Source organism: Coccinella septempunctata, chromosome X, assembly GCF_907165205.1.
Source record: "Coccinella septempunctata chromosome X, icCocSept1.1, whole genome shotgun sequence".
Taxonomy (NCBI): Eukaryota; Metazoa; Arthropoda; class Insecta; order Coleoptera; family Coccinellidae; genus Coccinella; species Coccinella septempunctata.
The window spans coordinates 9,079,288-9,219,991 of record NC_058198.1 but is presented as its reverse complement, the minus strand read 5'-3'; the positions used below and the strand labels follow the sequence as shown (position 1 = coordinate 9,219,991).

Here is a 140,704-nt window from a genome sequence, read left to right as displayed (position 1 = left end):
CATTACGTACCATAAAAATACCAAAAATTCAAAGAACACAACTATTAATTTAGTTGGACGCTATCTGATGAATATTCGGACGTTTTGTAAAATGAAAGTATTCTTCATATTTTCTCCTATAATGCGCCGTTTTCGAGTAATTTATGTTTAAAAATTATCTGTGAAATTTGAAAAATTTTGTACTTTGGCTGAATATAACTCTGTTTGAAAGATTCATAGAGGTGTAGTGTCACAGATTTAGCTAGTAATTCTGAAGATAATTTTGTTTTTCCAGGGGTGGCACAGCTCATTATGAAAACTTAAAATGGCTATATATTTTCATCAAGGCCTAATCGGAAAAAATAGAATTTTAAAAAGTGTTTCTTCTGACCACAAGAATTAACTGTTAAAATATTTGTGTACGAGTCAAAGACTCACCCTGTATAATACATACTCTCAAAATGACAAAATTGAAAAAAAAATAGAAATGGTTACTGAAATAGATCTTTGGTGAATGACTAATTTTGATGACTCTTACCTCCTGTCAACAGAAAGCCTCACCTTTGAGAACCCTTTATAAGTCAAGATCTCAAGCTTCTGACATCTGAAGATACCAGAAAATACACTGCCCAAAAAATAGAAGTGAAAACAAAAAAGATTTTGTATAGGTACTGTGGTACTAATGTATTAAGTTAGGTGTTTACATAAGGTTAAGCTGCCATAAGCAACACTGCTTATACAGACTGTGACCACACAGTAGAGATATGAACAAAAAGAAGATTGACCAGCTACCTCTTCAGACCAAAATAATATTCAATATGTTTGGTCTGCAATGTCACAGCAAGTACACCGCTAACCTGATCCATCTCTCATATTTCAACAGCTCGCCAAGCTTCAACACTGACAGACATTTTGCAAAAGATTCCTCAAATTTTCATGGATGAATCCTCCTCATTGATATACAGTACAATCGATGGAATGGCGACACTCTGGTTCTCCGAGACCTAAGAAGTATCGTGTCCAAAAATCTGCTGGAAAAAGTCTGGCTTCAGTTTTTTGGGATTGCCATGGAGTAATCATGATTGATTTTTAGGATAAGGGTAGAACAATAACCGGAGATTACTATTCGACATTACGGACCACTCAACGGGAAAAAAATTAAAGAGAAAAGACGCAGAAAGCTATCCAAACGTGTTTTGTTTTTGCAGGACAACGCCCCTGCACACAACTCTCCTGTTGCCATGCAAAAAATTGGTGATTTGGGGTTTGAAATACTAGAATACCCCCCTTATTCACCAGATTTCTCCCCATCCGACTATCATATCTTTCCTCAACTAGAAAAAAGTTTGAAAGGTGGTAAATTTTCTTCCAACGAGGATGTAATGAAAGAAGTGGAGGTCTGGTTGGCAGAGCAAGAAGAAACATTTTGTTTGAAAGGTCTAGAGACGTTGCAGGTTCGCTGTAATAAATGTATCAAATTAAGAGGAGAATCTGTTGAGTAATAAAATATATTGACATTGAAATTTTGTTTGGTTCTATAGTAGGCTAAGAATTTTTCAATATATTCTCATATATAGAAATCGTTTTTTATTATATTTATATATTATTACAAGCACGTAAACTAACCACTTCAATTTTTGAGCAGTGTGTATATAACACCATGCTGGTCATATTCAAATTTCAAGTACCTATTGGGGTTGCTGAAAAAAGAATGAAATAAGTGACGATGCTTGTGTTAGAAAATATAACCCTCTTAATAATACATTTGAGCTTCTGTTCTGTCCCCTTTTCAATGGACACCCTGTATTTATTCCTCCATGAAATGCCATGAATCCTCGCGAGTTGTAGGAAAAACTACTCACTGCTCACAGTTGAGTAACAAACCTGTGACGAAATTGCGAGGAAAATGAAAATATCTCGATATTACATAATGTTTACCGTTCCTTTATGTTTGAACTGGATCTCCGCGTACTAATAATCGAAAAATCAACTATCGGGAGATGAAATATAGCACAACAATGATTATCCCCGATAAATAAAACATTTCATAACAACAACTGATGTCGTATTTTGTTTTCTTACATTTTGGAGTAATAATAGAATAGTATAATACGTATAGCCCTATAGCCCGTGTTGTTTTCGAATGCGATAACTGCGTACTATTATTCCTAATGATGCCGAATCGAATGAGGTCCTTCCAGTGTTCGAGCTTTTTCCCAGAAAAACGTCGTAATAGTTATGTACTCACACTGCCTACAGGGATATGGGAAATCGGAAATTACGTGGAAAAACTTGACGGAAAATTGTGTAATCCATTACGTTTCTGGGTAGAAAGGAATCTATATCTTTGACTCATCCATAAAACGATTCCTGAAATGAAATTGATGGAATGCGTTAATACATTCACCTTTCATTAACGTTCTCAATTCATCATAATCACGGAATATACTGTGCTCCATAAGGTCCATTAAGTTCAGAAATTTTGAGACTTATCTAACTCATTCTTTTGCCCATTTCCTTATGAGATTCACAGTTTCAGGTGAAATTTATTCTTACTATTTATAGTACAAAATCAGGTCTCTCAGAAAATTGAAAAAATAAGGTTGAGTGAAGATTGTAGCCACCTCCAATATCAATCACAGCCTGACAAAGCATTTGCATACTTCAGATACGATTGTTGAAATACCACATTGATCAATTTCTCCAAAGAGTTGCTCTAAAACCTGTCTGAGTTCTTGAAGTGTAGGTGGAGGTTGTTGATGAGAATCCAAAGCTCTGTGTAGCTGATCCCAAGCGTGTTCAATAGGATTGAAGTCTGGCGACCGAGGAGGCCATAAATTTCCAGAGCTTCATCGACAATTCTGGCATTATCATCCAGGAAATGTTGCCCAATAGCAGCATGAGACAAAGGAATAATATTGTCAATGTTTTGCTCGACAACTACTCGAAGGTTCTCTTGTTCTCTACGGATAGATACAGTCAGAAACCGATATTGCGATGGAGTAGTAGATCTTGTGAGTATATTGATCAATTTCTCCAAAGAGTTGCTCTAAAACCCGTCTGAGTTCTTGAAGTGTAGGTGGAGGTTGTTGATGAGAATCCAAAGCTCTGTGTAGCTGATCCCAAGCGAGTTCAATAGGATTGAAGTCTGGCGACCGAGGAGGCCATGAATTTCAAGAGCTTCATCGACAATTCTGGCATTATCATCCAGGAAATGTTGCCCAATAGCAGCATGAGACAAAGGAATAATATTGTCAATGTTTTGCTCGACAACTACTCGAATGTTCTCTTGTTCTCTACGGATAGATACAGTCAGAAACCGATATTGCGATGGAGTAGTAGATCTTGTGAGTATATTGATCAATTTCTCCAAAGAGTTGCTCTAAATCCCGTCTGAGTTCTTGAAGTGTGGGTGGAGGTTGTTGATGAGAATCCAAAGCTCTGTGTAGCTGATCCCAAGCATGTTCAATAGGATTGAAGTCTGGCGACCGAGGAGGCCATGAATTTCCAGAGCTTCATCGACAATTCCTGCATTATCTTCCAGAAAATGTAGCCCAATAGCAACATGAAATAAAGGAATAATATTGTCAATGACTGCTCGACAAGTTCTCGAAGGTTCTCTTGTTCTCTAAGGGTAGAGTATAGTATAGATCTTGTGAGTCCATTCGTCAGTCTTTTGGTCTCGTTTCAGTTTATTTGATACTATGGGGAAATATTTTGAAGTATCGCCTTTTTCATTATTATGTGTAAGTGGGAAGAATTGATAGAAAACCCCCATTCTTTTCAGAAGCTTCAGAAATTACACACAATTATCTATAATATACAGGTAGGACCGATATTCCCCTATAGTTATTTATATTTGAAACAGCGACTACCAAACAAGATTTTTGATACAAAGAACTGCTAAAAGGTGATTGGAATCGCTCATTAAAAAGTTTAACGTATTTCATTCTGGCAAAATATGATGGATTCAAAAGATCAACTACTGTCCTTTGTCCTTTGGTGTAAACAAAAAATATTGCGATAACAGAATTCGAGGAATTGTTTTTCTGTTCAAATAATAAAATTTATCTAGAAAACAATGTTTAATCGCAGCTTCTGAGGTTTTTTCATCTTGGAGTGTGTCAAAGTTCCTGAGGTAACACCATAGACATCGATTTAAATTCGTAGGAATATCGAAAAACATCCAGAATCGTTCAGAAGCGAAGAAATAAAAGTGTGATTTTATTACGGAATATATCAGTGTTTATCCACCGAGATTCTTCGAAATAATGATCTGTAATATCAGCTGTAATTCGGTATATTTCTTTGGAAATTACCCAGTAAACAAACTTGACCGTTTGTTGTCAATTTTCTGAATTAAGTAAAATGATGATTCAAGAAAAATTCTCAGCAAACACCCTGAGATTTTTTGCGTCACGAAAGATTAAATGAACAGTCTTTCTTCAAAAGAAAATTTTAAGACTTTTCCTGAGCTTCCATTAAGTCGTATAAGGCAATAAGTCTGGAATAAAATTAATATTTCATCAACGAATAAACATCACATGCGTGAGCTTTGGGTTCGCTGAAAAGCTAACAGAAAAATCGCACTGTAATCTTTCTGGATGTTTGTCATTTTGCGAAATATCTATCTCACAAGAAAAAAATCATGAATACTTCTTACAGTTTTTTCAAGAATTTTGATCACAAGAATAAATCATTACAGAAATCGATAGATATATCCTCTAAATATTCACCTTGAATATCAAAAATGATCCATTATTATTTCATAATTTTGCGGAATATTTCAATCATAGGTAAGATCTTTTAGTACTCATAATAAAACCGTAAAAATATTCCTCTGTTTATCGTATCGGATATCGGACGTTTTCAAAAACACTTGTCACGCGCATGAATCATTCTCAAAATCGATAGATATCCTTTCAATACATCTACATCTTGATTAGCACGGTTTTTTGCATATGATTCTGGTAATATGAAGATGAACATTTACGAAATCATATAAGACTGACGTTCTGAGCAACATTATTATTTATTGAGATTCAGACAAACACCAGAAATGATTTCAATAAAATAATTAAAAGAACTGCTTCATTATAAAATCGAAAAAAAAAATCAACGCAGCTCTTTCACTAGACTTTTATCCGTGTTTTTTCATCCAATTGCTACACGATGGGTTTTCGAGGAATAATGTTTTTAGTGTTTTACTTTCAGACTTTTACCAATATGATGCATCATTCTAGTGATACTTTTTCCAAAACGGAAGTTAAATGAATTTGCGCTGCAAAATGAATAGGTACGAAAAACTTGCCTATATAGTTATTGAGGTACATATATTTATTTCTGCAGTTTCTGGTTCTCCTTTAAGAGCAAATTCTGAAGCTTCTAAAAACTGAATTAAGTACATGATTTTCATGTCGAGTTCAATGTTGATACTATTCTTTTATATGCAACTTTTGGGAGTATATCTGGTTATATTTTCAAGTTATTTCATCAGTTAAAAGGGTCCAACTATGATTCTGTAAATGGAGGGGAACACTGATTATTTCTTTCAAAGAACACTTCAACAACTTAAGCTCCTGTTATGCAGAAACAAAATTGTTGTTTGTGACAGGAAGATGCAATAGAGACAATGGTTGAAGTAAATGATGAAAACTGTTTGTATTTCCATTGAAGTGCCAAAAATGTCAGGACTGTAACAGATATTTACGAGACACAGGTTCTTTGTCACAGTTGGTTTTTCTTCCTTTTGTTATTTGTTGTAAACAAAACAAAATTCAACATTTTTGTAAGAAGTTACAAGTTTCCAGAAATATGACTGTATTCTCATCCCTTGTAGTACATACTTTTATTTGTGCAGTACAATATTTGAAAATAAAACATCTTTTATGATAGTTAAACTTTTCATTAATCAGAAGGATCCACATATTGTATTATAGATAATTGATAACCAAATTATAGTTTTAGATCTCCCCACAATAGCGTCTAATGTAAGTAATTTAAAATTTGATCGATCAATATAATAATTAATTCCCAATCAGGGCAACTATCTCGAATTAATTAGGCTAAAAGTGTAGAATCAGAAAACTTGGTCTAAAGCCCTTCACAGGTTCACTACTTGGGAAGTTTAGAGTGAACAACTACAAAACCCTGTGAGTAATTCACTCCGGTGGGTGAAGAATAATTAATTCAGGAAAATAGTTTTGGTCATAATTAGTATCAAAATGGGATAAATAGGGTAGGGTAGGTGAAATTCCATCCTGAAATAAAAATTCTAGTTTGAGAGCGATGTGTAGATATGTGCGCCATCTAGGTTCCGATAGCGGAATCTCCGTGTCCGTCCTGCAGATTCCTCTTTAGTTTGGGTCATCACACTAAATAGTTGAGTAAACACCTGCTAGGTGGCGCCACCCGTCCACATAGTACTCACTGTCCGACTCCTCCAGCCTTTAAGTATAACATTTTTCAATGCTATTTCCAATTGGGCCCGTGCGCGGCCATGGGTGGATCTACGGCTGGTGGTAAGTTGTAAGCGGAAAGTCCTCGAAGATGTCTACTCCGTAGCTATCTTGGGGCACGCAGACTTCGACTTTTGGTCGGACTCTCTCTCATGGCTTAGACCATAGGAGTGGGATAGTCGACCTCTGCGCTCACAATGCGCACGTCTTACTGACAGAAAAATTTTAAAATAATGAAAATAACGCCATATTTGTTTTGGTACGTCATGCGGTCGGTTTGGTTGTATTACTTTTCGAACGGCCCCCGTATATTCTGAACGAAAATATTTTTTTGCTTGCCCCCGTATAAAGTTGGAAAAATACTTTTTGAACGACCCCCGTATAAAATACGGTCGAAATACTTTTTTGGTTGCCCCCGTATATTCCGTCCCGATTTCGACGGGCTCCGAGAGGGCGACGGCAGCGCCACATTTTCAGTTCATTTTGACCGCGTTTTGCGGCAAAGTGCTGAACTAACGGCTAAATCGCCTACTAATTCTGACCCCACAGGATTTCGCTGGCATTTCATGGGCATGCATGGGAATTTTATGAAGGAAATTTTTACTCGAATGATTTTTTTTTTGCTTTCATTTCACGTGGGGGTTTCCAAATAGGGTGAAATCGAATAATATCCTCATTTTTTCCAGAATACTAGTTTTTTCTCCGGGATTCGGTGGCCCATGAATGGGATTTTTATGAGGGAAATTTTTATTTTAATAATTTTTTTTTTGCTTTCACTTCACGTGGAGTATTCCAAATAGGCTCATCGTTTTTTCCAGTAATTTCCCAGTTCTTCGGCAGAATACTAGTTTTTTCTCCGGGATTCGGTGGCCCATGAATGGGATTTTTATGAGGGAAATTTTTATTTTAATAATTTTTTTTTTTCTTTCACTTCACGTAGAGTATTCCAAATAGGCTCATCGTTTTTTCCAGTAATTTCCCAGTTCTTCGGAATTCAGTGGGATTTCATGGGCAGAGATGTATGGAAATTTGGTCGAAAATGCTTTTTTTTTCGTATCGTCTTGAAATTCGAAATATAGTTTAATTTAGCTCTTCTCTATCAGAAACTGCAATCGGTTCTTCTTCAAGTGAATTATTTTTCGTTTTACGCCCCTTTGAAGGGCCTCAACTTTGAAAGGCCCTAGCAGCCGAAATAATTTTTGAAAATATTCCAACATGACTAGAAACAATAAATTATTATGATCTTCAATCCAACCTCAGTTAAATCAAGGATCAAGCGATGAAAATGTGTCTTCAGAATTTTTGGAAAAACTAGTAGGAATTTTACAAATAGAGGAAATAATTTGATTTGAGCCTATTTGAAATACTCCACTTGAAGCGAAAGCAAAAAAAAATCATTCGAGTAAAAATTTCCTTCATAAAAATCCCATTCATGGGCCACTGAATCCCGGAGAAAGAACTAGTATTCTGGAAAAAATGAGGAAATTATTCGATTTCACCCTATTTGGAAACCCGCACGTGAAATGAAAGCAAAAAAAAAATCATTCGAGTAAAAATTTCCTTCATAAAATTCCCATGCATCTGCCCATGAAATGCCAGCGAAATCCTGTGGGGTCAGAATTAGTAGGCGATTTAGCCGTTAGTTCAGCACTTTGCCGCAAAACGCGGTCAAAATGAACTGAAAATGTGGCGCTGCCGTCGCCCTCTCGGAGCCCGACGAAATCGGGACGGAATATACGGGGGCAACCAAAAAAGTATTTCGACCGTCATTTATATGGGGGTCGTCCAAAAAGTATTTTTCCGAATTTATACGGGGGCAAGCAAAAAATATTTTTGTTCAGAATATACGGGGGCCGTTCGAAAGTAATCCAACCAAACCGACCACGTGACACATCGAAACAAACATGGCGGAAAACTATTTTCATTATTTTAAAATTTTCCTGTCAGCAAGACTGCGCAAGCGCAGAAGTCGACTATTCCACTTCAAAGGTCAAGTCACAAAGTGTACTTGACCTCGAAGTCGAAGTCTGCGTGCCCCAAGACAGCTACGGGGTAGCCATCTTCGAGGACTTACCGCTAACAACTTACCACCGCTCCTAGATCCGTCCATGGCCGCGCACGGGGCCCAATTGAAAATGGCATTGTAAAGTGTTATACTTAAGGGCTGGAGGAGTCGGACAGTGAGTACTATGTGGACGGGTGGCGCCACCTAGCAGGTGTTTACTTAACTATTTAGTGTGATGACCCAAACTAAAGAGGAATCTGCACGACGGATACAGAGTTTCCGCTATCGGAACCTAGATGGCGCACATATCGACACATCGCTCACAAACTAGAATTTTTATTTCAGGATGGAATTTCACCTACCCTACCCTATTTATCCCATTTTGATACTAATTATGACCAAAAAATATTTTCCTGAATTAATTATTCTTCACTCACCGGAGTGAATTACTCACAGGGTTTTGTAAAGTTGTTTACTCTAAACTTCCCAAGTAGTGAATCTGTGAAGGGCTTTGGGCCAAGTTTTCTGATTCTACACTTTTAACCTTATTAATTCGAGATAGTTGCCCTGATTGGGAATTAATTATTATATCGATCGATCAAATTTTAAATAACTGATTACATTAGACGCTATTGTGGGGAGATCTGAAACTATAATTTGGTTATCAATTATCTATAATACAATATGTGGATCCTTCTGATTAATGAAAGGTTTAACTATCATTAAAGATGTTTTATTTTCAAATATTGTACTGCACAAATGAAAGTATGTACTTCAAGGGATGAGAATACAGTAATATTTCTGGAAACTTGTAACTTCTTACAAAAATGTTGGATTTTTTTTTCACAACAAATAACAAAAGGAATAAAAACCAAGTGTGACAGAGAACCTGAGTCTCCTAAATTACAGTCCTTACATTTTTGGCAGTTAAAAATGATTATTCTTCAATGGAAATACAAACAATTTTCATCATTTACTTCAACTATTGTCTCTATTGCATCTTCCTGTCACAAACAACAATTTTGTTTCTGCATAACAGGAGCTGAAGTTGTTAAAGTGTTCTTTGAAAGACATGATCAGTGTTCCCCTCCATTTACAAAATTATAGTTGGACACTTTCATCTGATGAAATAACTTGAAATATAACCAGATATACTCATATCATGCATATCAACATTGAACAAAAAAATGTCACAAAGGAAACAACTCTTATAAAATCTAATACAATCAGAGAAATGAGTATTTACTTCTACATTTCAAACCTAAGAATAATAATGCTGGTGATAGGTAGCAAGTAGTCACTTATACTATTCACAGGTATTCTCTCAATTATCATTAATACTATTCTATTCTACTGGATTCTGGATCAATTGTCAATTACATCTACCGCCATGACACTGATAACTAAAATAGTTTCTTCTCAAGGTGTAATCTTCAGTCAATTCAAAAACACTTAAAATTTTTCTTTTAGGTATACCTTGGTCCAAAATATTGTTTATCGAATAAAAATTTTCTGCTAATGACTTGATTTATTTACTTGATCCAAGGCACAGCAATTTGAACAGGTTTTTCTTCCATTCGAGATTAATTCTTCTCTTTGTATCACTTAGTTCCATAACTTGACAAGGTGTTGAGTCTCCTGATGCATAAATGAGGTTTTCTTACCACTCTACCCCAAACATTACAATTATTCAACATCTGGAAGAAGACATTACCTATTTATACAATAGTAGTACATGTAGCATGAATATAGAATAGATGTTCAATGAAACTTGGGGCATATTGTTTCTGCTCTTAATTAAAAAAAAAATATAGAAATCAAGTTATATCAAGTGATATTTAAATCTCGTGACTTGTAAATTTTTCCCTCGGAAACCAATCAGACAATTTTTTGATGAATTGAAGAATATCCCCAACCTTCCTGTGTCTCGCAAGACTGAAAAAGAAATATCCATTTCATCTTAGTTGTGATCCAAGAATGATAATCAAAGTTTTGCAAGAAGATTCAATCTTGTCATTTTGGCCAGCAGCATTTGAACGTCCTGGAGTGTTTACTGAAAGTGGTAGGGGACAAAAACGAAAGCTGATGCTAGTTCTGTTTACAGATGTGTCATTTGAATCTGGTGAATCCTGACAGAAATATTTCAGGCGAGTAGCGTTTTCCCACTTTCAAGTTCGAATTTCATGAGTCAGATCTTGCCATGTTAATTGTTGATACTCTTAGTATAATAACAGCACCTTACCTTGGCTTAGCCATTTTCGGCATCTATTTCGCTTGAATCTTCCTGGACCCTCTCAATCCATTTGTATTCAGTTTTCAATAAACGGAGATGACAACTTCTTTCAGAGCGGCATGCTGCTAGAATTCAAACAAAGTACTTTAAATCTTCATATCATCAATATTTATAAATACTACAGTAAAATGCCAGTGGTTACAAAGATAAATTATATGGCGAAACTAAGACAGGATTTAAGGATGGTAAATGCATTTGATTTTTCTCCTAACATCAAAACTGAATTGTGACAATGAAAACCTTTCAAAAATTAGATTTTACAGGACCACATATGTAATTCCAAGTACACACTTGGTACAAAAGCTGTGGTTTTTCCAAAAAAAAATCCACCACATCATAAGTTCTTTTATGTTTGCTCAAAAAATTATCGTGAGTATACACCAGAACAGAACACCGATCATATCGAGGGAACACAATTACGGAACAAGAGTGAAAGAGAATAACTATGAAAGATCAAGAGCTGAAAAAAAATTGTCCAAGGATGTTGTACATATACAGCTCCAGGAATAAACCTGATTGTATCGAAACACATAAGAGAAATGAATATAAATTCAAAATAGAATTGAAAAAATGGCCTATTGAAGATGATCGATCCTCGATTCATAAGATTATTAATTCAACTTAACACGATTAAGTGAACCAATTCAGGTTCATCGACCTAAATTTTTCTGATTAGAGACACTACCCCCAATCTTGAGTACTATTTACTGAAGTTGACATGCAAACCTGATCAAGAGAAATGCCACCGAGAAGACAAGAAGTTTATAGTAGCGTTTTACACCCTGGGAATTTGGAAATTATGTATGCAATTGTTTAGTTAGTTTTGCCGCCAGGATTAAAGAAAAAAGTTAAGTTTAGTTACACAGTTATCATAACTTGAGAATGATTAACTCCACAGTTTTCAAGAGTTTATCTAATAAACTCTATTATTATTATCACATACCTTTCAACATTTTGTAGGAATAAGAGAAAGATTTCTGTTCCTTCATTCTTTCATCTAATGTTTTCCATTCATATCTATCACACATTCCCGTCTGAAAAAAAATTAGCAAGCCTTAATTCTTGGGTCTTAAAACTTCCATCCTTCATTTCCAATAAAACTTCATGAAAGTAAAGTTTATATAATTTTCTTCTTGCAACTTCTTCATTCTTGCATTTATGATAACATTATCTGAAAATGAACTAGTTAGCGAAATTTCACTCGAATAAAATATATCTGCATATTTCTGCGAGGAAAAGATAAATTCACCCAAGAAATATTTCATCCTATTTTTTAAAGTGGAAAGCAGTAAGCTTGACAAATTCTACAGGGCTGAGGAATGAATAAGCTTGAGAATCCCATAGAAATACAACTGATATTATTAGGGTGATGCTATTACAAACAAATCGAATTAGGGTCAACTCTTATGAAAATTCTGGGAATGTTCAATGCAATCAAACAGCTTTGTTACGGCTTCGTAACAGTTGAGATATAAAAGAAGGGATATTCCTTATTACTGACTAAAAATCTATTATTTGGTTTGTGACATGAATGACGATGAAGTTTTGATCTTTGAGATGTGCAGAGTAATTCATTGAATTTTGAATAGACCAAATTTTCTTAATGTTATTGACCTTTACCTTTATAAATTAGTCCACTCTTATAATCCAACCATCGTATATGGAAGAAACAAGAAAATCCAGTAGAAATGCCAAGCAATTCCGTTTCAATTATAGTTGGGTTAGGAGACTTCAGATTCTACATCATCGAGCATCTCCATACATTTTATATCCTAAAAAATTGGAAATGTGGGGGTTACACCATTGTAACGAGAAGAGGCTGCTTTTTAGACAAATCAGAAAATTTAGGCATGAGTGATTTTTTTTCGAAATTGTGTGTGTATTTAAGCTGCACTTGGTCTTAATACTGAATGAGATGTAATAGATTACGTACAATTCACTTCAATATATGTAATTCACCGATTGAATGAGTTGCTCCTCCTTTGAACCTCCATTTGAAGCCTTAAGCGTTTTAGATTACAGTGGAAAGGATTTTTCTGTTTGTTTTCTTGTGGACACATTTCTATAGACAAGATATACAATTTTCCTAAAATATAAAGAAAATATGTATTTGGGATTGAAATTTTAGTAAACATCTTTGACAGTAACAGTCCGCCATTTTGGAAATCTAACGCATTTGGTTCGAGATGAATCCGAAAGATGGCTCCTCACCTTATTCCAAAATTTTAAATCTGTATTTTTCGGAAAATTGAATCACTTTTCGTCTGTTTATCTGTACTGTACATGGTTTTTTCTTCGAAAATATTAATTGAATTCACCTGATCTCGAAAATCTTGATGGAGACTTATTTTTTCATGTTCATGCGATACTTCAGTATTAGTGAGCAAACCTCACAACTACACGTCGAAGTTTGATAAAAGCTGAAAAGATTTCGATAACCAATTTTTCATTTTTTCCTTTTTTTTATACTCATATCGAACAAATTTAGATGATGTTGACATGCCAGAACAGCAAAAATTATTATTAATTAATATTTAATTTTCCATTTGGAAAAATGAGTGTTTTTCGAGATTCGAAATAAAGAGTCATTTTCATTTTATTCCTTTGCACAGCAAAAAAAAATCCCAGTAATAAACCATTTCTCCCCGTGAGTGTATTGTAAGAATTGAATTTGTTTCAATAAGCTGAAATATCTGATATTGAAGGGCATGTCGCTCTGCAAAAATTGATTCTTTCATCGAAAAAAAATCCAGAGAATCCTCTCCAAAAGGTACCAGAAACAGGATTTTTTTGACTACCAGCAGTACACTAGAATCTTTACCTATTCATGATTACAGACGCTCAGTACCAACTAGAATCAGAAATATTCTTTCCACGTTTTAAAATTCCTATATGACTTTGGATTCTCCATTCGATCCTAAAAAGAATCAGCCTAAACCTCTCTAAAATTTTGAAAGGAACGCTCAATAAAATAATGGGTGGATAACAACTAGGATCAGAAGAATTCTTTGCACGTTTTGAAATTCCTATGAATTTTGCTTTTCGGAAAATTGCTAGTTCCAGAATATTATAAAATATACAAGAGGCCTGATGAACTCAAGAAGAAATTGGCTCGAAACTTGCTAGATTTCATGCAATTAATTGCTGATTTCAATTCAATCATGTTGAATAGGAATAGGTTAGAGTAATAAAGGATATAAAAAAAATGTATCGATGGTTAATCATCCTTATGGAATTTTAATCTACCAGCGTATTCAATCAGATTCAAGGAGTTACACTCTCCGTATATTCTAACATCTGAATGTGTTTCGGAAACTGGGTGAAGTTCAAAATATGTCGAAATATTTGACCGTGAAATTAGACTGTCAGATTGAAATACTTATGAATTCGTGATTTATTGGTTGTTAAGGTGAAGAACGAACTTTAACTCAAGTTCATATCAAAAATGAGTTCATATTTTGGGCAAGCGACTGAAAATCTCATTAAAATCGATTTCTCTTCATAATTTTTAGAGAGAGTTCTTGGAAGAACATCATTTATATGGTTAACTTTTCTTCAGACAAACTACACACTGCACAAAAAATTCAGAAATATATTTAAATCATCTCTATAAGATACACCTCAGCAGCTTTTACGAGAATTTTTTTTTTAATTGTCTACAGTTCTAACTCAGAAAACCTAACATTGTGGACTAAGTAGACTCATTCACGTCCAATGAAAAAATCCAAACTATTGAGGTCTGGTGATCTTGCTGGTCAGGCGATAGGACCACGTGTTCTCATCCACTGGTTGGAAGTACCCAACAGACAAAATCAAGCAATGGGATACCCTGTACATATAACTTTCGTGGGTATTTCGAGTAGAACAGAAGTAAAGTTCGTTAAATATTGGAGTATATATACTTGAGTCATCTTTACACGTATTTTTGATGGATGATCAAACTCAATGACAAAATAAATAAATTCTCCACTTACTACATCCAGCTTGGAACCAATTTTGTCCGAAACTTGAATAGTGCGTGTCTAAAATAATCATGAATTTTAATATCAAATTTTCAATAATTACATCTGACATTCAATCTCGAGTATTTCGATGTTGAGGTGAATTCCTAATTGATAGTTTCCAGTAAATTTGAATAGCGGTAGTTTTGCGCAATATTCTTGAGATTGAACCAGCTATGGTAATATTATTTAATTTTGCACTTACCTTGACTTCCAGCATTGAGCATGAAACCATAGTGGTTCAATGATTAATGCTTCCAGTAGGAACGAATTGTTAATGTTTGATTCCTTTCGAGTTTATTTTCTTTAAAATGTTAGGCTTGTTTCAAACAATAATTGGAAATTATAATGAAGCTCGTACAAATTGAGATACATTTTTTTTAATAAATAATGGGATTATTCCTTCGTAGTAGATGAATTATTGTGCTTGTAGCTGATCAATTTGACGTATAATTTTGTCCATTAGATTATTTCTAAAATCTTAAATTTAGATTGCATTTATAATCTTGACTTACTAGACGATTCATTGTAATTTATCTCTTTCGAATGAAAAAATGTGACAAAATTCGTTAGGTATTGGAAAGTAACTCGAAAAACTATTCATAAAAAATTATATTGATATATAATTTACATCAGGGGAAGTGAACAATAAATGAATTAATGTATTATATCAATAATTACAAAAATGAGTATCTTTTAGGTATAATATGACAGTAACCGTAAAAGAAAATGAAATAACAATATCTTCATTATATCCTAATTATAATTAAATTGTAATTATGTACAGTATTTGAAATGAGCATCATATTTTTTCAAGTATAGATGTTTGTACTCTTGAAACCATTTCATGATCCATGGTGAGGTTCACATTCTGGGGAACAAAAAAGGGAAATTACTTATTGAAAATTATTGCTATATGCTACAAAAAACAGGGAAATTCATATAAAGAGAGGAAAAACCCTTGTATGCTGAACAACCCTACACAGTTCTAAACTAATGAGCGGACAAAAAACCAACCTGAAACTAATTCACAAAAATCGTGGCTTCGTTACATAAGATTTGCGTGACAAACATTATTAGCAACTGCTAAACCGTACGAACAATTCTAAAAAAAATGTGCTTTGGGAAAAATGAAACAGAAGCCCTCTTTGCCTGCCTGGAAAGTTGACACATTTATTATATAAAATTAGTATTACATATGAGTCAATCATAATGAATATTTGTCTTGCTTCTCTCCACTAGAACTTGAAAAACACTAGAGAGAAAATAAAGCTTCATTCTGTATCACACATAATTCATCTCTTAAAAATTCATGCTATTCTTCAATAGAAATCTAGTTCATCTGGATAGTGCCAGTTTAAAGGGTAAGATGTCAAAACTGGCTCGAAAAACAATTTCTTTATCCAAGTTACAGAAAATTGAAAAATTTTCACATCATTAAGTCTTATAGAATTTCTCATATTTTCAATGAAAAACTCAACTAAGAATACTCTGGTATCTGATCAAAATGAATATCATGAAGCGAATAGTCTTGAAAAAAAACGATAGAAGTTCAGTGATATCTATCCACTGTTGTGCAGTGTATTTCTGAAGAACCGTTTGATTTTAGTTATAAAAATTGGGACGGTTCTAACCATTACTTATTAAGCTTTTATGAGTAAATCCAACTGTAATCTACACTGCGCAAAAAAATTAACGCACATTCTGAAAATCTCAATTTTAATGGAAGTTAATTCCACATTGACTTTATAACTTATTTTTTATGTTCTCTCGGGAAGGTTTTGAACGAAACAAGACACATTAAATGGAAGAAAAATTCAGGATTTCACCGAATCTTATGTGAAAGAAGAAAAATGAACAATTTTCAAAATACTGAAATGCTGATAAGTGATTTAATACTTGGTATTTCCACCCCTTGCGTTAATTACAGCTCGGCAACGACGGTTCATACTCAAAATGGGTGATCTTAAAATGTTCTGATCTAATCCTTCCCAGATTTCTCCGAGTTGGATTCCTAAGTCATTAAGAGTAGCTGGATGATTTTCTGAACTTCTCAGCCTTCTATTGAGGTTGTCCCAAACCTGCTCAATCGGATTGAGATCTGGACTTCTTGCTGGCCATTCCATTCGAGAGTCTTCAACCTCTCCAAGGTACTCCTGAACGATGCGCGCACGATGGGGTCTGGCATTATCGTCCATAAAAATGAAATTTTCACCAATGTATGGGGCAAATGGCACTACATGCTCTTCTAGAATGTTCTTTATATACTTATCAGCATTCATAGCTCCATTATCAACGACCACTAGGTCTGTGCGAGCAGTCAAAGATATTCCACCCCATACCATAATCGATCCTCCCCCGAAACCAGTAGTATTCAGGAAATTGCACTGAGCATATCTTTCATGTGGACGTCTGTATACAAGGGAACGTCGATCACAATGGTAGAGGCAGAATCTAGACTCATCTGTGAAGAGAACTCTTTCCCAATCGGCCTCTTCCCAATGGATATGCTCTCTCGCAAAATCCAAACGCGCCCTTCGATGGGCTGGGGTAAGAGCTGGGCCTCTTGCCGCGACACGAGGCCTTAAATCATATTCTCATCATCATATTTGCTCAAGCTGAATTTGAAGGAGGCTAGCGGTTGTAAACCGTTGTCTCAACGAAGAAACTCTCAAGTAACGTTCTTGAATGGCAGTTGTTACCCTGTCCTGGTCTTCGGACATTCATACCTGTCTCCCTGAATCGCTGCAGCATTCTGGACACACTTGTATGGGAAACTCCAAACCTTTCTGCAATTCTTGTGTATGTCCACCCTTCTTCTCGCAAAACTACCGCTTGGGCACATTCCTCTTGGGTCAAATTAAGTGTTTCGCGTTGCATAGCGATCGAGTGTAGAAAATCAAACGAAAGAAGAACTATTGATCACTAGAATTGATCGAGAACAACTGATTTTAGAATGGAGCCAATACATTCAAAATCTGATAATATCATATTTTTTTATTCCTGCTGGGAAAAAACATCTGTATTGAAGAAAACCGTTCAAAGTGGATAACATATGCATACATAATTCTGATAAAAATAATTATCATTGAGAGCACCTTCAGTTGTAGAATAAATTTGAGATTTCCATAATGTGCGTTAATTTTTTTGCGCAGTGTAGATACCTTTCTTTCTGAAGAAGAAATAATCAGGAGAACGAAGAAGAAAATGATGGGCTGCCTGTTCAAACTCATCATCATTATAGGAAGAAGAAGCGAAATTAATGCGGGTTTTTCGCGAATGACGTGAAATATTAGATATATATCCGTAGGAAATTTAATTGTGCAATAAACAGACCTTCTCCACGGTCAATGGCTAAAACGTGTGCAATATTTTCATTACCAAAACAGTCCAATGATATTATAAATGAGGTTGTCCGATGTTTATCCGAATTTCCTCGGATATATCTCAGGGTTTTTTAACGTACTTCTTGTCAGCCACAAGGAGACGATTTTCTGAATAAACCATGAATAATTGGTCCAACGATTAACGAAAAATGAAGGCAATAGAAATTATTCGGTTGGAATTGAAGGTTGAATTTTACTGGTGAATATTTCTCGATTTTATCGATATGATTAATGTGAAACCAAAAAACTGGAATGCACTCGAAGAGGGATGGGTGAAAAAACTACTCATAGTAGTTGAAAATTCAATCGTTTGAGTAAAGAATAAATTAAATATTTCCCATGTAGAATAGGATATAAAGATCAGAACCAGTTCTTTGACAACATACACACCCTGAATTTCCAAAAATTTCAGGATTTTATCTCCTATCGTTTTCGATAATGACTTTTATAAATTATTGGTGTTGCTATTCGTGTGAATGTAAAATTTTATTCAGAATATAATGCACGAAAGACTGAAATCAACTAAGGTGCTCATTTTTGTTTTTTTTTCATTTTTATCGAAAGAAATACCGGTCTCAAGATATCTTTAGAATGTCACGCACAGCAGGCTATACTGTGCGAAGAACTTAATGCTAATTTTTTCGAGAAAAAGTTAACGTAAAAGACACGTCTGTTTCTGTTTCAATATCCGCACAGAGTTTATATCGATGAAACAGAAATAATGAAAAAGATTGATTCAAAAATATCAAGATTCTGATATCTAGATATTATACAGTTCTAGAAAAAATCTGAAAATGAAACCAGGTGTCAGATATTCAATTTCCTACTGATTTTCAGAAATGTTGCGCAGTTTAAGTTCAAGGCTGTAACAAAGTAACTTGATCAACCTTCTTAATTATTTCCTCTCTCTGCACAGTTTCACAGATTAAGTAATTAATATAGAGTGAATGAGGATTGTATTAGGTTCCATCAGTGATACAATGTTGAAATTTCGGATATATTTTCGCACATTCGATATGAGGCATTTCTGCATAACTCAATGTTGGTCTGTCTGTCACTGAAGAAATGAAAGGTTACATGTTTTGAAATAACCAATTACCTAAGTCGAATCTACTTTATATTTTACAGGGTTATTAAATATAAAGCACCCCGATAAACTAATCAGAATGACCTGAAATGATTCATTGAATATTTGTGAATACATTTTTTACTATATGGAAAATTAACCAAAAAGACACCCATCAATTTTTTGTCCCCTTATTGTTGATCTTTTCCAATCATAACCACTCAAACCGAGCATGATGAAAGTCATAAACCTAACAAGCATTTGCAACTTGTCTTCTGAAACATTATATAAAAAAAAAACAATAAAAATATTTCTTGGTCCACATGAATACATTAGACTTTATTCAGGGATGGTGTGACTTACGAGATACATTCGTTCAGCTCTTGAATTCAAAAACAACGGAACCGATAAAATACTTGCATATAAATCTTCTAAAGGAATTCATAAATCGAAAATTAAATACTACTCATTAATACTAATAGGTACAAAAAAAGTTATTTCATTTATTTGTTGATACTGCTCAAGTCTTGAGGCAATGAATATAACCTGCTATAAAGAAATAGAAGGAAGAGAATATTTTGAGACTTTATATTAGAAAACAAATAAGTTGTAAATATTTTTTTATCTAACGTTGTCTCAGGTTAGTTTGAATAATTTAGAATTTTATGTTAATGATAAGAGATGATCGTTGAATTCAAATCGATTCTTACCTAACAGGTTCCAAATTTATTATTCATATTTCGATCTATTTAAAGTTTAATGTTAAGTTTGCTGTCAGGTTTGGATTTCGACTGGAATATGACATTATGCGTGTCAATATGGACCACTTTTGAAAAAACTGCTTTGAGGATTATCAATATTCTGCAAAATATTAAGTTATTAGCATATCCTCAAAATAAAGAAAATCATAAATTTCGAAATGAATATATTCAGAACTTAATTCATTTCATATCAATGAACATACGCGTGAAATGTTTTTTTATTTGTTTCAGAAGTATTCTATTGGGTAGCTATTATTTATTTATACATATTGTGATTGTGTTTTTTTTTCCTTACTACTAATTTTTATATATTGAAGAATTATTGTTGAAGAATATTCCGCTATTGCATCATTTTTCATAGATTCATATCGATTCGTTTCGAGTCTGCTCATGTTCATATCACTTGAATTCTATTAAATATAAAAAAGACAACGGGAGAGTAAAATGCAGACCACAGTTAGAATGTTATATTTTCTATAAAAGGAAAGAACAGGAAGACTTCTGTGCGATATTGGAAATCGTATGAAAAATTCAATTTCAGCTCATAATTATCTAGGAAAAACATATTTCTTCAATATAATAACACAAAAATCTAGTACATAAATGATGATCTGAACAAAAGTACACTTCAGTCGTATTGGACAACTGATTCGTTTTAATCACCCAAAACTAGTTAGGTTGAAAATATTCCAACGGTTTTTGAGGGAATATTGGTGTTAATGATCTGTTTATCTATAAACAGATCATTATCAAGCATTTATGCTTGTGAACGATCCTCTATAATTGGGCCAGTCCAAATTATGCATAAATCTAGATCAGCTGAGATGAACCAATGAGTGTCTAAGTGGAGATTTGAAAAAACTTCGCTTAAAATATCACAAAAAATAGACAATTTCGGTTTTGGACTCACTCGGAAAATATCGTTTTGAAATGATACAGAAAATTTCCCAAAATATTCTGTAGGTTGCATTAATATTGAAATATCAGTAACACGTACTATACAGTCTGTTATATTGTCAAGACAAGGATTTTTTTGGGACGAAATTTTACTTTTTCAAAATTGCCCGGAAACACCAATTCTTCACAGAAAAAAACAGAATCTTGGAATTAAAAACCTCATATCATTACACTTCTCATACCACCCCAACTCTTGAAATGAAAATGTGAAAAGTGAAGAAAATAAAACATTCGTTTTGATGATACCAATAAAAAAAATTGAATTAAAAAAGGTGAAAACTAAAATTTTACAAACGTACAATTTGAGTAACGTGTATTTCCATGTACATATTTCAAATTATTTTGAAATTACCCTGTAATTTTCGCAACTATATTCGACTTTAGGATGTAGGAATTTCCATAAACATCAACGACAAGAATTCTCTTATTTTATAGTTGACAAATCCAAGAGCTGAATATATCCTAATTCTAAACAAGAATTTATTCAAAATGGGACACAAAAAACAACAGGTAAAGTTACCAAAAATTTTTAAATTTCATTTTGGATGTTGAATGTTTAGATAACGGATCAAAATTTCAAAATTTTGTTCTCGTTTTAACCCTTAATTTGATAATATCCCACAACCCTCTTATCTAATCATACTTCAGGGGACTGGAGATTCTGTTCAAGGAATTCTTGCCAAAAATGGACAAAATTACTATTATAACCAACTCTACAAAAAATTATAGGTTCGCAATATATTGGGAAAATGTAAATGTAGAGAAAATTTGATTGATTGTGAATTTGAATCAATAAGCGGCCAAAATTATATCCATATTCTGCTCGATATTGGAAAGGTAACTCACCCCTTTCAAATAACCAATAAATCAACAAAAACCACAGAAAATTTGAAGGAACTTCGAAGAATAATAAAAACACCGAAACTTACTGGTCACGTTTTTTTAGTTGAAGGGGTTGTCATTATGATTTGTACGATTTTTCCGTAGATGGTCATCGTGCGAATTCAGAGTGCACACTAGACGTCTATCTGAAACTGAAAGAAAACGTGTAGAGTGCTGCTCAATTATTGGCTATCATTGAAGGTCGTGTGGTGTTCATGAAAATGTACCGGTGAAAGAGGTCGAATACATTCTTACGAAACTATTATAATTCTTTCTTCTTCTCTGCATAATTTGATGAGCACCAGACTGGAATTTAGTCCTTCTGCAACGAGGGGGTAACCAGTAAAAATAGGAGGAGGTTAGACATAAATTAACTGATATTATGCCTGCAAAGCTCATTCAGAAACTCTTACCAAGTCTTCAATAATGTTTGATTGAATTTGAACATACCAGCTTCTGAAATAAATGTCAATACAGCTGGTGGAATAAACATCGTACCTATTTTCTTCATAAATCACAAGAAAAGGAAGCATGAAAGAACTGAAGGTGATATTCCTGCATTATGAAAATTTGAGCACCAAGCCAGATATAAAATTACCTTTCCTTTCAACCCCTTCTTCGTCTCTCACTAGATCTGCTCTCAAAACTGAGCCATCTACAGCGAACTCCAAAAATTTTCAGATTTATTACTAGAAGAGTTGCTCTTTCAGAATATGTATCACATTTCCATCTACGGTTATTGTTATTGAGAGATAATCCACTCGAAATGTGACTATCGAAAAATTTCCAAAAAGATGGAATCAATTAAATCATCGTCAAGACCGAACGGTTGCATCGAATTTCATGAAATTTTCAGATTTATTACAGGTGGCCCCTGCTAACAAGAATAATATAGGCTTGTTCGTAGAGTGGATCACAACGGTTGTAAACTGTACAGAGCAAGCGCAAATGAATTTTCGCTACCCTATATTGGAATTGCGCTTGCTCTGTACAGTTTACAACCGTTGTAAACCACTCTACGAACAAACCTTATAAAAGAGGTCCCTGGCCAAGAAAAGATTGGGAACCCCTGCTCTAGATGGAACAGTCCTGTTAGTAGAAAAACATATCTCAACATAATGTGAGTTCATAAACTTACGTGTATTGTGCGAAGCACAAATTCAACTAGGATTTTGAAATTTTAGATGTAGAAGCTAAAAGTCAAAAACTGAATCTTCCAGAAAACTTTGAAAATAATAGTTATCACCCGGACAAACTCATCGATAAAGTTGACCTTCATAACTTCCCATTATTGAATTAATTTTGAACATTTGTTTTTCAACTGGTAGTATTTTGGTCGTTTTATTTGCTAATATAAAACAAACAAACAAGAGGAAAGCAATAAAGATTTTATGTAAATTGCACGTGAAATGAGGGGAAAAAATGTAGCCATAATGAAATATATCTTAAGAACGACTTCGCATTATGGCATTGAAGCACCAAACCTGAATATCTCTTTGAGGCAAAACTTTGCTGTTTCCCACAGCAAACGTGCCAATTTCTTGCTTTTATACAATAATACAGTCCACATAAAAAATCTATTCAGTTTTGCTACTCATCAGTGATGATTCTACATGAGTAAATATCATATTTTCATTTCCCACAGAATAAATTACTCAAATTTTTGCGATTCATTATCTGAAATTTTGTAACATCAAGAACCGATCGTTTTCTGCTGAAATATTCACATGAATTAATTCGGAATATAATCAAATACTATCCAAGTTTCCGCTACGATTTCAATAAAATAGCATATTACCGATTGCATAGCAAAATTTCTCAAAGTCGTTATTATAATTGATACTTTATCGCATGCTATTTTCACATCTTTAATATATATTCTTAGTGAACTTTCGAATTCAAATTCTGCATTATCAGATTCCTGATACAAATCAAACACCAATTAAATAGCAATAATTCAACAATTCAGTTAATGATATGATCAAGTTAAACCTCTTGATCGAGGAGAAAAAAAATGCCGAAGGGTTGTCTAAGAGAACTTTTCCTAGTTTTCCTGCTGAACAATAGAATTTATTGCAAGATTTGAAATACAAACACTATCAACAAACGTTGGTGACAGCAATAAGGATATTGAAAAGTGCAGACCTACTCTTGAGGATGGTAAATTGTAGATTTTGAAGGGGGTTGGATTGCACTGCGATCTTAAGATCTATTCTGACCATATCAGAGCTGTTTTCGCCGCTATGTCTCTTACAGCTCGCCATCCAATTCCAGATTCCTGATGAACTACAGTCTCTGGTATGACTTCAGGAGTTTACCTCTTCGCTTCTGCAAGTTACTCGTCTGAAATATTTTCTGCGTTGGCTAGCAATGGCGAGGCATTTTATCACCAGGTGATCTGTAGTTTCATCCTCTTCGCCACAAAATCTGCACTCGTCTGTTTCTGGTAAACCCATTCTCTTTAGGTGCTTTCTGAGATGACAATACCCTGTGAGGAATCCAGTAAAAAGCTGTAGCATATTCTTGCTAAGATACAGATACTTCTCAGATGTCACAGTGTTAAAGCTTCCAAGATTCCTCCAGAGTATTTCTCTCTAGGTTTTTGCCTTTTCCTGAACCTTTTTCTCTAGGTACATTTTCCAATATCACAGGAAGGTTCCTGGCTAATAACAGGATGAGTTTGTGCTCCTTTCCTGGCAAGTGTATTGGCCTTTTCATCCTCTCTTATTCGTGAGTGACCTAGAACCCAGGCTATACAGACCTTGACTGTCAGAATGTATCGTTATGTCACATTTCTGATAGTTTCTTTCTAGATTTATATATCCACACATCTTTCGATTGCGAATAAGCTTACTATCTAGATACTAACTAGGGTTGTTCCCATATATTCAACTTCAGACCACCTCTCTATGATGTCCCCATTTGAAGAGACGGATTTCAAAGCTGAAAGTGTGGTAAATGTTTAGCCCCTCTGGCAAGCACCTAATTCTCCATAATTCTGAGGTTCTTCTGCATTAAATCGCATAAAGTGATCTCGATTTTTTCTCTTACCATGAAGATGGTGGCTCACTATGAAATAATGAGGAATCAAGGGGCCTCCCTATGAAAAGCTGAATCGAGAACCTTGGGGAAGATCAGAATTTCCAACATATCAACATATCAGTTGATAGGAACACCAATCATGGCAGCAGAACAAAAAAGATTGAGGAGATAGATAAGATTACCAAAACTGAAGATCATATATGAGTAAACATCTCTGTTGATTTCAGGAGTTTGAAAGACCATATGGCTTATCAGAAGAATTATCCTTTGCTGAGCCCAAATAAAGGAAGTATTTCTTATAGCTTGTCAAAATGGACGCCCCAACAATTTGCTGGGTATACCATGATCAGCAGAGGAAACTGTTATCTTTCCATCGAGGATCAAGATTTTCGAGGTTGTTCACCTTGTTCCAATGCTCAATAACCGTAAAATGATCAAAACATATACTCGTATAGTATTTAAATATGTCATATCCATATTCTGTGTTTCAATGTAAGGGTATTACGGTTATGCAAAAAAAGTTCTTACGTCTTCAAGTACCTGAACCAGAAAATTTAATACTGCTGCATTAATGAGATCCAGAGTGTTGAACTCTAATGGGAAAAAATTTGTTTCATTATATTTAAAACCACTTTTTTTTAAATTCGATAAAAACGTGGATAATTTGTGTACTTGTAATATTATATTGAAGGTAAATGAAAGATAAGAGTTCATATTTTGCACAGAATGAATATTTCAACCGAATATTATTTTTATAATATTATCACAGAAAGAGTTTTCCACATCTTCAGCCTTGTGTGTGGTTACGATTAAAATAAAGAATTGGAATACATTCATTTGTTAGTACTTTTTCTATTATGGCAACTTCACATGAACCAAAATCAAATAAAGAAAAAGTGGTTTTAGAGTTACTGTGTAAAATTCCCTTTTAATTTGTTCCACCTTGTACCTAGGAATAAATAAGTTGAGGATCTTTTTGCTTTCTTGAAATAATTCTTAAAGATCACCATTCAATTATGAAACATCTAGAATATTCAGTAGATGACTGAGAGCCATTCATCGTGATGCATTAGCACTTCCCATCCTTTTTTTTATTCGGCAGATCCTAGAATTGATCTCTCAGAAACAAACAAGGTCGCAAAAAATTAATTTGTTTTGTCTCGAACTATTCCTACCAACCAATTGGGAATTAACCATCTCAACTATCATCTTCTGCTGATTTGATCACCTGTTTATTACCTGTGGCTTTTTTTTTGGGTTTATATATAGGATCATAAGTCGTCATTCAATTTTTCAATGTCACTGAATGACCACTACACTCAATTACCATTGAAAATTAACTTGAGTATTTTCAATATCTACCTTTTATACCGATGAGCAAATGCCAATATTTGCATACCTCTTAACAGATAAATTATTCGGCTAGAATGTAATTTTTTTGATACATATATTATCGGTCAAACCCAATCTGACGGAAACGTTTTCAACACCTTTCCTTGAAATATAAATCATATCGTGCTCTAGATATATTTCACGGTGAATAGACGAGAAGGTTGAAATTTTTGGTTATCCACGATAACTTTCATCAGACAAAAAATGGAGAGAATTAAATTCTAGAACAAGATTACTGCTTATGAATCTGAACTGGATATATACAGAGTGTTCGAGAATTCTTTTTTGGAAATGGAATACCCATTACTTGTTTTTTTGTTTCGTTCATATTATATTTTCCATTAATTCGGAAAATATACTTAACAGGTTCTTGAAATAAAGGTATTCCTTGAAAGTTTCAATATTTATAGAGAGTGAGTCGTTCAAATATAATATTTTAACCGTAGATTATTGAGGTCGAAAGTAACACTTTGTTCCTATACAATTTTTTCTGATTCGGCCCTGATAAAAAGATATAGCCATTTCAAGTTTTCATAATGAGCTATGTGATTCCTGGACAAACAATTACTCTCAGAATAACTAGCTAAATCTGTGACCCTTTACATCTGTGGATCTTTTAAACAGAGTTGTATTCAGCCAAATTACCCAATTTTTCAAATTTCATAGATAGTTATTAATTTTTGAACATCAAAGTACTCGAGAACTTCGCATTATACAAGAAAATATGAAGAATACTCTTTTATTTCACAAAACGTTTCAAATATTCATTAGATAGCTTTCAACTTTGTTTCAAGGGCTGGGTTCTTTGAATTTTATGAGAAATCTGGAAGACGTGGGTGATATCTTGTGTTCGAGAAAGATTAATCAAATAAATTAAAAACTATATTCCGAAATTCATTTCTCTCGAAAAAACCGTTTGTGAGATAGAACTAAAAATACTTTTTTTATGATTTTTCAACAGCCTGTATCTTTTAAACCGAGCCGATTCGGAAAAAATGGTAAAGGAAAAAGTGTTTCTTTTGACCTCAAAAATCTACTGTTAAAATATTTATACGAGTCAAAGACTCACCCTGTATAAAAATCGAATTTTCAGATGATAGTGGTATAAATCAATAAAATAAAATGGACGATAAACAGCAAACATTTAGTAATTTTCAAATCATTTCATTATTGGGGATTTTCTCATTATATTTCCTCTCACAGAATTCCTTCAATAGGCTCTTGTAATCTGTGCTTCGCTTTGGACCATCTATAAAGTGGTTGAGCCTTGTCAACTTCAAATATTGGTTGATCCTTGTTATCCAGCCATAAAACAGTATTTCTGAAAAAAGAGAGGAGTTTCACAAGAAAATTGAAAGTTCACATATATTATCTATATTGAAAGTAATGCAAGATATCTTTAGAATTCGAGACATCCAAGAATCTCCAACTGATTCACCATCAGTAGTGTATTTTTTTGGGATCTAATGACGTAATAATTATTCCCGGATGTACTTCCTTAGCTGGGACATCACATGGTCATTGAGAATTGAGAACAAATGGTTCATGGTTCAAATGAAAGTTAGCTCTAAAGCTGAGTCAACTGGGGTTGACGAATTACCATATAACAATATGAGTTCAAATTACCTGATCCACGTTTCATTCATAGCAATGGTATTGAGATATTTATTAACGGTACTTTTTTTCTCCAATCTGGTACGTCGCTGTTTAGCCAGTTCTTCAATCCTTGCATATCGGGCAATTAGAGATTTATGTTCTTCTTTCACAGACACAATATCGAATATACTATCACTCGTGAACATATCGACCTCTTTCTGCAGATCTGTTTGAAACATATTGATAATAAATAATGAAAATTAATTAAGATGCATACCACCTGCTGATATGAACATCAGCAAGTCTGATCTGAATTGAACTTGCCAATTTGCCATCGTCAGAGAACGTTCCACCGAAGAAGAGCAGATGCTGACCATGGTTTCGGTCTCATTCGACTTCGTCAGAGCAACACAGCTCCTTCTCCGATAGAAAAGGCTTGGAACCCCAATTAAACACCAGTAGTAGCTTCCGAGTATTATCAACTATGATAAACGATGATGAAATGGCTAGTTCGATTCAGGTCGTAACACTTGTTGATACTGAATGTCACTGAATATATATAGCTTATCATACTGCTCAATAGGAATATCATACCTTCGATTTGAGCCCAATGAGATTTTATGTCGTTTTCTATCACCGTTTGCTGTGCCAGAAGTTTCCTCAGAGTCTCTAAACTCTTTCCCAAATCCTGATTCAACATCAACGTCTCTATTTCACCCATCCAAAAGTTGATACATTTAATAGCAAGGATATGTTCGTATTGCTTTGAGACTTCTTCGAATTTTTCGCTTGTTTCTTTGGTTTTCTGCTGCAGAAAATCCCACTGACTGGATATATTTTCCAATCGTTTTCGAACCGCTGCCTGCAGCTTTTCAGTTTTCTCATTTTCCATCAGCTCATACCCATTGTCTAGTACATTCTCGATGCGTTTCTTGTTGGCATCGATTTCTGCTTGGAATGCCTGAAAATTTCATGAAATTCTTGAATTATCGATAGTTAAAATGATTTAGCAATTGATGGAGATTGTTGCCAAAATGTTATTGTTATTATTTGAACTGGCGTCGTTGTGACTTGGTTAGCCTTTCGGGAGCTGCGACCATGTAGATCTTTTGTTCTCTACCCTACTCATATATAGAGACCCAAGGAGGTCGTCAATGGTGTTGATAAAACCGACCACATCCTTAGGGGGAGTATCCAGGACCAGTTTCCCCATATAAATGGTTCTTAGGCCAGCCAGCTCTGGACACTTGCATACCATGTGTTCAGCTGTTTCTGCCTCTGATCAGCAGAGCCTACAAATCTCATTTGCTCTCTCCCATATGGTACAAATGATATTTGTACCGAGAGTGCCCTGTCAGCAGTCCCACCATCACCCAAAGCTCAGCTCGTGACAGCTTTAGCAGCTTTCTGTTGTAGGTCGGTGAAATCATCATCCTTCCTTTGACTGAGTAAGTCCAGGAGTGTTTCTCCAGAGGGTTATTCAGTTGTTCAACTACCATTGTTGGATCGCTGCCTACATTGGTATTTTTCAAGCCCACAGGAAGGCTCAGGTCCAGCAGGTGTTAACCTTGATGCTTTTTTTGCAAGTTCATCGATTTTTTCATTTCCTTCAACACCATAATGCCTTGGTACCCATACTTGAGTCACTTTATTGTCTCTTGCCAAAATATTAAGCATTTTCTAGTAGATTCTGGAACTTGTCAAATACAAAACCCCTTATGCAAGACACTGTAAGCTTTATTATCTCGATGTTTCTGTTGATGTATGTTTATGCCGGTTGATCTTAATGGTTTACCATCTTTTTAAAGTATATTGATAAGCAACAGAAAGATATCAGAGCCAAAAGGATCTTCCAACATTTAATAAGCCTTAGCGGTTCATGTAGAAGTGCCATATTGATAGGAATTTTTTTCTACACTCCATTGATATCCATGTTTAGGTTTTAACTGCCAGATAATGATACATACCTTGAATTTCACTAATTTTGACTTAATATTGACTGGGTCCCTGTAGGTTTCTTGAAGTGCTTGCTGGATTTTTTCGTCGATCCAATTCTCTATGTCTGCTGCCTCCAGTGAAAATTGTTTTATTGTTTGAGTTTCCCTCAGCTCTGAACGTTTTGTGGAATGGGCATCTTTGAAATTCTTCCAGTGCGAAATAACTTCATTGCACTTATCCATAATCCTTTCTGTATCGTCCTGACAGTAGGTGACTAGTTTATGTGCTGATTCTTCGAGAGCTAGAACTTCTTTTTGCTGTGAATAATATATGGAATGTTGAGAGTGAAGATTCAATATAGGAACCTTAAAAACTGAACAAAGAATAACTCTCTGATAAAGTGATTGGTGGTGATTGTTTGACTGGTAACTAAATTAGATGACCTCTTTCACTTACTTTCTTCAAGATGAATTCTTCAAGTTTTTTATGGATCTTGACGAGTTTTTCGTTATCTCCAGAAGTATTGAGCATTTTTTCTTTATCTTTCAACCAACAGTCCATCTTTTCACATTTTCCTAGGAAAGCGTTAACTTGAAGATTCTGTTGCAAGAAAATTTGTCGGGAAATTTTTTTTTGCTGCAATATTTCGAAGTCTAGCCTTAGTAATTCCAGTTTGTTTTCGATAACATTCCTCATGTTTCTATTGTAATTCAAGAGCATTTCTCCAAACTTTTGCACTGTTTTGACTCTGATTTCATTTTTTTCTACTTCCGATACGTCCCTCTGAAATAAAATTATATATTGCACGAAATATTGCTTAATATGATAATCAATGCTGAATTAATGAACCTGTAATTGTGTCGATGTTTGCCTATTGAAAGAATCATAAACAAATAATGTACCTAATTTTACTTACCTCGAAGCTATTCATAAGAAGTACTGCACTTTGAAAATCATTTGTTTTGTTCTCATTGCTGAAAACAAGCATCATTTTATTTATCCATGACATTAAACTTTCATAATCTGCAAAAAATTTTTGCAGATCGTAAGAATCAAGGAGGTTCTGTTTCCTGAATGTTGCTTTTGTAGAAACTTTTTCCCATTTCTCACTGATCCTTGTTTGCATGGCGACTATTTCATTGGCAGTTTCAGAATACTTTTCTATGAGAATCCTGGCAGTCCTGTCCAAATGGCTTATCTGAAATTCATACAGCTAAATGTTATTTTAATAAAATCAGTTACTTTATTTTCTATCATCTTTCTTATGACATGTTACAATCTAGGTATGCATTTTGGTATCAATATGAAGTGTTGGTTCAGGGTATAAAATGGTCAAACTATCCTCAACTGCAATACTTATTGCAAACACTACTCACTTTATCGTCTAGCGCATCTAAATCACGTTCCAACCCTTCATGCTTTCTCAATAACGTTCTCACGGTCTTCAAACTGTCACCACAATCATCATTATCGAGCTGTTTATCTTTCTCGAGCATCCAATCTTCAACATCATATATATCCCTATAGAATCTTTGTAGCTCATGAGCAGTGCTTAACTGTAGATCCCTCTTTTTAGCTAATTCCTGAAGATTTTTCATTCTGGATTTCAATTCCTGTAAAATAATATGGTATGCGAAAGATTCAGATGAAAGTCAGCTTAGCCTTACCTCTGTAATGCTCAGGAGAGTATCCGCTAGCTCTCCTCCTTGGAGTGAAGGGTGTAATTTTTCTGTCTTCGTTAAAATCCCTATGAGATTGATCTTTTTCTCTGCCAGATCTGATTGGAAATCATCAAATGCTCTCTGCAAAACTTCCACTTGTGCAATATCTTCTCCGACGTTTTCCTCTTGAGCATATGCTTCTTTTACTGAAACATAAAGGAACTTGAGTCACTCGTTGATTTGCCTTATGCCTTGTCTCACTCTCAATCCATAACTTTAACTGTGAAGCTTCCCTCAAAATAGTGAAAGCTTCATGGGTGTTTACCAAATTTCTTCTTCGTATTTCTGCAAGCTTCATCACATTATTATATAGTTTTTGCAAATCAGCCTGCCTCTTCAGAACAGGGCAACCAGAATCTGAATATATCGAATCTGCACTGTCCCTATCCGAATAATCTCCAGACAAGTATTTTTGATGATCTTGTTGATTGATTCCACACCAAATCTGAAAGAGCAAGTTTCTGAACCTTTCTCTCGAAACATTTCGAATTGTCTTCACCTGATCGGAGGGTTTGACCAACGTTTGGGCGTCACTATTTATGAACGACAGTTTGTTAGGTATTCCTGCTATGAGATTCTCAACTATAACTACAGATTCCCCCTGATATACTGAAGATCCAGGTGGAGGCGTTTGCTTGAATGAAAGAATACAAGATCAAAAAAAGTCCCAATGAATTGAAATGTTCAGTCAGTCGATGAGATATGTCAGGGAGGCCAGAAATTAATGGTGTAGTTTATAGATTTGAGGCGGGTTACATTGCACCAAGACTTATGGTCTTGGCCATCAGGTCAACAGAGCTTTTCTAGCCATTACTCAGTCTACATCTAACCCTCAAGTCCTAATGAACTTCAGTATAGGTTTTACCTCACTCACAAGTGAGGTCCAGAGCATTTTTGCGTTGGTTACCAGTGGCGAGACATTCCGTCTCCAGGTGCCCCAGAGGTTCTTTCTCCTCCCCACAGAATCTGCACTCGACGCTTTCTGCTATATCCATTCTCATAAGGTGCTTCCTGTGGCGGAAATGTCCTATAAGGGGGCATATTCTTGCCCAGATCTAGACACATCTTGGATCTAGCAATATTAAAGTTTTTGGGATGATCCAACCCAGGAAGATTCCACCAGTGTGTTTTTCCCTCAGTTTTTTCCTTGTCTTCTGCCTGAAAGATTATTGTACAGCAGCCTAGCTAAAGTGAGCATCTGGTGCAAGTTCCTGTCGAGGTTTTAGGATCATTTGTGTACTATTTGAAGGTATTCTTTTCGAAAATTGGGATTGAGAGCTACCTTTCCCAGTCTCCTTTTTTAAGTAGCATCGTAGTGAAGGGACATTTCTCGATGTTGGTTTCTTTATCATCTCGTCACATAAGAGCAAACTCTCTGATTCCCAATTCTCTCGTTGCTGGTACCTTCCTTGAATAGCCTTAGGATGTCCTCATGGGCTAGTCTGTCTATCACAAGATGCTGAAGTGCGAGATCAGTACTGATCTCACAGGTTGGGCACTCTGTATAAACCCACCAGAAGCATTCAAGAGTGATGCGATGCCTCTAGGACAGAAAGGCTTTAAATGGCAAAACGAATGGGTCTGGCTTGAGCTCGAAGAGTTGGGACTGATTGCACTAACAGAAACTACCATCAAAAATTTTATATCATTGAAAACTTTGTCTCTCAAGCCATCTGTTTGAGAGGTTACTTACTTTACAATTTTCTGCTTGTTCCTGCAATTCCTCAATTTTCTTGCCAAACGCTCTTAAATCGTCAAAAATTACATCGTGTCTCCTCAGAAGCGAAGCAGATGAATCTTCGTCGAATCCAAAATAATTGTTTTTCATAATAGAAAGGTTTTCTATCAATACTGCTTCGTCCAATTCGGCTTCAGCATAGTAGTTGTAGATCCTTCGGGCCTCTTCTAATTTGAATTCGAACTGGAAATTCGATCGAAAATAAGTTAGAAAAGCAAAATAGTTGAAACTTAGGTTGATCTCGTCTATCCGGAGTGACTACCAAGATGGAGAAGCAGCTGAACAAGTGGTCCTTCATCAGAAGAGAATGAAGAAACATCAATAGAGAAAGAAGCTGTCAGAGAAAGACAAAACCGTCGTCGATGAATAGAAGAAGATGCCACAAGGCCTCCAGAAGGGGATTTTGCTTGAGTTTGTCAAGGAGAAAGCTCCAGGACTGGTATATAGAGCATGAAGAAGAAGAAGAATTGTCCCTAATAGAATCTTCAGATAGTTCCTCCTCTTGATAGTCATTCCCGATGGACGTTCTCATCCTGAGTCGTAGGAGCTCACTTGCTCAAATTCAAAAGAGTACCTGTTCATATTTTTCCTTCAGTTGACGCCATGTATCTAGTAAAATTCTCATTCTTACACGGATCTCATGGCTGTCATAATGATTGGTTGTGATCATTTGAATCGCCGCTTTTTTCATGTTTTTTATTTCTTTTTCACGGATGTCCATCTGGACACTGTTTATTTTGTACTTTGACGTCAATTTATGCACATCGAGTAGGCCCAACTCTGCAAAAACAATTATAGATTTCAAACAGTAGGGAAATCAACGACTTACGTATATGTATGACACTCATGCTAGATATTTTTTCTTTCATCCATGACACTTGATCTTCAATCTCCATGTAAAGTACACCAGCTTTCCGAGCTTCTTTAATGGTACGCAACTTCCTTTCGGTATTGAAAGTAAGACCTCTGTATCTTCCAGTTAACCTTCTAATTTTCTTCGCAATATTTCTAGAGTTCTCATGGCGCATCCGTAGTAGTTTGTTCCCAGTTATCTGCATATTGTGGATAGGTCTTTGAATAGCCTTAACTTCGCGATGGAGCTCCTCAAGGTTTATCTCCACCCTCAACACACTGGAAATTTCCTCATCATGGAAAACATATTGATTCTCGAGTCTCTCTTCACATTCGGTCAGATCAATCTCCACTTTTGTTGTAATCAGTAGAAACATTTGGGCCTCGAAGATCCGATCCAGTATTTGTGTTTTGTCGTGCGTTTCAAAGGACAATGAATTCCAGGCATCGACAATACCTTTCACACGTTTTTCGACTGCACCTGAATATGGAAAGGTATTTTATGAATTTTATAGGAAAAATTGAAAGATGAGAAATTGAAAGTCTCAGTAAAGGTAGCACTAGGTCCTCCAGGAGCTCGTCTAGAATATTCTACTTTTCGAGGCATACTTTCTATCAGACAATTCATAAAATTTTGGGACAATTGGTCCAAATATGCAACAAAGCGTTAGGAAGCTGCTCCAGATTGTTAATTGGTTGTTCTAGGGAGAATAGTTACCTAGGAATTTTTAGCCAAACTTCTGTCTGAGTCTATAAGAAAGGAGTTTTGGCAACCTTTATTGATTGAGTTATTAATTCTTACATGCAGCATAATGTCCTGCCTCGATCATTTTCTTTTTTCTCTCCACAAGTGCATGAATTATTTTACTATAATCAGTGAACTCATTCACGAATAAATTATGGGATGCTATACTTCTACTGATGATGCTTCCATCCATATAACTATCATTGTACAGTATTTTGAGTTTTTCAATGATCCATCTCTCCACATCATAACAGTCAGAGAAGAACAGTTGCAACTTCATCGCGTCTTTCAAGAATTTATAGTTTTTTTCCTTTTGTAACTCCAGTGATTTCAATTTAGATTTGAACTGGAAAAATGGATTTCTGGGTCAGTGTATAGAAATTACTTTTTGTTCTGGTATGTGAAGAGAACATATCAATGCTGGCTTTTAAATGTTGTAATCCGCACTTACCTCTTCTCGTTTTTTCAGTAAATTATCTGCCTCAGCTTTAAATTCCATTGGTAGTTCAATTTTGCTTCGAATGATAGATTCGACTCTCCATTTCTCGTTTTTGAAAATTTGTTCGAACTCTTCATGCCTCTCTATTGCCTCTTGCACGTCATCAACGGTGGTGAGGAGATCCTCATCTAGAACCAGGAAGGCTTCTTTTTGCGCCAACCAGTTATCTGCTGCATCGCAGTCGTGGTCAAGCATTTGAAGTCCAAGAAGCAATCCGAACCTTTGTTCTTGTGATTCCAGAAGATCTACATAAAAGTTCTTTTACGCTAAGGAAGCTGACATTTTAATTGGTAATTTTTCAATGAATAAAGACTACCAAATACTCTATCTCTATTAAGAACCTATTCTAGCCATGCTAAACGTTAAACAGTAATAAACAACCAAAAATAATTCAGAAGCATAACACCCATCGATTTAAATATCAACGAATGTTAGAAGCATGGAATTCAATTAAGGTCCATGGATTCCATGAGGTAGGAATTGTGTTGTTCTGATGATGTACAATAAGAATGAAACCATTGTCAGCATGTACTCTTTCCAGATGAAATGTTGAGTAGTTCGATTTAGATCAAAACATTTTCTGATAATTATATCATTGGGTGTAAGAGATGCATTACATAATTAATTATTGTTTTCCATTTTGATATGACGGTATCATAATTTTGGTCAGAAATAAAGAACCTTGGTTTTCTCATTTACTTTGAAAGGACTTGGTCTATTGGTACATTGAACGAACCTTTCTGGCCAAAGATATATTTGCTGTTAAACACTAAATTGAAGCATGAAAATTTTTGTTTTTCATAATATTTGAGATTGACAGATTGAGGTGTAGCCGAAAGCCACCAGATTACCATTTACTGATTGCCTCCAGTGTTTCAGTTCTTCTAGTTTTTCAGCAATTTCACCTATTCGGTGTTGATCCAACAACAATTGGTTTCCACTTCTACAAATTTCATCTAAATCATCTTCTCTTGATTCTATTATCTTCTTGTAAATCTTGAGCATTTGTAAATTGACTTCGGCGTTATTCACTTTCTCAGTTAGACGTTCCGTGGAAAGGATGGACTTCATTTCACAAAACGCTTGGATTGCACAGTTGATATCGATGAAGAATTTATGCATTTTAGAATGCGCTTTCAATTGTTGCCCTCGTTTCTGAAAGATAAATTGACCGTTAAAGAATATCTTCAGAAATTTGAACTGCTGATCGAAACATTCCCCACCACTGCTTTCATTTCTAGTTCCTGCCATTTTTGTTCAATCGTGCCTTTGTCTACAAGAATCCCCTCAGTGTGAATTCTGTGAATAGTGCATAAAGAGTCGTGTTCTTCTAGGATTTCATCGAGTCTGTTTTCTAGCTCATCAAGAATCCTCTCAGTGCCTTGAATTTTATGCATAATTAATAATCAACATGGTCGACCACAAATATATGAAATGGATATTACCCTCGTATTTTTTCAGGAGAACTAACAGTTCTTCCAAATTTTCTCCGTAATCATTGTTTGAAAAGAAGGCATCTTTCTGAGCCACCCATGCCAGAAACTCATCCACTCTACAGCATAATTTGTGCACCCGAATGAATTCCATCAGTTGGATTCTTTTGCTTGAAACGATGTCTTTGAGTACAGCCCAGCTGTAACTCAACTTCTCTTTTCTCTGGGAAACATTATAGCTTTGCGGAAGCTCATCTTTGATGAAGAAATCAGACGTTGATTTGAGCTCTTCCACCTCGGTTTCCATCCTGAAAACTTTCCTCTCCAGTTGACTAAAATCGTAAATATACTGCTCGATGCTCCCGAGACTCCTGAAGTGGTTTCTGGTGGTCAGAAAATTGGTTTTCTTGTCGATCCATCGTAAAATTTTCTCATAAGTGCGGACGTAGTCCACGTAGTGCTGTTTCGTACGGAGAATTTCTATTTGGTCTGTTAATTTGGCGAGGAGAGTTTGCCATTTCACCTTCATTTCGTCTGAAAGAAACGACATATGATAGCAGCTGACAGAATGCAGTAAAATGGGGAATAATTATTCAAATTATCAATTAAATTAGGTGTCTATTGCTCGAAATTTCAACGATAAGCAATACTGCCTTAAGCGACAACATAATAGGAAAATTAATGAAATAAAGATGTCTGCAAGATGACGAAATGTTTCTTCTGTTACAAAACCTTTAAATCAAGGTATCTAACCCTTCGTTATGTATTTATTTCACTAGAAACCTAGTCTAAACAGCAATAACCTGACCAAAGCAATTAATACCTAGGCTTGCTCAAAACTGAGCCAATTATTTGGTCTTGGTGGTCTTGGACCACCACCGATTTAGCAGCCTTACAGAGGTAAATAAGGACAATGCTGACAAGACATCATAAACATCACATACCAAGAAGGAGTATTCAAAATACTTCTTGGTTGATCGAGGTTAATGAAAATTTAAAGAATGAAAATATTTGGTAGAATTTGAATAAGACAGAAAGTCTTCAGAATATTAATTCGACTGTTTCAAGCAGTTTGAATACGAAACAATTGGAAAAGAAATAAAATTGTATGAATACCATCGATTATTTTTCTAATAAAGAGTTGAGCAGAATTAAAGACTCACGTATTTTTTTGGTTATAGTAGGCGAATTCTTATTGAAGTTTCTTATCATGTCTAATCCTATTTGTTCCAAGTTGATCAGTTCATTTTCACGAGCAGCCACTTCTGCCTCAATATCCTCGTGTTTACAAATTTTTGCCTGAAAAATCATTTCTCTTAGCGACCTCTTTTCAAGTTCAATATCAAATACATAAAATTTCTATCGAACCTAATTAATATTAGTTTTTTGTCGAGAAATTTGTGTAGTTCTGAAACGAAATATAATAGTGAAAGATTTGGTAATAAGTAAGATGATTATATACAAATCAGTGATGTATAGCTCAGTTTCGAGCACAAAGACTCATCTAAAAGTTTCAAATACTACAAATACATACCTGGATGTTATCCAAATCATCAAGATTTTCTTCTGGAATAGCATCAATCAAATCATCTAACAATGATAGGAAATAATCGATTTCTTTTTCGAAGTACAAATATCTTTTCTGTTCTTTCAGAAAGTCTGACCTTATTCTGATTGCTACTTCGAATTTGTCGATTCGAGTGGAAATTCTTTCTCGAATATCTAAAATCTCCTCCACAGAATTGTAGACCATCATTCCTGTTGGAGGATTTCGATCCATTTTTTCCTGAAAATAATAGAGCGCTTCACGTTGCAATTCAGAAATTTTCAGAGAATGAAAAGAATAATATTGGAGGATTCATCAAGAAAATATCCACTAGTTCTGCGTTTTTGATAAGAAACTTCTCAAATTTTACCTGTTCTGTTTTATTCATCTCAGAAATATTATTCATTTTCACAGGTTCATTTTTCCACTTTCAGAAAACAATTCACAACTACACAGTGTTGTTTCACGAAGTTTTGAAGAATATTTCTATGCGGGCAACAAACAACTATACTGATAAGTGTCCCTAAAAAAATTGGGTTGGAATATGGATAATGTGTCCAAATATTTGGTAGATAAAATTTCAGACGTTGAATGATACTTATGATTGGTGGAGGGGTCTCCGATGCATTTATTAAAATAAACCAAACTATAATATAAGAAAAGGATGTCGTACCCACAAAATTAACATTTATTTAGTTAATAAAACCATGGAAATCGACAAAGATTTTTTTTGAAAAAAGTGTCAGCAAAGATTCCAAGCTTCAAAATAATATCGACGATTGTTGAACAGCTAATATATTTATATGAATTAATACATTTTTGAAATCTTTCTGGAATTGTTCGATCAATTTTTCGCTCAAGAAAAATGAAGAAATTCACCTGTTAAGTTAAACGTCATGTGCTTCAAGAGATACCCAATTACCAGTGACAAAATATTTTCTGTAAAAGAGCTCCATCCTTTATTTCCATTCATCAAAAAAATTTACCAGTTGTTGAAAATCCATCACGATATTTTTTATGTTTGTTTCGTACAGTAAGGTCCATGGAAAACTGTTTTTTATGTAACTCAATTTAGCTTCTTGGTAAATATTGATTCTACAGTTGAAATTGTTACTAGTGATGATTTCAGCGGACTTTGGTAAAACAAAAAATAAGCCAACCAAGCATTGCAGGAGTTGATGATTAAAAAAATAAGTAATAAAAGCTCAGACAGCAGCATTCCACTAATGATATTTCCGTTCAAAACTTCATTTTCCAAGAACTTCAAGAGCAGAGTTATTTTTCGTGTAGTCTTTTATTTCTAATTACGATATATACGTGCTGAAAACCTTGTGCTCGTTTCAAAGTTTGTTTTCCCACCATATAAATGATTCAGAGAAGATTCTAGGTACTCGTTTTTGGAGCAATCAAAATTGAACATTTAACTTCCATATTTTCTTTATTTCTGCAAATTTTTCAGGACACAATAAAATTGAAATCTGTCTCAAATTCACATTTTGAGCACCTATATAATATATACGGATTTCATGAAGCCGAAATGTCCCTTTTTCAGGAAAACAACCTTCTGTTGCTAAGGTGTTCGAGTAGTCTCTCATGTTGGAGAATAAGTTCCAAGGTTATCATCTAATTAACTTATTTCTGATACCCGAATGGAAAAAAGGACGTTCAATTCATACTGATATTGAACCTCAACAAAAACGTTACGAATCTTGAATGAAACTCTTGCATTCCAAAGTTAATAAGACTTAAAAACGGGTTCATACTCCAGGATGGCAATGAAAACTGAGAAGGATGCTGTATTGATTTCCTAGTAGCAAGCGTTGCAAAATGGCGAATGCGTCGGTCACAAAATTCCCTATTTGCTGATTTCCACAATAACACACGTGGAAGTGTCTCATGAGCCTTGAACTAATGTAGGTTTTTGAGGGTTCAGAAAACCCTATGAGCTGAAGAGAAGATCTTAGACTTTCAGTGGATCTTCCTAGGAATTCGAAATCCCATCTGAATAGAGGCCCAGAAAATCAATATGATACGTAAGCGAAGACGTGTAAATAAAGGAAAGTTCACGCCAGATTATTGGAATAGCTTGTCTTCAAAAGTAATTTCCAAAGTACCTGTATTTTTGTCTTCAATGGAAACCAAATTAATATGCTTGGTCTACGAAATCTGAGATACTCGTATGAAATTTCTCAATAAGAAATAAGATTTAAACGTATGTACTTATATCTTTAATATATCCTTTCTCAAGTACAGGCAAATGATTTGAGAATGGTTGTTGGAGGATATTTCTGGTTATTCAAAAAATCTTATTACCCTAATTTAGGTTCTTTATATTATATCTGGCCAAAATATTTTCGATAATTTCAATTACTCGTAGTATTCAGGCAGTGGAAGACAGGGTAAAATCAACAGCTAAAACATTTCTTCTGAAACAATTTATTCACCAGTAAAGTACAAGTTAAACATAACAATATATTCTGCCTATATAGGTGTTTTCATATAGGCTTATTAAATTTTGCTGTTTTGTTGACATCACAGTCCTATCTGTTCGTTTTTGTTTACATTAAACTGAACATTCTTATGAATGAAACGGCTCTTCCTGAAATTTCTCAAGATACTGCAATCTTTGCTACCTTAAATTCGAATTGATTAATTATCTACAAGTTATTAGGTGATTCGGATGACAGGAAGGCAATGTAATATATCGAAAATAGGAACACCTCTCTCAGACACTGAATCATCTCTCTTGTACTCAGTTTTGATATTTCATTTTGAAACACCGTTTAGTAATAAATATAAATTTTTATGGTCTCCTAAACGTGTGGATCTAAGTAAAATTCCATCTGAATATGAGCATCCAAACGATTGTGAATGAATAATTTTTTGTTGACTGAAAATTTGTTTTAATTTTTCGAAATTCATTCTATGAGTTAAGTACCAATAACAATATTAAATAGTAATAGGAAAATGTTCATTGGAAGGGAACTGTTCAAGAAATTGTTCATATATTGTTTATATAAGAAGTTTATCAATGGAATGTTTGGTTTTCGAAGCCAATTATCTAATAATGAATTCAGAATGAATATGATAGGATGAATATAATTAATTCATATTATTTAGACCTAAATATTCACATTCACCAGAATAACATTTTTGAAAACTGTTAGACTAAACTACGTTATAAGAATTATTTATAAATTTGTACTTTAATATCTGAATATTTCCTGTTAAATAGCTACAGATATTTTTCAAAGTATAAGCAGATAGGCATGCAGAATAACATTAATAATTTTCAAGAATCGTTGTTACTTTATCTAGTACGTAGTTAAAGATCACAGTATCTAGATTCATCTATAAAATGATTACCTGATGTCAGCGATATAAAGCTAAGGATTGAACTTTATATGTAATAATTTGAAGGCTGTGGACAATGTTTATTTATTGATCAGTTCAACATGTGTCCAATTATTTGGTGTGTACTTCGCACTGCGCACAAAACATTCTTCCTTTATTCATTCACATTTTCAGTATCTGATTATGTCTACAATATTAAAGATATGCCATATTATCGTACTCTACCTTAGAAAATGTGCTAGAGATACTGAAAATATGCGAAAATTTGCACTTGATATTGCACTGCTATGCTATCGTATCAGAGAAATATATCTAATTATAATACATGCTAACACCCATTATATCATCGTTTATAAAAAAGTATATATCTATATCTAAATCCAATACAAAAACACTATCAAAAACGTCAGCAAAATTTTTTATCCTACCAAAAATAGTTATTCGTTTCAAATGAAACAAACCAAAAGCTGTTAGGGTGGATTTATACAGCCGTGAAAAATGGGAATAAACATTGCAGTGAAAGATCAAAGAATTTAACGGTCTTCATACTAGCTGTATAAAAGGTTTAAGGAATTTGTCCACCATATACTATCCCTTCTAATTTTATTTTACGTGCTGTATAAAATCACACTTGAACGAACAATAATTATTGTCTTAAGACATCAATATTGAAAAAATGCAGCACGAAAAACCCCCTGTTCGAATTCAAAACTCAAAAACCATTTGAACGTGTTAAAAATTAATTATGTTCCTTTCACTTTTTGGTTTTCTCGTTTTGAATCGTCAGAAATTAAAAAAAATACATTAACGAACAATTATAGGCAATGTTGTTATCCAGTATTATTGCAAGTATACACATAGAGTGTGAAGAAATTATTGAACATATGCCAGTGCAATACCGAGTGGTAATTTATTGTACCGTCTGAAATAATGTTTCTGAAGGCTTTAGCACTTGAAAGAGAAAATAATTACATATCTGGAAATCTGAACAAAATTTCCAGCAAGTGCGATTTGTAGTCAATTAACGAAGAAGTGATTCGTATGTTTTCAAATAATTGAAAACATTCACGGTTAACAGCTGGTAAAAATGTCCAACGGAAATCGCTAGCGATTCCATGTTATGGTAACAAAATTTAATAAGCATTCACAAAAAAAAAACATCGCGATCGAGCGTGAGAAAATATAAGCTTTCTTTTAGAACCATTTACTTTCCACCAAATTTGTTGCTTATGCCACCGAAGCCTTTACCGAATATATTTCCTACACGATTACTCAGAATGTTTCCTATATTTGCAACATAATTTCCATCTTCACCCCCTAAATTTTCTAGTACTGGTACTTTTGGTCTCGATCTGCCATCTCCCTCTTCATTATATACATCACCCCTGAAAGTACAAGAAAATTAACATTTTTCACGGTTTTTCTACCCTTGCGAAGAACTAACCCATCCACTTGATTCATTGTAAGGGCACAAGTTGCCTCCTCAGTTTGCATTCTCTGGGAGACGGTTTGGTAAGCTTTCGAATTAAGTTTGTCTTCCATCACACCTTGCAGTTCGAAGTCTGAGTATAATTTCTGGAAATATAGAGGTGATGTTAACTCAAAGCAAGGAAACGACAATATTATTGGCCAATCTTGATACATACCCTCACAATATGAGCAAGGCAGGCACATTGAAATGGATGCAAGGTATGATCCAACCTCTCCGATAACCAATTGCACAGCATTGTTATCTGGCCGGTATACCACTGTTCAAAAAAAGTCAGAATCCACAACTCGTCCGTAACCTTCCCCCGTATCTGGTCCATGCAATTCAGCGTGAAGTTGACGTACCCTTGGCCTACGTCTTTACCAGAACCGTGCATATTCTGTAATACCGGCTAACTTGAAAACTTCGCAAGTACTATTCAACTTCAACTTACTGTGAAAGCTATTATGTGTCCCAAGAAACTTCCCTCGTCGTAGCGGGATAGTTTGTTCAGCGTTCCCTCCAAAACTGTCAGCAGCTTACTCACCAGACCCTGGTTCATATTCGCCAAAGTCTTATCGATTTGGTCGTCGATTTTCTGGTGGTATTTGTGCTGAAAATAAGAGAAATATGCTTATATCTGATATTTGTTTTAGTTTATATATTTTATAGTTTGGTGACATTCTACTGCGACCTTAAGGTCTATATTCTGCCCCCATCAGAGCTGTTCTAACAACTGCGCCATCTAACCATCTACAGTTTGCCCTCCAGCTCCAGAGTTCCAATGAACTCCAGGAGCTGAGGGGGATTCAAGGAGGCTTAGTCCTTATTCGTTCTGTAATCTTCTCGCCTTTTCTAAGGCGACAATGTCCAGTGGGGAGGCATAGCTTATTCAGGCTCAGATCCAAATACTTCTTGAATCTTCCAGTTTCAAAATCCCGAAGGAACTTTGATCCATTCCTGGAAGATTCTCCTAGAGAAGCCAGAAGAGATCCTTTCTGGCTTCTTCCTTCTCCAGAAACTCTTTCTTATAGGTGCATCTTCTTAAACCACAGAGAGGCTCTAGGTCAGTAAGTGGCGTATGTACTTTCCTTCTGACTAGAGTGTTGATCTCTTCGTTTCCTCTGATTCCAGAGTGACGAGGAATCCACACTAAAGAGACCTTGTTCGTCTATCCTATTTCATTGAGTTTTCTTTGGCACTCCCCTGTCAGCTCTGAGTCGATGACATGGGAGTTCAGTGCTTTGATAGCAACTTGACTATCAGAATGGACAATTATGTCAGATCCTTTATAGTTTCTTTCCAGGTTTATGTCTACGCATCTCTCCTTTACAAGTGTTCAGTTTATACAGGGTGTATTTAAAGATCAAGCAACGACATTTGTCATTCTTTCCCTAAAACTTACCACATCTAAACCGTCTACGGTGCAGAGTTTGAAAGACTGATTTTTGGCATCGAGAATAACGTTGACCATGGCACAGACTTCAGATGGTATGATATAATCTGTCGACATGAAGGTAGGTGAAGGTTTCTTGGAACTTTGCTGGAAAGCTGTCTCCGTCCTTTGTATGCAAGATTCTATCATGTCGCATGCCATCAGTTTCAGCCTCTGCTCCAGATGTTGTCTGAACTCGAGATCAGGCCAGTGCAAGTCCCTTATGAAGGACTGCAGGGCATCAAGTTTCCAGAAGAGATCTTCGGATGTTGCACAGCCATTCCTGAGGAAGTCAATGGAAATAATGAAAAAATGGACTAGGGAACGTGCATTTTCATGCTGAAAAATGACTTTGAATACATTGACAGTGGTATAAAACGTGTATGAGACAGAGTATGTGCTTACCCCTTTATTTCCCATCTTTCCTTCTCGAATCCCTTATGAATTGATTGAGCTATCGAAGATTCCATCAAATCAACGTAACGAACCACCAAAGGAGCGAAAGTATCCCTCAGGTGTTGATGAAACCGACCATTCTTCAAATTATCTGTAAAAATATAGAAATTTTTTTCCCAGAATGATGAAGACGTCCTCACCAGAGTGGATATCAAAAGTAATATCCCCCTATCCAAGCTATCGACTTGATTTTTGTTCAAACAATAGCCCTGACATGAGCACATCGTGAAAATATTTGCTTATGTGTATAGGATGTCCAAAAATAAAATACACTCAGGAATTCTGTTGTTTGAAATGGCAACCTCCCGTTTCAGTTGAATATAGACTTATCTGCCTTAGTTTTTTACTTATGCCAAATTATGTATCAAAAAAGCGTCCCTCATGGACCCACAGAAAGATTCATTACTTCAGAATTATTCAACATAACACAACCATTTTCTCCAGTAGTATGTTGTTTGAAAAAAAAAATCGATGACTTGGGTAGAAACAAAGCTATGGAGCCCTAGGTCACCCGGTATTGATCTGTATATCAGGTAAGTATATTATAATGAACTGTGAAGGAAAAATAGTTATTTTCGTCGAAATCAGAAAATTTGAAAAAACGTAGGTATTGTTCATCTAATTTCCAATTCATAATTGAAATCACCTCTCCTTTTTTCCAAGAAACTGAAGATCAAAATTCAATTTCGTCCTATATATCTAGATTTTTTTTCCATTGGAGTAAATTATTTTCAAATGTATCAAGGTTTCTTGGATAATTGAATGTCTCAATATTTTCTGAATTGCCATTAGGGTAAAACAGTTTTGAATAACACAAAACTATCCCAAGAAAGTCTGTCTATACATATCAATCAAATAAAAATCGAAATCTTTCGTACATATTTCGTTTCTTTCATCGAAGTTGGAAAATCAGAGTATTTATTGGAAATTTTTCAAGTTAGGTCTTTTTATTTGTGATTACAGTGCTGATGTTGGTGAAATTACATTGGAGACTACAATAAAATCATACCAAGAAATTATTGATCGCAAATTAATTCATAAATTCCGAAAATTGAAGCATCTACACTTCTTTCAGTCAATGTTTGAGTATAGCGCAAGATTCGAATTTAGCGCCATAGTGACACATTGATCATGTCATAACAGATCGATATATAATAAATATATGGGAGTAACACACGTTACACTACAGAAAAACTCGTTCTGTTCGTTGAACCTTGTCTTCAGAATGTTGACAGTTGATTTTGTCTCGATTCTAAAGTGCGTTGAATTTTCTGTTCAAATAACGATCCTTTTTCATCTATCGTGAAAAGAAAAAGCGGAAAATTTTAAGGACCTGTTTTTTTTTGTTAAGTGATGTGAAATGAACGAACCTGTAGAGGCGTTAAGAAAGTAGACGACAGCAGTTCGCGAAAGTGTTGACGAGAATTAAAACACACGATGGTGCAAAAAGATTGAGCTACTTTCATCATCACTAAAAACTTCAATCTCCATGCCAAAAAAGCCCAATTCACTCAACATCATCGACACAACAAAGAGATTTCGTCAACTGGATCCTTGATCGACAAAAATTGGCAAAATTTTCAATCAAGAAGGGGAAGAACTGCCTTGGGGCTGTTAAAAATCCATTCATGAGTAAGCAATGCATCCGAAACGTATCAGTGTTTGGTGTACCTTTCGCTCTGGAGGAATCATTGAGTCCTTCCAAGACGAGCCATGTAATGCAGTCACGTTATTGTGCTATGATAGTTCTTTGTGCCTCAGTTGGAAGTTACTGTCTTCAACGACAAGTGGTTTCTGCAGAACGGCGCTATGTACCATACCACCCTTGAATGGTCTTGCACGAGTGTTTTGGTGATAAGAATTGCCCACCACACCCTTGCGATTTGGCTTTTTTGGACACTTACCCTGTATAATGTTATCACAATTCATCTGTTAATGATTGATGACACAAATGAATATGATCAATAATTTCCCCAGATGATTTTATTGATTCCACTCACAAACATACATGCACCACTATATTAAGATCATTTCTCTTCACAGGATGTTTCTCAATATCATGTTTATACAAAAAAAGGGTGGTTAGATTTTGGTGCTCCTTAAATATAAGTCCGCAAACGCGTGTTGTTACCGATCGACTGGGGAATTTATTTCAATTCAAAGCTTCTGCGTATATATACTCACCATCAATTCGTAAATAATCGTTCAAGACCTGGAATAGAGGAAAAGAATCCCAGGTATCTGCTGGTTGTTCTGCAAGTACTCTGTCCATATCAACAGCAAATAGCGACCAGAATATTTCAGCATGTTCGACTAGTAGATCGCTAAACCAAGCGAAGGCCTATCGAATTACAAATAAATCAGTACTCAGTTCAAAAGATTCTTCAATATCCTGTGAACTTCAGTTGGCATATATCTCTTGATTCTACCGATTGTTTTAACTATTTTCAAATGAACTAATACATGAGAACAACACCATTCGAACACCTAGTATAAAATTCATTTTCTTCGTGAATATTCCTTTGAGTTGGTTTATATGCCATCTTTGAAGTTCAACATCTGCATGCACACTTTAAGGCGCTGACTGATGAACACCAAACATTTAGGGAAAGGTTACAGAGCAAAGTTTCCAAGAAGCAAAGATTAGATATATAAAGATGGTACATTTGGAAAACACTCAATGGGCCAACACAAACAGATTTTTTCAAGGAAGAATGTTCGTTTAGTTGTCTGAAATGGATCATGGAGTTTTCGCTCCATACAGAATTTTGAACAGTGTCGGGAATGGAAGATATAATGAAGTGGATTATTTTGGAGTGTGTTTTTCAGTCGGCACCTGTTGAAAATATAATAAATTAAATTATCGACAGTTTTCTTCAGTAAATTTGGACAAACCGATATTGATTTCGGCAACCAATGACTTGAGAATTGTTCTTATATAGCTTCATGGGGAGTTTATGCAGAATTACTAAGAACTAATACCTAAGAAAAGAACCAATCTAATTGGTGCACGTGTTTGCTATCTGCCAGTGAGATTGGTCCCTTTCTTTGGTATTAATTCTTAGTAACTCTGCTTAAACTCACTATCAATAACAGTTGGGAATTACTAGTAAGAAAACTTGTGTGCAATTCCATTCCACAATTGTTTTTGGAAGCGTTGGGAGAGTTAAATATCTGGATGGATGGCCGATGTGCTTATGACAACACCTCCTTTCTTCACATCAGTACTTTTCTCATTTGTCCAATAATGATGGTTTGAAACGAAAATAATTAAGGAATAAATAACTCTCTACAAAGAATATACATCTCGAAAATTATAAATCAGATGTCATCAGTATGTATTGAAATAATTTATTCGTATTCAAAAAATACCACCTATAGCCTATGACATCTTCCTTAATGTAATTAAATCATAAAGTACTTTAGTGGAAAACAATTCTCAAGCTCACTTTTTCGACCGACTTAAATGAATGTATACACCAAACTTCCGCAATGAACCTCGAATTCACTAGAGAAAGCTGTAGATCAGAAAATAAAATGAAATAACCTAAAAGAAATCCAAAAATAGTGCTCCTGTCGAGAAGATACTGCCTGCCAGGGGTTATATATGTTCTTTTGCAAATCATTTGGTTCTAGACACTGTATCAACTACTCTGAAGCCAGCATTTGGCTGATCCCAATACACAAATACCGTAACAATACACATTACCGAAAATTAGCGACATTTCATAGCATGAATTGTTCCTTAGTTGCTTATACCGCGGAAAACGACTATGCTTCGGCGCGAAATTACTTCTCGCGAGTGAACCACTGAGGAAGCAGAGTTTGCGCATAAAATTAAAATTTTGTGGGAAAATTAGTATGTATACCCAGTTGATTGGAACCGAAAACGATGTTGGCATTGAAATAATCGAAAGTTTCTTTTCATTCTTCCCTATTAAATATAGCTTAAAAGTCTCAACAACTGGTCTTACAGAATTCATTCAGATGCTAAGATTGAAATTTGTTGAGATATTACTACTCCTGTAGGCTCAGCTTGAGCTTTACTTCTTGATCGAAATAACAGATGTATTGCAATACCAAGCAACATATACATTATTAAAATATAAAATCATCAAATTGCACATTTCTTAAAAGTTATAATCATTGGGTAATTTTATTCAAAAAATTCTCATATGATTTGATGTTTTGATTGATTCAATTCAGTTCTATCCTCATTATTTTGTTATTGTGAAATACATCCACTGGAAATACAACTGTTTGATATAGCTTACTTGAATTTAACATATTTTGGCATTGATTTACAAATGTTTCGTGAATACCATATGACTTCGCCATAAGTTTGAAAATCTGAATGTTATATTAAAATGGGTTCCTTAACTAAACATTCAAGTGGGAGAAAGAGGGAAATAGAGAAATCTCATTCAGAAGTAACTATCTTCTATAATATTTCCAAACAAGGGGTTCGAGTTATCAGTTTGGATTTCCATTTCTTTACTTTTTTCATCAACTTTATATTTATTATTCTTCATTCAATTTTTTGATGTGTCATTTCTTTCAGATGAAATTCTTGAACATATAGCAACACTCTTCTATTTTACTCATTTCATGTAGATGCATACTTTCGAAGCGCACCCTCGAATTGAAATGGAATCTCTAATTGTAGAATTATACAATTGTGACTGAAAGGTTCTCTGGCGATCAATAAACGCTTCATCCAATTGACGTTGGGCGTAGGTTCGTGTCATAAACCTGTAGAATTTCCGATTAAAGTTGTTGGAATCCGTTTATTTCGCTCGTTCTGGCGTATTGATTTTGCTGGACCAAAATTGATTACAGCATGAATTTCGTTCGATTACTCAGTGCAAACTGGTAATAAATTCGGTAGATTCCCGTGGATTTTGAAACTTTGAGGTCGCCTCAGAACCCTGACAGCAGGCAGTAGATTCGAAGACGTTTCTAGGAGCATTTTTTTTTGGGAGATCTTCAGTGAACCAGCTACAATTGTCCTGTGAGGATGTGTATCTTGTTCGCTAAAGTAATCCAAAGAAATGAACATAATTAAAGATAGAGAGAAAGATTAGAAAAAGATGTACGTGCCGTAGGATCAGGTGGTTTGTAAGTGGCATGCTGAGGCATGCAATAGCGATACACAGATTGCTCGTGCTTAGCATCCCGGCCACTAGACGGGGCCGAGGAGGTAGTACTAGAGCTAGGGCCAGTAGCGACGACATCGCCTTGTGGCGGTGGTACACGTAGTTGCTACATACACATAAAATTACAGACAACATTAATACACAATAGGGAAAGATCAATATGGGTTGGTATATACAATTTTATTTTCGATAAACGAACATACCACTGCGAACAACAACAATAACATAATTTTACACTTAGGGTACCATCAATATGATTGTAAGGGTGACTTCCCCAGTATTTTAGCTAGTAGATGCAAGAGGATTCAAGACCAATTCTCTGAATTCATTAGTTTTCTCAATTTCAAACCCACAATGCAGAAGACTCTTCATTAGATTCAGCCTTCTCTGAATATTAAAAAAACTGAGGACTTCCACGAAGGTCAGCTGGACCCAAAACAACTTTCCAGGTGTGCTAAAGAAGACTGATGAGGTCGGCAGATAGCCTTATTATATTTAGGAATAAGTCAAAACCTGATATTGTTAGTTTGTTGTCTCATTTCTGACCTCAGAGATTAGGAGATAGTGGTTTACTGCATTAGCTCTTTCAGGAAATTTCAAAAACTGCTTTATCCAAGCTATATATTAGGCAAAAGCTGACCAGTCCATTTTTAGGACGTAGCCTTCTTGAAGTCATCCCAAATAACCGTCTTGCCGATGGTGATGGTCATATCCACGTGCCGATTAGAAATGTAACCAAACCATCTAGATCCAGATCATATATTATCACAGATACAAGAGCATTTTGGTCTATGGCATAAGTGTGTGGCAGCAATTTCTTCAACTTTTGCTCCATCAGTCAGGAAACATAGCAGAACCAAAGTCTGAAGCTTTTTGCAGCGACTTTTGATGATGAATCGAAAGTAGAAAAACAGGATCCTTCAACCCCGTTTATATCAAGGTGAGGGATGCTTCATTGAGACTCCATACATTTTGTTTAGAGCTTGACAGACTCCAATACAATAAGAAAGACAACAAACCAGATGATATACCAGCTATGGTGTCGAACTGTTTTTCACTGGAGATCACCCTGTTCTTTCTAAGCTTATGAACCTCTTAGAGACCCACTGTATTCTTCCCTACCCAAGCAGAGTACAATATCTCAACTGAATTTTCCTAAAGTTGTGATTTCTCTGTTCTGAGAAATATTGAGAAAACTTAATTCTACTCAGAAGTTGTTCATACATCATCTCTCATACGCTAATCGATCACTTTGAAAGATTTCTATGCCCACAAAACCTTCCTCTACACCTGATATAAGGCTAATACTTTCTGACTTGCTAAAGGCCATCAGGTATCTGATTGTTAATATTTTCCAGGAGTGTGAATTCTTAAGCCTTTCTCTTTCTCGTTCTGATTAATCTTCGTTCGTGATTTCCACCAAGCCTAAACTCATGCATGAAAGTTTCGTTAATTATAATTGGATATACTTGGTAGAGGTTGTAAAAATACTACCTAGAGTTGCAAAAAATAAGTTTAAGGCCTTCGCTCCACTAACTTCTAGTTTCACCTCATTTTCGTGGTAACCATTTGTTCATTATAACTCAATGGAAAACGAAATTTGGCAGGTGTCTATTATCATGAGCAACTCATGATTTCCCCGTGTTTTTTTTTTATTTTTCAGTATTCTGCTATTCATCATAACATATTTTTCGAATAAAAACAAAATTTGGCAGCTAATTATCAAATTATTATGTTTTTTCTGACTCTTCAGTGCCTGATATTCATCAAAACACATTCAGTTGAAGAATTACTTATTATTATAATGATGAACTTGTGGGTTTCCTCGTTTTTCGTGACTTTTCAGTGTGTTGAATACATTTTTATGCATTATAACAATGATGGTCACGAAAAAAATTTCCTGTTTTTTGGGATACTTTTTAACACAGTCTGTAGAGCAGCAACACAATTTGGCAGTGAATTGTCATCATTAATTCATTAGTATTTTTCATTCATTGTTCTGGTATAGATTATACCACGTTCTTTTGAAACAAACACATAATTTGGCAGTTAATTATCATGATGATCTTGCTAGTTCATTCATTCTACCAGATTTTTCAGTATTATTGTATACATTTGATCACATTATAATGCTTTTCGTTGAGGAAAAACATTATTTGGCAACTAATCATCATGATTAAATTGTTAGCATTAAAATATTTCTTTTAGTCCTTCATTGTTCTGGTATACCCAAGAAATATAACTTTTCTCTGTCTGATTCTTCATTGTTCAAGTAAACCTTTGTATACAATGTGTAACACGTTATGTTTGGCAGCACACATACATAGATACGCGTAAGTTACTGACAGATTTGAATAACCTAGAAGTTGATTATTCAAACCCGAATATCACGCTAACCTACATAGCTGACCTAAGAAATCAAATAATTAGCCTTGTATCTAGTCCGAGAGATACTGAAGTGATTTTGTATCGAACTTAAAATTTTTCCTTGTCGCAGTGGTATAGGTCGTCTGACAAAGAGAGAGCAGGTCCTTCAACATTTATAATTGCTTATATATAATTGATAGGTTAAGGTATTCATATTCGCTGGTAATATTTTGAATTCAATATCTAATGCACCTCCATGAGGGACCATCTTCACTCTTGAAAGTACATTTTATCAATTTTTCAAAATAACAGATAATATATAACATTTATTTAGGTAAGGTATTATTCGGGATGAGGATTCAGTTTGTGAGATCAATGCAAAAGTTACTTCATATTCTGGTAAGAAGGTTTTTCCTCGACAATTAAAATTGATAATGTAGCAACTTGAGCAGAAAAAAATGTGGAGATATTGCAATTCATGCCTCAAATAAAGGCACTTTTTCTAAACTTTTTTGAGAAGTTCAACACATAGGACGCAGGAACTCTATACAGGGTGTTTTCAAAGGTCAAGTTTTCTTTTGATAGAAAGTAGAACCCATCAAAATAAGTCGTTTAAACAAAAATTGTCTATGTAGAATATCCTAGAAGTTCTCATTGAATTTCAAGTACTGTGGAAGGTGGACAATGAATGGTTCAGTACCAAGTTCATCGGATTAGATGCATCAAGTCACTTTTGAGAAAATCATAATTGGTTAAAAAAAAAATAGAAAATCGAGCCAGTTTCTTGAAAGTGCTTATGTTAGTTATGTTGAAAAAGTGCTATGATGTTATTCCATTTCATCCAATTTTTACGACGATTGTTGGAATGTTCGAACAAGAAGATTGTGATGCCCATTGTGATAAAATTCGTGAATAATTTAGATGTTTATTGGTGAGATTCTATTTTTTACACTTGTGTCCTAAGTCTCTTCTGTCAGTTGGTATCGAAATGATCTATTTCATAAAATCGTTAAGTTACTAAAAAATAAAGAGAACAATTCGGCAATTCTAAGTTTCCATTTTCATTACCACGTAAATATCGAACGAGCCAATATCCTAAACGAAACCACATGGTCGAATCAGGAGATAAGTAACTTTTCCCACTGCTTTGTGATAATTCAGCTAACAAACGGTCAAGGGTCGTATTAGGATCTCCTTTTTTTCAATTATTTTTTCAACTTTGTCATTTTGAAAGTTTTGTATAGGTGATACTGTTGAAAAAAAAGCCTCGCCTTCAGATACTCCCTGTATTTACTGCAAATTTGTTTCCACAAATGGCTTCTTCAGGAGATGTAGAAGATTCGTCATAAAATTTGGTTAATCACTGAATCCGTAAATGAAACTACTGTTACTAGTGTATTTATTGACATGAAAACCTTCATTATGTAGAAGATTCTTTTTTCACAACAATCTTTGACTGAATTTTGGCTGGTCATGTTCATGCACTTCAGACTACTAAATAACTTCAACTAACGATTGGACCCATCTGAATTTCGACATAACCACAAGTTATAAGAAACAACGACAAAAAGGATCTTTTACCCCAGATTTTTAGTAAACATTGCATTAACCTTATCTCACGTTTTTCAAACATCATCAAGAGCAATGACCAATACTGTTAATACAATTCATTTCATATATTTCGTCCCACGCATAATTCTCTCCTTACCTCAGCATAATGCTCCTCATTTTGTTGTAACAGATCGACACAAAGTTCAGCCAAACGTATCAAATCGTCCAGTTTCTTATTAGGTGGCACCATTGTTTCTCCTTTTAGATCTTCTGAGAATAATAAACGGATCAGGTTCAGAAAAATTCCGTGAATTTCACGTTTTTACCTTCTACTTTCGCTTCTGCAGATAGCCTGGTATAGTTAAGGAGTGCTGCACTTTCTAGGCATTTCTTTATCATCCCCCGTACTTCCTCAGGAGGCACCGCTGTCACAACATCCTTCATCAGCACTCGCTCCAATAAAGACAATGTTGCTTTCAGCGCTCCTTCAGGTCTCCCAAACGGAAAACAATATCTATGGGGAAAAAATATTCATATAGTATTCTGTTCATGAAACGAAACACCAAGTTGGCATTGGAATTTTTAATCCAAGTGGAAAAGAACGTTCAACTACTGAAATAATCAAATTTTTTTTAGGTATAACCACCAGTGGTAAGAACCTCCCTGTTTCACCTAGATGGTGTGTGTACCTGTAGGTGAGTAATATACTTGTTGAAGAGTTGGCAGGTGGAAATAAATGAGACGAGAGTTTGTGCCGCAGTTGTTCGCTAAGAATATTGCACTTGGGAGCTGTACAATGTAAAAATAACTCTTATTGATAATGGGTTGGCCACCCATTCATTACACTCTCTTCTTGGAATCGATTCAGTCAAGTGGTCAATTTCCTCTCACGATGCTGTGTACCAAGAAACGAGAGATACTTTCTGTTTCTCAGTCTATAGAGGTGTGTCAATCGTAAATGAAAACGCTGCTATCCACGCATTTGACGATGGAAAATGGATCTATTTATACAGTGTGGTCCAACGAAAACTTAACACCTGGATTTTCCGGCTTGAAAATGGAAATGTGGAAAAGGGGGATCAGCTTTTCCACTCTTTGCATCCCCGTAACTGCAACCCCCTAACGGGGGTTAGCACAACCCCATGGTTTTGATTAGGTATGAGGGGTGCTGCGATAACTCATGTTGAAGATATTATCGAGTACTATCTGATCCCCAAATGTCGCTTCAAAATTTCCATCGATAACAAAATGACAGGTAAAATAGTGGAAGAGTACATACTTTTGTGATTAGTTTATTAAATGGTGGAAATGGGCACCATTCACTTCCATGCAGTAAAATAAGTTTTGCTGAAAACGTTTACGTATGTTACCCAAGATTTCTGGTGTAATTCATGATCCGAGTTCGCAAATCATCTAGTGACTCAGGCTTGGATTTTGGATTTCAGGTGACCTCATAGAAAAAAGTCCAATGAAGCAAGTTCAGGTGATCTGGCTGGCCAAGAAACCTTCACTTATAATTTCTTAGGGCTAATTGCGACTGTGTGCCCTCCTGTGACTGAACAGACCCAACCGTGACTAACAGATCCTTCCACCAACCAGATCTGGCCGCCGCTGTATTCTTCTCGAGTCTCCATTATAACTGTGCACCATAGACCTCCACTGTGACCTGTCTAACGCTAGTTCTTCCCAGTTATGATTGGCATTAACTGATTTTAGGGATTGATGTAGTGTATTCTTAAACCGCTTATACTGGCCTCTTGGTTTTCGGGTTCCCTCTGTCAATTCGCAATACAGAGCTATTTTGGGGAGTTTTGTGTCTTGCATCCTCAGAATGTGGCCACTCCATCTGAGTCGGGCCCTCGTTACTTGAGTCTCAATTGTTGTACAACTCGCGCGTTGCAAGACTTCTGCATTCGAAACTTTGTGGAACCATCTGATGTGCATTATCTGTCTTAGATGACGTGATTGCGTTTGTTCAAGCTGTTCAATATGTCTCCTATAATCTGTCCAGCTTTCACTTCCGTAAAGAAGCGTTGGGAGGACGACTGCTTTGTAAACAGCTGTCTTGGTCTTCAGATTGAAGTCGTGATTTTGAAACACTCTTACCTTTAGCTTCCAGAATGCTCGTGATGCCGAATTGATACGGTTGTGTATTTCCGTGTCTAAGTTAGCCCTAGTATTCATGAAGCTTCTCAAGTATTTGAACTGCTCGACATGTTCTAGAGTTTCATTCTCCAGGCTGATATGTGTTTGAAGGCTTTCTGGCAGACTTACCAGGATTTTGGTTTTGTCGATGTCTAAGGCCTAAAGCTTCGTATATATGTTTATAGGTGTCCAGCATTATCTGTAGATCCTCTGGGCTGCTAGCGATAAGTACGCAGTCGTCTGCTTATTGAAGTTCCGTGATAAACTTTGAACGGATTTTTGCTCTGAGGCGCTTCAGGTTAAGTAGGCCTCCATCAAATCTGAATCTTATTCCAACACCTCTTACAGGCCTACTCATGTCAGCAATTATCGAGACAGCTATGGAGAAAAATTGAACAGTAAAGGCGCTAACACGCAGCCTTGTTTTATTCCAGAGTTGGTTAAGAAATGGTCGGTTGTAGAGCCATTATGCTTTATTCTAGCGGTGTTGTTGGTATGGATCAACGATGGTTTTAGCCTAAACCCCTACGACAACTACTTATCCCTCAAAAGAGCCATCAATAAATAAACATTACAAAAAAATAAAAGTGGGTAAATTTATAAAGGGAAATAAAAAAACTATTTTGTATTAGTATAAATGTAACCTTCTCCTGAAATGGCAATACTAACCAAGACTACCATAGATCGACAACATCGTGGGAAACGAACAAAATAAGGATTCTACCTAGTGGTACATTGAAACAAATGACTCCTCAAACTGGAGCACCACTGAAAACAGTTGGGAGTCATGAAATGTTCATTGAACCGTTGACAGAGATCTCGCCTTGCAGTCAATTATAATATTTTGGTACATATGGACCATAAAATTATAACTGCAACTGGATAAGAGTGAATGAGGGAGCTATTATCAGTCAGTATTTGAACGTTCTAGTCAACTTTGTACTGGGATCTACATTCATCACCCATACTAACCTGAAATTGGTGATCTGGTTTTCCAACAATACACGTAGTCTTTCCTTCACCTCTTGAAACTTCTCCTTCTCCTCGTAGGTGACGCTTCCAACTCCATCAGTTCTGAGGTCATTACTGTTGTTATCGATCAATCGTTTTTTCGCAACTCTAAGCTATATCTAAATTTCTTTACCTGTTTCCGTGAACGTGACTGGCGCAGAACGCGAAGCTGTAGTGTATCAAGGTGGGATCGATCATCACATTCTTATCCGCCTTGTCCAGCAAGTCTGACAGATAACAGAGATGTCTGTAGCACCCTCGTACTCCATACCTCGCGCAATATTCATCCAGAACGAACACTTGTCCAGGACTGAACCAACCCTGTAAAAACGCCAAAGTCAAAGGACCATTGTTGGTCAGAATTCTGGAAGAGATTTACCAGTGAGCAATAAGGATCGTTGAGCCGATATTCCAACGTCAGGGTTTGGAGTAAGCGGAACATGGACGCATGCTCAAACTGGCAAGGGTCGGCTGATATGAAGTCCTCCATTCCATGCTTCCTCGCTCTGTCAGCATCTGCTGAACCACACAAGAGTTACTCAAACAGTTCGGAGGGTAATTAGCCCTCACACTCACCTCCTTGAATCTTTGATATGGTGGAGTTCTTGTCTTGAAGGGTAGGCGGTGGGGTGGGTTTATGCGACTGGCCAGTGGCCCTATACATTGCCATAACCCACATATGAGATTCGCTCTCGTCATCGCAAGCGTATATTATACTGTCCCCTTCCTTAACAGCGTTGAAGAAATATCGCCCACCTTCCAAATCTAGAAAATCGAAATTAATTTTTATGTGCTACCAACTGAAGGTCGGGAAACTGGAATAAATCGACTATTTGCTCACCCATGCCTACCACCATGTTAGCTGAAATAACAAAAATGAACAATATGTTAGAATTTGTCACCATATAGGAGTTATCATAATAATTCTTCTTCTCATTGACGTGTGCATCAGTTTCAAAGGATTTCAAGCAGTCGATATAGGTATAGTGAATGGTTAGTGATTCTAATTTAGATTCGAAGTCTCCATTTTTGGGCTTGAATAATCAAATACTTATGACTTATACGAGGATGTATTGATATCTAGTTAACCTAGACCAGTTCCATCAATAAAAAAATATTGCGTTACCATAGCAACGAACAATAACTAATTAGAAGTGTCAGTGTGAAGTTTGAGGTCAAAACAGTAAACAAGAGTTACGAAATAAGTTGAAAGAAAGAAGATGTCCACCGAAATAGTGAAAATAGAAAAATTGGAGTATCGAGCCATCATCAAGTACCTGTATTTAAAAGGGTTAAGAGGTAAGCAGATTTACGAAGATATGCTTGATACCCTTGGTGATCAATGTCCTTCGTATGCGACACTGAAAAAGTGGACTGCAAGCTTCAAAAGAGGTAAATTTTCCATTGAAGATGATGACTGATCGGGAAAGCCAGTTTCTGTGTCAGTAACCGAAAATATCGATGCAGTTCATGACATGATTTCATCAGACCGTCGAATTGGGCTAAAACGGATATCTGAAGCATTCAATATTTCAACGAACGCGTTCATCATATAGTTCACGTCAATTTGGACATGTGAAAAATTGCTGAAAAATGGATCCCTAAATGTTTGAATGTTGACCAAAAGCTTGCAAGGGTAGAAGCATAGCGTTCGATCTGTGCTCGATTTGAAACCATGTAGAGTTCTTAAACCGAATTGTTACTATGAATGAGACTTGTGTACATTTCTACGATTCAGAAACAAAGCAACAATCGATGGAATGGCGACACTCTGGTTCTCCAAGACCTAAGAAGTTTCGTGTCTAAAAATCTGCTGGAAAAGTTATTGCTTAAGTTTTTTGGGATTGCCATGGAGTAATCATGATTGATTTTTTGGATATAGGTAGAACAATAACCGGAGACTTCAATTCGACATTACTGACCACTCTACGGAAAAAAATTGAAGAGAAAAGACGCGGAAAGCTATCCAGAGGTGTTTTGTTTTTGCAGGACAACGCCTCTACACACAAATCTCATGTTGCCATGCAAAAAATTCGTGATTTAGGGTTTGAATTACTAGAACATCCCCCTTATTCACCAGATTTGGCTCCATCCAACTATCATCTCTTTCCTCAACTGAAAAAGAGTTTAAAAGATCGTGAATTTTCTTCCAACGAGGAGGTAATAAAAGTTGTGGAGGTCTGGTTTGCAGAGCAAGAAGAAAAATTTTTTTCGAAAGGTCTAGAGACGTTGCAGTTTCTTTGTAATAAATATATCCAATAGGTTGAGTAATAAAATGTATTGACATTGAAATTTTGTTTGGTTCTATTGTAGGCTAAGAATTTTTCAATATATCCTCGTAATAAACGAAATCAATTCAGATACATAACAACAACAAATGTTACGATCTAAATCGAACTAGTTAAACACCATCACTCAAAATACCAAAGAAATGATCATTGTGTCATTCGATGCCAGTAGTCACTACGGTGTAGAAGTACACCCTAGCGCTATCTGGCAGGAAAGGAGGTACAATCCGATTCACTAACTCTCTTTGCCCCAAACGCTCAGTTGGCTATATAATTCAATTGTTCAATGTTGATTGCGTCATCAGATTTGTTATTCCGATTTCTTAGGCAACGACTACTGCCATAAATTCGAACGTTTCCGCGTTCCTTCTCAACTGCTTGATGACTGCAAGCCGTTCCTGCAAACTGCTACTTTGGAATCTACATGTAGCCATCTTCAGTGTGAGAGTTAGGAAAGTGAATGGAATTGGAACTCATAAACAAATATCATTGTACTGAACAAACAAAAACATCCAGGTCCAATACACCATGAGGAGGAAGTATTTCTCGATTTAGTTGATACAAAGGGTTAGATGATATATTAATAATTTTTGATCGCCTTACAATTTTTCGATTCCAGCATTCACGATTAAATCATCTAGAATTGTTCAGAGTGAAACCCTCTGATTTTTTTTGGAATAATATTAAAAAAATTCACAATTCCAGGAAATATAATCGATTTTCTACATCATATTTTCTGACCCGTTTTTCGAATAACCAGAATTTTTTTTTTCAATTCTATTCTCACCATTTTACATCGAAAAATCCTCCAACATTAATGCACACCCATCTAATTTTTTCCACTTACCACTCGAACTCTCAATATAATCCACTGTGTAACCATCAAGTTGCATCATTTCTGAAGGCTCAGATTTCTTCTCCTTGTAGCTACACATGGCAAATGTGTATTGGGAGACTTGGACTAAAACAAAATAGCGTTTCTTCCACTTTTTCCAAACGCTTTTGCCGATGGCAAATAGGTACCCGCAGTGTTTCATGTTTAGTGGCTTGTCCATTCTGCAGGCAATTTTTATTCTTAGATCCTGATCCGGCAAATTTTTAGGGATGGTCATTTTGTGCCACTCAGGTCCCTGATGAAATAAATTCTGTTAAGAAATACCCAACCTGGTAGTCGTAACAAACACGCAAGCCTCCATACAAAAAGGATCATCAAGACTAAAACCTCGAAGGAAGCAAGTAACTCATTAACTGAGCACAATGAATGAGGGATTTTGACGTATTTCAGCCCACCAACCGTAATGATTAATATTCAACAGAACAAGTCCTTCTATTGTAGCTACACAGTTTGGGATCTCATTGAATCGTCAGCTCAGATACTTTTAATTTTTCTGCTTCAAAGTGCAAAACCCTAAATCTCCTTTTAATTATAATTCATTCGTGAAAAACTTTTTCTGGGAAAGTCGCGGCTTATCTGGTACAATCTCTCATTCGTGTGCTCAGAATGTATTTCAGAAAAATCGTTTTTCATAACGAAGGAATTAGAGGGAAAACAGAAGCTGCTTCAAAGCTGCAGTATTTATTCTAAATTGCGCAGATGCATGCTTAGTGGTTACGTCTAGCAGCGTTTGTGCGCATGCGATAGAACAACTGCCCTCATTTGCTTCGAATTCGAAACCTACTGGCCAGTGAAAAGAGAGAAAAATGAATGTTTTAAAGTTTTGAAAAATCTTACATCATTCGATCTCCTCATTCGAAAAAACATTGAGAAACAGATATTGTATGTCAGTGATGAATTTTCAAATGGTTTACCTTTGACGAAAGGGGAGTTGGCCTAAGAACAACCTTTCCTAACTCCTTATCCTCTAATGCTAGCATTCCAGGGTTTTCTGTGTATAATTTCACTTTCACTACTGGCAGAGGATGATTCGTAGTGAAATCTCCTTGAGTGTCCCACATTGGTTTGGATGCTTCGGCTTGATCAGTTTGTAATTTTTCACCACTCTCAACTTCCATTGTGCAATAAACTATACGATTTGGAGCAAGTGATTTTATACCCTTAACTTCCATGACTACTACCTAAAAGGTGACTGTTAGGGTATGTTCAAATTATATCAAATTTTCCAAAGCTAACGTGACCGAGGAGGCATTGTAGCTATAGCTATCACATTCGACTATTTCGACTGTGAGTGCTGAAAGGAACGTGTGAAAAATTCCTATAATGAAAAAAAAAATTGAAGGAAAATCAGAGAAATCAATAAATCTGGAAAATCTGTAGTTAAAGAGAGAAGAATAGCTTGTTTTGACATTTTTTGCTCCAAATGCTCCATTACTCTTCTTCTTCGAATACTCTCAGAAGTTTTTCTTCAGAATTCTTTCTTTTTCAATAGAAGGTACGAAGAGCGTTAAACTGGAAAAATAATGGGTTGGGTGTTCAGTGTTTTCGCTATTTCGATTTCCCTTGTGGTTGAAGTTTCCAATCAGTACGTATTTCTACGTCTTCTGCGAAATTCATAGCCATTTTTTCATGTACATATTGCCAGCACAACTAGTCGAAATATTCAACTTTGGAAAATTATTCCTCTTAATTCATCATAAACAAAAAATCATCTGAATAATTTTTTCGTGTTTAGCGAAATGAATGCTATTTTGTATTCTTTGGACAACAACAAAAATGATTTATGAAGTTTTCATTGGAAGAATGTGCAAAGATTACGAGTATATTTCTTAACTAAGTTGCTGTGGGCAGTCGTTACATTCGTTTAAAAACATATACAGGGTGAGTTTTTGACTTTTACATATATTTTAACATAAGTCTCCTGAAAAACACTTTTTCCCTTTACCATTTTTTGGGCTTGGTTGAAAAGATGCAGGGTGTTGAAAATCCATAAAATATGCCATTTTGAGTTATACCTCACAAACGAATTGATTAAATCGAATGATTTTCGGAATATAGTATTTCATTGATGTGATGAATCTTCTCCACACACATCTTCCAGTTTATACAGTATGACAATAAAAGTACAAAAGAACTCAACTCTTAAACGTGAGTAGAACGCTCACTGATGAATATTAGACCACTTTGGGAAATAGAAGTACCTATAATTTTTTCCTATAACAAGCTTGACAAAAATTCATATATCATTTGGCTTATGATTTTAATCTGATATTATGTCGAAGTAGTTGTGCTAGTTCAATGTTGATGGCGCAGTTGGTACAAACAATGCGTACCTTATTGCAACACTTCTTTTTCATTGGTTTTTCTGACGAGAATTCCACAAAATAATCACATACTCGACCAACAGAAAATAGAAATTTTTCTTCATCAGTACTTGAGGAAATCACTCATAGACAGAAGTAAGTTTATTTCGTAAATGCGTAACATTTATGATGTCCAATAAATTTATCAAGTCGAATTTAAGAAGGGAATTTTTATATGTAGAGGATAATTCATGCATTTTCCGAAAAATTGATGAAAAATAAATGTTTAACGAGGTACTACAATTTATGACTCTTCAACGGCAAGGGCTTCGAAATAACAAATTATGCTGCCCCCTACCAGGCCTCCAATTGTATCCGATAGGTGGCAGAAGTTTCTGAATCTTTTCGTAAACCCTTCTTCAGTGATATCCAATTTTTAATGCTCTCTGTACTGGTATAAAAAAAATAACCTTCGAAAAAACGAAATACATCAACGTACTCAAATTCCATTGATATTGAACATCGATCAAATAGCGAATCAATCAATGAATTGTATATACGTCTTTTAACGACTTGAACTGATATTTTGACAGTAGATCTTGAGGAATGTTTTGAAAAGGCGATGTGTCGATTTTTTATAGCATGATGAACTAACAATTTTTTTGAAATTTTTATTATTTTTTGAAAAAATTCAGCTTTCAAAATGAAATAGTCAGAAAAAATTATTCATTATTGACGCTTCATAGACAATTCATACCATTTGATAAAATGAAATGAAGTTTCATTGGAAAATATAAATGCAGTTCAGTCCTTTCTTTCCATTAAAATGTTGACTCTAATTCCAAATTATTCGATTTTGTTTTTCCATATTTTTTAATGAATAAAAAGGTATTTCATTTTAGATTTCGGCTTATTGTGAAATCAGTAAAAACTTAGTAAAAATCAAGTGATGAAAACTCCTTTGATGGTTTTTGTTTCGAAGTAATTGACCCATTCATGCTGCAATTTTCTGTTCGAAAAATCGAGACTTTAGAATGTAAGAAACAGTTTGAAAATTAGGAAGATTAGGAAGAATTAGGATGTATGTTGACAACTATTTTGACATCAACTGTGACTGTGGAGTTTTTGAGGAAAATATTATATGATGATTTTCTGTTATATCAGGATGAATGTTGTTTGACTAAAGTAAAACAATTTCAATCCTCTATATAATTTTCTAATAAAACGGTGTATGAATGTTCAGTGGCTACTTCTTGAAAAAAGTCAATTTACAAATTAATGTATCAACGATTTCATTAATTAACAGGGAGTTTAGGACATAATAAATTTTTTCTCGTTAAATTCCTGCAATAGTCAAATTGTGATTTTAATGTTGGCGAGTTTTTTCTTTCAATTTGATCATTATAGAATAATTATCTTTTTATTTTTAGGCTAATTTCCACATTTTATTTTCCTCATTTATTCACCAGAAGCAAAAATCAATTATAACTTCCATTCGAAAAAAATTTCAGTCGTAGTATTAAAACGTGGTCTAAATTCTGTCAACATATCTTGTTCAAGTCGAAGACTTATGTTGCACAGTCTTTATTTTTCAGGACTCAATAATATTTGCATTCCAGGAGTAACGCATTTGAGATGAATAATAGAAAGTGAAATGGGAAACAATATTATTCCAGAGATACGAATCAAAGATGAATATTTATCCAGATTTTTCGTTGGTATGTTCAGAAAATTTTTGAAGTGGTTTTCAGACTTCGAAGAATATTTCAAAATTTGATGAATAATTGAGATCAGGAGATCAATAATTTTTTGATTATATTGCGAATTAAAATACTATTTTTTCAGTGAAATTTGAAGTATTTATAGGAGTGAGAGCAAATGTAGGCTGGTTATTGTATTCAACTGATGGAGAATATCGAATATATAACCCAACTAATTATGTGATCTGAATTTTCTGAAAATATGGTTTACATGTCTATTGAAAATGACCTCTTAATTTCATGACAGATGTCCAAAGAACTAGTGTTATTTTATTAAATGAAATTTGATCTTGAAAGGTCTAGAAACGTTGAAGTTACAAGTTACGTCCCTATAAAAATATCCAATTGAGAGGAGGAAATAAGGCTTCATGGTCTCAGATAACAGATCTGTAAAACGTGGTCATGGCATCAACTGGTGAAGAAATTGCTCTCAGATTTCAGGAACTGAATACTAGCCGCGGTGCAGCCATCATTTTAGCCAATTTAAAAGTTCCAACCCCCCAGACGAGTCCTGTACAATGACACAGAGCGAGTTATAAACGTGTTTGAAAATCGATTACCAACCACATACAGTTCCCCTACAGAACGTTAAAGTTTTATCTGACTCCAATCATATTCAATCAAGATTGAATTAACCGAAATTTCAGTAATTACAAGACTATTATTCTCTTATTCCCTTTGTCTTTAATTTCCGTGTAGTTTTATAACTTATCAAATATTTTTACGTTCATTCCGAGTATCACACAAAACACTGAATAGATTTTCATTTCAATCCGTGAAAACTTCAATTTCAAAAGTTCTTCAATTCAACAACAAACAGTTCTTTTCGATCAGACATCTTTTTCCACATGCCAGTTGAAACCTGAAGAATATAGACTGTGTAATAAAAAAATCCAATCCATTTCTGCAATGATTGAGATGCAGATCGAAAATCTAGACAATAATTGTTCCATTGGGCTAAAACACCCCGAATGTTCTGTTAAATGCCGCTCAACACAGACATACACATCCAAGGCTGGACAGGGTTGAAACCTGTCAGCCAGCGAAGGTCTCTGGATGACACAACTGTTTTCTACCTAAACGTAAGCCAATAATAATTTCTGAAACAATTTTTAGTGCAACTAAAACCTATATTTTAAACCTCCTGTTCACGAAAGCAATCTAAAAGTGCCATTCAGAATTTTATTAATTCTCACGATCTGTCTTCATTGAAAATGACTTGATTATCTCTTTGTATAGATAATTGTCTAGATTCTCCTTCTGTTTTCGTATCATTGTCAATTATTTTCTGAACAGAAAACATAAGGTAAAGGAACAATTAACACTGGGAACATTTAATCTCAAAGTTGCATTGTCAATAACGTGAGAAGAGGAAGTTTAGACAGCTCATTCCTTAGAACAACATTCAGTTCTTTTCAAACCTACTCAGAATCACTCTATAGTTCGACATGAGTAATTTCTCATCGCCTCTGAACTCAGTTAATAATGTATTCATACCATCGAATTAAACATCGGCTTAATTTGGAATACAACTATTTAGCACATATTGAACGCATAAATTTGAATATATTACATCTGTTGTATAAATGTACAGGATGGTCAGACCAAATTTCGGGAAACCACTGACGCCTTTTGTTTCTGGATTGAAGGGTACACTCCCTTTTAGCTCGCTCTACTTCAAAGCTTGGTTGTCGAATATAAAACCTACACAATATCATTTATTTTGTCCGCCGTTGTAAAAAGCCGTCTCATCAGAAAAATAAATATTAAAAATCGTCTCATTTTCTCAGAAATTGTCCGGACCATATCCGCCTATATAAAAGCACTGAAACTACTTCATAGAGATTTTTTGATATGGTTTGGGTTTTTCCCCGAACTTTTACTAGAGCAGAAGCAATTTTATTATTATTCCTTGTGCTTCAGCGTAGATGAAAACGGATTCTCATCAGTGACAGAGATAATAGTGGGATCCTTCATGAAATTACGTCTAATTTTTGAGTAAATGATCCAATTAGATTTTCATTGGAAGAAATAGACCCTCAATCATTTTTGTACGACAAATGTACCTATCCTTCTTTGAAAGAGTTAGGGTGCGCCATTTTCGAGAAAAAAGTGATTTTGTGATAGTCTGCCTTCTAACTGAGCCACCCACTATTACAAGGATGTATTGATATCTAGCTAGCCTAGACCAGTTCCATGCATAAAAAAATATTGCGTTGCCATATCAACGAACAATAAATCATTAGAAGTGTCAGTGTGGTGTTTGAGGTCAAAAAAGATAACCATCAAAAGAAAGAAGATGTTCATCGAAATTGTGAAAATCGAAAAATTGGAGTATCGAGCCATCATCATGTACCTGCATTTAAAAGGGTTAAGAGGTAAGCAGTTTTACGAAGATATGCTTAATACCTTTGGTGATCAATGTCTTTTTAATGCGACCGTGAAAAATTGGACTGCAAGCTTCAAAAGAGGTGAATTGTCCATTGAAGATGATGACCGATCGGGAAGGCCAGTTTCTGTGTCAGTCCCCGAAAATATCGATGCAGTTCATGACATGATTTTATCAGACCGTCGAATTGGGCTAAAACGGACAACTGAAGCACTGAATATTTCATAGGAATGCGTTCCTCATATAGTTCACGTCAATTTGGACATGAGAAAAATTGCTGCAAAATGGATCCCCTAATGTTTTAATGTTGACCAAAAGCGTGCAAGGGTAGAAACATCGCGTTCGATATGTGCTCGAATTGAAAACGATGTAGACTTCTTGAACCGAATTGTTACTATGGATGAGACTTGGTTACATTTCTACGATCCAGAAATAAAGCAACAATCGATGGAATGGGGGCACTCTGGTTCTCCAAGACCTAAGAAGTGTCGTGTCCAAAAATCTGCTGGAAAAGTTCTTGCTACAGTTTTTTGGGATTGCCATGGAGTAATCATGATTGATTTTTTGGATAAGGGTAGAACAATAATCGGACATCACTTTTCGACATTACTGGCCACTCTACGGGAAAAAATATTGAAAAGAAAAGACGCGGAAAGCTATCCAAAGGTGTTTCGTTATTGCAGGACAACGCCCCAGCACACGAATCTCATGTTGCTATGCAGAAAATTCGTGATTTAAGGTTTGAATTACTAGAACACCCACCTTATTCACCAGATTTGGCTCCATCCGAATATCAGCTCTTTTCTCAACTGAAAAAAGTTTAAAAGGTCGTAAATTTTCTTCCAACGAGGAGGTAATAAAAGCTGTGGAGGTCTGGTTTGCGTAGCAAAAAGAAACATTTTTTTGAAAGGTCTAGAGACGTTGCAGGTTCGCTGTAATAAATGTATCTAATTATGAGGAGAATATGTTGAGTAATAAAATATTTTGACATTGAAATTTTGTTTGATTCTATAATAGGCTAAGAATTTTTCAATATATCAAATAGGGGCGTACCTTTTTCTTCAAAACTGTATGAGGAGTCCATTTCTGTGAATCAAAATTTCAATAAGATCACCTACTCAAATTATTGTAGAAGTAGTAATCATATGAGAAGCCTCTCTATTACCTCTGCCACTGATAAGAATCAGTCTATTGAAACTGATAGGTCTCAGCTCTGATGAAATTGCTGACCATCTCTGTTGCAATCCAATCTGAACAGCCTGTATCATATATATGAACGTTAGTCGTTATCTAACCAGAAAAATAAGGAGTATCTCGTTGACAGTAACATGGAGGTTACGTGTTACTTGAGATTTCAACTCAGGCAGTTTAAAAAATAGGAGATGAGTAGCAAGTGAAAAAACTATCTGTAATAGTTGACTTCTTGTCTAGTCTTGTGAATTTCTACTGAGGATTTCTTTCGGAAAGATGTGTTCTTTCCAGGATTCATCGAAATCCATGTAGTCCAGATGAAAATCCATTGCTGGATCAATTCCTGAACTTTGCGAGAATCTTTTCACAATTCACACGAAAGGAATCGAAACATTTTATTCACCTCCTGAAAAAGTATCGCTTCTCTTCTTGATTATAGTATATGAGTTCTTCCAACCGTAAATTCGAATATTTCCACCGGTTTCAAAATCCTATAGCACTTTCTGTCTAAATCTAATTTGAACAACTCATGGTATTTTTCGATCAATTACAGTGCTGCCAGTTCAAATAATGTTTCGGAAGGAATTGAATCATTGTGGAATAATTCTGTTATAATTCTGAACCTAAGAAATGATCCTGGTAGGTTTGAACGACATAAATCGAAAGCAAGGTGTGCTAGATGGGAAATACATCGAACTGACTGAGATGATTCTTTAACATATCCTCTTTGTGATGTATGAATATGATAAGATTGTTCATTCATTATGATGAAGCTTTCGTGAATAAGCTAGTGTTTCGACAGAAAATATAACGATAAACAAATGTGGCGCCCCATCAAGACATCATTGGATTAAATAATAATATTCTAAACGGCACATCAAATTATACCGAAGGATATTGTTACCTCCAACTGGAAATTAAGAACAACGTCTAGTTTCGATAAAGTTGAATCACTGTCAGCTGAATCCCCTTCTAATTTTGCTAAAGATCCTTGCGATCTAAAAGAAGTAACATAGTTCATCAAAAGATGCTTCACATTATACGGATTATTATGGTTGTTCAACCTGTGATTATAGCGTTTTAGTTTTTGCAAGCCATATTTTGAATCCATGGACCCCTTTGAGACTGGAAGCGATTCTAGATTAGCCATCAACAGGTTTATTGATGACTTTAATTCCTCAATATAAAGCGATTCCATCTCTTTTAGAACGAACTTTGGCATTAATTTCCGGTTCTAAAAATCAGTCAAATAAAGTATGCATGAATAAATTAATCATCTATTTCAACGATTGTGATGAAGCAAGACAGTAAAACTTCTAAGCTTGAAAAAAGAAATATTGTTTCACTTGAAAATATTCAGTCCCGTACTCTCACAATGAAATCTCATATTTTTTAAGGAAAAAATCTCAGAAGTAAAAGGGATACGGAACATCAGGGTTAAACAGGGTGTTCCGGCTCTATGTGACTCTTTCTCAGGCATGAATAAAGTATACAAAGACAGGTCAGTCAGGTAAACCATTGCATCATCGAAAAATACACTGTTCTCGAGTTACAAGCCTTTTATGATTGAATATCAAAATATTTCTTCATCAATATTGCAAGCTATTCATTGTTGTCTATTTAAGGAAGTATTTTGCCAAAAATAGTAGGTCAGGGAGGTAGGAGACATGTTGGGACCATAGCAGGTTTTGAATAGAATAGAGCTTGCAATAATCATGAAAAAATATTTTGATACTTCATAAAACATCCATAAAAATGGTTGTAACTCGAAAATATCGAAATTTTTTCGATATTGTAACCTTTCAGAAACAAATCATTCTTTATGTTTATACTGACTGAAATTAAAAAATTACCAGAATCGGTTGAGTCATTCGGGAGTTCAAAATAACTGGGAGTATTATAGTTGGAGGCATATATCTTCGCAAGGGAGAGGTGTCGTAGGATAAAAAATTAAAGCATTCCTGACCCTTTATTCACATCTGAGAAATTCTGCATCAATCGTTTCATGAGTGACTGGGATAAAATATATCTTTGCTTATAAGAATCTCTTGAGTGCTGCTTTCGTAATTACTAAATAGTTTCTACTTTTCAACAAAATTCATCTGAAAGCGCTTTTTTGACAGCAAAGATATATAATCATTCAAGGCACTCCTGAAATTTTGGTGAATATCCTGAATATCCTCCATTCAAGACCAAATAGGCCTGAAAATGCATGAAATGCCCTTTGTGAAGCATCTATCAATCATGAATATGGCAGCCATAGTGAGAAGATTGAAGACAGACAAAAAACAAAATAATGTGACTCACTACCTCTGAACTATATTTTGAAGTTGAAATTTTTGTTCCATATACTAAAGTCAGCTTTGAGATGGAATAGAATAGAATAGAATAGAACTACCAGCAGTGTTTAAAAACTAGGTATTTCTCATCCCAACAACTATAAATAGATTACAAATGATCAAAATCGATCAAGAAAATCTTGATTGCTATTTTAAAGCAACTATCACAAACTTCTGCTTGCTTTACTGCACTTTTCGAAGTTATATTAAGTCGATGACTCTTTGATAAAGAGAATACATAGATTTTTATGTTCAAAACTGCATTGAGCTTCTGATACCACTAAAATCCATTTCACATGGTCGCCTATTGTTTATACTACGAATACTGACTACATGCACAATGCAGAATGCATTGTGGAGATCTAGCTTATGCCGATGATGCGTGTTTATACACTAGCTTTACTGCACTTGATTTTGATTTAATGTAATCTAGTGATCAGATCAAGTTCGATCTATCTGATGTTTACGATATGTTCAGGGAGTATTTCAATCTTTGGCGATTATCTTTGACAGAGGTTGTCTTCTCCTCAGTTGTGATATACGATATAGCTCTGAACATTTTGTGTCTTCTTGATGAAAACACCAACATAAACGTGCCACAGTATGCAGAATCTTCAAGGCTGATATTTCGTAAAGTCTCCAACTTTTTCATTTTTCAGAATTGTCTTGGACAAGTTTTATTCCTGATGCCTTATCATCAGAAAGGATGAGAGAGATTCCTAAGAAAACATCGAATGAGCACGAAAAATTCATATCTTCCAGAGAAACAATTTAATTGCCTCAAAAAAGTTAACTTTCGAATGATTCCTGAACATATTTCTTGCTTTATCACAATAGCATATTTCACAATTTGATTGAGTTGGAAAGAAATCGATAGACATCCCAGGAGAACTCCATTGAATTCGAAGTGTTGATAGAAAAATGAGATGGAAAGGAATTGGGGAAATTGAAAATAAATTTTATGTAGATCGAAAAAAACTTTTCAACGATTCTTTCCAACTCCTGTGTTTCAATACGAATAGTTACAGCAACTCAAATCGGCAGTTATAAGGTGTTTGAATTCATTTCAATATCAGATATGCATCTATTTACGACAGAATTTCGATATTAATCAATGACTCGTTTCAATAAATAGCTGATTATCAATGGTGACATAAAACTTTGAATATCCATCTCTATTCAGTCCATTTGAATAGAGATCTGGCTTTGACCATTGAGGAAATGGATCCCATTCAAGGTTTGTTTGGATTCGAGTGGTCCAGTTAAAATTAATGGATCATGAAATTAAAATTACTTCGAAAATCAGGAAACCAAATCTGAGAAACAGTATAAAGTGGAGGTTGGATGAAACTCCAACGATATGACGACATCTCAATACGTAATTGATGAAGAAAAAAGCCGAGAAGATTCAAGAATATATTCGAAAAACTGTCTTCTGAAATATCTCAGACTTGTCTTCGTAAGTTATTCAGATCTATTCCATTCAAATGAGGCCACTTGTAGAACAAATAAATGATCATATTTTGTCAACGTTTGTCTCATGGAGATCAACGTAGTTCTCAAAAAATATTCTTGAAAATGGAGACGACTCTGCATTCCTTTCAATTTGTTTTGATCTGGATGGAGTTGTTTTGTGTTCCATTAATCTGTATTAATGATGAATAAGTATTTCATTTTTCGAAGTAGTTTTTTAGATGAGTTTCACACAACCGTTCGAATGGGATTCAAAATGATATGTATTTTTATACCCTTGAATGTTCTATGTGAAATGTGAAATGATGTAATGAAAAATGAATGCTCTGGAAGGAAGAATAAACTAGGGAAACCACATGAAGTAAGTACCCCTGGATTACATCACGATAAAATCACAAACAAGGTAGAACAGGAGAAGATTAGGTTCCTGAGCAATAAACCCTGAAGTTAGCCAGACGTTTATGTCGCCAGGCAATTCAAGAAAATGCAGGAAAGCTTTCGCCGGAAAACCGGATTAATATTCCTCATAATAAATATGCAGGTGAATGAAAACAAATCCAATTCATAAATTTTCCTCTCTGAATTGAAATACGAAAGTCATTACTGGAAAATCCATAGATGGAACAAGAAGAACGCAAAATAATTGGGGAAGAAGAATCATTCCTACTAAAAAAGTGAATGATCTCGTTGGAAATGGTTTATTAAGATGTGGAGGAAGAATACGGAGAAATTTTTCAACGCATTGAATCAGCCACTGGAAATTCCAATTAATTGTCAGATTGTGTATTGAGAATTCCTCCGTTTCAACTCTGTCCTACAAAATGACAATTTCATGAAGCAAATATAGGAAGATCGAATCGGGGATTTAGCGGTAAGAAGAAAATAAAATGTTTGCTTCTCTTGAAAAAGTAGTGGGTAGAGGATGACTGACAATGAGATGAAATGTGACAAACAAGAACATCTGCAGTGGAAATACAGAGGGAATATTTACTTAAACAGACAGATCAAATCCTAAACTGTTCATAGGAAAACATCGATGTCAATCGAATTTACTCGAATGTTTATCGAAATTTAATTACAATTTCACGGAAACGTGGACTTAATTAATTTATGATTCGATGTAATTCAATTTTTCTTATAGGTCTGAGATTTCTTCACAGTTAGAATAGTCCTACACCAAAACTTCTGGAATGCTCCATATTTTGCAGTATTCTTATCCAATTTGAGTTCGCTGTAGCAGAAAATGTTACTTTAATTGGAAATTCTACACACCTTTTCCATTTCAGCTACCCTCTGCATTCTACCATCTAATTCTCTCCTAATAGCAGCTGCCTGTTCATCAGCTGAATCTAACTGTAAATTTCGAAATTACACACTCCAATCGCATCATCTTTATGATGTTAACTCTTACCATTAAGGCATTGAAAAGAATTTGGTGTTCGAATTTTTTTACACCTAAAATTTGCTGGAACATATCATAGAGTTGTTCTTTCGATAGAATCAACTCTGCGTTTAGGGTTTGTTGCATTCTAGACGGCCGCTTTGATTCGTCATCCCCAAGACCAGCTATAGAATGATGAAAATCTAATGAGAACTTGAAATGGTCGGTTCCACAGAATCGACTTGAATAATTGTAATTTTTGAGACAACTCAAGAATTAACATGCAGAATCCGCAGTGGCAGATTTTTTTATGACGAAAACTGTTCTCCATGATTTGCGAGAGGAGGTAAAAGTTCAAAATCCCTACCTTTGAGTATGCAGTCAAATTTAGCCATCCATGATGCAAACACAGACTCCTTGCTTAGTCCTTCGACATCTGGCATAGACCTAGACAAATAAACACTTTTTTGGTACGTTATGGAAGTTTTATGCGACGTTCAAAATACATACCGAACCCGTTTTTCGATATTGTTCCTGAAAACTTCCCTGAAATCGTATTGCGAACAAGCACCTGATTGTACCATTTTAACTACTCTTTCCGACTTCAAAAATACGTCGTAGTAGCTTTGAATTGCATTTTGAAAGGCATCGTCTGCCATAATTTGTGTTTCACCCTTCAGAAACGCCTAAAACAGATCAACAGATACCAAGGTGAATCGATGGCCCTACATCACATTTGTCAAAAATGGGGTTCGAAAAATGCAGAAAAAGTTCGTTAACTTTCACTATTTTGACAAAAAATTATAAACAAATACCTCATGACATTCCAGTTTTAAAATTCCCCTATTATTTCATTGAGTTGAATCAGATTCTTTCATTTTCGATTTTGATATTTTGTACGTATGTGTAACTTGATAAACCCTTTTTAAATATTGATGATAAATTAGGATTGCCACTTAAATAAACTAACTTGACATTATAATTCAAATTTGGGACACGCTGTATGAAATTTTCTTGAATGAATCAAAGCGCAATTGAAAAAATAGTAAGGAAATTATAACTTCATTTGTTCAATAAACACATTTTAGATACAAGAAAATTTAACTTTGTGTATATTATTCACTCAAAATGAATGATAATATTCAGATCTGCAACGATTCCTTGAGTTTCCAATAGTCCTTGAATTCTCGTTGAAACTCTTTCATTTCCTGCAGTGACATTGACAATAGTGTTGCCACGGTTCATCAACGAAAGAACTGAAACTTTCAAGAGCTTTTCTGCTAATGCAATTGTCCATTTGTAATAAGATAGGCCAGATTATATCAAGAGTATACGATCTCTTGTAGAATTAACTGAGTAGCGTAAAACGAAACCAACGATATTATTTCTTGGAGTGAAAATATTGAATTGATTTGGCCGATACGTACTGAAGAAACTGAATTTCATGATTTGTAGTTTATTTTAGCCCCACACGTTATTCGATATCACAATAGCCTTTTCAGCTGGGTGAACTTAATACTTCTTTATCACCTACACATCTTGAAATATTGCGACAGCGATACACGTGTAGAGATAAAAACTCATCCTTGTGAGAATTCGCTTTATCAAGTAAGAAGGAATTTTCCCCTTGGCCCTTGATGGATGAAAATGTTATATATGTTTTGTGGGGGATTTTTTCATTCGGTAGTGTTCATCATGTACAGGGTGTAAAAAATGAATGGTTGCGAAAAAATTCAAGGGTAGATCCTGCCTGTCAAAAAATAGTGGTCTTTCATGTAAAATTTTTCTTGAGCAGCCCTTGCTTTGATATAATCCCCTAAAAATGGCATCTGAAAAGCAATTCTTATAGTTTTTCTTGAAAACCAGGAAACTGACAGATATAAAATTGAGCAGAGAAGGCAATTAGAAAAATAATTTGTTGGTGTTCCCCTAAAATGTCAGCGTAATATCCGCCTACTAGGTGAATTTAAGTTAGAAGATTTCACACTCACGCTACGTATCTGTTGATAAATTATGTTTTTTCTGAAAAAATCGTTATTTTTGCAAAAAATTACAAGGTACCTTATGTGTTCAAGCTACCAAAAATTGATTTTACAATGGTATAACATGAATTAGGAAAAGAGTTTGGGGTGGATATTTCTGCCCTTTCAATTATAGCGAAATATCACCAATTTTTTTCTATTTCTTTCTCCTTTTTCTCTCCTATTATTAATAATAATGATATTTGAACAGGGGTCATTGTGGCTCGGTTAGCTTTCCGGGAAGTGCAATCATGTAGAACTTTTGTTTTATACCCTACTCATTCATGGGAACCTGAGGAGGTTGTCAATGGTGTTGATAAAGCCGACAGCATCCTTAGATTGCGTTCACAAACTTACTCCGAGAGTAGAGCATGAGTATGGCCATGCTCAGAGAGCATACTCTGAGGAACTAAAAGTACGTTTGTGAACGCTTCGAGTAATAAAAGCTCACTCAGAGCTTGCTCAGAGTAAGTTTGTGAACGCAACCTTAGAGGTCTTCGCCGTTACCTCGTGAGTATCCAGGACCGGTTTCCCCATATGAGTGGTCCTTAGGTCCGCCAACTCTGGACACTTGCATACCATGTGTTCAGCTGTTGTTGCCTCTGATCAGCAGAGCCTACAAATCTGACTGACTTTTCCATACAGTACAAATGGCATTTGTACCGACAGTGCCCTGCAGCAGTCCCACCATCACCCGAAGCTCAGCTCGTGACAGCTTTAGCAGTTTTCTGGTGTAGGCCGGTGAAATCATCACGAATTTCTTTAACTGAGTAAGTCAAGGAGTGTTCCTCCAGAGGGTTCTTCTGTTGTTCAACTCCCATTGTTGGACCGTGCCTTATATTGGTATTTTCCAAGCCCACAGAAAGGCTCAGGTCCAGCAGGTGTTAACCTTGATGCTCTTTCTGCAGGTTCATCGGCTTTTTCATTTCCTTCAACACCACAATGCCCTGGTACCAATAGCAGAGTCACTCCATTGCCTCTGGTTAGGTGTTTTATCGTATTGCGGCATTTCCATGTCAGCAGAGATCCCTGGCAGTGTGATTCCAGGGACCTTAGCGTAGCCTGGCTGTCCGTGGTGATATAGATATGCGCCCCTTTGAGGTTCGTCTTAAGACACTCCTGAGCGCATGCGTAAACAGCCCGAGTCTTGGTCTATAATATACAGGGTTCATTTCCAGTGGCTTTAAAGACACTAAGTTTAGGTCCATATACGCCAATGCCGGTGCCTCTCTCTTATTTTGATCCATCAGTAAACCATGTGGATGACTTTTTGTCCAGACGATTTACGAAACTTATGGCTCTAGGACGGTCAGCTATGACCGTTTCAAAGGGCGTTTCCTTTTCCCTCCCAGGAATATATGTAAGATTTCTGTAAGATTCTGAAAAAAAATTGAAAATACTTTTCAGGTGATATCTTAAGGGCATTGTATCTAAGCAAGGGCTGCCCGAAAATAATGTTATGAAAGACAATTTCTTGACAATGAATCAACCATCAAATTTTTTCGAGTCCATTGATTTGCACCCTATATATTTTCTGTTATTTAATCTTGGGTCGTTACTTGTAGCTCAGCAATCAAAAATTAACTGCTATATTGAATTCTACGGTGTTCCAGATCTATCTTTATATCCATATCTTTTATATTCTTTATTCTGCTCAAGTCCTCAACTCTAATTAAACTTTTCGAATAATATTCACAATTTGTCACTAACCTATCGGCTCAGAGAACTGATTTATCCTCAGATAATCTGGTCTTAGTTCAATAACAAATTCAAACTTTAATTTTACGTTGGTTTGCCGATACACTTCAAGTAATTTAAGTTGGAATCCCTTAAATTTACCCCGGATACATCTCACCTTGAACTTAGTAACGTGTCACACTTCCTTCCTTGTACAAAACGTATTCGTCTGAAAGTTTTGACGTGGATAAAATAGAGAGCGATCGCTCGTCATTCATAAAAGGGCTTATCTGCCCAGCACAATTTCGTTCCATCTCTCTCGTTTCCCAACGGACGTGAATGTGAAGAATGTGGCCATACCCGATGCATCGCACCTCCGATTAGAAATCGAATAAACATAATATTGGAGAGGCTTCAGAGGAATTCGAATACGTGCAACAGGTGACCGTCCATTGCAATGTTCGGAACATGAATGTACAGCTTTGTATGAATGGACATTAAACGCGGATGAACTCTGCATGCATCGAGCGCTTCGAAATTCACTTTTCTGATTTAAACTTAACCGCCGCAGTAATTGCTATTTCCGCCTTTGGGACAGGAAGTTATATTGTTCAAACGGATTCAAGACGGAATTCAGTGTCAGTACTGTGAATTAAATGAGCGCAAACTTTCATTGTTTGCGTTTCTGAGCGATAAGACTAATTATGCGTATTGTGCCAGTTAATTGTCCTGTATAAACTCTTATTTAAGGACAATCCTTATGTACAATAATTGATTGAAGCCGGGAAAGCTGATGAATTCTGGGTCCAGAGTTTTCAAGAGGGAGTTGATAAACTATTACCCTTAATCATTATGAGATTGGAGAGCATACTCAGGCATGATACTGGCTATTAAAAACACTAAGGGAGATCTGAGTAAGTATAAGGGCTTGTATATGGTCCTTGCCTAGACAGCATTTTGCATTGGCTAGCAATGATTCCAGATTTTAAATGGGGTTGCGTTGAATTGCGACCTTAAGATCGTTTGTGTCTCCACCAGAGCTGTTTTACCCGCTATGTACCACTAATGAACTCCAGTATTTGGGATGGCTTCAAGAATATTACTTTGTTCCTTGAGATGACAAAGCTAGTTTCTGAATAAGAGTATGGGTCGACTGATTAGTTTGAAGGTCTTTCATACGTTTTCAGAATTGAAGATCTGAATAAATGAGGACTGATAGTCATCATACCAAAAGATATCCGGATCCCAGTGACCATAGGATACATATCCCCATTTGTTTCCCTACAGGACATTGTCGGCTCAGCAAGCATCTACTGAGAATGGGTTTATTAGAAACTGACCAGTTTAGACTGCATGAGGAGGAGCATGAAAATCCTCTTCATCTTGTAACAGAATGCCAACGGAAAGAATGCTTTGGACAAGAGACTTTCAGTAGTGAGGACGTAACTTCCTTGAAATGTTCCTAGATACTGGAGAGCATCAGAACTCTGGAACAGGGAGCGAGCTGTAGATGGAGCAGTGATGAAAACAGTTCTGATGAGAAGCTGCACCTCTTCATAACTGTCAATTATCTTTTTGGCAAGGAAAAACTAAATGAGCTGCAGTTCTTGTTTAAGTCTGATTAGAGATTTCTTTGTGGGAGGATCTAGATAGAAGAGCAACATACAGTCGAAGAAAGTAACATATATTTCGGCTGATTTTATTCCAAGAAATATATAACATTTCAGGCCAATAGTTGTTTCATCTGGTATCAATATAAAGCAAATGTAGAGAACGCATGAAGAAGCAGGAGAGTGAGAGGACCTTCAAAATGTTCAGAAACCTTCAAACTTCGGTCTTCTCCACTGAGGAACATCAAAAGCGTTTCAACCTCTACCTTGTTCTCTACATCACGCGAACATTCCATTATTTAACTGACGGCATGATACTGGCTATTAAAAACACTAAGGGAGATCTGAGTAAGTATGAGGACTTGAATATTGTCCTCGCCAAGACAGCATTTTGCATTGGCTGGCAATGATTCCAGATTTTAAATGGGGTTGCGTTGAATAGCGACCTTAGGATCTTTTGTGTCCCCACAAGAGCTGTTTTACCCGCTATGTCGTATAGAGCTCGCCATCCAGTTCCAGATTTCTAATGAACTCAAGTATTTGGGATGGCTTCAAGGATATCACTTCGTTCCTTGAGATGACAAAGCTAGTTTTTGAATAAGAGTATGGGTCGACTGATTAGTTTAAAGGACTTTCATGCGTTTTCAAAATTGAAGATCTGAATAAATGAGGACTGATAGTCATCATACCAAAAGATATCTGGATCCCAGTGATCATAGAATACATATCCCCATTTGTTTCCCTACAGGACATTGTCGGCTCAGCAAGCATCTACTGAGAATAGGTTTATTAGAACCTGAAGAGTTTAGACTGCATGAGGAGGAGAATGGAAATCCACTTCATCTTGTAACAGAATGCCAACGGAAAGAATGCTTTGGACAAGAGACTTTCAGTAGTGAGGACGTAACTTCCTTGAAATATTTCTAGATACTGGAGAGCATCAGAACTCTGGAACAGGGAGCGAGCTGTAGATGGAGCAGTGATGAAAACAGTTCTGATGAGAAGCTGCACCTCTTTATAACTGTCAAGTATCTTTTTGGCAAGGAAAAACTAAATGAGCTGTAGTTCTTGTTTATGTTTGATTAGAGATTTCTTTGTGGGAGGATCTAGATAGAAGAGCAACATACAGTCGAAGAAAGTAACATATATTTCAGTGGATTTTATAGTTGTTTCATCTGGTATCAATATAAAACAAATGTAGAGAACTCATGAAGAAGCAGGAGAGTGAGGGTACCCTCAAAACGTTCAGAAACCTTCAAACTTCGGTCTCCTCCACAGAGGAACATCAAAAGTGTTTCAACCTCCACCTTGTTCCCTACATCACGCGAACATTCCATTACTTAACTGACGGCACATAATAAATCCATCACACCTCACCTAACCGCTAATGCTCACCTGAAATTTGGTGTTGATTGATTCCAATTGCTGCTTCGTTACTTTCACCTGGCGTCTTGTCATGTCAGTTGGCTGTTTGCCATTGAAGGGGTAGGCGATGCAACGGGAAATGAATACGTAGAGCTGGATCTTCCTCTTTCGCTCCTCTTCCTCTCGCTCTTGCTTTTCCTGAAGGTCAACTTCGGTTTTCTCGGAGGCAACTGACGGTGATGGGCTGGTGGGTCGTGGTAGGGAATTCGCTCGGGATGATCCCATGCTGTGGCTAAGGGTTTCAGCGGATACTGCACTCGACGGCGATAGGGAACGTTGAAGGGCCGCTGAATTGTTCGGCACCTCCAAAGTTCCGCTTCCAGAGTCCGACAGGTGGGTGTGATGGTAGGGTGAGGCTTCGGACTGAAATCGGACATTAATTAACGATTAACTGGGTCTCAAAAAGGTCTGAAGCAATAGAGGCATGTTTTTAATGTCTAAAGAACATCGATTTCTCAGCTGGGTACATACAGATATGTAACAGAACAACAATTGTTGCGCGATAAATGTTTCAAGCCATATGGACCTTGGTGTTGTTATAAGGAATGATTTAGCGTGAAGGCAAGGGCTCCAACAGAGCCTAATCCTTTTGGTATCTGAAATATCTTGGATAAGTGAATGTTCCTTTGGAGAGAAGTGTGAAAATAAGGCTAAAGTCATTGTATGGGACACACAAGAACGAGGACAAGCATGATTACGTCGACATGTCTGAGTCGAACTACTGGTTGTAGTTGCAAGACAGAGGGCTTCATCCTTGCCATCCAAGATAAGGTGATGCCGACAAGGAACTACATGAAATATATCGGCAAGGATGCCCATTGGAGGATGACAGCTGTCGTTACCCGTGGTGTGCTAAAGTGGATAACATTTTTTGCATGCCTGTAGTCAGCTTTATGAATAGCAGTTATCATAACTGTATAAGTTCCTATGGGGAATTCCAGCGTGCCGAGTCCACACCAAAGCTCGGACGCTAACGAACGCAAACTATATCAAATGTGCCAATTAGCGTAGGAATTCGAAAAGATTTGTAGCGATACGAAGTGGTCATCCACACAAGATTCCTTTTCAATTTAGAAACCATCGGTTTATCTGCTTGAAATCCGATATATACTGCTCAAAAATTGAAGTGGATATTCGAAAGGAATATTGCTGTACATACGCGCGCATGTTTTGCGAATTTCACACACTCAAAATATGGTCCTCATGACCCTTGCAATCTTAATCTATGAATTATGACCTTTTCATGGCACCAAGAACTCTGTTCGATGGTGGCTCAGGGTGCGTTTGGGGAAGTATATGTTTTAATGGGCGCACAAATCTTATTATTCCCATCAACTCAACCATGACAGCGTTGAGGTATCGTTATTTAATTGCAGAACCTATTTTTAGATATGAATGTATAAATTATACGATAAATTTCAGCGGAGTAGGAGATTCTACCCCTCGAACAAAAGATGAATCATACATTAGTGATCTGCAAAGGCATGCGTAAAAAGAAAATCAAAAAAGTGTTTTTTTTTTAGACTTGTGTGACAACTTTGAACAGTTTACAAGTAGCAATTAGTTGGAATGCGCATGTTATGGATCGATAGTGGCTTATCTAGATGTTCTTTTATTTTTTTCTCAACAATTTCATCAGTTGCATGGTTAGGTTGACGGTGCGATCGTGCTTATAATGCGTTTACATGGAAAACACCTTCAATTAAGCGTGTTCGATAGGGGTCGTATTTTTAGTTCGCGTGAAGTTTGTATTAAATGGCGAATCGCCTTAACTGAAAACAATTCTCCATCATTCCCTACTACCAGGTAAATAGGAACGATCAGGGCCGTCGTAGGAGGAAAATGGGAAGCAAAAAGAAGAAATGAGGTTGGAGAGCTCTTTTTTCGACTAATGAACCTTCTAGTAGTACTGTAAGAAACCCATTATGAAGCAAAGAAGATCGATATTAAATTCATCGAACAGATTACCAAAAATCAAAACCAAATATGATAGATACAACAGTATTCTCATGTCAGTAGATAACCCCGGTTGTGTGAATTTAGGGTCTGACTGTCCATTGGGATCTTGTCACTTGATAGTGTTTCTGCCTGCAAGATAAAGGTCTCATGGCATATAGGTCCACATACCCCAACCTAATGCATCTGCCTCTTTCTGATATAAATCAGAATCAAGAATCAAGAAAGAATAAAGAAAGAATCAAGAATCAAGAAGTTAAATATATTATACTGGTGGATATAAATCCCTCAGTATAACATATTTAACTTCTTGTCTAATTGATTAACGAAGTTGATCGCTTAAGGCGACCGTCAATGACTGGTTCAAAGGGTGTTTCGTAATCAAACATAGTTGACATTACGAGGAATTTGTAGTGCCACTAATAACCTCTAAACATGGAGGAGGTTTCGCAGTTTTATATAATTGCCGTGTTATTTCCGCTGCGCCTGCGTCACTTTCATTGACGTATGGCCAAAATCCTTTCTCTTGATCATGCGCAATTCGAGGAGTTATAAGTAATTAGTAGGAGATAGGAGATCAGTTGTCAGTGATCGAAATCTTGTTTTTCCCAATAGTTCCTCTCATCTCACGAGCTCAGCAGAAAGAACAAGTATGGTAGGAGTTTGGTATCTCCGAGAATGTTCCTTTCCACATGAAGATTTTCCAACTACGTTTACATAACCACCTGTATCAAAAAGCTGGGTGATTCAACACATGGTCCGTGAAATAATATCAGCAGGAGCTGTTCTGTCGATGACAGACCAAGCAAAGTGACGCTCAATCAAAAACAGGAACAAAGGCATGGCTTCCTCATAGACTTCGCGTCATTCTCAGTAGTTACGCATTTGTTCATCGGCTGTTTCACGAAAATAAAAACAGGGGATGCATGTGAAAAATTATATTTTCGTTTTCTCGGCCTGTAATCGATAAGACACAGATGTTCACTTAAATAAGTATATGTCCACACGAATTCGATGTTTTCCGCAACTAACAACTAATTAAATTATTTCTGCCTATACTTGCAAGTTACAATATTGAGGTTCCAGTATCGTAAAGTTAACATAAACTAGCCATCAATGTAGTGCTCTTTTATCCCTTCCTTTGGAGTTATTTTTGAATTGAGTTATATGTTGGTGATTCAATTTCACCAACAAGCAGAAGAAAATTCATCAATGGCTTCATTTACGAGACAGTTATTCGAAAAGCTCCTGTAGAGTCAACTGTAATTTTTATGGCGAAAAAATAAAGTTTTATTATGAGTAGTGATCAAAACCTGAAATTTTGAGAATGATTATCCAACATTAGAATAGAGTCAACAATAGTTTCAACCATTTTGAAATGTAGAGTTACATTCAACAAAAACAGAACACTTGTCAAGGGGATATCTATTGAAAATCCTTCATAGGAATAGATCAAATGAATGTCTGAAAGAGGATGAAACGTCATGTGGGTAGGCTGCTTTGTTATCGAGAAATGAATGATTAAGAAACACAAGAATGTGAACATTCTTATTTTCGATATAAGTGAATAAGGAACTTTGTATCATACAGATAGTGACATCAATAGTACCTATAGCAGTGAAATTAATAATAACAAAAATCTATGCTGACAGAATTACATATATGAAAATTCATGAGTATTTTTGGAAACGAGCATGGCACAATTGACCTAACAACCTACTGAATATTGTGAAAATTGATATGCATAATATGTGATGGAATTAGGGAAAGCCATTTAAAATGGGGAAATTGAAAACTTCATGTGGTATCATATATGCAGAGTATTCAATAACGAATAATGCAATGCGCTGCATTCTTGTTTGTGAATGATGGATATTATCATTTACAAAAAAAACACTTTAGTTTTGAATTTCCTCGAACAGAAAACAATTGGGAAGAGTAGATTACAATAAACAATGTAAAGTTGTCGATGTGAAATAATTAATTATGGAGAATGTGTTGTAGGATTCATTGGGCTATTTGCATCATTTTGGCTTATACTATGCAACGTTTAGGGTGACATTCGGAGTCACTCTTCAGGAAAGGCTTTCTTTTATAAATAAATAATTTCAATTCTTTTTGCCACTGAATAAACTATTTTAACCTAGATCTTCAATAAAAGGAACAAACCGTAATAAAGTCGAAACTAAACTAGTGAATATTTGATTGATTCCCACAGCATGTTTAATGAAATGACCAATTCTGTACAAAATTTGAATCTTAATGAAAATAAATTAAATATGGTGAACTCAGAATGGAAAGTCTTTTCAAATTAGGTACCTATTAGTTACCCCATCCTCCCTACTCAAAATAAAGGGGTTCGGGTTGTACCACTAAGGTTTGAAGCCATATCCACGTCAAACTTACCGTGTGGTGATGGGTATGGGTTGAAGCATGATGATGGGGGGCAGGGTGGTGTCCCCCATGGGAAGTTCCGTGTTCTTCATCACTATCTTCTTCCGATGATGATGGATCAATCATCTTCGCTTTCTCTTACGTGTGATGTCCGATCTGTAACAAATAAGTATTCTGGGTGAATATTGAGTTCGAAATAGAGTATGCAGACATTAAACTTTCATTTTGACACAGGAAGGAATCATAACATGACCTATATACATCACCAAGGGCGGATTTATCATAGTCTGTAGCATAAGGCAGTACAGTTCTGTTGTTTTGAAGATACATTTTTCTTCACAGCGGTTACTGAATAAACCTAAGTGAATTGACAGATTAACCTTAAAGAGCAGGAACACAATTTGTTGAAATATTTCTGTCTGAACACTGAACATAATAATGTGAAATTTGATTGCCTTAGGCGATCAACTGATTTTAACCTTCAGGAACCATCAATACAAAAATATTTTGCGTTTTCATCTCTGGTGCTGGTGCCAAGTAGGTCATTAGAGATCTTTGCAGACCTAACTTGCACATCTTTATCTTGTGATGGATAGATTGGCCCATATAAGGCCATTCTAAGAGTATCCATGGAAGGAACGTGTAATAAGAGATCATTACCTACATTCCTGAATCGAATCATTTCAGTGCGGATTGAGGAAACTTTCATTACAACGCTAAGTAGGAAGGAAGATTTGGAAAGATAACAGCATCGAATGGTACTCAGGTGATTCTAACGACGATCCTCAAAGAGCAAATGAATTTCACACGTGTTCATTATTTTATTTTAACTTTCACTTTTCAGATAAAAATTTCCATCAGTGGATTTTCAGTTCGTTTTAATGTATAAATTTCCCAGATATTCCATTCCACTCAGTGTATCCCTTTAAACTTCAGTGGAGTTTTCTCGAAAACAGGAAACTATAACAATATAAGATAATCCAAGCCAGCCTGCCAGTTTTCACCAGCTAATATCAAGATTAAATATTGAAACTTCAGGTTTGGCATTATGCAACATTTCGATTATCAGTTATTTCCACCAGATCTTCAAGTACTTCAATATTCACACGAAAAATCTTCAATACCTTCAGTGCAGTTGTTTCGAGTTGTACTTCATAAAATATTGAGTCAAACTGTTGAAAAAGTCGTATTTCTTTGGGGGAGCTTACAATTTCAATATTTCTGCTCGAATCAAAAAAATAGGGGCAACAAAATTTTTAATAAAACACCTACTGTATCACGAGTGGAGTAATGCACGAAACCTAGAATTTTCCTCAGTTTTCCACTGATTTAGCACTGCTTTTCTTGGAAAATGGTTCGCTCATCAGTCCCAGTCAAATATGTATTATTTTGAAATTCAACTATGACTAGATTAATATCAATTCCAAACGCAAACCAACCAACCGAGCTACAATAACAAAATTGAAATATTGAACAACAATTATTCTTGATTTATGCGATTAAATCGGTTGAAAAACGGTAAATATCAAAATTTATCCAATATCATGTTTCCACATGATTGAATAATGAACAATTTACGCATTTCCATGGGCGCCTAACGATCAAATTTAATTTAATGGAACGCTGAAATAACTCATCCTTTTTCCCAGAAAAAGGCGGAAAAAAGGATATTGATGAGAGCGTAGCGGGTTCAGTGAACCGCAATATGTTTTATGTGTAAGTTTGCGCTTTATCTACACTGCTCATCCTCGAAACTCCTGTGATAAAATATTCAAAACATAAATTTTTGTCTTTTGACTATTATCATTCGTTTTCTCACCCAATATCTGTAACACAAGGAAAAATGTGTCAGTCTTAGTTAAACAATCGACACTCAAGTGCCTAACAAATGATTTTGTACAAAAATATGAATTACCTTAACGTCTCGGTGTTCATATCAGAACTTCTTCAGACAATACATAAAAATTTTCAGAATTATTTTTTTGAAAGGTTTATATTATTATTCAGGAACTAAGACTCCAAAAAATGACGTTCACTCATACTACTCACACTATTTTGATTTTAATTAATTTATATAGCTTTCAAACGATTTCGATTAGTTTCAATACATGATCAACAATGCACAATAATGTTAGAAAAAACTAATTCGTATGGACTATTTCAAGTGTGTCAATTAATGCTATATAGGGTGTTTCGACAATCACTGTGATAGCTAACCCCTTGAAGTGGTTAAAAATCATATGATTTAGCTCTCCATTTCAAACTGAATTGATCCTAAGGTTCACTACCTGCTAGAGTATATTTTTATACACAATCTGAATTGCTCCAGGTTTCACTTCGAATATACAGAATTACAAAACCATAAATGAAACAAAATACATATGTCAGTCTTTATTTGAGCAATAATGATTACGTCCTCATTATTTTAAAACCACGACTGTAGTTATTTTAAAAATATTTGTTGGAATAACTATTCAAATCCTTGCATACTCTTCACCTTTTCAGCCTGAAAAGTTTTATAAGGCGTGTAATGTTGAATCAAACTTGGGGATTTTGATTAATTGTCAAGAAATTTGAATGTATTTCATTAGCAATGAATAAATCAAAATCAGTTGCATCAAAAACAAAACAAGACTTAAGACTTAAGAGAAACTCTAATAAAAATGAAATGCGTTGAATGATTTGAAGCTCTTAATTCTTTGTGAGTAGAAAATTTGTTTCGCAAAAAACTTTTTTTTTCTTATTTTTATTGTATAATTGGAAAATTAGTTTTTGATAGCTTGATTCATTTTAAAATAATAAAGTTTCGTGTAATTTCTTACTAGAAATAAGGGTTTTTGACAAAAAAAAATATCAACAGCATGGGTCATGTAGGCTTTGAACTTAACGTAATAGACGGATATCATGCTAACATTATGGAGGAAAACCACCAAAATTTTCTTAGATTGTTTTCCTACTCCCATAGAATGTCTGTTCAATTTTATTCCTTTTTTTGAAAAAAAAAAATGGAAATTGCTGGTCAAAAAAAAATATATGAAACAACCACTGTATTTTCTGACAAGCAATTATTCCTTAATTTTTTTCGCAGCTATTTATTCCCTTTACACCCTGAATATATATAATTCTTTCGAAATAGAGTGATACAAACTGTATAAATGTCAAAAAATTTTAATACTGTGTGAAAATTTCAAACGATTTCATGATTTCAAAGATTCAAAGTGAAAATATCCTTAATAAACTGAAATAGTGCAATTTGAACTCTCCAATTGCGACCAATTAATAATTTTGGCTTCCTTTTTCGGAATTAAATCTTGAACTACGGAGTACATTCATAATATTCCTCATTACAAAACAATTTATAAGGCGAACTAGAAGTTGAACTATTATTGTTTGGAAACTCGATATACATATATATAATTGGATTAATTTTATGCGCAAACCAGAAGGTATGCTGATGAGTGGCTTTCTATCCCTATTAGAAGTGTCGCAATCGATACCCAACCCTTTGAATATTAACCTTTTTGCTTATTTTCGTGAGGGGTCTTCATCGTTCACCTTGACAGGCGATAGCTAACAACCATAGTTTTTAACAGAAAATAAAGAGAGGGTGTGACGAAATATAGCGGCGTTGCTATGGAAATACCCTCTCCCTAGAGAATGTCATTCACGCCGACGCAGAGGGGTTAGAACTACCAAATTGCGTTTCCTTGCGTGATCTGATGATTAATTTGCTCGCTGTATATATTTCCATCGGAAAATCACATAATCCAACTTTGTCAATTGCGGCAAATGCATAGCACCCCTCATAATATACAGGGTAGGACAGGTCGATACCGTATACACCATGTACCTGATTTAATGCATGAGTTTTTGTTACGTTCATACCAATAAGGGAAACCCAAAAGTCAGATCCTGCACTGTAAAGATCCCAAAACGAAATATGTATCCATTTTGGATTTTTTTCGTTGGAATGAAAAAAATTTGGATATTCTCAGAAACTGGTGAAAATTTTTCATGAAAATCAGGTTTCACCATCCTAGCTTTCGATTAAATAAGCTGATCAAAGCTGTTGGATATAGTGAATTCAAAATCAAAATGTTAACAGTTCCGAAACTGCTAGTCTCTGGATACTCAGCAAATGTTTCGCTCTAATGATACACATTACAATAAAACACATTTTACTGAAGGAAATCAAGTCAATAATTGTTAGAGTTATTCATTAATCACCATCCAGAACAAGAGTTCAAACGTTATTTTGTATCATATCCGGATTATAAAAAAAAATAATAATGCAGTATTGAAAATTTTCATTAGCAAACGTATGTTTTTTCTAATTGATCAAAGCTATATTGCCATGAAAATAGAGAAATTGTTGACTATATGAATTTTAACTATGGATGAATTCGATAGCTTATCACTTTGAATTCCTAATTAGAGTGGACACAATTGAAAAACATGTTATACCTACATGGATAAACGAGCATACTACTACTGTTTTATTTTATTTAATAATTAACTTAAAAATAGGATCTGCGAAATTGTTTTTTCATTATATGCAAAGCTCAGCACATGACGTAAAAAATATTCCCTCAAAATTGCATCTAAAAATAATTGGAAATTGATTCAACCATCCTCCGACTCAAATTAAATTCGAAGCACTAAAGTGAAGGGTATGTCAGTTAAAAAATAATAGAAATTTCCTTTAGGATGGAGAAGTTACAGTACTCATCTGAAATGAGGAAGTAGGATAACACCCAGGTTTTCTGGAAAACCCTGTATAAAAAAGGCTTTATGAAGGTCATTCAGAATAATATATATAAAATTTCATGTGGATTGTTTTTTCTAAACAGCATCACGAAATGTTGAATAGGGTGCATTTATTATCAATCACATTGTATAGAAACAAAATCAATGTAAAAAAATCATGAAATATGCATGGAAATGCTTGAAATCTGTATGCAAGACTTAGGGTAAAATATCTAATGGTGAAATGAGTTAATGCAAATTCATATGCAAATGCCTATGATCCAATCGATACTAAGCAGCTTCTGCAAATAGACTGTGAATAATTTGAAGATTCGTTGAAACATGGACTCAAAATTTGGATGCGGAATATTCAAAATTTAATCATTATGAGGTTCGCCTATTATACAACCGATAATTGAAGAATTCATGCCTGAAATATGCTTGAATTTGAATTTGAAGTATTCAAATTAGGCTGCTTGTCAAATTCAGCATCAGAAAATAGTAGTGCAATGATGAATTCAATTGTCAAGAATAATTCATTAGTGATTTATCGTTCCTATAATGAGTTTTTCATGGGTAACAGCTAGAGGCATTTTCTACTTTTCTAGATGATGAATTTGAATGAAGGTTTTCGGCAGATATGCGTGATCCCAAATAAAAACTGGAAAAAATAATTGGATGATGTTATGGAATATGTGTTTTGGATTAAGGGTTCATTTTTCATAATGGGTTTTCCATTTGAAATTGTTGAGATTTTCCGTGTTTTCCATTTATGTTTTCGAACAAATTTATCTGTGGATGCAATAATTTTGAGTGATCTGTTCGACCTTTGATATACATGTCCATTAAATTTCCATTAAAACTTGTATTTCACATGAAATCAATGAATCCAATTCCCATTGATTTATGGGCGACTGCAGGACGACTCTAAACACCATTCATGAGTAATACTCAGCATCGAATGTATGTATTTCATTTTAGCGGCATTTCATCATCGTTTTGGAGAATTTCTTTTTCATGTTTCAATCATGAATATTCGTTCCTATCGGCACTCTACTAACTTCGGAGTTTCTATTGAATTGGTTGATATTTTTCAACATATTGAGAAACAAATTAAGATATCTGTATAACTCTGAAATCCTTGAATTCAACCAACTTATTCCTTCTACCCTATTTTCTACTCAAATCACGTAAATGCAAGAGATTTGGAGAATTTATTTCATTCTGGGAATTCTCGTGGAGGAATATTTGATGCAGTACGGAATGTAACTATAATCTCGATTCGGGGTGAATTGAACGTATGTAACTTTACGATATTACACGCAGTCTTTCATTCTATTGTCATCCTTATCACGTTGCTGAATTGCAGTCTCATAAAATCAATACCACATTTATCTAGTGTCCAGCCGTTTTGAAAATTTGTTAACGTTGGTTCGAGAGAAATCAACAGAAATCGAATTCAATCCATCCATTTTCAAAAGCGGGTTCTTCTTCGGGTTTTAGATAATTCCACATTGGTTTTCCATTCATAAAACACTGCAGCTGATTATCAGGAATGGGTCGTTGTTAGAATGAAGCTGACAAAAATGCTGAATCACTCAGACAACAGCAAGAGGGGTGGTGGAAAGTTTTCAAGGTATTTCTTCAATGAGCTTGTTAGTTATGATTCCTATTATCATAAGGCTTCAGAAATGCTTCCCAAATACAAGTATGACACTCTCTTAGATATAATCGATTTCGGTATTATATTTCCAGTAACTGGCTGAAGTCAGGCTTAACGTTTTCTCATTATGCATCTTTTCTCCAGATACGAAGCCTGCTTTTATTCTAACTCATATTTTGAGGAACGTAAAGTCTGGTAAAACTGATTCCGAGAAGATGGTAATTCCAAATTAATTTTATTGGGTGAATTAAAGTTGATACATCACATATTGTTATCTAATCTTATAATCATCCCTCTCCATTGTTCAGTACATCCAATTCACCTCTTAAATCAATTCAATTTTGTTTCAGATCATTGAAATCATACGCAAAGCACAAAACGTCTAACGAAAAATTCAATTAAGCATGATAGGCTTTCTCAATTATCAGTGCTGGTAAAATAGTTCCGGGAATATGATTTTCATGTGAAAATGAGCAGATGATTAAGAAATCGAATAGATTGTCCAAAGGATTCGAAGTAAATGGGCTGAAAATAATTTATCCAAATACAGGAATCCTTGTTCTTCAAACACTGAAGAATTGTCATCCAGTCGCAGTGTTTTCAGCTATATCAAAATATTTCATATTTCTCAATTCTGAATGAGATTCTTTGCCAGAATCCAGACAGTGTCTGATGATGTTAATTGTCTATAGAGTTAATTTATTATAAGTTTCACACCAATTTTTAGACACTTGAAAGTGGATATGCAATATATGCCTTCGAAATTCAGAAAATTGCAATGTGAATTTATTCAGAAAGCAAAATTCACCTCCTCATGATTTTAGGATCAAATAATGTCAATGTCTATTGTTCATTTTGAGTGATCCCCAATATTCCGAGGGTTTTTCGACATATATAAACCTGTATATTCACTATCCAATGTTCCACTAACCGAAAGAATTACATCAAGACTTGCAATTCACTATCTGAATCTAAAATTTTCAGTGAACCAGTCTTTTGCTTCGATGGGCAGATTACAGGGTGGACACATTGTATAGAAACAAAATCAATGTAAAAAAAACATGAAATATGCTTGGAAATGCTTGAAATTTGTATGCCAGACTTAGGGTAAAATATCTAATGGTGAAATGAGTTAATGCAAATTCATATGCAAATGCCTATGATCCAATCGATACCAAGCAGCTACTACAAATAGACTGTGAATAATTTGAAGATTCGTTGAAATGTGGACTCAAAATTTGGATGCAGAATATTCAAAATTTAATCATTATGAGGTGCACCTATTATATAACCGATAATTGAAGAATTCATGCCTGAAATATGCTTGAATTTTTGTTCCATCTACCTGTATTCACATACCCCTAATGATATTTAAGAAGTATCCAAATTAGGCTGCTTTTCAAATTCAGCATCAGAAAATAGTAGTGCAATGATGAATTCAATTGTCAAGAATAATTCATTAGTGATTTATCGTTCCTATAATGAGTTTTTCGACATATATAACCCTGTATATTTACTCTTCAATGTTTCACTAACCGAAAGAATTACATTAAGCCTTGCAATTCACTATCTGAATCTAAAATTTTCAGTGAACAAGTCTTTTGCTTCGATGGGAAGATTACAGGGTGGACCCAACCCGTATCGAAAACTACAAATTCTGTATTTTCCCCTGGCATTCAGACAAAATTGCATCACTTCCTTTTTTGAAAAAGTTGATCATTCGGAAAATATTCACTCGAATTCTGGGAGAATGAAAAATGGCTAGAGGGGCTGAAATAAGTTATTCAACAATTTCTTGTAAAGATTTTTCCACAGGAATTCTTTTTTTTTAATGGGGGGAAATGTTCAACTTGGAACACCTTTTTTATAATAACTCGAAATAGTCAAGTCCTCTTGACAACAGAAATGATCTGTAAAATACTTTGATAAATGACCACACCTATATCGGGTGTCCAAAACTAAATATTCAGCTTCTTGAAACACCGCGCCCCCTATAGAGAAGCAACAAAAATCCCCTTACCCTCATTTATGTTGAACAATCTAGCAATTTGAGCGTTTACAACACGCACAAGGATATAATCAGTTAACTGAAAGAAAACCTTGGAAACTCTTGTAACTAGCGAGGTTTGACCGAAAAGAATTATTATCTTTTTTTGGAAATTAAAATCTTTTTTTCAACTCGAATAAATGAAAATGTAAACTTGAACAACTCAAGAATGGTAAGGTTATATGCTTTTTATTTTAGTTAGTTATTTGGGGGTGCTTGTAGGTGAGAATCACCCTAAGCTCTTGAATAAAAGTTAAGCTGTTACTGATTAGTTATGACTAAGCTGGGGTGGCTTAGTGATATATGATTTCATACAAATGAGAAATATTCGTGTGTGTGTGTGTGAAATGAAATAAAAATTATATTTCTGACTATACCTTAACAGTGACTAAATCGACTAAGCGATTATTTAATTCCTTAGTAATCAACTACTGTGAAACTTTTCGAACTGAGAAAAAACATGAATATGACTATTGTTTTCAACCTTTCAGTCATTGATGGAAATCCGAATTTTCTGAAAAGTTCCAGAGTGCATTTTCTCCACAGCAAAACACATCAGAATTCCTACAAAAGTGCTAGCACATGAATTAAACGAATAATAAAAATCATTCATTTCATCGTGAAAATTTTCGAAGTTCACTTACCATGGAACTGTAACACTCACTGTATATATTGAACTAGAGCGCTCTTTCTGCTCGTACGACTGACGTTATCGATACTGAAGGTTAGACTACCCCCATACAAATATTCCTTCTGTACGGAATAGCGATGACGGCTATGTTATTCTGGCGCATGTTCCTTCGAGCTATTGAAATACGAAATAGTGCTTTTCCGGAAGGACTCTCTGAGAGCTGCCTTTAGGCACCGCTGAATTTGTCTCCAATAACTCGGAAGATCCCTCGGGCTGATGAAAATGATGCGAAAAAACCTGATAAGCTGCAAATAGATCCGATATTTCATCCTCCTCTGGCTTCGATTTTCCATCCGAATGCACTGGTACAAGTAACGGAGGATTTTCTCGGAATAAGGACAATTATCAACGTGAGATTCACTCTGCATTAGGGTAGACATTATCGGGAAACTAGAAACGCTTCGTTTGTGAAAAAATTCCTAGTTTTATATACAGGGAGTTAAGAAATGAAGGCAACAAAATAGGATTTTTTATTTTGCGCTGAATCGCTGAATTTGTATACAGGAGTTTTATGATATTCGGAATCTCATTTCAAACAATGTTGTGTCTTTACTGCCACTAAACATTAACTGAGTATGAGAATGGTTAAACCGTTAGAAATCCCATTACATTGGATTGGAAAATTTTCTTGTATGCTGCAATTTTCCCATAGAACGCAATAATTTTGAGAGAAATTTAAAAATTTGCGTAACAAGTAGAATCCTAACGAAATGCATTCACATTTTTTATTTTTGTCGAAAATCTTGTGATTCAGAAGAATTTTCAAGAGACAAATTCAATTGAACGGCTTGACTTTTTTTGTGGTAGAAATTCAGGGGGCTGTAAATCCCAAAAGGTGGTCCCCCTGGCAAGAATAGAAAAAGGAGTATCTTAATTTTCTTCCGAGAACATGTGACCAAATTTTTTAGCATTACCATCGGCACTGCCTGTATTTTCAGTTATGAAAAGCATGGCAGCATACCTGCAGAAAAGGGGGTAGAACCAACGAATTGTCGATTGCCATGTTGAATCGATAGGAATATAGTTGTAGGTTTACGATTAGAAAAATTAATTCCATTCATATTAAGCTATTCATGAATGAATACTCTTTATTTACCTTTTTAAACGAAGATGCGCATTCGCCAATTTGCACACTTCAGCATGTATTTTAAATTAAGGTGACCACACATTTCAAGATGAATTTTTGCTGACTAAATATTTAGAAGAATGATAGCTTGGACAAGGACACAGATCCAAGATTTTTCCGAGAGATGCACAATATTTTCGCGTTATTCGCGTTTTCTCATTTTAGTCCATTTTTCTTCTCCTTTTTTCTCCCTCTATCAACTGAACAACTAATAACTGTAGCTTTACTGCGTGAGTAAAAAGTAAAGCACAAAATTGATATGTTCGGTGTTCACTCTTTTGTGGAAAATACTAAAACAGGACAATTTTTATTGACCTATTCATATTCAGTTATTTTCCTTAAATAGCAACCCCTTTCCTAGTTTTTTGCCAGAAATGGCAAATGGCAATTTAATTTTTTTCAGGTGAAAATTTTCCTTTTTGTAGGGTACATTTCATGATATTCAATTCACAAATCATTAGTAAGAAGCACCATAGAATAATTCAAAACCAACTGCAATGTAACAATCAATTTATGAAGATACTGTAAAATTTTGAATGAAATCCTCCAATTGTGCGTTTTACATTAAAATAAATGGATTGGGAAGTCTTTGAGCCTTCCAAACAATAAAAGTTATTGATAAAAGATTCCCAGATCCAATTTTGTTACGAAGCCCTTTGAAAATTTATTCATGAAACACAACCTGATAACAACATCAAAAAATTCCATATTCTGAATAGAGTAAGCCTCACCAAAAATTAGGATATAAACGGAAAAACAATTTCCATCTGAAAAAGTAGATCATTTTTGAATTATTCTGTCTGAATTTTTCCACAGATCCCTTTCCCAATCTCTAAAGAAGGGATGATACAAAAACAGTTATTGAAAAAACCTAAGCATCTTTCAAAAAAAATCGAACGGGAAATAACGAGAAGATAATTTTAAAGATTTGAATTTAATGTCCGTTGAAGGACTGTGATACAGACATTTTACAAATAGCTTCTAATAAATTACGAGATAGCAACATATGCAAACTAAAAAGAAAACTCACGAAAAAGTTCAAGAAGAATGCCTCCTCCCAAATTATCTTCAAATTACTATTTTGATGTATTGTCTGATAAAAGACGATGTAATCTGCGAAATTTTACTGCAATATTTGATCGTTCATATATTTATTTGTTATGTTATTTGATATGCAACATTGTTCAACAAAATTGCTTGAGGTAAGTAGAGTAAAACATCCAACACAGGATCAATTTCTACAAACAGAATTTCAATCCTTGTTGAACAGATGTTCGGGAAGAAAACCCAGGATGTCTCAAAGGGCTTAATCTATTGATCAAGGCTTCAACACCCACATATCTAGATGTTTTTCACGAAATTGATGGGATAACTCGCATTTTTGATTGGGGAATTTCTATTTTGTCAGGTGTTCCATCCCACGCATTCGCCATTTTGCATCATCGAGTTAAATAATATTTTTAAATTTTAAGTTTAACATTGAGATAACTGACCGTATGGACGTCAATAGGATTTATGATATGAAAAGATCTTGTTCTTTCTTTGAAACCAATAATTTCTCAAGAAAAAACATCGAGGTATAGGAAGAGAAAAGTTAAAACATCGATAGATAATTTGTGGTTCTTATACAGTGTGAATGTTTGACTCGTACAAATACTTTGACGATCTTTTTAAAAGATCGACAGATGTCAGATGTGTGGTGTCACAGATTTAGCTAGTTATTTTGTTCTTCCAGGGATGGCACAGTTCATAAAAACTACGTTATTTTATCAGGACCGAATCGGAAAAATGGTATGGGAAAAAAGTGTTTCTTTTGACCTCAAAAATCTACTGTTGAAATAACTGTACGAGTCAAAGACTCGCCCTGTAAATAAGGGTTTCACAACATAATCCGAATATATATAGAATGAATATGTTGAAACTACAAAGATCATGTTTAACTCAATTATGGGAATATCAATTATCCAGAGAATAATTCTAATTAATTCGCGGAAAATTTGGCGTATTACGTATCCTGGATTCACCGCTTTCGTTGAATACGACTTTTGATCAATTTTGCCTTCAAAATATTGATAGGTGCAAAATTGATCAAAGCGTTATAATTTGAACTACGCTTTAGTATTGCGAAACGCGTATATCGGTTTGGAATTCAATGTGGAAATTACGCAATACAAGTGGGATCATAATACACTAATTATATGGTGGATTTTGATTAATCACTCGGCGATTCTTAGAAGTTGTAATAGATCGATTAGGAGCATATTATCGAAATCAAATTTCGAAAATTTTCATTGAGAAAAATAACGTCATTTGGTATCACAAAAGAATAGTAATATGTGCTCCATCATCCAGTTTGGTGAGAGATATATTTCTGAAAGATGAAATGCCTAAAATCCTAGAAATAGTTTGAACAAACTATGTGATCGTCTAAAGACTCCAAAGTACCAGCGAGTGATGCGAGCGAATCTTTCCACTATCAGGATAATTTCATTTCCTTAGCTGCTCCTATCCTGGGTTCCCGGTCACTAGGGATTTGGGGGAAATGAAAGGGCCAATACACTTGCCAGGAAAGGAGCGCAAACTCCTTTCATTGACCCGGAAACATCCTGTGGTATAGGAAAATATACCTACTAGAAAGAGTTTCAGGAGAAGGAAAAACCGAAGGATGATAACTCTGGAGGAATCTACCGAGACTGGAATATCCAAAAAAGTTCCTTGGGGACTTTAACACTGCAACATCTAAGAAGTATCTTAGCAAGAACACGTTACACCTCTTCAGTGGATTGCTTACATGACAGGAAGCACCTAAGGCTAGATCACCTGATGACATAATGCCTCGCCATTGCCAGCCAACTAAGAAAATTATTTGGACGAGAAACTTAAAAGATTGAGGAGCTAAACTCCTTGAGTTCATTAGATATCTAGGACTGAACGGAGAGCTGTAGATGAAATAGAGGCGAAAACAGCTTTGATGGTGGGCATGATAAATCTTAAGGTCACACTGCTTGGCAGCCTCCTTAAAAATGTACAATCTGCCTTGAAAGAATGTGTAGAAAGAGCTGCTACTCTCTATCTATGGCCATTTTTAAAGCCATCAATCAATTGTATTATTGTTCTAGGTTGAATCATGATCAAAAGTTGCTGGAAATCATTTCGTACAGTATAAGTACCAGGCCAGCCTGATTTGAAACCAATCGCAGAATTGAGAAATATTCCGAGAAGTTGATAAATGTTGCCTCGAATTGACTTCAAGGAAAAAACGTTATTGTTTCTTGTTTTCAAGAGGACAGAATGCACCGAGTTTTGTTTATCCCATTCATTCATTTCCCTGAGGCCTTCATTTGAATAGTCGATATGTTAACTCAGCTTGCGATAGGACTCGATGGGGTTCTGAAGTGGGTTCACAGGAATCAGGAAAATAATAGATGAAAAAACTGATAACTACGTTCAATACTCGAACCAAATAACATTTTTTCACCCAAAAAGACCTTCCCTTTCCAAGGTTACTTCAGCTTAATGCAGTTGAGATTCTGGAATATGTAGGTGAATCAGTAGCTTCAAAACATCATCCACTTAACCCTGATAACAGAAGAGAAACTACAATTTTCAAAACTACGATTTAAGACTACATATTGCAATAAGGAAGGGATTGACAGGCTCTAAAATAGCCCCTTTTATGCTTTTTTTATGAAAATCGGGAAATACAAATGTGTGTGTATGATATGAGTAGGAACTTTTATTTTGACAAGTGTACCTGAAAGCTTTGTAAAACTTCGATTATCAAGGTTTTCATAAATCAAACCAGCTGAAATTTAATACTAATTACATCTGGTAGATAGCAATCAATTCGAATTATTCTGAATACCTGGGTTCACAGGGATCATGAAAACAATAGGTGAAAAAACTGACAACCATGTCCAATACTCGAACCAAATAACAATTTTTTTTACCCAAAAAGACCTTCCCTTTCCAAGGTTACTTGAGCAAAATGCAGTTGAGATTATGGAATATGTAGGTGAATCAGTAGCTTCAAAACATCAGCCACTAAACCCTGATAACAGAGGAGAAACTACAATTTTCAAAACTACGATTTAGGACTACATATTGCAATAAGGAAGGGATTCACAGGCTCTAAAATAGCCCCTTTTATGCTTTTATATGAAATTCAGGAAATACAAATGTGTGCTCGAATATGATATGAGTAGGAATTTTTATTTTGACAAGTGTACCAAAAAGCCTTGTAAAAATTTAATTATCAAGGTTTCCATAAACCAAATCAGTTGAAATTTCATCGAAAATACTAATCACATCTGGAAGATAGCAATCAATTCAAATTATTCTGAATAACTGGGTTCACAGGGATCATGAAAACAATAGATGAAAAAACTGACAACCGTGTCCAATAGTCGAACCAAATAACATTTTTTTTACCCAAAAAGACCTTCCCTTTCCAAGGTTACTTAAGCTTAATGCAGTTGAGATTCTGGAATATGTAGGTGAATCAGTAGCTTCAAAACATCAGCCACTGAACCCTGATAACAGAAGAGAAACTACTATCTTCAAATCTACGATTTAAGACTGCATATTGCAATTAGGATGGGATTCACAGGCTCTAAAATAGCCCCTTTTATGCTTCCATATGAAAGTCAGGAAATACAAATGTGTGCTCGAATATGATATGAATATGAATTTTTATTTTGACAAGTGTACCTCAAAGCCTTATAAAACTCCGATTATCAAGGTTTTCATAAGTCAAACCATCAGAAATTTCATCGAAAATACTAATCACATCTGGTAGATAGCAATCAATTCGAATTTTTCTGAATACCTGGGTTCACAGGGATCATGAAAACAATAGATGAAAAAACTGATAACATTGTCCAATACTTGAACCAAATAACATTATTTTCACCCAAAAAGACAGAAGAGAAACTACTATCTTCAAAACTACGATTAAAGACTACATATTGCAATTAGGAAGGGATTCACAGGCTCTAAAACAGCCCCTTTTATGCCTCTATATGAAATTCAGGAAATACAAATGTGTGCTCGAATACGACATGAGTATGAATTTTTATTTCGACAAGTATACCTCAAAGCCTTGTGAAACTTCGATTATCAAGGTTTTCATAAGTCAAACCATCAGAAATTTCATCGAAAATACTAATCACATCTGATAGATAGCAATCAATTCGGATTATTCTGAATACCTGATCTCCATGCCAGAGTATAGAGGGATAGGAGGTAATTCCCTCGAAAAAAAGTCTTATTGAACGTTTCGTCGAGCAAAATCTGCAGAAGAGAGGTTAGAAAAGCTTTCATTTTTGTAGATTACGGATGCTATAACTGGAGTTCTAGGAAAAATCCAGTCCAATCGCGCAGTTTGAAGGGCGCAGAGAGCGTTCTTTGAGGTCAAGCTACAACGAAAATGAAAGTTATGGATTTCCAATATAAAAGCTGAAAGGCTTATTGAGGAGCTTAAACTCAACAAATGAAATCAGCGATCACACGCATACCACTTGTACAAGTTAATTGATTCTTCGCGGAATATTCATAGTTCGATGTACGCGAATAGGAAATGAACGGGAAAATTGGGTTTAGCGGAAATTATATTTGCATAACTATGGAGATGAAAGACCATTAGTTAACGATAAAGTCGTTTTGCGTGCTGCATTCGAATCGCCTGAGAGTGACATAACTTTCAATCGAATACGGCAAAGAGATAATTGATACGATTTATCAGCATTCGATTTGATAAAGTTCCAATGAAAAATCTGATACAAACCTCGAGAGAATGGACTTTTATTTGAATCTCTCTAACGGATGAATGGAAGCCCCATCAGCCATGGAAAACCCAAATATAGAGGTGGAATAGGTCAAAGGGTACCTCGACATGTTTCATTGTCGAGCGGATGTGAACATTTTCATTACAGTCAACTCGCAAGTGGTTTGATTATTTGTATTTACGATAAGTCCGTGTGATCAAAGGAACCTCCTGGTAATCCACATGTTTGTTATTGCTGGTGGAGGGGAGAATCAACCACAAATATTTCCGAATGAGACATTCATAAAATTTCAAACTGCCATCTCTTCTATTTGATTCGTTTACCAGCTATATCAGACGAGAGAGAAAGCTCGCTTCATAACAGGGTTGGGCATAAGTATCTAATTAAATTAATATTTCTTCAAGCCATATATAACTCAAAATTGAAACCCTAAAACCCAGCAAATGATTTTGAATCCTCCTCATTTTCAGACAATACAATTGAGTGTTTTTCAAATGGAAACATAAAACATGTGTGGGCTCTTTGGAAAGCTCAGATAAAATGAAATCCCACATGCTGTCAGATAGAAGGTTTCGTGTGTTTGTTGATGATAATAGTAGTTATTCCAAAACGTTGTGTAGTAGTCTTCCACAAGGACCAATTTTAACACCTCTCCTACCTCTCCTTCTAAATTTATAAAGGGTTGTGAATTTTAGATCAATGACATAAAGAACTTAATCTTATTATCTCACATTATTCTGCTTTTATCAAAATTTTAGTATATCAGAACATACTGAAAGAAATCCACCAAATTTTCCTAGGTAGCAACTGAAATGCCTTTCCTTCAGCTTAATAGCTGCAATAGGTTTAACATGAATTCGCTGAGCTAGAAAATTGCATGCGGTGATATTACTGAATTGGTTAAGTTTCAAATGGCTGAAACTTTTTCGTCGTACAGTTTAATTGCTATTTCGATTAAGCATTCTTCATACTGAATGCTGACATGACGACATCTGCTGTATAAGTTGACAGTTTATTGCTGCACAGATTTTTCATCATAATAATTCCGAATCAAACATGACTTATGATATAAGGAATTATGACTCAGGGAAACAACAAGAGATAATATTCTCTCTCGTTTAAAATTACTCTGTTTCGTTTGTCTTCTGTCTAGTGTGATATAAAACATCATTTCGAATTAAGTTTTTTGTAATCTAGAACATGAAGAACTTGGTGGAATATAGGCACATTTTCCTTCGAAATCATCCAATGAAGAAGAAACTAGTTTGTTCTTGTATTTATTTCATCCTCAATATCCATGTGATACAAATTATTATTACCTTAATAGTAAAACCCACCATTTCACGAGTTGTATTCTACCGAACCCTCCGCGTAATGCTGGATATTATATATAGGGTGACCAAAAACAACGATCACACTAATTGGCTTTCATAATATGACAGGAAATTACTTCCGAGTGTAACTGAACCCTTCGGGCGAAGGGGAATTACAAGACCACCCTCTATAGTTGCACTAATTGTGAAAATTGATCATCCAATGGAATTATCTCGTTAATACTCAGGGGAATCGGTATGATTTGAAAAATGGATATTAGGGCAGCAAACGAATGATTATGTGTATCTACTTAAACGTATTGGGAATATTTAATTCAGAATGTTATTTGTCTATGAACTTTGAAGTCCTGAGACTAATGAAGGTAACGAAGAATCTTTTGGCTTATCTAATGAACTACATAATCGATAATTTTGGGGACAGAGGAAGACTTTTTTCCACGAAGAACATTCAAATCAGGAAAGAGGACAGAGATGATAGTAGGATGGAGCCAAATCTGGTTAATAAGGGGGGTGTTCTAGTAATTCAAACACTAAATCACGAAATTTTTTTGCATCGCAAAGAGATTTGTGTGCAGGGGCGTTGTCCTGCAAAAACAAAACACCTTTGGATAGCTTTCCGCGTCTTTTCTCTTTAATTTTTTCCCACAGAGTGGTCAGTAATGTCGAATATCAATTTTCGGTAATTGTTCTACCATTATCCAAAGAATCAATCATGGTTACTCCATGGCAATCCCAAAAAACTGAAGCAAGAACTTTTCCAGCAGAGTTTTTGACACGAAACTTCTTAGGTCGTGGAAAACCAGAGTGTCGCCATTCCATCGATTGTTGCTTTATTTCTGGATCGTAGAAATGTACCCAAGTCTCATCTATAGTAGCAATTCGGTTTAAGAAGTCTACATCGTGTTCAAATCTAGCACAGATCGAACGCGATGCTTCTACCCTTGCACGCTTTTGGCTTACATTCAAACATTTGAGGATCCATTTTGCAGCAATTTTTCTCATGTCCAAATTGACGTGAACTATATAATGAACACATTCGTATGAAATATTCAGTGCTTGAGATATCCGTTTCAGCCCAATTCGACGGTCTGATAAAATCATGTCATGAACTGCAGCGATATTTTCGGGGACTGACACAGAAACTGGCCTTCTTGTTTGGTCATCATCTTCAATGAAAAATTTACCTCTTTTGAAGCTTGCAGTCCAATTTTTCACGCTCGCATACGAAGGACATTGATCACCAAGGGTATTAAGCATATCTTCGTAAATCTGCTTACCTCTTAACCCTTTTAAATACAGGTACGATACTCCAATTTTTCGATTTTCACAATTTCGGTGGACATCTTCTTTCTTTTAATTTATTGCGTAGCTCTGGTTTACTTTTTGACCTCAAACTTCACACTGACACTTCTAATGAGTTATTGTTCGTTGCTATAATAACGCAATATATTTTTTTATTAATGGAACTGGTCTAGGCTAACTAGAAATCAATACATCCTCGTATAAACTATAAAACTAGATCCCACAAGGTGATTTCTGGCAGGAACCGTATTCTTGAATTTCAGTAAAGTGAGAAGGAAATACACAATCTATCTGCGATAAAGTGAGATGAAAGAGTCTTTTTCCATTCTATTGAGGTCAAGAATACGAGCCCAGTAATTTGAAATGAGAATAAACAAACTGCCACTTCTCGTTCAAAGCACCAACCAGGTTTCACTTTCTTCGGGTTTAAAAACATAAAAATTATGACACCATCAACTCAGAACTACCCTGACGTCTTTCTCTTCATCCCTTGTTCATATACTCACATACATGCATAGACACACGAAGTCTCGATTCAGCTATGCAAGTCATGTTCCCTTCTAAAGTAACATATTTGAAAAAATAGGAGAAAGCTCTTTTAAACTGGATCCTTCTGGAAATGTTTGAACGGGGGTCAATAGATTTCTATTGGTTCCAAGGGACGCCCACGCTTTTAAATCAGTTTCCCCCGCATATTTTGTTCAACAACCATAATTGCAAGGAATTATTTCAATTATTTTTGCTGAAGCCTTACCAATTACCCATCTCATTTATCGACTGAAGCTTGACGGAAAACCGTCGGCGTCAGCTAATAAAAAATTCAAATTAAGTATCATATTAAAGAAGCGAAATTGATATCGGTTTCGAAAATGGGCGGTACACAATTTTTTCCATTACGAAGAGGCGTAGGGAAACAAGAGAAGAATTGGAATATTGGGCTCGTACTCAGTTGGAATCAAATTGAATTTTTAAATGTATGGAATTGTGTGGATTTATGCCTTGTTATATTTGCCTTGAAATATCGGACGAGTATTTTGAGGCAACAGAATATTTGGGGATTCTGAAAGGATTTGAGCGGCTTATAACAATGTAATGCGTGACCTTTGAATGGGCATCATGACAAAATACCTCCGAACTATTTGCTGGATTTTCAAACAAAGCAGTCAAGTGTGCGCCTTTGGATTTCGATACAAGAGAGGATTTAAAGGTATATTTCAGGTGAATAGGGTACGTTACATCGAAATACGAGAACTTAACGTCCGGTCACTCACCAAATGAAACACAGAAATGCACATTGGTCCATTTAAAATAACATACAGAATATTGGTTGAGTGGAAAGTCATGAAAGCAGGTCAAGTGAGATAAAGACAGGATAAACACGAATATTTTAACAGTAGATTCTAGAGGTCGAAAGAAACATTTTTGCCCTACACCATTTCTTCGGTTAGAAAGATACAGGCTGTTGAAAATCCATAAAAAATTACCACCCCTGAAATCCAGAATAACTAGCTAAATTTGTGACACTACACATCTGTGTATTTTTTAAACAGAGTTTTATTCAGCCAAAGTACCCAAATTTTTCAAATTTCTCAGATACTTTTAAAGTTTTGAACATCAAATTACTCGAAAACATCGCATTATACGAAAAAATATGAATAATACTTTCATTTTACAAAACGTTCACATATTCATTAGATAGCGTCCAACTTAGTTTCAAGAGTTGGGTTCTTTGTATTTTTGGTATTTTTTTGGTACGTAATGGTCACAATGAGAAAACTAGAAGACGTGGGTGATATCTTGTGTTCGAAAAAGATTCATTTCAACCGTTTCCCAAAAAAATTATTTTGAGTACTTAAAAATGAAACATAAAAATAGGTATTTAAAATTTAAAGCGTTTCATTTCTATTGGACAAGTTGGCAACATTGACTGAAATATTCGATGATAATAAAGGACAACAAATACACTATCTTGATGAGATAGACAAAGATGGCTGTCTATGAAGTCTGTGACGAACGAGGAAGGTCTTATAATTTTATGGGATTTTTATGGCCAGTTAGTACGAGCCTCATCAACTGCTGTTATTTTATAAACAAGCAATGGTACTTTTTATTTTCTTGTAGGCGCTGTTGCCAAATCGTAAACTAGAAACGAAGCGATTTGAATTTTGAAACCTCATATTTGAAGAATGATTTTGAATAGTTTCCGCGGTGCATTTGAAAAATTCATGAATGAAACTCATAATTATTCAGTTTAAACTTGCATATGCTGTGATAACCCAAATTGAGGAGAATTCCTCTTAAAAACAGTTTTATTGTTGTGAATATGCTGGGACAGGTCGATTAGCATTCTGATGTATTACCCTGTTTTTGAGGTGAGAAACTGTAAGCAGCATGTCCCAAATTTGAGATAAGACGGCATTGATAATTTTTTCAAAGGGCGATCCTAAATTTTTCATCAATATTCTTGAAGGTTACGTAATATAGCTTCTAATGTCTTCAAATTAAATACCATAATCCAAGAGGAAACCAACAATCATCCACTAAAATCGATGTTATAAACAATGGTGTACGTTGTAACCAATAGGTTTCACCCTAACACATAATTGATAAAGAAGTATACGATTTCGTTCGTTTTCTTTAAAATTTGAATACGTACATATGTTAATGGATGCACATTTCAAACAGGTTCGGCCAAAAACGTCTTCTCCAGTCTTGGAGCTGACAAAATCCAGTTTATTTCAGAAAAGCTGTTTCTCAAATACAAAAGCCTGTGAATATTATCCGAGTAAACAAATGAACCTAGCAGGATACAACGCGTACACGCTTGAAATCCTGATTACGAATTCTTTACAACTGTCTGCTTAACGAAGTTCAGATCCCTTCAAACATTGCTTATTTTTCATGGAGTGATGAACAAAGCGCAGTTACTAAGGAGGCATAATTTTTTTCAACAGATCGCGTGACAATAAGAGCTAAAAAAAATTAACATAATATGCATATATTGATTGGTTAGGGTTCACCCAACGTGCAGGAAAGTTTATCGTTCTGAATTCAACATGGAGGTGTTTATATTTTCTACAGGTTTCATTTAAATTATTATCGATTTTGTTCACTCCGTCTAATCAAAATTATATTCTCGTTTGGAATGGATTCTCGGTGAATGGTTGAATATTTAGGTCAAGCGAATTTGCATGCTAAACAGGGCCAATGCGATCCTGAAATCTTGAAAAAAATTCAAACTTTAAATCTTGTCCTTAGTACGAAATGATGAAAAAAGTAATTTTTGATTGAAGTCCCATAAGTTTATTTCATCATTGAAAACTTCAGCGCAGTTTTCGATAGGGTTAGGCAAAAATTAAATTCTATTCAAAAAATTAAAATTCTGATTGAAAAAAGTAATATTTTTTAAATTGTCGATTTGAATTATTGGAAAATTTTTAAATCTTTTTCCTTTTATTCAACTGAAATGTTACATACCTGACAAAAATCGAAGTGAGATTCATAGCCTATGATTTGTCAAAACGCCCTTCAGCAAAAACCCCTGCCCTTGCCCAGTTACGCAATAAATTAAAAGAAAGGAGATGTCCACCGAAATTGTGAAAATCGAAAAATTGAAGTATCGAGCCATCATCAACTACCTGTATTTAAAAGGGTTAAGAGGTAAGCAGATTTACGAAGATATGCTTAATAACCTTGGTGATCAATGTTCTTCGTATGCGACCGTGAAAAATTGGACTACAAGCTTCAAAAGAGGTGAATATTCCATTGAAGATGATGACCGATCGGAAAGGCCAGTTTCTGTGTCAGTTCCCGAAAATATCGATGCAGGTCATGACATGATTTTATCAGACCGTCGAATTGGGCTAAAACGGATATCTGAAGCACTGAATATTTCATACGAACGCGTTCATCATATAGTTCACGTCAATTTGGACATGTGAAAAATTGCTGAAAAATGGATCCCCAAATGTTTGAATGTTGACCAAAAGCTTGCAAGGGTAGAAGCATCGCGTTCGATCTGTGCTCGATTTGAAACCATGTAGAGTTCTTAAACCGAATTGTTACTATGAATGAGACTTGTGTACATTTCTACGATTCAGAAACAAAGCAACAATCGCTGGAATGGCGACACTCTGGTTCTCCAAGACCAAAGAAGTTTCGTGTCTAAAAATCTGCTGGAAAAGTTATTGCTTAAGTTTTTTGGGATTGCCATGGAGTAATCATGATTGATTTTTTGGATAAGGGTAGAACAATAACCGGAGACTACTATTCGACATTACTGACCACTTTACGGGAAAAAATTGAAGAGAAAAGAAGCGGAAAGCTATCCAAAGGTGTTTTGTTTTCGCAAGACAACGCCAATACACACAGATCTCATGTTGCCATGCAAATAATTCGTGATTTAGGGTCTTAATTACTAGAACACCCTCCATATTCACCAGATTTGGCTCCATCCGACTATCATCTCTTTCCTCAACTGAAAAAAAGTTTAAAAGGTCGAAAAATTTTTTTCAACGAGGAGGTAATAAAAGCTGTGGAGGTCTGGTTTGCAGAGCAAGAAGAAACATTTTTTTGAAAGGTCTAGAGACGTTGCAGGTTCGATGTAATGAATGTATCCAATTAAGAGGAGAATATGTTGAGTAATAAAATATTTTGACATTGAAATTTTGTTTGGTTCTATAGTAGGCTAAGAATTTTTCAATACATCCTTGTATGTATCTTTGTGCTAGTGTTCTGGAAAAAAAAATTAAAATTGAGGGAATTCTACACTTGTATTGCCTTCAAGTTTGCATATCTTCTGAGACTTTTCTGCTAGAAAACATCATTTTAACAATTATTTAAATCCCAGGATAGTAGATTTCTAAGCGGAGCTAAAGTTGAGAATTTACTTCAGTGTAAAAGCTCCTTCCCACAAATGAGCTTTTGATCCCCCTTCTGAAACATCACAATTTACAAACTTCTTGCTCGGTATACTTAAAAATGAACGTTATTTATCGTTTAACTTAATGATCGTACAGGATGAACGACTTTTTCCTCGTGTTAATTGTGTTTTCAAAGGCAAAGGCAAATATAGCTGGAATACCAGAGAACGGTAGATGTACGAATTTATTCATGACATTATAAGAAGTATGAACTGAATGTTTACTGATTTCCAACGTTCAACGTCATAATATTGTCTTTCAATTTCCAAGAAATACACGGAGAATATTCGCCCACGTTGCAAGGAGCGGAGTGTAGTGTAATATAGATCCAACTTATCCTTTTCTGGAGTGATTCATGACTGAATGTCATTTATCATCACATGACTGCGTAGTTCCTAATTTCCAATGAAGTAAATTCATCGTCTCCATAGAAAACTTTCTTGGTGTGATCGACAATCATTGTTTTTCTGCTTTTGTACATGCACTGTCATCTACAACAATTAAAGAGAAATATACAATCATATCATATTCTTCTTTCCAGTGCCTCTGATACCCTTTGCTTTCAGTTGCAATTGTCATGTTGCAATTTGGTAGTTCTAATGGTGTCCCCTCCTTCAGAGCTGTTCTTATAACTGAGCCATCTACAGCTCACCCCCTAGGTCCAGATCTCCAATGAAGTCCACTGAGGATTTCAAGGGGACTAAGTCCTCGTTCATCCCAATAATTTGTTGGGTAACAGGGGTTTACTCCCCTTCCCAAGAGAATCTACACATAAGCCCATTCTCATCTTATGCTTCATAAGGCGACAATGTCCTGTGGGGAAGTCAGTGAGGGAGGGGAAGTTATTCTTACTGAGATGGTGGTAGAAGGAAGGGGTAAGAAATTTTTGTATTCTGTCCTATGAAGAAGATGATTTCTTTTTGGTTCTTTTTGTTCTTGCCTTTTTAGTTGAGGTTTCTTCGGCACTCCATAACAGATTTGAGTCGATGACATTATGCTTCGATAGCTGATGGATCAATATTTCACTTCCTTGCTAGTTCCTTTCCAGCTCTATGTCTACACATCTTTCGCGCTGGAAGCTCATGCTTTCGAAAGGGTGGACTGGCCAGCTCGCTCTCCAGACCTGAATTGCATCGAGCATGTCTGGACAATCTAGACAATTGTCCTCCCTACAACAACCGATTAACGATCTGCAGCAGATCGTTACAATTACAAGATTTACCGAGACCTTCAATTTTCCCTTCATTTAATTTTTTTTCTATGTCATTTGACCCTAGAATTCCTAATAATTTCAATACAATTTTTTTCCTGAGGAACTCTTTATTCTTTCATTATTATCTGAGAACAACAAGAATATCAACTTTACACACGCCACTATCAGATCAGAATGAACTTCCTGATGCAAATATTCCTGAAATGAATTGATGGCAGGTCAGTCATCCCTATCCATTTTTGAGCAGTTTTTATACCAACACTAAAGAAAAGAAAACTTAATTTCCTTCAAAATGTGTTTATCCCCTCTGCCGTTTGAGATTCTGAAGAGGGTTGCCGCATCCCTTGAAAGAATGACCTTATATCTATGACTTTATGATCAAAGGATGTTCCCCTACGGAAAATAAATTGAAGAAACTTCTTCCATTGGAAGCGTTTCAGATTGACTGTGTCACCCTGTAAAGAATGTCGCTTTCAGGTTGCAAGCTTCAAACACTCCGAGATCATAAATATTTTCGTATAATCAGACTTTGGGATAAACCGAAGTGCTGAATTTTAAGCAATTTTTTTCGTTGATAAATGTGGTATATTTTCTTTGCTCAGTGAACGCACCAGAGTTCACATTCCTTCATCGTAACAATTCCATTCAACGTACTTTATTTCGTATTTATCTTGAATGATACTTGCGGATAACACGACAGACCATTCAAATTGATTATTCCACCCATTTCCCGAAATAAAATAAAACATAGTAGGAATATATGTCAAGGATTATCTAAAAATAACATCAGAATGAGAACATTCATAATCTCGCCCCCCAGTATGTTACTGAGCCAAATATTGATTTTTATTGTAGTCGTCGTTCACTATCTCACTTTCACCATTTCTGTACCCGTAGTGAATTAATAATGGTTTGGAACTATCACGGTATCATGCCAAATATACGACAATATGTAAATTTGGATATAGCAATACCACTGGAAAACTGAGCATTCTACTATTATATGCTGGAAATCGTCGGGAAATGCAATATTGAGATGGTACACGCATTCTGGAAGAAAATCGACAATGAGAATATTCTCATTAAATTTACGTTATGCTATTATCCTATTTCAAGTCACCCCCAGTTTCATTTCAAATCTTCATTCCCATATTTCAATGAATCCAATTAAATATTCAAAATTTTCCCATGGATGGAAAATTAAAAATTGTGATACGATCAATGATTATATTCTTCCTTTTTTTATAGAAAATGTGGAAAATGATATGATTCTTTCTGATTAAGACCATCGCAAGCTAATGAGTGTCTATAAAACTATTTTATATTTTCAACCACGACACGCGTTTCACTTTCACAGTAGCATTTTCAGTGGGTGAACTGAATTATTTGCTATATATACACGGGGTGACAATTTAAAAACTTGCCAGGCCAATTATGTCTCGACAAGGATTAGATGGTTTCAGAGAAAATACGGGAACTGGTCAATTTTTATTCGGAGGGGGATATATTTTGAGCAGAATTGTAAGCCGAAATCTCCTCAACTCTAGGTGTAGGGGCTATCACCCCTAAATTCTTAATAGGGAATAAGGGGTGAGATTTACATCAATTGTAAGATCACTTGTTCCTCTACATGAAAACTATGGTTTGCAAATTTTTATTGAGTCTTTGAAGTAGTTACAGGAGGTGACAATTTGAAAACTTGCAAGGCCAATTATGTCTCGACAAGGATGTTTTCAGAGAAAATGCCGGAACAGGTCAATTTTTATTCGGAGGGGGACATATTTTGAGCAGAATTGTAAGCCGAAATCTCCTCAACCCTATGTGTAGGGGCTACCACCCCTAAATTCTTAATAGGGAATAAGGGGTGAAATTTACCTCAATTGAAAGATCACTTGTTCCTCTACATAGATACTATGGTTTGCAAATTTTTATTGAATACTTGAAGTAGTTACAGGAGGTGACAATTTGAAAACTTGCCAGGCCAATTATGTCTCGACAAGGATATTTTCAAAGAAAAAGCCGGAACAGATCAATTTTTAAAGGGAGGGGGGCATATTTTGAGCAAAATTGTAAGCCCAAAATCTCCTCAAACCTAGTCGTAGGGGCTATCACCCCTAAATGTTTCATAGAGAATAGAGGGTGAACTAAACCTAAATTGGAAAACAATATGTGCCTTTACATAATACTAATATCTTCCAATTGAGGTAAAGCTCGCCCTCTATTATCTATTAAGAATTTAGGGGTGATAACCTCTACACCTAATATTGAGGAGATTTTGGCTTAAAATTCTGCTAGAAGCATGTCCCCCTCCGAAAAAAAAATTAACCTGTTCTGGCATTTTCTCTGAAAACATCCTTGTTGAGACATAATTGGCCTGGCAAGTTTACAAATTGTCAGCCCCTGTAACTACTTCAAGGACTCAATAAACATTTGAAAACCATAGTATTCTGTAGAGGGTCAAGTGATCTTTCAGCTGACTCCCTATTCCCTATTGAGAATTTAGGGGTGATAGCTCCTACACCTAGGGTTGAGGAGATTTTGGCTTACAATTCTGCTCAAAAAATGTCCCCCTACGAATAGAAATTGACCTGTTCCGGCATTTTCTCTGAAATCATCTTTTTCGTGACATAATTGGACGTTGGCAAGTTTTCAAATTGTCACCCTGTATTATGAAGAAGCACTTAACTCTACTTCAACTTATCTAGAGGGGATGATAATAGTTTTCAGAAAAATTAAAGCAATTATAGAGCAGGTGAAAGAGGGCTTATTGTTTATGCATAAAAATTGGCATCAAAAATCTATCATCTTCGTCTTCCTAAATAGGTCAAAATGGTAGAGAATTCATGTAAAGAATATCAGAAAAAAATAATTGTTTCATTGAAAAAGACAGAATTTCTGAGGTTTTCTTGAATACAAAGCAGAACTTCAACGAAGACTTGGAACTTTTACATAGCTAAAAGTCAAAAACTGAACCTTTTAGAATGTTTGGAAATTAATAAATATAAATTATTGCAACGATCAGATGGAATATTCGTTAAAGTGGTAGTATTTTCGTTGTTTTAGTGATAATGTAAAAAAAAATTTAATAAAAATTGCATTGAAAAAAATTGTGATCTAACTCAAAAAAAAAATATATCTTCATAGCATATACATATACATAAAAGTGTATATATGTGTATATATGATGTATTTCAGAAAAGATCGTTAAAATCTAACTGAAAATGATAGTTTTCGAAGCTATGGAGAGTATATATGTATGTATATAGATTTTACTTGCTCTTTGACTCGTACAAATATTTCAACAGTAGATTCTTGAGGTCAAAAGAAACACTTTTTTCCCCTACTATTTTTTCCGAATCGGCTCGAATTTAAAGATACAGGCTGTTGAAAAATAAAAAATATTTTTATCCCACAAACAGTTTTATCGGATGAAATGTGTTTCGGAATATGGATTTATTTGATGAATCTTCTTCGCACAAAATATATCACCCACGTCTTCCAGTTTTCTAATTATGACCATTACGTACCATAAAAATACCAAAAAATCGAAAAACCCACCTCTTGAAACTAAGTTGGACGCTATTTAATGAATGTTTGAAATAAAAGTATTCTTCATATTTTCTCATGCATGTTTTCGAGTAATTTGATGTTCAAAAATAAAAAATATCTATGATATTCAGAAAATTGGGTACTGTGGATGCATGCAACTCTGTTTAAAAGATACACAGATGTGTAATGTCGTAGATTTAGCTTGTTATTCTAAAATAAATTTTGTTTCTCTAGGGGTGGCATAGCTCATTATAAAAACTTAAAATGGCTATATCTATTCATCAGGGGTGAATCGGAAGGAATGGTATAGAAAAAAGTGTTTCTTTCGACCACAAGAATCTACTGTTAAAATATTCGTACGAGTCAAAGACTCACTCTGTATAACTGCTCTGATTTCTCTGGAAACCATCGTGAGTCCCAGTTGATAAGTATAAGTGCGGACACGTCCACGAGAATGAATTTTATGAAAAAAAAATAAATGTGCTGAACTCTGAATAGAAAGGCTTTTCAAATGAGGTATCACTTATCCTATCTCCCCTATTCAAGCCTGGGTTGTAACACTAAGGGTTGAAGCGATACTGGATCTTCAAAAGATTCAATTCAATTCAATGGCTCACTTTGTTTAATAATGCGGATTATAATTCATTCGTGTGCGCTAACTAACTAACTAATATGTATGTATTAACTTTTACCTTAAAAGCTAGAATGAAGCTCCCCGATTCATTTATGTTCAATTTAATTGCGTTTTCCCTTCCTCCATCTATTTTTTCTCATTGATAACTACTCCGTAAAGCACTCATATTCATCACGAGAATTGGATGTGACAAATGATACAATTATCTTTGAATTACGTTCAATTCATGTGTCAAACCGGTTTATTCGTCTATTTGTGCGGTCCCTAATTAATTCTTATTGTTCGGCACAGAAAGCTACGATCAACCCTTCGATAAATCACTCTATTAAACACGACATAATTGTGTGAAATTCATTCAATTCACTAATCGACTTGCCTAAGCGCCCATGTACTCAATTTTCAATATAGCATCAATATTGTACGTCTGAATTTTTCGAAAATATGATACATATATACGTGGCGGTTTCAGGAGTGATTTGGGGGGAGGCATAATTTTATTTTCGAAAATCTGTAAGCTCTATATTTGTAAAAAAAACTACTTTGAAACTTCTTAATTAAAGAGGAAAAGAAAATAATTTTTGGGAATTCGAAAAACTATTTCTCTTAAGAAAAATCATAGTACACCTAGATGTGATACATATTTGGGCATTGCCATTTGAGAAACTTGAAGTATTTTCATTTTATAAGATCATTTTCTAAAAATCATAGTGTCTTTCAGACTATCTGTATACTCTTCAGGAATTCCATAAAAACCATACATTCATCTCGAACGGTTTTTAAAATATGATGTCTAGTTAAAACCATCTTAACCATGAAATTAGTCGGAGAAAGTTGCCTACCTCAAAGAAACACACAGATATATCATAACAATTGGGATATTTCGAAATGAGTGGGTATAGATTCAGAATATGATATCGTTTTCACCACTTTCAGAACATGCTATAAAGTCAAAAATAATGTTAGCTTATGCGCTAAGTAGAATGGATTCCGCCAAAGTTTGAATCATTCTTCTAGCTCAAAATTTCTTAGTTATACACTGTTGACTCGCCCTGTATAAATCATAAAAGTTCTTCATATCTATTTTTCACGGAGGATTGATATTCTGGAGGACATTGTGATAACTTCCGAGGAAGCCTGGAAAGGTTACACAAGACATAAAACATAAAACTTACTTGAAAGGTCGGTCGCTTATGCATGGGATGTTGTCATGTATTGGCAAGTTTCTAGAGAAATCCAATATAATTTGCTCATATGTTCCTTTCAGTTCTTCGCAACCGGAAGAATTGAAAAGGGGAAATTTCCAGAAGAGGTCCAGTTCTGCAAGGAAAAAAATTCCATCTGAAGGCGTGAAGCTCAATTATGTTCAGTACACGAAGCGTTTATGATGAAAAATTACTTTCTGATGAAAGGAAACTCGTATTTCGGCGCATTCAGAGACTAATAAAACGCTGTCAAGAACAGGATCTCAGGATCGCAAAGAACAAAGGCTTTTTTCTCTTTCCATAGCTCCGCTCTTGCGTAAATTCACTGGAGTTATAAACCGCGAAAGTTCAAAGCTATGAATGGTACTATAAATGCTCAGGATTAGAAAAAAGGATTTAATGTATTATGCAATTCCCGACAGTCAACGTGAACTTCATTGGTACCAAACATCCTGAAGGGAATAGATGAAAATATTTCAGTTCGAACAGGTTCCTATTCATCGGAAAACGGTCAATTTCATTGAGATATCATGCAAAAATTCTGATCACGTGTTAACAGGATTTTTCATTGATATTTCTGAGAATGCTGGGATCACAATATGAAGATTTGATGTGTTTTGGTTCCTTTTCCATAATTTGAAAATGATTTGTGCCAAAAAACGAGTTAAAATTTTAACCATTTGAAATATAACACTATATTTTTGTACAAATTTCGCATGGAAATATCATTATAACTATATGAACAGGGTGATTGTTTATATTTTACTCAATATCTATCTCTTGATTTTGGGCATTCAGAATTCAGTAAGCGGAAATGCAAAAAAGTATCGTAAACCTGAAAATTTCATGTAACAGGTTACATGATTGATTGTTCTTTTCAAATGAAGCGTAGTATATTTTATTTTCCTAATCGGTAGAGCTCTTTCTTCTGATTTCAAATATACATATACAGGGTGAGTCTTTGATTCATACAAATATTTCAACAGTAGATCCGAACCTTTCCGCGCTTTTTCCCTTGCTTAATTATCGTAATATACGATATCTGCAATATGGGAATAAAGCATATGGATGCATACTGCTATCTTCGCTCTGAGAGTTAGGAAATTGAATTGGGTTGGTTCCCGTTTCTCTGTCAGATGTCGGTACGATGTATTTATACATCATACCCGCTACTGATATGGAATAAAAGGAGCCGGCAATTCATAGCATTTCGTTGACAATTGAGTTTTGTTGCTCTGACGAGGTCAAATAAGACCGAAACCATGGTCAGCATCTACTCTTTGTCGACGAAATGAAAATTCTGGTAATACTTCGAGCGATGGTAGTTTGTTAGTTCGATTTAGACCGTAACATTCGTTGATTTAATTATCTGCGGATGTTATGCATCTGAATTAATTTGTTTATTATTTACCTGCCTTACTGTTGAAGGCGTGATCCATTTCTTATTTATAGATAATGATTACGTTGCCACGAAATACCTCACCCCCACCATTCAATTCGATATAACGTCTACTTTCTAATTCATCTTCAGTTTTGTTTCGTGCGTTCTCCAGAGGAGGTGGATATTCTACAAATAACCCTGTGCCTTTTCAATAATTATCAGTGTTTTGTGAATATTCGTGACTTTTTCATTCGAAATGAATAAGCCTTGAAAAAGAGTTTATCGAATGATTGGTACAAGGATTTGATGTAAGTATTTCGATTCCTATTCTAATATAGTATCATTTAATTTTGAAAGCGTTAATATAGTCTATTCGATTTCAATATTTTCGATTTATTTTTGATCGATATAGTGCTCACAACTCACGATGAAATTCAATATCTTCAATCTTATCTTCTTGAATTTTGAGGTTCTACTACCTCCTTAAGTGGTACAGGGTATTTTTTTTCAATAACTCATCGTTAGGAATAGTACCAGATGAATCTTCAACAGATTTTACTCACCATAAAATGTTGCAACTGGTGGCGATTTCAAATATATAAAACAAATATAAATTTGGTACAACCTCTAAGAATGATTCAATGAAAAATAAAATCATGAAGTGAAATTAATATAACTGTCACCTTCACGAGGTGAAAAATTACTGGAAGTATGTAGTAATATGAACTAACTGTAACAAACAGTGTCTACTTATGATGGATGAAATTAGGTAAATTGCCAACACAAACTTCTTATGAGATCTGAGTGAAAAAGTTACAAGTAACAGATGGGACTTACTGTGTAAAATTTTCTCATATCAAGAGGTTCACCATTTGAAATACTAATTTTCCTTTCCGAGCATATTTACAACAAAAAAACTGTCTTCGATTTACTGAATTTATTCCAAGTTAGACTGTATTAGGGGTGCGCTTAAGATGTTTATAAGATGATAGTTTTTTTTATGTTTGTTCATCAGGGGGAAAGATAAAACTAGTTGGTGACCTGAACGAGAATTAGCAGACTGTTTATTTTCATTTTGAATTGCTGTAAATCAAACTCAAACAGGAAGAAGGTTTGTTTTGGAATTTCAAGATCGGAGAAAGAAGAATTTTGGTAATTGGTAAACAGAAGTTCTTGGAGTTGTTAATTGAAAGGAGATTTGTACAACGTTCAGCCTAAGTGCAGTCTGGCAGTTTTTAGTACCTATCTCTTCCTATAGGTAGTTTATATTCTAGGTCCTATAGAATCTATAGATGAAAGAGTTGGATGTGCCTGAGCATTTATAAAATCGAATTAGCAGAGAAATCCTGCGCGAAACGATCGTCCTACGCCTTTAGCGTAGTTGCAAGTGAAGCATCCTCTTTTATCAGAGGGGGAAAACTTGAATGGAAAAAACTGTTGCCAATTTTTTCACCATCGGGAAAAACTGGTGTGATCCGCGAGGACAAACTAGGAGCTTGTTAACCATTGTCCAATTGTACGCTTCTTTGGTTTCATTTATTTGCCGTTGCTCGTCAAGCTAATGAATCCCTTTCCGAATATCAAGTTTGTTAGACATATTCGATGAAATTGAGATGTCATCTTAAACTTCAGTGAATTTGCTCAATTAGTTTCCAACATCGAGTGGATGGAACATTATTAAGTGTAAGTAGGGTTTAATAATGAAAAATTCCGAAAACTTCGACGACTAAGCTTAGGTATTAACAGGTAATTCATTAATGGCGTAACTGGTAACTGTACATCGAACAAGATGACAAGAAAATTCCCAGTAAAGATCGGAAATGTGAACGAAAATCCTGGTTGTTGAATGAAACGTCCATTTGAATGCCTATTTCAATATTTAGTCTTATTTGCCGATAAACATTCATCGACTGATTTAAATTTAGCTTCGAACTGAAAATTGGCCGAAATTCAAACACCATGTTTACCCGGCAAATTGAATTTGTATCCTGGATGCTACTAGCGGTTTTTTTGAGAGAGCACTAAGTAATGGAACAGTTGGCTTTCATTGGAAATTTTGATTGATTTTACTTTTAATTACTTAAAATATTTTTCTGTAGTGAATGCAGAGATTTCATTGTCACTTATCTGAAATTGGGATTTCTGTAAATGCATTACTGATATGTCAGAGCACGGGTTATTCGAAATAGTTTTCAATTTTTAGATATAAAAAAGCTACCCCATCGAAAAATTACTGATTCTGTTTTTTATTGTTGATTATAAAAAAGAGCAAATTGACACACTGGAAAAAATCATTTCGTTTTATATGAATCTTTATTTTCTATTTCTCCCTCCCATTGTACATCGTAGTCCAAATAGTGAAAAAGTTGTGGTAACAGACGCAAATCAGAGTCGTAAAAGCGATATTACTTGTCCTAGAGTTAAAAGCACCTAGTATTGGTGAAAAAACTTTCGGGATACAGATTTCATTAGCTAAGATGAGTGAATTATCTTTTGTGCTTCATTGGTTTTTTTATCTCACTTTTTGTACAATAATTACAGTAGGACGAACTGACTGGTTGCTCGTAAAAAGCAGTGATTGACTAAAATTCAAGCCATTCATTGTACTTATAGAGGAAAGAAAAACAAACTGTGGCAGTTTGATTCGTTAGAGATCGAATTTCAAAATTCTAAATCTTTTTAGGGTTGAATCGACTCTAGAAGACACTTTCCAAAATTGTTTCAGGAAAAATAGAAATTGTTGTAATCAGGTTCTGATTACAATTTACCTGCTTTAATTGAAGCAGGTTTCAATGATAAACTAAAAACAGGAACAGCATTTGTGGATTTATCTACAGCATATGACACAGTATGGGAAGGATGGTTTGATTTTCAGGCTTTATACACATCTTAAGTGTGGACAGATGGTTCGCTTACTGAAAAACATGCTGACAGATAGAAGGTTTCGTGTTTTTGTTGATGATAATGGTAGTAACTTCAAAACTTTTGTTTTTTTTTATTTCAGACAAAATTTTCTGGTAAATTGGAGAAGAGTTACTGGATTTCTTTTTCTTCGAGGAAAGGATCAATTTTTGCAGTTCGAGATGCCCTTCAATATGAAATATTTTACCTTATTCTGTAAACTGTTTAATCTCTTACAATCCACTACATTCACGATCAGAAAGGGTTTTTATTGGGTTTTTTCCTTAAGCAAAACTGTATGGTACCCCGTTACGCTAACCTCTGCTAAAATTGTACCTCATTCACATGCTCCTATTATTATTTGATATTAAAAATTGTAATGCTCTTATAAAAAAAAATATGTATATATAAAAGGCAGCAATTTTTCAGAGAAATTTCCACCAGGACAAACAGAAATCTGATTAATAATCTTGCAGATGCTTGAGAAGCAAGGTTCCGAAGAAAACTTTTGGCTCTGATGATAACAGCACTTCCATAAGTTTCAATGAAGTGAGTCAGTTCAATATCACGTTCCTACTCATGGAGTCAAGCATTCAATTTATGAAATTGTCCATGCTTTTCATAACATCAAAAGAGTAAGATGAGGAATTCGAACCGAAGAGAGCTTTAAAAGGAGCAGGACTTCGCCCAACCTCAATAGACATTTTTTGTACATTAAGCTCGCGTCTTGAAAAGCTGGAATATAGTTATATATCGAATGGGGCAAAAAGGAAACCAGAAACGACAATAACTGTCCGCAGAATGGAAATATCGATTTGTCCAATTCCAACTGGCGGTGCAGCGTTATTTCCAGTAGCAAACCGAACGAACGTGATTTAAGGAAAAATGCGGCAAATTATTTTTCCATTTTCAATTTGCAACTCCCATCTTTTTCACTTCTGATTCCAAGTTGATGTCTGATACGAGGTAGCCTGCATTATGGACTAATAGGCCTCGTGGAAGATCAAAAGGCACGCTGCATAGATGCAGATTCTCGTTCATGGAGTGAAAAGGTATGGAAATTCCAATTTTCTACGAGCATCATCGATATATCGAAGCATGGTGGAAATAAGCTAAAATGAGTAAATACATCAATATTCAATCCATATAATTATGAAGCACGATGCTTTTAGTGTGCTTCTGAAAAGAAACACTTCATCTATAAACTGAGTTACTGAATTTTTACGAAAATAAGGTTTTGACCATGTGCTCAGCTTTGATGTGTGTTGCTTTACTGTTTTTCAACTTATATACGAGGATGTATTGATATCTAGTTAGCCTAGACCAGTTCCATGCATAAAAAAACTCATATACGAGGATGTATTGATATCTAGTTAGCCTAGACCAGTTCCATGCATAAAAAAACTATTGCGTTGACATAGCAACGACCAATAACTCATTCAGTGTCAGTATGAAGTTTGAGGTCAAAGAAGTAAACCTGAGTTACGCAATAAATTAAAAGAAGGAAGATGTCCACCGAAATTGTGGAAATCGAAAAATTGGAGTATCGAGCCATCATCAAGTAGCTGTATTTAAAAGGGTTAAGAGGTAAGCAGATTTACGAAGATATGCTTAATACCCTTGGCGATCAATGTCCTTCGTATGCGACCGTGAAAAATTGGACTGCAAGCTTCAAAATAGGTAAATTTTCCATGGAAGATGATGACCGATCGGGAAGGCCAGTTTCTGCGTCATTCCCCGTAAATATCGATGCAGTTCATGACATGATTTTATCAGACCGCCGAATTGGGCTAAAACAGATATCTGAAGCACTGAATATTTCATATAGTTCACGTCAATTTGGACATGAAAAAAATTGCTGCAAAATGGACCCCCAAATGTTTGAATGTTGACCAAAAGCGAGCAAGGGTAGAAGCATCGCGTTCGATCTGTGCTCGATTTGAAAACGATGTAGACTTCTTAAACAGATTTGTTACTATGGATGAGTACATTTCTACGATCTAGAAACAAAGCAACAATAGATGGAATGGCGACACTCTGGTTCTCCAAGACCAAAGAAGTTTCGTGTCCAAAAATCTGCTGGAAAAGTTCTTGCTTCAGTTTCTTGGGACTGCCATGGAGTAATCATGATTAATTTTTTGGATAAGGGTAGAACAATAACCGTAGATTACTATTCGACATTACTGACCACTCTACGGGAAAAAATCAAAGAGAAAAGACGCGGAAAGCTATCCAAATGTGTTTTGTTTCTGCAGGACAACCCCCTGCACACAAATCTCATGTTGCCATGCAAAAAATTCGTGATTTAGGGTTTGAATTACTAGAACACCCCCCTTATTCACCAGATTTGGCTCCATCCGACTATCATCTCTTTCCTCAACTGAAAAAAAGTTTAATAGGTCGTAAATTTTTTTCCAACGGGGAGGTAATAAAAGCTGTGGAGGTCTGATTTGCAGAGCAAGAAAAAACATTTTCTTTGAAAGGTCTAGAGACGTTGCAGGTTCGCTGTCATAAATGTATCCAATTAAGAGGAGAATATGTTGAGTAATATGATATTTTGACATTGAAATTTTGTTTGGTTCTATGGTAGGCTAAGACTTTTTCAATATATCCTCGTATATGGTTAAATACAGGACTTAAAGAGCCTTTCAATGATGCCATTTTATATGGGGTTTCCCATTTGAAGAAAAAGAGAAAATTATGCGTTTTCAAAATGTGACAACACTGCTTTTGACCTCTCAGAAATGATCTGTTTATAATAATAGCTTACTAATTTTTGATTCGATGGCTAGAAAGATAACCTACCTACTGTATTTTGAATATTGGATAATTTTTGCTGAAAACTATCAGTAAATCCGAAACCAGCAATCTGAGACCCATAAAACTATATATCTGATTTCGTTTTCTTCAGCTCTATTCGAATGTCGAATGAATGTTTCAATTAAAAAAAAGTATCTTCCTACTGCCAATTTAAACACATCAGGAGTGAACAACTGAAATTTTTTTCAGTATCTCCTATAGATTCACATAGGTATAAGGTATAGGGGTCTTTTTCTGGCTGACACCCTGTACATCTGTTTACGAATATTGATCGTTATTCACAATGAAAAAATAAAATAAACAGGTCGAACATTTTTTCTGATGATAAACACTATTTCCGTTCGCAATGCAGACTTTTTCAAGGATTGTTTCAGGTAAACTTTTGTACCATGCATGAAATCGAAAAACTATGGCAATAATAGGAAAAATTCCAACTGTAACAGGCATCAAGGCCTTGCCGTTAATAATTTAGTGGTGTATTGCGAGTACACCGCATTTCCACGTCTGTCGAATGAATGAATTTTAACCATAATTCCAATACCTCTGAACGAAAATTCTCAAAGTCTTTTTTCCCTTTCCCTATTCATATTCCGAATTTTTTAATTTTTTTCGTGTTTCTCAGTAAGGAAATTGAATCAAAGGGAGCAAACTTGAGAACTATGACACTGTGGCTAAGTACGAAAGTTCCCAAAAAAACTTTTTGGCCATCTAATATTTCACTATCCTTTCCTCACATAATATTTCATATAAAGCCAATAATAGTTCTGGTTTATTTCATATTGAATGAAGAATTCACCCTACAGTAAAGTCGAATAATATAGAGGATAGATAAGATAAGATTATGTTGATAAATACTTGGAGTGATTTATCGAATATGATCAATCACGTAAATAATAATTTTCGTTGGATAATATTCTCACGTTCCTATCCATGGTATGGTGGATCCCTCCAAGGCAAACGTTCGAATTTCACACACTTTTTCAATTTCTTTGAATTCTCACCGTCAACCATTCCCTCACATAATGAGGCTATACATTATGCATAAGAAGTTTCATAACTTGAGCAAGTATGGAACCCTCGATAGTGTGAAATATTTCCTATAAAATAGTTCAGCGAGATAATCTCGAATAGTTTAGGTTCAGGAAATACAGTGTGTCCAACGTACACTCCTAATTGCCAATATCTTCAAAAAGATAGAAGATAAAAAACACGTTTTGAATGTTTAGAAGAGGTGGCAGAATTTTTCAGTCCCTGATCTATTTTTGAGACCATAGCCACCATTGCTTCAAAATAGCACTATGGGTCATGTGAAAGCTTGTTTGGTTTACAAAATTTCAGAAGGATTTCGCAGAAAAAGGGAATTGAGACTTAAATGTGTCTAATTTTGATGTTACATCATTTCGAAATGGTAGAAATGTCATTTAAAAACAAATGCAAATAAATGAAATCACAGTTCTCATGATTTTATTAAAAAAAATATCAATTTCATGGATTCTACGTCCCCCACTTCCCCTACTGTAAATTGAATGCGACCATAAAGGTAATGTTTTTGAAAACTTCCCTAAATTAATTATTTTTTGCAGGTGTTTTTCTCGAAAATATTTGAGTAAGCCTGAACACAATTATTCATTTGAAGTTGAGAAAGGGAAGTTTAACTTTTTTTAATTACATAATTTAGGAGATACCTATTACTAAAAATGATTTTCTAATTTTCCTCTTTTTTGAGGAGTTGCGAGATTTTCAGGAATCTTCAGGTACATATTCCCTGTTGGACTTCCCACAATAAAAATTGGGCCTTTGAACCTAGTTGACAAAATCCCTTCCCACAAACTCAATTATTTGGTGTGGTGAACATTTTTCTCTAGGAAAAGATGAGGATTTTCATCACGCTAATATGTTTTGAGGGATCGAAATTTGAGCATGCATACATTGTTGACATAAACTACGATATGCTAGACATATTTTCCTGAAAATTTGGAGTTAAGTGTCAGATATTATTGTAAAGAAATTCAAATTGGTGTATTTATAGGAGAAAAACTGTAACGTTTGAATTAAGTACTTGAAACGAACACATAGTTGAAAAAAAAAGTTACAATCTCAATATTTCCAAGTGAATTATCTCGTTTTGAAGTGGTATAACGTTGAGGAAGATTGCAATCCCCAATAAACCCAGTTAACATCTAAACCTATCAATATGATAGATTTAAACTTTCAGCCACATTTCCCAAAATGTTCACGTGGCTATAGCATGTGTCCTGAAAATTGATTATATCTCATTTCTCCGGAAGCAAGGATGTTCTGAACACGTATCAAGGTATTTTCAGTATTAGTTTATTGTTGTCCCGATTAAAACTTCAGATAATTCTGAGCACGTAAAATAACAGTCTCGTAAATAAGTTATAGAAGATCGGTGCAGAGACTGATGTGCAAGGGGTGTACCGATGTTGTGTACAAGGGGCGGCAAAATAAAGATTCGAAATTAGTTAAAAGTTTATTAGAAGCAGTAGTAACATTCGCTACTCGAGGAATTTGGAGAACTGGTTGGAATTCTGGGTATTTTTTATGTCGATGTTTATATAGGAACACAGGATAAGATGATCTCGAAATATTTATATGAATCATAAAGCGTTTTATATTGCAAACGAGTTAAGAATGAGACTTTGTCCATAGGGGCGGAAAATAATATGTTACATCCGCTTGACAGATACCCTAAGCAGGGACTCGAGATAATGAAACTCCGCAAAGCGAATCTCTCAGGATTGTATAGCCAGGACCTTGACTGAATGAATTGTTATGAAGGACGTTACATGAGCAGTTTCCATTTGTTTTCTCCAAGGTTGAAAAAAAAAGTAATTAGTATTTTTCATTGCTGTGATGCTATGAGTCTACTTGCGATTAAATTATAAGCGAACTACTTTAACCCTAGAATGACAGACTAATCTAATCTGAAATCACCTGGGACTTGAAACATTTCTTCAGTAGAAAAATTTGCTATCCGCTTCTTAATGATGAGAATTATTTATAGAACATAATACCATTATTTGGTAGGTGTTGTTTTATGATTCAAGAAGAAACATATGAGATCTAGTTCATTTTGATATTTAATATTTTGAAAAGAAGTCATTTGTAGGAGCATCATCAAAAATTCATATGGAAATAATAATCGTAGTTGAACCCTGTACAATAGGTATTCCAAAAGGGGTAGTTCCATGAACATTTGCAAGATTCAAAAAATAACGAATTAGAGCTGCAAGATTGATGAGAAAGGAATGAATAACAAATTTAGAGTTTGTTATACCTCATTTTATGTATTTTAATTGCTGTATTCAGGGTGAGTCTTTGACTCTAACAAATATTTCAACAGCAGATTCTTGAGGTCAAAAGAAACCTTTTTTTTTCAACTCAGTTTGAAAGATACAGGCTGTTGAACAACCATGAAAAATGTTATTTTTAGTTCTATCTCACAAACGGTTTTATCGAATGAAATGAATTTCAGAATTTAGTTTTTCATTTTTTGGATTAATCTTTTTCGAACACAATATATCACCCACGTCTTTCAGTTTTCTCAATATGACTATTACGTACCATAAAAATACCAAAAATTCATAGAAACCCAACTCTTGAAACTTGGGCGCTATCTGAAAAATATATTCTTCATATTTTCTCGTATAATGGGCTGTTTTCGAGTAATTTGATAATAAAAAATATCTGTGATATTCGGAAAATTGGGTACTTTTGCTGAATGCACCTCTGTTTAAAAATTCCACAGATGTGTAGTGGCATATATTCAGCTTGTTACTCCAGGGGTAGCACAGCTCATTATGAAAACTTAAAATGGCTATATCTTTTTATCAGAGCAGAATTGGAAAAAATGGTATAGGAAAATAGTGCTTCTTTTGACCTCAAGAATCTACTGTTAACATATTTGTACAAGTTGAAGACACACCCTGTACTATACTTTATGATTTGAAAATAACGAAAGGAACATGCATGCATTTTCCTGGAACAAAGTTCAATTTGAGTGTGATTTTCATTTCCTTTGTTTCAGATTGTGGGAGGAAACTCCCAAAAATGTTTTATGGGAAATACATACACCTACCAAGGTATTTCTCAATCGATACTTAGAAATGAATTTGAATTTCCTCTGCTAATACTATGGGAGGATTGAAACAGCGAAAGAGGTTATACGATCTGTTTCTTGTGGCCATTTCTTTTTACTCGTTTGAGAAATGATAAAAAGATCATTTAGGGTATTATTTCAATAATGCAGTTTCTGATGATGGGAGAGTGACGAAGGAAAATCAACGAATTAGGCAAGAATAAGGGAAGAAATTAAGGGACCAGCCAATACACTTGACAAGAAAGGAGCTAATAGGCCAAGAACCTTTCTTTGATGTTCGAAAATGTAACCACAAGAAAGAGTTTTCTGCTGTAGACGACATAAGGGCCAAAAAAAGCTACATAAAGAATATTTCCAAACAAAAAATGCAGCTATTTATTGAAAATCAACGAACCTATTGATCGCATTCAACGATAGTATGAAGGGGAGGATATTCCCCTCGATACTAAGGGTTTCCACCATATCTACTACTGTCCAGAACTTCTCATTGTTTACACCCTATTGATTCTTTTCAGTGTCTCACAAGGAAAAGCCAGATATCCCGGGGATTTAAAGAAGAATTGAGTTCTTCTAGAAAAGCCAGTTAATGATATGTTGCATTTGTGTTACTTGCAAGGGCGGGTCCAGTGGGGGTGCATGGCCCCCTCTTTGAGAACTTGAGAGAAATATTTTTTCGAATATTTACTTCTGGGAGAGGTTGCTTTCTTAGAATATGTATGTATCACATTTAGAAGATCTATGATTTTTTTGCTCGATGAAAACATAGACGAGGATATATTGAAAAATTCTTAGCCCACTATAGAACCAAACAAAATTTCAATATCAAAATATTTTATTACTCAACATATTCTCCCCTTAATTTGATACATTTATTACAGCGAACCTGCAACGTCTCTAGACCTTTCAAAAAAATGTTTCTTCTTGCTCTGCAAACCAGACCTCCACAGCTTTTATTACCTCCTCGTTGGAAGAAAATTGACGACCTCTTAAACTTGTTGAGGGAAGAGATGATAGTCGGATGGAGCCAAATATGGTGAATAAGGGGGGTGTTCTAGTAATTGAAACCCTAAATCACGAATTTTTTGCATGGCAACATCTCTTTAATTTTTTCCCGTGGAGTGGTCAGTAATGTCGAATAGTATTCTCCGGTTGTTGTTCTACCCTTATCCAAAAAATCAATCATGATTATTCCACGGCAATCCCAAAAAACTGAAGGAAGAACTTTTCCCAGCAGATTGTTGGACACAAAACTTCTTAGGTCTTGGAGAACCAGACTGTCGCCATTTTATCGATTGTTGCTTTGTTTCTGGATCGTAGAAATGTACCCAAGTCTCATCCATAGTAACAATTCGGTTTAAGGAGTCTACATCGTTTTCAAATCGAGCACAGATCGAACGCGATGCTTTTACCCTTGCACACTTTTGGTCAACATTCAAACATTTGGGGATCCATTTTGCAGCAATTTTTCTCATGTCCAAATTGACGTGAACTATATGATATTCGGTGCTTCAGATATCCGTTTTAGCCCAATTCGACGGTTTGATAAAATCATCTCATGAACTGCATCGATATTTTCGGGGACTGACACAGAAACTGGCCTTCCCGATCGGACATCATCTTCAATGGAAAATTCACCTCTTTTGAAGCTTGCAGACCAATTTTTCACGGTCGCATACGAAGAACATTGATCACCAAGGGTATTGAGCATTCTCCAAGACCTAAGAAGTTTCGTGTTCAAAAATCTGCTGGAAAAGTCCTTGCTTCAGTTTTTTGAGATTGCCATGGAGTAATCATGATTGATTTTTTGGATAACGGTAGAACAATAACAGGAGATTAGTATTCGACATTACTGACCACTCTACGGGAAAAATTTAAGAGAAAAGACGCGGAAAGCTATCCAAAGGTGTTTTGTTTTTGCAGGACAACGCCCCTGCACACACATCTCATGTTTCCATGTATGAAATTCGTGATTTAGGGTTTGAATTACTAGAACACCCCCCTTATTCACCAGATTTAGCTCCATCCGACTATCATCTCTTTCCTCAACTGAAAAAAAGTTTAAAAGGTCGTAAATTTTCTTCCAAGGAAGAGGTTATAAAAGCTCTGGTTTGCAGAGCAAGAAGAAACATTTTTTTTTTAAAGGTCTAGAGAGGATGCAGGTTCGCTGTAATAAATGTATCCAAGAGGATTATTTGGTTATATAGTAGGATAGGACTTTTTCAATATATCCTCGTATATCTTTTTAACTGTAATATAAGCTATATATCGGAAAGAAAACTACTTTGAAACTTACTTCTATTTGAAGAGGGAAATGAAAGCATTTTTCGATGCTCGAAAAAAATATATCTCTCAGTTCTCGAAAAGCAACTCTTCTAGTAATAACTCCGGAAATTTCATCAAACTCAGTGCAACCGTTCGGTCTTGATGAATTTTCAACTGACATATTCTAAAAGGGCAACTCTTCTAGTATTAAATCTCGATATTTTCAGGAGTGATGTTGGGGTAGGGTATAATTTTATATCTGACATTCTGTAAGGTGTTCGTTGAAAATACATAAATAGTTATAGATAGATTTTATTTGATCAGAGTACCCTACAGGTGTGGAGCTAAAAAATTGAATATAATGAATATATCTTTATAATTTTATATGAACAATATATCTTAAAGAAAACTACTTTGAAACTTATTCTTATTCGAAGAATCGTTTTTCTATATTCGAAAAAATATTTCTCTCAAGTTATCTCAAAGGGGAGGGAGGTAATCAGTTTAATCGCTTGGAATAGGACTTGGCAATTTCTTTTCAAACTTTTCCCATGTCTATAAAAATTTACAAAGATAAAAAAGTGGGACGCCAAAGACGCATTCAATAGGTATCATAAAATAAATTAAAAAACTCTCTTCGTGGGAAATTCGTAATATGTCCATTTTATGGTAAACTGGAATAAATATACCATTATCGTGCTGAATGTAATAAATATTCAAGTACCCACATAATTGGAATTGGTTAAGTTAGAAGGGAAACCTAAATCGTTCGAAAACAACACGAGGGAAATGCAAGTCCTCTGAAATCGATTGCTACGGAAGAAATACCATAAAGTTGATTAGTACATGATGATTGAATCGGATAGTGTACCCATTAACTGCAGAACATCAATTTTATTATTGCTTCCTTTCAGCTGCACATTTCAGGTTCATTACAATGATATATAGGAGCTATCTGGTCCAATAACTATATCAATTTTATTGGGAGATATTTGTAGCATGAATCATGGAATGTATATTTACTGTCGCCTATTGTTGGGCCAAAAAGTGGATATCTCTTATTTGAGGACTATCCATTAGTAGTATCGAAAAATAGCTATTGTTGGTGGAAACTAGAATTTTTTACAAACCTCTTTGTTACCAGTTTGATGTAGATATTATCTTAAGCTAGATACACCGCCAACTTTTGAAGTTATTGTGATAGAGAAATGGGATGGCAGTCTGGTGTAATAATACCTAAATATGTGGTATTGTTACCCTTCAGTATCAGGTGGTGTTGTGTAATGAAATATTCAAGTTTTAAAAACATAGTCAAAAGTTACAAGTGGGTGGTGTAGCTTCAAATAGAACTTACACCAAACAGGAATAACTTGGGAAGTGTAATAATATTCTGACCTGGTAAATTGTAATGAAAATGAAACAAATTGTAGTATTCACCAGGTTTTACCCAGGGTAATTTGACTGGTGTAGGTTCAACTCTGAATTTACTGTTTTGTTGTATTTTAATTGAATATCTTCTTTTCGAAGCAAGGCCGAACTTTCAACGACCCTGAATATTAGATTTTCTGGGAAAATTGTCACCTCCACCAATAACGAACGAATTGAATTGAAATTCACAAAATTAATTAATTTCATCACGAGGTTTACACATTACAGATAATGAATTTACATTCACAGCAAAGCAATCAAATTTTCAAATGGCCCATTATTCCGAACAATGAATATGATTATGCACAGTACTCCAATAAATCGATCGGAAAATATATGAACCATCCAATATTCACCACGTTTTCATTGAGAGGTACAAAGATTTTGAAAAATCCTAGTCTAGGCCCAGCTCTTCCTCGCAAAATGAAATTTGATTTCGTAGAAATATCTTACAACGTTCTAAATGGATTAAAAATTTCAAAGGGTGATATTGCACTGCTACCCTGAGGTTCTAACTAACAACAGAGCTGAATTGATTTTGAAAAAATTTCCAGAATCCTGAAATATTTGCCCCAAAGGATTGTGCCAAAAGAAATTGGATGTTCACTCCCAAAGGATGAAAAAATATGATTCGCAAACTCTGGTGAATAGATGCTTAAGATGGTGTATATCTAAGTAAAGAATATTATAAAGTTTCTTCGTATTTCTTTTGAATTTTTACAGAACTATACGGTAATTGATAAATTGATGAATTAGATGGTAGAATCAATAGATATTGCACTGCTACCCTGAGGTTCTAACTAACAACAGAGCTGAATTGATTTTGAAAAAATGTCCGGAATCCTGAAATATTTGCCCTAAAGGATTGTGCCAAAAAAAATTGGATGTTCACTTCCAAAGGATGAAGAAATATGATTCGCAAACTTTGGTGAATAGATGCTTAAGATGGTGTATATCTAAGTAAAGAATATTATGAAGTTTCTTAGTATTTCTTTTGAATTTTTACAGAACTATACAGTGATTGATCATTGATAAATTAGATGGTAGAATCAATAGATGTTGCATTGCTACCCTGAGGTTCTAACTAACAACAGAGCTGAATTGATTTTGAAAAAATGACCAGAATCCTGAAATATTTGCCCCATAGGATTGTGCCAAAAAAAATTGGATGTTCACTTCCAAAGGATGAAAAAATAGGATTCGCAAACTCTGGTGAATAGATGCTTAAGATGGTGTATATCTAAGTGAAGAATATTATGAAGTTTCTTAGTATTTCTTTTGAATTTTTACAGAACTATACAGTAATTGATCATTGATAAATTAGATGGTAGAATCAATAGATGTTGCATTGCTACCCTGAGGTTCTAACTAACAACAGAGCTGAATTGATTTTGAAAAAATGACCAGAATCCTGAAATATTTGCCCCATAGGATTGTGCCAAAAAAAATTGGATGTTCACTTCCAAAGGATGAAAAAATAGGATTCGCAAACTCTGGTGAATAGATGCTTAAGATGGTGTATATCTAAGTGAAGAATATTATGAAGTTTCTTAGTATTTCTTTTGAATTTTTACAGAACTATACAGTGATTGATCATTGATAAATTAGATGGTAGAATCAATAGATGTTGCATTGCTACCCTGAGGTTCTAACTAACAACAGAGCTGAATTGATTTTGAAAAAATGACCAGAATCCTGAAATTTTTGCCCCATAGGATTTTGCCAAAAAAAATTGGATGTTTACTCCCAAAGAATGAAAAAATATGATTCGCAAACTTTGGTGAATAGATGCTTAAGATGGTGTATATCTAAGTAAAGAATATCATGAAGTTTTTTGGTATTTCTTTTGAATTTTTACAAAACTATACAGTGATTGATAATTGATAAATTAGATGGTAGAATCAATAGATATTGCACTGCTACCCTGAGGTTCTAACTAACAACAGAGCTGAATTGATTTTGAAAAAATGTCCAGAATCCTGAAATATTTGCCCCAAAGTATTGTGTCAAAAGAAATTGGATGTTCACTCCCAAAGGATGAAAAAATATGATTCGCAAACTCTGGTGAATAGATGCTCAAGATGGTGTATATCTAAGTAAAGAATATTATGAAGTTTCTTGAAATTTCTTTGAATTTTTACAGAACTATACAGTGATTAATAATTGATAAATTAGATGGTAGAATCAATAGATATTGCACTGCTACCCTGAGGTTCTAACTAGCAACAGAGCTGAATTGATTTTGAAAAAATGTCTAGAATCCTGAAATATTTGCCCCAAAGGATTGTGCCAACAGAAATTGGATGTTTACTCCCAAAGAATGAAAAAATATGATTCGCAAACTCTGGTGAATAGATGCTTAAGATGGTGTATATCTAAGTAAAGAATATTATGAAGTTTCTTGAAATTTCTTTGAATTTTTACAGAACTATACCTACAGTGATTAATAATTGATAAATTAGATGGTAGAATCAATAGATATTGCACTGCTACCCTGAGGTTCTAACTAACAACAGAGCTGAATTGATTTTGAAAAAATGTCCAGAATCCTGAAATATTTGCCCCAAATAATTGTGCGAAAAGAAATTGGATGTTTACTCCCAAAGAATGAAAAAATATGATTCGCAATTTTTGGTGAATAGATGCTCAAGATGGTGTATATCTAAGTAAAGAATATTATGAAGTTTCTTAGTATTTCTTTTGAATTTTTACAGAACTATGCAGTGACTGAATTAATAAATGAGATGGTAGAATCAAGTGGCTTCCCTACTCAGTGAGCGATTAAATTCAAATATTCAAATTAAAACGAACTAAATATCTCCAATGAGATCCTATTCAGAAAATCGCACAAAACTCTCCCATGATGAAGCATGAATAATGCATATAAATTCGATTAACTTGAATCCGGGAATCTTATGAGCATGATCTATTTCCCCTCAAAATTCAGAATGCACGTCCTACCAATATTTCTACCCTGAAATTGCCGGATATACAATCTATGCCCGATACAATCTGAACAAGGATATATAGCTCGAATATAACACGAAACAGAACAGAATGGAAGTAACTAATCCAGCGCAACAGAATCGGAAAGTTCCCCCTTCTCGGGCAAAAAAAGTTTTCACCGCGGAAATAGTTTTCAAATTTTTACCGTTGAAATTTGAATTGTGTGTGGAGTTCGAAAGGCATCGCTTACCTTCTGCCGCTGCTGTGAACTGTTTTAATGAACTAAAGTCTCCGGATTCGAGGGGGTTATGAATGAAAAATCCATAGTCCTGAAACTAAGTGGGTCTAACCTGCTATGAAGGGATGATGTAATCCTGCTACCCCATTCTATTCAGTCCTCACGCCGACACTCTTTCTTCCTATGGCCATAACTTCTAGCTCCGGAACGTGTTTAACACTATCGTTAAAGACAAAGACTTAGCGAGTTATGTGGGGCATTAGGTTCTTCTGAAAAAGCCCAGTATTGATTTCCCCTTTTATCTGCTACGGGAACGCTGACCTGAAAAACCTTCTTAATATTACACTATGCGATGTTGCCTATATTATTCCAACCTTCGCCCTTTGTAAGGGAAAATGCGCGCGCCTCAAGATATAAATCTTAGTCCTTCGTACGAGATCAAGAACGCAAAAATCAAATCCTGATTTCCTCATCCCAGCACCTAGAAAACTCATCAAACAGCCCCAAGCAGTCTCAAACTAACAGACGTCGCATTTTTCGGTATAAAACCTCGCGAAAACCCTTAAACAAAATTAATACCCCGTCGCAGACGGCACCACTAATCAAATCGATATAATCGAACGAGTTTAATTGGAATTGAGTATTCCGCATCTGGATTCACATTATTGCCAATAAAATCCGTCAAATTACCCTTCCCGGAGAAACCACAAAGGCTGCATCAGAATCTTCAGTCTGGGAATCGACGACCAACATGAAAACAGGGGTACAAGGAGATCCACCCTTTTTCCCAAACTGATGGGACGAATTTCTTCCATGCCGATTGTGAGATGTGAGATTATAATAGATTAGACTGCCCCTCTGCCATTTAGCAACCTTTTTTCGTGCATTGTTTAATGTTGACTTTGGAAACGAGGAGGATATGAAGAATTTCAGACTTATTTTCTACGGAATGAGTAGAAAACTTGGGACAATTATAAGAACTAGATGGGAATCCTTCAGGGGAGTCAGAAATTAATTTCCTCCCCATTAAAACTAGATCCTTCGAAGTTTTTAAGAACTATGTTGTTTCAACAATAAAAAGTTATTAAACAATTTTGAATCCACCAGGAAAATTCTGAGAAAAACATGTGAAACATCTACTGAAACACTTTCCTATTGAGAATGTTTCCTTCCTAAGACGAATATTACATTTTTACTGAAAGAGATTTTGGAAGAATGGGGAAACTACCCCTCCACATCACAATGATGAAAAGAAAGAATTATAGGAAATTTTGTTGATATATGTGCTTTTTTCTGCATTTATATACATTCGAAGAATACTGATGAATAATTAATTGATATGAATTCAATTTTCACTTCAAAAATTTGTTTTTTGGAAAATTTTGTCCTTGCCAAAAACGCTTTTCATTGGCTTTTTTTCGAACATTTGCAGTCGTAGTGTGAACATTCGCAGAAAACGATACAGAATCGTGAATGGATTAATCGGAATTCCCGAGCCTGAACGAAAATTCCCCACAGTAATTAATAAAACGCAATAATTGAACACTGGCATTTTCAAAGAACAGCGTTCAAAAGAACTAATTTGATCAGCAGCGTTGTCTCCGCTTTTTCATCTGCGTCCTAATTATCCCCATCAGTTGGAAACGGTGCATTTTCGAGGTCGGTCGGAGATTTCCCGGAATTTGCTGTATTTCCTGGAAATCCCGATCCAGGAGGGCAACAATGGAGGAGTTGCCTTGCGCGGACACGTTCCCCCAAAAGTTTTTATTCAAACTTCGCGCATATGCGGCGATAGTTGTTACATTGCGGCATTGTCACTGCTAAACGGAAACCGTCAAAGCGCTTGCTCTTTCTCTTTGGCGAATTATCCGGGAAATTTATTCGTATCCTCCTCTTTGTCTGGAAAGAAAAAAACCCGAAGCGTTGAACGATATACCGCGAATAAGTTACATGTTGCGTGATCTACCGGAAAAAGCGCTCTGCTGTATTTCGAACACAACCCCAGTTCTACGTCACAGCTTAATTTTCTTCATATATAGGGTGCCCCAGAAGAAATGAATGATCCTGCAACACCTCAAAGAAGTGTGCTATGAAAAACTTATCGTTTGTAGAAATGTCTCTTTCCTTCGAAATTATCGATTTCACATCAACCAATTCTCCATGGAAATTACCAATAGATATGCAGGAAGCCGTATGAACTGCTGCTGCCATTTTTTGAATATAGATTTCAAAATGGTAAAATGCATCTTCATAACTTATTTAATGACTATTCGACTGAATAGCAAAAAATTAAAAATTGTATGATTTCTCCTCCTACTCAATGATGAAATGTTGTTTTTTCCAAAACAACGAATCAAATTTCTGCGTGTCCACATTATTATTATAATAAATGTTCAGACTTTCTGCCACCTATACTACCATACATGCGCGACATCAACGAATGAACACTCTTTTGAGAAGTCGCGCATGACACATGTATACAACGGCAATCAATAAGATCTTCTATGAAATTTTATAAGAAAGCTACGTGATTTTTATGATGTATCCATTCCTTCACTCAAATAGGATCTCCAATAGAAATATATCCAATTACAGTGACTCAACTACAACTTTACAACGAACAAAACATCAAAACCAACAAAAATACAAACACACTTGTATTCGTAATAAATATATGCATGAAATTAAATCAGATATAAGTAACAAATTATATCACAATTAGATATTTATGATAAACAAGCTGAAGTTATGAATTATCTTCATATAAATAGAAGGTAAAAGGCCGCAATATGAAACATATCGACATATCAACATGATGGTTATAAAATCGAGTTATTCTCAGAAAAGTTATGATGAATAAAGTGATGTCCATGCCTGTGGAACAAGGAACAAAATGACAAAACGAACATTAAAAAGAAGGTGATCAATCAAAGTAGAATTGCTGACTGCACGATTTGAAAACACTTCATCGAAAATAACCCTTCTATGATCCAAATTTATCATTCTAAACAATTTTAGTCAGAAATTATACGGACAAATAGCTGACGAATGATAAATCTGAATATTTTTTCTAAATTCCCTCCAACATTCAAATGTATTTATAATGAAAGGGAATCTACACAAGTATCTATAATATCTTGAAGGGTATAATATATACAGTGTTTGTCTCTAAATCCTAAATGCAGTAAATCGAAGACAGTTTTTTATTGTGAATATGCTCGGGCACGTCAATCAGTATTTTAAATTGTGTTTTTTTTATGTAAGACAATGATATATACGTCAGCATGTAGCAAAATCGAGATATGAACGATAATTTTTTCAAATGGCAATACTAATTTCTTATGACTATTCTTAAAGAGTACCTATATCAATATCAAGTTACATAGGCGTAATAAATATCGTATTACTATTCCTTGTCGTTAAAAGGATATTTCACAATATCAACCAATGCGTAAATGGAGGAATCTGATTCAACTCCGTGAAATATTTCAGTCAGTTCGAAAATGGGATGTCAAGAGGTGAGACACAATATTTGAGGAAAAATGCAGTACTTAACTAAACTGACCTCATCTTTTTAAAAGGTACGACACGCGTATCTCCCAGAAAAATCATCGTAAATCTCAATGTGATACACATTCTAGAAAAGCAACTCAAGTTTCATCGTGCAACCATTCGGTCTTGATGAATTTTTAACTGACCTCATCTTTTTCGGGATTTTTCAAAGGTCAACTTTTGTCACGCATATCTCCCAGAAAAATCATCGTGGATTCAAATGTGATACATATTCGGGAAGAGCAACTCTTTAAGTAATAGATCTCGAAATTTCATCGAGCTGGGTGCAGCTGTTCGGCATTGATGATTTTTTAACTGAAACCCTCTTTTTGGGAATTTTTCTGAGCTCAACTTTTGACTCCCACAAAAGTCATGGTGAATCTGAAGTTCATAAAAGAGCAACTCCTTCTAGAAATGAATATTCGAAAAATAATTCTAGCTCTCGAGTTCCCAAAGGGGGGTAGCATGGCCCCCCACTAGAACCGCCCTTACGACACAGAGCAAAAGTATTCAAGGTATCTTTGGTTTAACGTTATAGGCTCACAATTATATACATTCGATTGATTGATAGGCTTTCAAAACTCATGCATAAAGTATAAAGTTCTGAATTTACATGTAGGAAGCACTAAGAAGCAGTTAAATACAAAAGAGTCCATGGAAGTTGCAAGAGTATTTCTCCTATAACATTTTCATGACCGGGATTTGTGAAATAAACCACAATTTTATTGGTTTTTCTGAATGTGTCCCAATGTGTTTCCTGTGGAAGTTTCAGTGGAAGGAGGGTTGAACTTTCTTTTCATGCTTTATTGGGAATAATTAATTGATAAAATAAAAATCCCCCAACAACTCTCGACCAATCAATCGAATGTCAATAAAGACTCACTCACTCCTGGAAGAACAATAATCCTGATAATCCCAACACAACAATATATTGAGGATAGGCAATTCCAGATCTTCGGAATCGTGGTTTTTCTCAACCGATGTCTTCCTAATCAACTGAGCCGCTAATCCAAAAACCGACAAACTGATGTGGCCTACGTGTTTCGCAGATTAAACAATAATCATGTGGTGAAAAAGGGAAAATGAATTTTCTCCCTACACATGTTCGGTTTGTCGAACGTGACTATTTTCATGCATGAGATGAAAAGTTCGAACTGCATTAAGCGTTACCTTTTCTGAATCGATGTTCAACATCCCTGATTTGACTCAAGTGAGGAAGTTTATTAGGTATTCAAGAAACTCTTCCGGCTGTTGACTAAAATCCTTTCAGCAACTATCTATCCTATGTCGCCAATAACAGCTCTTTTGTTGTGAGGTTAAAAGAGAGAAGAGAAGAGAAGTATTTTGAATTTGGTCCCATTGACGTGAGAAAATGTTATACAGCGTGTCCCAAATTTGGGATATGACGTCATTAATAAGTTTTTCAAATGGCAATAATTTTTCATGGCCATTCTTAAAAGGTCTATGAAGTTACACATACATATTGAATTCTTATTCCTTGTTGTTGAAAATATATTCAACAAACATTCACTAATTCGAAAATGAAAGAATTCAATTCAATGAAATAATTCCGTAAGTTAGGGCTTCTCTGACTCTGAGGAATACTTTGGCATATTCTGGGGCTTCTCTATCAACGTTCAGTATAAGCAAGAACAGAGAGGGACATATTTTGAGCAAAATTGTAAGCCGAAATCTCCTCAAACCTAGGTGTAGGTAGGGGCTATAACCCCTAAATTCTTCATAGGGAATAGAGGGTGAGCTAAACCTCAATTGGAAGATAATATGTCCCTCCACATAATACTATTGTCTTCCAATGGAGGTATAGCTCACCCTCTATTCCGTATTGAGAATTTAGGGGTGATAGCTCCTCCACCTAGGGTTGAGGAGATTTCGGCTTACAATTCTGCTCAAAATATGTCCCCCTACGAATATAAATTGACCTGTTCCGGCATTTTATCTGAAATCATCCTTGTCGTGACAAGTTTTCAAATTGTCACCCTGTATAATTATTGTCTGTAAGTGTTTTTTTCTGGAAAAGTTCACAATGTATAAAGAGGAACTGAATTCAAATAAAGAAATTAAAAAAAAAAATAATATTAAAAAAACATTTAAAAATGTTTCCTATAACATATCACTTAGTCTTCATTATCTTCACATTTTGGACATTCATAGTGAGTATTTTTGATGCCCTTGTTGTCCACAAACCCATCTTTTACAATTGATACAGAAAAAAAATCCTAACTTGCTAGATACCCAAAAAAATTTTAACAGCTCAAAAAAATTACGAATAATAACGATAGGAATTCAGTCTTTTTATATGTACATACATACCTGCATTGATGTTCCATCCGGGAGGGACACAAATGTTACCATTTAAACAACCATCCAGCATAATCCATTGTCGAGCAGTTTTTTGAATTATTTATACATGACTTCACTCCTGAAAAATATCTTCGCCATTCATTCCAACCATCCGGGTAACGACTGAAAATATATCTCGTAAACATTATCTCTCTTCCGTTGAGATGTATCGTGAAATATTAATTGGAACGAATGTAGTTCTTAGGCGAGCAAGTCAATTATACTCATTAATTCATGTCCTAATGAGGACATGTAGCTACCCTCGAAATAACATGTTTTTTGTTGTTTCGTGGATTGTTGTTGGGTCAATACCTCGGCGCAATTTTGCCATTCTTAAAAACATTGTGTTGCTAATTGAACATCTGGATTTTATGGACTTCACCTTTTTTGTTCGAGCAATATTAGATACCGTCTGATTTGCGTTAAAGAATAACATGAACATGATCTACAGCATGCAGTGACGTGCAAAAAGAGGTTCATAAAATGGGAAAAACGAAAGCCATGGACGTAGATAAATAGGGATAAAGTTATAGGCACACCCCCTCCCAGAATTCTAGGTGCCCCCTCCCCATCCCAGGTACTGTGTAATAAGATATTTAACTCTGATAAAGGTAGTTCTTCGAATACTCGGAAAACAAATAAAGTTTCAGTCAAAATATGAAAGCATTATATGGTTTTTCAAAAACCCAAAACGAATAATGTTCTAGTGAAAATTCAAATTTTTCTTCAACATAATAATGCATGGATGGTCATCACAAAACTTTCATAGTACAGGAGGTTGCAACCACCTGGGAGCTGTAATAAAATATAAAAGGATTCCAAGTACTTCAAAAGTTAAGGATGGCAATAAAAATGTCACTTTACAAAAAACACTGCCTCGTATTTAACAGGGATTGAATTTCTGTGGACGCATGTGGTTTAGTTTAGATAATAGCCACAACCCAAACCTACGGGCACGTGCATTCCTTGGAAGGATTTACAATAGGCGCCTATATAGTGCCGACAGTAAGTAGTAATAAATCGACTGAAGTGGCAAAAACATATCCTTCAATAAACATTACGAGCGCGGTTACTTTGACCTTATAAGACTTGACTAAGAAGTCGATTTTTTTTACCCCAATTTAGTATTAAGAAGTCTTTATGGTTATCATGTGGGAAAGAGACAAGTGCAGGATTCGTTTAGATGTTTACTATTCTCTAATATAGTAATAAGGTTATTATTGTTCCATGAAACATGAGTATTGCAAAAAAATAGCCTCGTCAGAGAGTTTGCCTCTGGCCTCGTATTTCACATCGAAAGAATTCCTGTCGACGCATGTCAATTAGATAACGTCCATGAACCAAAAATGCGTGAAGGAGCATATTTTTGTTGGAGGTTGGAGGATTAACGATAGATGTCTACAGCGCATAAATAGTGCTTATAAATTGACAAAAGAGGCAGAGGCAGAAACATGTTCTTCTATATAAATTACGATGGCGTTTCCTTCGACCCTGCAGGGGTAGTTTTTTCGCCCTGTTGGAGAGATAAGTGTAGGACGATAAAAGGTCGTTTAGATGTTTACTAACTCCCTCAATTTAATACTCATTATGAGTAGTTTAATAGAACATACGACAAAACAAAAACACAGAATAAGATTTGGACTTTTATAAATCGATACACCTAACAACTGACTCATCGATTCAAATCCCTATTATATCATATTTCTCAGGACCATCTATTCGCTTGAAGAAAATTGTTAGATTTATGATACGAAAAAAGTCGAAATTTTTTTATTTTTGAGCCGAAAATGTTCTCAAACGTACTGATGGCGAATTTGTTCTTTTACCTTTGAGGAATATTTTCCCAAATGTCCGTCGAAGCATTGCCGAGCTGTTGTTATGTCTGCGGTGGGTCAGGTGAGCGGTGAATTGCTACGACATTGCAGGCCAGACATGTTCAATCTATGCTTAATGAGGCAGAGCATTCGGTTGATGCCCTGCGCTATATGCGGCCGTTGTTTGGACGAGCATTATCTTAGATTAAGATGGAAATTGTCACCGAAGACTGCCACAAAAGGAACAATAATAGGTTCTACAATCAAAGCACTCTACCTTCACCTCACCTACTGCTATCATAGTTGCGTAAATGAGGATAATAAGATTTGT

At 35.2% G+C, this 140,704-nt stretch overlaps 2 protein-coding genes and 2 long non-coding RNA genes across 29 annotated transcripts; all 4 read right to left on the bottom strand.

Moving 5' to 3' along the window:
- Window positions 1-9,159: 9,159 nt before the first annotated feature.
- On the bottom strand, window positions 9,160-12,892 carry LOC123321512. Its single transcript, XR_006538869.1, has 5 exons — window positions 12,669-12,892; window positions 12,356-12,507; window positions 11,679-11,906; window positions 10,685-10,797; window positions 9,160-10,139 (listed from the first exon to the last, which is right to left on the bottom strand). It is a non-coding gene; the product is annotated as an uncharacterized LOC123321512 (long non-coding RNA).
- Window positions 12,893-15,334: 2,442 nt separating this feature from the next.
- On the bottom strand, window positions 15,335-22,220 carry LOC123322173. Of its 4 annotated transcripts, none has more exons than XR_006539066.1 (3): window positions 22,202-22,220; window positions 21,836-21,940; window positions 15,335-15,607 (listed from the first exon to the last, which is right to left on the bottom strand). It is a non-coding gene; the product is annotated as an uncharacterized LOC123322173 (long non-coding RNA). The 4 variants fall into 4 exon arrangements; XR_006539065.1 differs by lacking the exon at window positions 22,202-22,220 and adding an exon at window positions 22,044-22,062; XR_006539064.1 differs by lacking the exon at window positions 22,202-22,220 and adding an exon at window positions 22,016-22,034.
- A 5,104-nt stretch (window positions 22,221-27,324) lies between these two features.
- LOC123321565 (spectrin alpha chain-like) lies at window positions 27,325-38,816 on the bottom strand. The gene is made up of 21 exons (XM_044909232.1): window positions 38,661-38,816; window positions 38,279-38,530; window positions 37,908-38,043; window positions 36,757-37,278; window positions 36,535-36,692; window positions 36,163-36,466; window positions 35,264-35,556; window positions 34,870-35,158; window positions 34,045-34,548; window positions 33,790-33,995; window positions 33,171-33,398; window positions 31,977-32,111; window positions 31,679-31,922; window positions 31,424-31,623; window positions 31,133-31,369; window positions 30,673-30,954; window positions 30,213-30,539; window positions 29,786-30,073; window positions 28,413-28,779; window positions 27,849-28,044; window positions 27,325-27,543 (listed from the first exon to the last, which is right to left on the bottom strand). Exons 1-21 carry the CDS (start codon window positions 38,694-38,696, stop codon window positions 27,420-27,422), a joined length of 5,328 nt encoding a protein of 1,775 aa, XP_044765167.1. The 5' UTR covers window positions 38,697-38,816; the 3' UTR covers window positions 27,325-27,419.
- A 1,894-nt stretch (window positions 38,817-40,710) lies between these two features.
- Window positions 40,711-138,948, bottom strand: LOC123321353 (calcium-dependent secretion activator). 23 transcript variants are annotated; one of them, XM_044908873.1, is made up of 27 exons: window positions 138,530-138,946; window positions 114,521-114,665; window positions 84,348-84,491; window positions 79,956-80,348; window positions 73,763-73,938; window positions 73,620-73,714; window positions 73,283-73,437; window positions 73,144-73,224; window positions 69,124-69,293; window positions 68,964-69,057; window positions 61,331-61,597; window positions 60,369-60,651; window positions 58,075-58,095; window positions 57,810-57,998; window positions 57,613-57,752; window positions 57,367-57,554; window positions 57,195-57,308; window positions 54,404-54,591; window positions 54,235-54,347; window positions 50,104-50,265; window positions 47,188-47,344; window positions 44,953-45,094; window positions 44,518-44,830; window positions 43,567-43,725; window positions 43,291-43,524; window positions 43,089-43,219; window positions 40,711-43,029 (listed from the first exon to the last, which is right to left on the bottom strand). In XM_044908873.1, exons 3-27 carry the CDS (start codon window positions 84,459-84,461, stop codon window positions 42,849-42,851), a joined length of 4,260 nt encoding a protein of 1,419 aa, XP_044764808.1. In that variant the 5' UTR covers window positions 84,462-84,491; window positions 114,521-114,665; window positions 138,530-138,946; the 3' UTR covers window positions 40,711-42,848. The 23 variants fall into 23 exon arrangements, with proteins under 23 accessions (XP_044764808.1, XP_044764809.1, XP_044764817.1 ...); XM_044908874.1 differs by having other exon boundaries at window positions 57,613-57,749; window positions 73,620-73,699; window positions 138,530-138,945; XM_044908882.1 differs by having other exon boundaries at window positions 43,291-43,512; window positions 57,613-57,749; window positions 73,620-73,699; window positions 138,530-138,945.
- Between the last annotated feature and the right edge of the window lie 1,756 nt (window positions 138,949-140,704).

What these genes read in the sequence shown, in the direction of transcription:
- LOC123321565 (XM_044909232.1), bottom strand. Translation starts at nt 38,696, where the DNA reads ATGAATAATATTTCTGAGATGAATAAAACAGAACAG. An exon ending in CTGGAGGCAATCAGTAAATG is followed by an intron (nt 35,557 to 36,162) that starts GTAATCTGGTGG and finishes ACTTTTATGTAG; the next exon opens with ATCTTCTGGAATCACAAGAA. An exon ending in GTTAAAGTTATGGATTGAGA is followed by an intron (nt 31,624 to 31,678) that starts GTGAGACAAGGC and finishes TTTATGTTTCAG; the next exon opens with TAAAAGAAGCATATGCTCAA.
- LOC123321353 (XM_044908856.1), bottom strand. Translation starts at nt 84,461, where the DNA reads ATGATTGATCCATCATCATCGGAAGAAGATAGTGATGAAGAACACGGA. An exon ending in AATATCGAAAAACGGGTTCG is followed by an intron (nt 73,715 to 73,762) that starts GTATGTATTTTG and finishes GTACCAAAAAAG; the next exon opens with TGTTTATTTGTCTAGGTCTA. An exon ending in TGCAGAAGCGAAAGTAGAAG is followed by an intron (nt 54,348 to 54,403) that starts GTAAAAACGTGA and finishes TATTATTCTCAG; the next exon opens with AAGATCTAAAAGGAGAAACA.